This window comes from Xiphophorus maculatus, chromosome 11 (assembly GCF_002775205.1).
Source record: "Xiphophorus maculatus strain JP 163 A chromosome 11, X_maculatus-5.0-male, whole genome shotgun sequence".
NCBI lineage: Eukaryota > Metazoa > Chordata > Actinopteri > Cyprinodontiformes > Poeciliidae > Xiphophorus > Xiphophorus maculatus.
In genome coordinates, this window is record NC_036453.1 from 12,169,381 (window position 1) to 12,282,339 (window position 112,959).

At 39.0% G+C, this 112,959-nt stretch overlaps 2 protein-coding genes across 6 annotated transcripts; one reads left to right on the plus strand and one right to left on the minus strand.

The window, feature by feature from the left end:
- Positions 1-29,405: 29,405 nt before the first annotated feature.
- On the minus strand, positions 29,406-75,453 carry LOC102238153 (rho guanine nucleotide exchange factor 12-like). 3 transcript variants are annotated; one of them, XM_014472610.2, is made up of 36 exons: positions 74,739-75,453; positions 59,482-59,553; positions 58,211-58,309; positions 58,075-58,124; positions 56,809-56,866; positions 55,807-56,018; positions 54,851-54,955; positions 54,065-54,190; positions 50,388-50,486; positions 50,189-50,299; positions 48,645-48,743; positions 48,510-48,552; positions 47,048-47,153; positions 46,832-46,969; positions 46,634-46,666; positions 45,159-45,273; positions 44,939-45,038; positions 44,626-44,841; positions 44,257-44,404; positions 41,451-41,617; positions 40,225-40,371; positions 39,944-40,029; positions 38,839-38,961; positions 38,606-38,720; positions 38,416-38,516; positions 37,873-37,950; positions 37,214-37,289; positions 36,924-37,091; positions 35,357-35,444; positions 35,196-35,276; positions 35,026-35,108; positions 34,230-34,505; positions 34,002-34,154; positions 32,855-33,036; positions 31,693-31,765; positions 29,406-31,613 (listed from the first exon to the last, which is right to left on the minus strand). In XM_014472610.2, exons 2-36 carry the CDS (start codon positions 59,516-59,518, stop codon positions 31,600-31,602), a joined length of 3,906 nt encoding a protein of 1,301 aa, XP_014328096.2. In that variant the 5' UTR covers positions 59,519-59,553; positions 74,739-75,453; the 3' UTR covers positions 29,406-31,599. The 3 variants fall into 3 exon arrangements, with proteins under 3 accessions (XP_014328096.2, XP_023198206.1, XP_023198207.1); XM_023342438.1 differs by lacking the exon at positions 74,739-75,453 and adding an exon at positions 59,647-59,850; XM_023342439.1 differs by lacking the exons at positions 56,809-56,866; positions 58,211-58,309; positions 59,482-59,553; positions 74,739-75,453 and having other exon boundaries at positions 55,807-56,003.
- Positions 75,454-76,926: 1,473 nt separating this feature from the next.
- emsy (EMSY, BRCA2 interacting transcriptional repressor) lies at positions 76,927-99,249 on the plus strand. 3 transcript variants are annotated; one of them, XM_014472611.2, is made up of 20 exons: positions 76,927-77,137; positions 78,546-78,654; positions 78,770-78,869; positions 78,992-79,066; positions 79,577-79,752; positions 80,575-80,730; positions 81,503-81,762; positions 81,833-82,073; positions 83,081-83,290; positions 84,016-84,165; positions 84,299-84,472; positions 84,549-84,685; positions 86,842-87,015; positions 90,929-91,139; positions 91,231-91,398; positions 92,725-92,880; positions 93,108-93,277; positions 95,180-95,752; positions 96,759-97,157; positions 98,344-99,249. In XM_014472611.2, exons 2-20 carry the CDS (start codon positions 78,549-78,551, stop codon positions 98,524-98,526), a joined length of 3,819 nt encoding a protein of 1,272 aa, XP_014328097.1. In that variant the 5' UTR covers positions 76,927-77,137; positions 78,546-78,548; the 3' UTR covers positions 98,527-99,249. The 3 variants fall into 3 exon arrangements, with proteins under 3 accessions (XP_014328097.1, XP_023198422.1, XP_023198421.1); XM_023342654.1 differs by having other exon boundaries at positions 96,762-97,157; XM_023342653.1 differs by having other exon boundaries at positions 92,728-92,880.
- The last annotated feature ends 13,710 nt before the right edge of the window (positions 99,250-112,959 follow it).

Genomic DNA, 112,959 nt, shown 5'->3' on the forward strand with positions numbered 1-112,959 from the left:
AATGACACATAGAAAGTCTGATGCAGCTCTGACTTTGTATGTGGAAGTTATTGCACCTTGATGTTTTATGGCAAATAGTCAGACTTTGACACTAAGCCACGCCCACATGAAAAATCCTGTGATAACTGTTTGACCTTCAGTGCCTCAAGATTATGCTGAGTGATTCTGAAGTCCGTATCTCAAAAGCTGATAACGAGATCGATCAGATGCGACGTCTATAAAAAAAGAGGAAATGGCAGCTTTGATCCAAAATGGCCGTCTTCCTGTTGAGTTTGGACCATGGCGACTTTTTTTGTAGGTCCTAACCAGATACACATGTGTACCAAGTGTCATGAGTCTGGGTTGAAGCATGACTTGGGGCTGATTTTTCAAAAACGTCTAGGGGGCGCTGTAGATAAATTAGGCCACGCCCACCAAGGATTCTTATGAATTCCTGTCTGGGGCTGGATAAGGATCCATCCCAGTAAGTTTGGTCCAGCTCAGCTTGAAACTGTGGAATTTAGAGCCAAACATATGGCAGCGGCGTGACCTGTCACTTCGCTCCGTCGCCATGGCCACGCCCTCCATTGAAAACTCTTAGCACTTTAAAGCAAGTGAGCCCAATTGTTATCTGTCATCCAACACAAAATCATCTTGATTAGGTCAAGAGAGTCAGAGATAGCGCTTTCCATGAAAAAAAAGGCACTTCCTGTTCTGATGGGGCGGGGCTTAGACGTCAGACTCTGACGATATAGGATCATCAGGCATCCAATCAGGATCACTCTTGCCAAGTTTGGTGCAGCTCAGTCGAAACATGTTGAATCTAGAGCCAAACATATGGCAATGGCGTTACAGGTCACTTCGCCACGCCGCCACGCTCCATCGAAACCAGTCAGGGTTGGAATACACAACCACTTATACCACAGCAGGTACGGAAAACCACAAAATTCAATCATGTAGAAATCGACTGTTAATCTCTTCATGTTAAATAAAAAATATTACTTAATATTTAAGTACTTAGTCATTATTTCAGCTTGACTCATTCAGAACTGTTCTGATCGTTTCCATAGCAACGATCAGAAGCAAGACCTCCCCCAGAAGTCCAGTGAGCTCACTGATGAGGTCATAGATGACATCATGTACATCACAATAGATCAAAGAAGTTCTAAAGATTTAATGTGTTGCGCTCCAACATTGAGCCCAAACAGTTTTCAGAGACCAGAAGCCAACATGAAGATCAGTGATCATTTCAGAGCTTTTTTGGACAACTTTCATTTTCACCGTGAGACAACTGAGGACAGCGAGGACGGATTAAACCCCATAAAGATGACCCAGAACATGAGACGCTTTGAGAAAGACATGAGACCTGTGGAACACTTTTTTAGAAACCTGTCTGCTTTGTCCAGCTGGCGCTCTGTGCACATGACTGCCTGTTTTTTCTTCATCTACATGTGCACAGTGTGGCATGGCTGGACCTTTTCTTTCGTCGTGCTCTTCATGATTCTCCAGCTTTCTGTAAATTATTTAATTTCCAAAGGCTGGAGGATCGAGTGGAGCATCATACCCGACATGGGTGAGCCAGTGGAACTTCTACAAGAGAACCTAAATATGGTTCAGATGTTCCACTGGGTTGCCAAAACTGCTCAGAAAACCCAGAAGCTTTTTGGAAACACGGCCGACATGCTTGAGAAGATAAAAAACCTCTGCATGTGGGCTCGGCCAGAGCTCACTGTTAAGATCTATGTGATACTGTGGCTGTTTTTTATCTTCTCATGCATGTTACCATTCCAGCTGCTGGGTTTTATCCTAGGTGTTTCTGTAGGGATCAAGATTTTTATCATCGACTTGATCTTTGAAAGGTTCCCAAAGCTGCGGCAGCAGTTTGACGTCCCCTACAACCTCTGGGCTGATTTACCCACTGACCTGCAGCTGAGGGACCCCAGAAACACCTTGCTGAGCAGGTGGATGGCCAAAGCAAAGGCCCGATGGAGCACGGCCCGAAGGAGCATTTCCAATGCTCTTCTCGGTGCCAGAAGGAGGCTCGTTTTGCCTCCACGCTCCCGCTTCATCGGGACCTTGCATGCATGGCGACGTCGGGTATGGCGACGATAGCGGACCAAAGTGTGTCCCAGGTCTCGCAGGATGACGGGAGCAACTGCTTTTGGAAAAGCGTTTCATGTTCAAGGAACCACCAACGGATGTCTGTGGGAAAAGGTAAGAAATGAAGTCACACCTGACGTTACGGTTTCTCCAGCCCCTCCTCTTGACCATGATTAAGGAACTTTTGGAGAGGAGCTAAAACTAACAAATTCGGAAGATGAAAAAATCCCAGAACCAAATTATTATTGACCATTTCGAGGCTGGAGAAATCTGACTGGGACTGAACATGTGTCCTGATGTGTTCAGTTAAATGAAATTATGGGATTAAAAGGTAAAAAGATTTGACAGGTTTCCTGTTTGCAGGTTTCTCTCCGGGTGCTCCGGCTTCCTGCCACAGTCTGAAATTAAGACTGTTTAGTTAATTGGCCTCTAAATTGTGCTCAGGTGTGATTAAAACATTTCTTTTCTTTTCCTTGACTAAACCGTTTGCCTGGGTCTGAATTCCTGCCTGGGTTCTTCTGTCTTTATGGGGTTTGCATTTCCTCCTAGTGCATTAGTGGGTTCTCTCCGGCTTCCTCCCAGAGTCCAAAGAAATGATTGTTGATTTATTTGGCTTGTCTAGTTGACCTTTGCCCCATGTCTTCTTCCCTCTTTTTTGCTTAAAGTAGTTTTGGCCAAAACTACTTTTAGCAAATGTCAAACATACATTTTTGTGATTACATTTCATAAATATCAAAAAGTAGTTTCCTGTTTGCAGGTTTCTCTCCGGGTACTCCGGCTTCCTGCCACAGTCTAAAATCACGACTGTTTAGTTAACTGGTCTCTGAATTCTGCTACGGTGTGATTGAAACATTTCTTTTATTTTCTGAAATGTTTCCCTGGGTCATCTTGCTGTGGATTGCCACATGACTGCCCCTTGCTGTGGCAATCCATCTGCTCAGGAAGGTGTTTCTGGTTCAGCTGCAGGTCGGTGGGTAAATTAGCCCAGAAGGTGTAGGGGGCGTCAAACCGCTGCCGCAGCTTCGAGAACCCAGCCTGGGCTCTTCTGTCTTCATGGGGATTGAATGTTCTCCAAGTGGGGCCAAAACTATCCATCCATCCACCAAGGGGGCAACTTCGTTGGCGCAGGAGCCGAATCCCTGGAGATCCCTGGATCCGGCGGACAATGTCGGCACAGGGGCCAGACCACCTGGAGGCGTCGAGGGAGCCCTGGGACCACCTGGAGGCGACGAGGGAGCCCTGGGACCACCTGGAGGCGACGAGGGAGCCCTGGGACCACCTGGAGGCGACGAGGGAGCCCGGGACCACCTGGAGGCGACGAGGGAGCCCTGGGACCACCTGGAGGCGACGAGGGAGCCCTGGGACCACCTGGAGGCGACGAGGGAGCCCTGGGACCACCTGGAGGCGACGAGGGAGCCCGGGACCACCTGGAGGCGTCGAGGGAGCCCTGGGACCACCTGGAGGCGACGAGGGAGCCCGGGACCACCTGGAGGCGACGAGGGAGCCCTGGGACCACCTGGAGGCGACGAGGGAGCCCTGGGACCACCTGGAGGCGACGAGGGAGCCCTGGGACCACCTGGAGGCGACGAGGGAGCCCTGGGACCACCTGGAGGCGACGAGGGAGCTCTGGGACCACCTGGAGGCGACGAGGGAGCTCTGGGACCACCTGGAGGCGACGAGGGAGCTCTGGGACTGTGGCTGGCCTTTATCTTCTCATGCGTATTTATGGAAATAAATATGTGCCATCAGAATTTGAATAAAAAATGCCTCTGAAATTTGAATGTTGTATATTAGTGCTTACTAGAGGAACTAGAATGACACAACGTTCAGAGTAGGTATTTCATTTCTCTGAGTCTGTACTGTTTATACAGGCAGTTTTAAATATAAAACTGAAATTGTTTTTTATGCAAAATTTTATTGAATGTACTTAGATGAGTTCATATATGCTTGAAGTATTAGAAAATAAATGACATAAGACAAACAAAACTTTTTTCTGATTCTTATAATGCAAGAAATGTAAAGTCCTAGAACAATGTACAAATGTACCTACTAGGTTCCTTTTGAGTAAAGAAAAAACAATCAAATTACAAATTTAGAACATTTTAGTTCTTAAACATGTCTACCATAAAGACACTAAAATTCACCTTTGTGGTAACATGATCAGCATTTTGCTTTACATTTCATAAATGGTGAATTTTGAAACTGGTATGGAAGCTTATTGCTATTTAACCCAGGGGAAAAAATGGAGCGCCATCACGTTATAACGTCATACGCATCTTATTAAAACGTGATAGTTATCTTGTTAAAACATGATACGCATCTTGTATAAACGTGATAATTTTATGTCCAGGAAGTGGCGGTATTATGCCAGGCTAGTACAGTGGCTAACAGGACGTGGTCAAGTTTCCCTTCATGTTTAGCCTAAAACACGGAGATACGGATGCTGCTTTGCACTGTGGTTGAAATCAATAATAGCATGCACACTCTGAGCAGGATCCTAAACAGAACGGGACTGCACAGAAGGAAACGTCAGTCCGATCCTGTAGCTGTGGCAGCGATCCTAACTGATTCTGGATCGAAGCTGAAGTTGGCTTTCGATTGTAGCTCCTCAGTCCTCTGGCTTGCAGAAGGGCCTTTACCATTCGGTACCCAGAGTAGGGGTTGAACCAATTAGTCGACTAGTCGACTAGTCGACTCTAGGACGTCTCGGGAGTTTTTACATTTCATGTCGACTAGTCGCAGTCATGTGATTGCCGGTGGTGACAGCCTGTGCTGATCTGACAGCACAGTATACGTCACAAGACACAAGAAAAATAAGTTAATACATTAGTTTAAATGATATGTAGATGGATGCATATTTGTGGTTTTACAGTGTTTTTAAAAGGAGATGGAGTTGCAGCTGCAGTCCACTACAAAACAGAAGCCGTCTAAAACTCGCTCCCTTCCCGCTAAGGATGTCACTTAGCCGGCTCGCGAGTGTCTTTGTCACGAAAAAATTTAAAATATTTAAATATTAAAAATATTTAGCTGTTCCGGCAACCAGCACTCCCAGCGAGAGGATTTTCTCTCTCGCTGGGAATACCATTACGAGGAAGCGGGCAAGCCTTCATCCGGCTCATGTTGATGCCCTTGTTTTCCTACATGTCAACCAAGAAAAACCCCAACAACTCTTAGCGAAGAGAATACTGACAGCGAGTGAACTTTATTTACCCCCCCGCCCCCTCTTTTTATTGTTTTTACATGCCATCTAAAAGATGTGCGTTTCCTTTTGAATGTTGGTTTCCCAGCAACTTGTTATTTATCATAAACTATCCCGATGTTTTGTTGTTTCACTTGTTGCTGTTCTGTGTAAATGCCGTATTTTTTCCGTGAAAACGGGTAATAAAGCCTGTACGTTACTCCAAAGCTTTGCGTCTTGCGTTGCTATGACGTCACAACGACTAGTCAACTCAACATCGACTCGACTTTTATCATGTTGACGTTGACTAGAAAATATCTTAAATCGTTCAATCTGCTGAGTCAGCAGAGCTTCCTGCCGCGCATCGGGCGGAGGAGAAGCAGGTGGTTTCGTTGAATTCAGCTGTAACCAAACGGGATCCGTTCATAACAGGTTTGGCTTGTGATGTTCCAAAAGCACCATGTAGTCAGTGTGATAATTTGACTCCTATAGTAACTATCCAGAGATCATCAGCATCAGCCGGTGTTTAGAAAAAAAAAGTCAGACCCGACTTTGTGCAACAAACTTTTCCCCGCTGCTCACGAAGAATCTCCATAATAGACTTAGTAAAAGCAGGAGAAGGGGAGAGAGTGTGTGTGTGTGTGTGTGTGTGTGGGGGGGGGGGGGGGGGGGGGGTCAATATTTGCCGTGAAAATAGCTAATAAAGCCTCCAAGTAGTTGTGAAGGGTTTTTGCGCTTACGTCACTATGACGTCACCGCGACTAGTCGACATCGACTCGACTATTATCATGATGTAGTCGACCTTAAAAAATATGTAGTCGTTCAACCCCTAACCCAGAGTGAGGCTGCCTAGATTTAATGTCTCTCTCACACATTGGTCTAAGTCATCATCTGACATGGTGGTGTATAATGCCCTCACTGAAAGACCAGATTCTGCCATCCGTCTATATACAGTCCGTCTAGATATACCCAAGAGTTTGGCGATGCATGGGACAGGGAGATGGAGTTCTAAAAGACTGCAAATGTTACTCGTCTCTACTTATAGTGACAAATATAACAAATGATGTTTTGTTTTGTTTTTCCGTTTTTTTTTCTTCTTCTGAAGACTTTCTGCTTTCCCTTGATCTTGGAGAGCCTGTAATGACGAACAGTCAGTGAGAGAAAGAAAGGACAACTGCCGTCTTCTTCCCCAAACTCTGTCTTTATTACAAATTATTGAAATTATGAAATTATTAACATTTCCTAGAACAATCACATTCCTGTGTCCTTTCTTCTGCTACAAAAAAAAACACACACAGCCTTCACCTGTGTAAAAAGGTATCAACTCTCACCAATCAATCCAGAGTGCAGCGATATACATTAAAAAAAACCATTTCTCAAATAAGAGGATTAATTATGTTGAATACTGCAAGAGGGAGATGTAATAATGGACAAAACCTTAAGCTCGCTCTAATGTGTTTTCAATAACTACTGTCCGACTGAATAAACTACAGTTTAATTGATTACATAGCAAGGGAGAAAAAGTAAAGTCTATAGTAATAATAATAATAATAATAACAATAATCATAATAATAATAATAATAATAACTCCTTTTTAACAGATAAACAACACAATGTATCTCAGGGTACCAATGTTTAATCGGGGAGTGGAACGGAGCTAAAAAAAGATACACGTAGCGATCTTCAGAACGGCCGTTATGCGACCGTTGTAGCTAAAATGTAGCTAACTGCGATCCTAACAAATCCTTTTTTTCTTTATTTATTTTCAATGTTTCAGCACATCTACCAATCAAATTACAAATCATATCCAAATATACATTGTTACTCCACATTTTTAAAGGGGGGGCAGCCCTCACCAGCTTCACACTACTAACCTGTAATGACGAACAGTCAGTGAGAGAAACAAAGGACAACCGCCGTCTTCTTCCCCAAACTCTGTCTGAAGAGCGAGGGGCGGGGCTCCTCAACTCCGGTCTCCTGGTGAGACGTTGCCCGAACCTTCGTTACCCCTTTTTTTTTTTTTTTTTTTTAAAAACCCATATATGTAATTAGTTGCAATACTATTAATTTCTGTGTGGTGGCGTATATTTTCTTAAACAGATTTTCTGGACTATCACCAAGTGATAATTAAATTCTCCCACTTTATGGTGTATCACACAAAGGTAGTCTGAGGATACGACCATCCGTTGTCGCCCAGCTGGTCCTTGCTCAATATGCACAACAGTTGTTTGTTGTTCTTCACTTTGTTTTTCTAAATTAATTAGTCTGTGCAAATGAGCCGACGCATCCAAAATATTTGAAGGAACATCTATCTGACAAGACATGGCATTTAAAAAAACTAGTTCTTTAGTGCAGATAAAGTCCAGGAAATCCAGATCCAGGGGCATACGGTCAAGGACATGCTCCGAACGATCACGAAGTCTATCAAAAATATGATCCAGCAAAAGTTCCTTGAAAAGAGAGAGAGAAAAAAACATGTCAAAAGAATTGTCAGTAAAATAAAAAATGTTGAAATCAGTAGGTCAGTATTGAGAAATCACAGTAATATAAATTAAATTATGATATTTAATCTGAAATAAGTTCAAATATGTACTTACAAGCATATATTTTTCTTGAAAATGAGTTAAAATCAATTGAAAAAGCGAAATTTTTGATTTACCGGTCGATCTACGTCCCCACCCTCATCTATGGTCATGAGCTTTGGGTCATGACCGAAAGAACGAGATCGCGAATACAAGCGGCCGAAATGGGTTTTCTCCGTAGGTTGTCTGGGCTCTCCCTTAGAGTTAGGGTGAGAAGCTCAGTCATCCGGGAGGGACTCAGAGTAGAGCCGCTGCTCCTTCACATCAAGAGGAGCCAGTTGAGGAGCATCTGGTCATGATGCCTCCTGGACGCCTCCCTGGTGAGGTGTTCTGGACACGTACCAAGAGGAGGAGGCCCCGGGGAAGAACCAGGACACGCTGGAGGGACTATGTCTCTCGGCTGGCCTGGGAACACCTTGGGATTCCCCTGGAGGAGCTGGAACAAGTGGCTGGGGAGAGGGAAGTCTGGGCCTCCCTTTTTAAGATTCTACCCCCATGACCCAACCCTGGATAAAGGGAGGGTGGGAGGGATGGATGGAGGGAGTAAAAATATTCTAGCGATAGTAAAAATAGGTAGTAAATTCAAGTCTAGGATTCCTGTATAAAGCCTGTTTTATGGCACATTTCAGCAACAAGGCAGTTCTTGGTGCTTTACATCACAAGTCATAGAAATAAACAACAAAGATATTTATCATTTTTAATCTGTTCTTCAGGTTCAAAATGTTTTTCTATCCGTTTATCTTCACAATTTCATGGAGTTTCTGTAGAAATGTGATTATAAACGCTAACATTAGCATTAGCTGCTACATGTTTAGCATTGAGGCTATTTTAGGCTAGCATAGCTTTCTGACAGGCTAACTGCTTTTAGCACAACTTGAACACACTGGTGTCTCCCAGCATCCAATCAGATCGTTGGCTTTTTGCTGCGGTTCTAATTATTGCTACAATATTTTCTCTGATGTTTATTTCATGAACTCTAATTGGGCCGAATCTTCCTTTAACACTTGAGGTTCTGCAATAAGTTCTATTTACAGTCGTGAACCTCCAGCCCAGATCCTGTCAGCAGCAGCTTTAACCTGCCTGGTAGAAACGTTAAGGAGAAGCAGAGCGAACAGAGAGCAGGTGGTACCAGGTGGTACCAGGTGGTTTTGTCCCGCTATAGCGAGGACGATTATAAAAATATTGTATAACTCATTTTTAATTAAAGTATCAATAATAATAAATGTACATATATGTGAATAAATTGTTGCCCTCAGGGCAATTAAAAAAGAATGAAACAAAAAACAGGGCAATATTTCATAATTTAATATATATTTGAGCCAAAGAGCCACTTCTGTTAGCCTGTGTCTAGAACCGCCTGTGAGCTGCAGGTCTGAGGCTTTTTGTTAGCATGTTTTCTATCATTCTTATAGCTTCATAGGAAGCCTGATCCAAACTGGCAACCCACATTAATAAAATGGTGAAACAATATTGACCACAAAACAAGGAGGGTTAGGGTGAGAACTGTCCATATAGTACCGTGGAAGAAATGTTTGAAGGCTTGTGCATGAATCAAGATGTATTTGAATCAGCATATAAACGATTTAGTAGGAATGGTGTTGAAAAGGCAAATTAAAGAAATCTGGATTAATCCATATAGTAGACCGCTGTTAAAAGCTTGGAATGCAAATATTGATATCCAATATTGTGTTGATGCATATGCATGTTGTGTTTATATTGTATCTTACATGTCAAAAATTTAACGTGAAATTGGTTTTCTTCTAGGAAATGGACAGAAAGAGAAGCAGCCAAAGAAGGAAATGTTTGTGCTAAAGAAGCTTTAAAGAGATTTGGTAGAGTCTATTTGCATAACTGTGATGTTTGTGCTCAGGAAGCAGTGTATAGACTCACCAACATGCATTTAAAGGAGTGTTCTCGGAGCGTTATTTTTATTCCAACTGGTGATAATATTGTGAAAATGAGTTTTCCCATTTCTGTTTTGAGACAAAAGCTAGATCACAGGATCTTACCCCAAAAGACATGTGGATGACTGAGATAGTTGACCGCTATAAGAATAGGCCGAATGATAATATGTTTAATAATAGGTGCCTGGTTAAGTTTGCTTCAGATTATAGCGTTTTGACAAAAAATGAGAAACGTAGAAATGCAATAAAGTTGAATAATGACTTTGGGTTTATTGCAAAAGAATTTGGACAAAACCAGCAGCTGTTCGATATGCGCGTTTCTCTGAAACAAAAGAGCCAGAAAAGTTTTACCAAAGCATAATGCAGTTATTTCTACCTTATCGCTTTGATAGTGAACTTAAGCCTTCAAGTTGTGCAACCTTTGGTGAGTTTTACAGAACTGGTTTGTTTGGATTTGTTGATGGAACAAAACCTTCAGTAAAGTCTGTTGTAGATTTAAGTAGGAGTGAGTTTGAGTTGGAATCTGTGGACAATGTTACTGGTGATGTAATGCTGGAAGACGATGGGCTGAATGGTGTTCTGAGGTTGAATTGGAACGCTTGGAGTGTGTGGTATTACAAAAAGGAAGACAAATAGAAAACAGTGATCAGGAACAAATACCTGATTTAAGTCTGCAGTGTAAAGACGTTTCATTATTTGAGAAAAATAAATTAGAAGAATTGAAAGCCTTGCATTGATTAGATCTTTGAATGAAAAACAGTTCTCTGTTTTTTTTTGTTTTTTTTTATCAAATCAGGCAGTATTGTCTAGCCAAGCTTAATGGAATAAATCCTTAACAACTGAACATTTTTATTACAGGTGGTGCTGGCACAGGAAAAAATCATTTAATCAGGGCAATTAAATATGAATCAAAACGTTTATTGTCGACTGTGCGTCGATAGTTGCTTATCAGAAGTGTTGTTATTGGGTAAAGGAGCACATGTTGTGTAAAAATGTGATGGCTGATATCTGACATCCGGGAGATGAGTTATTGTCACTTCCTGTTTAGTAGTGAAACATTAGCAAGAACTTCCTGTAGGGTTTGATAGACCAGATAGTGACTTCCTGTTGGAAGTGGGAGGGGCGCAGGTTATGTCATCAGGTAACCATGTGAATGTGATGAGGGCTGGTCTATAATGACACATAGAAAGTCTGATGCAGCTCTGACTTTGTATGTGGAAGTTATTGCACCTTGATGTTTTATGGCAAATAGTCAGACTTTGACACTAAGCCACGCCCACATGAAAAATCCTGTGATAACTGTTTGACCTTCAGTGCCTCAAGATTATGCTGAGTGATTCTGAAGTCCGTATCTCAAAAGCTGATAACGAGATCGATCAGATGCGACGTCTATAAAAAAAGAGGAAATGGCAGCTTTGATCCAAAATGGCCGTCTTCCTGTTGAGTTTGGACCATGGCGACTTTTTTTGTAGGTCCTAACCAGATACACATGTGTACCAAGTGTCATGAGTCTGGGTTGAAGCATGACTTGGGGCTGATTTTTCAAAAACGTCTAGGGGGCGCTGTAGATAAATTAGGCCACGCCCACCAAGGATTCTTATGAATTCCTGTCTGGGGCTGGATAAGGATCCATCCCAGTAAGTTTGGTCCAGCTCAGCTTGAAACTGTGGAATTTAGAGCCAAACATATGGCAGCGGCGTGACCTGTCACTTCGCTCCGTCGCCATGGCCACGCCCTCCATTGAAAACTCTTAGCACTTTAAAGCAAGTGAGCCCAATTGTTATCTGTCATCCAACACAAAATCATCTTGATTAGGTCAAGAGAGTCAGAGATAGCGCTTTCCATGAAAAAAAAGGCACTTCCTGTTCTGATGGGGCGGGGGTTAGACGTCAGACTCTGACGATATAGGATCATCAGGCATCCAATCAGGATCACTCTTGCCAAGTTTGGTGCAGCTCAGTCGAAACATGTTGAATCTAGAGCCAAACATATGGCAATGGCGTTACAGGTCACTTCGCCACGCCGCCACGCTCCATCGAAACCAGTCAGGGTTGGAATACACAACCACTTATACCACAGCAGGTACGGAAAACCACAAAATTCAATCATGTAGAAATCGACTGTTAATCTCTTCATGTTAAATAAAAAATATTACTTAATATTTAAGTACTTAGTCATTATTTCAGCTTGACTCATTCAGAACTGTTCTGATCGTTTCCATAGCAACGATCAGAAGCAAGACCTCCCCCAGAAGTCCAGTGAGCTCACTGATGAGGTCATAGATGACATCATGTACATCACAATAGATCAAAGAAGTTCTAAAGATTTAATGTGTTGCGCTCCAACATTGAGCCCAAACAGTTTTCAGAGACCAGAAGCCAACATGAAGATCAGTGATCATTTCAGAGCTTTTTTGGACAACTTTCATTTTCACCGTGAGACAACTGAGGACAGCGAGGACGGATTAAACCCCATAAAGATGACCCAGAACATGAGACGCTTTGAGAAAGACATGAGACCTGTGGAACACTTTTTTAGAAACCTGTCTGCTTTGTCCAGCTGGCGCTCTGTGCACATGACTGCCTGTTTTTTCTTCATCTACATGTGCACAGTGTGGCATGGCTGGACCTTTTCTTTCGTCGTGCTCTTCATGATTCTCCAGCTTTCTGTAAATTATTTAATTTCCAAAGGCTGGAGGATCGAGTGGAGCATCATACCCGACATGGGTGAGCCAGTGGAACTTCTACAAGAGAACCTAAATATGGTTCAGATGTTCCACTGGGTTGCCAAAACTGCTCAGAAAACCCAGAAGCTTTTTGGAAACACGGCCGACATGCTTGAGAAGATAAAAAACCTCTGCATGTGGGCTCGGCCAGAGCTCACTGTTAAGATCTATGTGATACTGTGGCTGTTTTTTATCTTCTCATGCATGTTACCATTCCAGCTGCTGGGTTTTATCCTAGGTGTTTCTGTAGGGATCAAGATTTTTATCATCGACTTGATCTTTGAAAGGTTCCCAAAGCTGCGGCAGCAGTTTGACGTCCCCTACAACCTCTGGGCTGATTTACCCACTGACCTGCAGCTGAGGGACCCCAGAAACACCTTGCTGAGCAGGTGGATGGCCAAAGCAAAGGCCCGATGGAGCACGGCCCGAAGGAGCATTTCCAATGCTCTTCTCGGTGCCAGAAGGAGGCTCGTTTTGCCTCCACGCTCCCGCTTCATCGGGACCTTGCATGCATGGCGACGTCGGGTATGGCGACGATAGCGGACCAAAGTGTGTCCCAGGTCTCGCAGGATGACGGGAGCAACTGCTTTTGGAAAAGCGTTTCATGTTCAAGGAACCACCAACGGATGTCTGTGGGAAAAGGTAAGAAATGAAGTCACACCTGACGTTACGGTTTCTCCAGCCCCTCCTCTTGACCATGATTAAGGAACTTTTGGAGAGGAGCTAAAACTAACAAATTCGGAAGATGAAAAAATCCCAGAACCAAATTATTATTGACCATTTCGAGGCTGGAGAAATCTGACTGGGACTGAACATGTGTCCTGATGTGTTCAGTTAAATGAAATTATGGGATTAAAAGGTAAAAAGATTTGACAGGTTTCCTGTTTGCAGGTTTCTCTCCGGGTGCTCCGGCTTCCTGCCACAGTCTGAAATTAAGACTGTTTAGTTAATTGGCCTCTAAATTGTGCTCAGGTGTGATTAAAACATTTCTTTTCTTTTCCTTGACTAAACCGTTTGCCTGGGTCTGAATTCCTGCCTGGGTTCTTCTGTCTTTATGGGGTTTGCATTTCCTCCTAGTGCATTAGTGGGTTCTCTCCGGCTTCCTCCCAGAGTCCAAAGAAATGATTGTTGATTTATTTGGCTTGTCTAGTTGACCTTTGCCCCATGTCTTCTTCCCTCTTTTTTGCTTAAAGTAGTTTTGGCCAAAACTACTTTTAGCAAATGTCAAACATACATTTTTGTGATTACATTTCATAAATATCAAAAAGTAGTTTCCTGTTTGCAGGTTTCTCTCCGGGTACTCCGGCTTCCTGCCACAGTCTAAAATCACGACTGTTTAGTTAACTGGTCTCTGAATTCTGCTACGGTGTGATTGAAACATTTCTTTTATTTTCTGAAATGTTTCCCTGGGTCATCTTGCTGTGGATTGCCACATGACTGCCCCTTGCTGTGGCAATCCATCTGCTCAGGAAGGTGTTTCTGGTTCAGCTGCAGGTCGGTGGGTAAATTAGCCCAGAAGGTGTAGGGGGCGTCAAACCGCTGCCGCAGCTTCGAGAACCCAGCCTGGGCTCTTCTGTCTTCATGGGGATTGAATGTTCTCCAAGTGGGGCCAAAACTATCCATCCATCCACCAAGGGGGCAACTTCGTTGGCGCAGGAGCCGAATCCCTGGAGATCCCTGGATCCGGCGGACAATGTCGGCACAGGGGCCAGACCACCTGGAGGCGTCGAGGGAGCCCTGGGACCACCTGGAGGCGACGAGGGAGCCCTGGGACCACCTGGAGGCGACGAGGGAGCCCTGGGACCACCTGGAGGCGACGAGGGAGCCCGGGACCACCTGGAGGCGACGAGGGAGCCCTGGGACCACCTGGAGGCGACGAGGGAGCCCTGGGACCACCTGGAGGCGACGAGGGAGCCCTGGGACCACCTGGAGGCGACGAGGGAGCCCGGGACCACCTGGAGGCGTCGAGGGAGCCCTGGGACCACCTGGAGGCGACGAGGGAGCCCGGGACCACCTGGAGGCGACGAGGGAGCCCTGGGACCACCTGGAGGCGACGAGGGAGCCCTGGGACCACCTGGAGGCGACGAGGGAGCCCTGGGACCACCTGGAGGCGACGAGGGAGCCCTGGGACCACCTGGAGGCGACGAGGGAGCTCTGGGACCACCTGGAGGCGACGAGGGAGCTCTGGGACCACCTGGAGGCGACGAGGGAGCTCTGGGACTGTGGCTGGCCTTTATCTTCTCATGCGTATTTATGGAAATAAATATGTGCCATCAGAATTTGAATAAAAAATGCCTCTGAAATTTGAATGTTGTATATTAGTGCTTACTAGAGGAACTAGAATGACACAACGTTCAGAGTAGGTATTTCATTTCTCTGAGTCTGTACTGTTTATACAGGCAGTTTTAAATATAAAACTGAAATTGTTTTTTATGCAAAATTTTATTGAATGTACTTAGATGAGTTCATATATGCTTGAAGTATTAGAAAATAAATGACATAAGACAAACAAAACTTTTTTCTGATTCTTATAATGCAAGAAATGTAAAGTCCTAGAACAATGTACAAATGTACCTACTAGGTTCCTTTTGAGTAAAGAAAAAACAATCAAATTACAAATTTAGAACATTTTAGTTCTTAAACATGTCTACCATAAAGACACTAAAATTCACCTTTGTGGTAACATGATCAGCATTTTGCTTTACATTTCATAAATGGTGAATTTTGAAACTGGTATGGAAGCTTATTGCTATTTAACCCAGGGGAAAAAATGGAGCGCCATCACGTTATAACGTCATACGCATCTTATTAAAACGTGATAGTTATCTTGTTAAAACATGATACGCATCTTGTATAAACGTGATAATTTTATGTCCAGGAAGTGGCGGTATTATGCCAGGCTAGTACAGTGGCTAACAGGACGTGGTCAAGTTTCCCTTCATGTTTAGCCTAAAACACGGAGATACGGATGCTGCTTTGCACTGTGGTTGAAATCAATAATAGCATGCACACTCTGAGCAGGATCCTAAACAGAACGGGACTGCACAGAAGGAAACGTCAGTCCGATCCTGTAGCTGTGGCAGCGATCCTAACTGATTCTGGATCGAAGCTGAAGTTGGCTTTCGATTGTAGCTCCTCAGTCCTCTGGCTTGCAGAAGGGCCTTTACCATTCGGTACCCAGAGTAGGGGTTGAACCAATTAGTCGACTAGTCGACTAGTCGACTCTAGGACGTCTCGGGAGTTTTTACATTTCATGTCGACTAGTCGCAGTCATGTGATTGCCGGTGGTGACAGCCTGTGCTGATCTGACAGCACAGTATACGTCACAAGACACAAGAAAAATAAGTTAATACATTAGTTTAAATGATATGTAGATGGATGCATATTTGTGGTTTTACAGTGTTTTTAAAAGGAGATGGAGTTGCAGCTGCAGTCCACTACAAAACAGAAGCCGTCTAAAACTCGCTCCCTTCCCGCTAAGGATGTCACTTAGCCGGCTCGCGAGTGTCTTTGTCACGAAAAAATTTAAAATATTTAAATATTAAAAATATTTAGCTGTTCCGGCAACCAGCACTCCCAGCGAGAGGATTTTCTCTCTCGCTGGGAATACCATTACGAGGAAGCGGGCAAGCCTTCATCCGGCTCATGTTGATGCCCTTGTTTTCCTACATGTCAACCAAGAAAAACCCCAACAACTCTTAGCGAAGAGAATACTGACAGCGAGTGAACTTTATTTACCCCCCCCGCCCCCTCTTTTTATTGTTTTTACATGCCATCTAAAAGATGTGCGTTTCCTTTTGAATGTTGGTTTCCCAGCAACTTGTTATTTATCATAAACTATCCCGATGTTTTGTTGTTTCACTTGTTGCTGTTCTGTGTAAATGCCGTATTTTTTCCGTGAAAACGGGTAATAAAGCCTGTACGTTACTCCAAAGCTTTGCGTCTTGCGTTGCTATGACGTCACAACGACTAGTCAACTCAACATCGACTCGACTTTTATCATGTTGACGTTGACTAGAAAATATCTTAAATCGTTCAATCTGCTGAGTCAGCAGAGCTTCCTGCCGCGCATCGGGCGGAGGAGAAGCAGGTGGTTTCGTTGAATTCAGCTGTAACCAAACGGGATCCGTTCATAACAGGTTTGGCTTGTGATGTTCCAAAAGCACCATGTAGTCAGTGTGATAATTTGACTCCTATAGTAACTATCCAGAGATCATCAGCATCAGCCGGTGTTTAGAAAAAAAAAGTCAGACCCGACTTTGTGCAACAAACTTTTCCCCGCTGCTCACGAAGAATCTCCATAATAGACTTAGTAAAAGCAGGAGAAGGGGAGAGAGTGTGTGTGTGTGTGTGTGTGTGTGGGGGGGGGGGGGGGGGGGGGGTCAATATTTGCCGTGAAAATAGCTAATAAAGCCTCCAAGTAGTTGTGAAGGGTTTTTGCGCTTACGTCACTATGACGTCACCGCGACTAGTCGACATCGACTCGACTATTATCATGATGTAGTCGACCTTAAAAAATATGTAGTCGTTCAACCCCTAACCCAGAGTGAGGCTGCCTAGATTTAATGTCTCTCTCACACATTGGTCTAAGTCATCATCTGACATGGTGGTGTATAATGCCCTCACTGAAAGACCAGATTCTGCCATCCGTCTATATACAGTCCGTCTAGATATACCCAAGAGTTTGGCGATGCATGGGACAGGGAGATGGAGTTCTAAAAGACTGCAAATGTTACTCGTCTCTACTTATAGTGACAAATATAACAAATGATGTTTTGTTTTGTTTTTCCGTTTTTTTTTCTTCTTCTGAAGACTTTCTGCTTTCCCTTGATCTTGGAGAGCCTGTAATGACGAACAGTCAGTGAGAGAAAGAAAGGACAACTGCCGTCTTCTTCCCCAAACTCTGTCTTTATTACAAATTATTGAAATTATGAAATTATTAACATTTCCTAGAACAATCACATTCCTGTGTCCTTTCTTCTGCTACAAAAAAAACACACACAGCCTTCACCTGTGTAAAAAGGTATCAACTCTCACCAATCAATCCAGAGTGCAGCGATATACATTAAAAAAAACCATTTCTCAAATAAGAGGATTAATTATGTTGAATACTGCAAGAGGGAGATGTAATAATGGACAAAACCTTAAGCTCGCTCTAATGTGTTTTCAATAACTACTGTCCGACTGAATAAACTACAGTTTAATTGATTACATAGCAAGGGAGAAAAAGTAAAGTCTATAGTAATAATAATAATAATAATAACAATAATCATAATAATAATAATAATAATAACTCCTTTTTAACAGATAAACAACACAATGTATCTCAGGGTACCAATGTTTAATCGGGGAGTGGAACGGAGCTAAAAAAAGATACACGTAGCGATCTTCAGAACGGCCGTTATGCGACCGTTGTAGCTAAAATGTAGCTAACTGCGATCCTAACAAATCCTTTTTTTCTTTATTTATTTTCAATGTTTCAGCACATCTACCAATCAAATTACAAATCATATCCAAATATACATTGTTACTCCACATTTTTAAAGGGGGGGCAGCCCTCACCAGCTTCACACTACTAACCTGTAATGACGAACAGTCAGTGAGAGAAACAAAGGACAACCGCCGTCTTCTTCCCCAAACTCTGTCTGAAGAGCGAGGGGCGGGGCTCCTCAACTCCGGTCTCCTGGTGAGACGTTGCCCGAACCTTCGTTACCCCTTTTTTTTTTTTTTTTTTTTTAAAAACCCATATATGTAATTAGTTGCAATACTATTAATTTCTGTGTGGTGGCGTATATTTTCTTAAACAGATTTTCTGGACTATCACCAAGTGATAATTAAATTCTCCCACTTTATGGTGTATCACACAAAGGTAGTCTGAGGATACGACCATCCGTTGTCGCCCAGCTGGTCCTTGCTCAATATGCACAACAGTTGTTTGTTGTTCTTCACTTTGTTTTTCTAAATTAATTAGTCTGTGCAAATGAGCCGACGCATCCAAAATATTTGAAGGAACATCTATCTGACAAGACATGGCATTTAAAAAAACTAGTTCTTTAGTGCAGATAAAGTCCAGGAAATCCAGATCCAGGGGCATACGGTCAAGGACATGCTCCGAACGATCACGAAGTCTATCAAAAATATGATCCAGCAAAAGTTCCTTGAAAAGAGAGAGAGAAAAAAACATGTCAAAAGAATTGTCAGTAAAATAAAAAATGTTGAAATCAGTAGGTCAGTATTGAGAAATCACAGTAATATAAATTAAATTATGATATTTAATCTGAAATAAGTTCAAATATGTACTTACAAGCATATATTTTTCTTGAAAATGAGTTAAAATCAATTGAAAAAGCGAAATTTTTGATTTACCGGTCGATCTACGTCCCCACCCTCATCTATGGTCATGAGCTTTGGGTCATGACCGAAAGAACGAGATCGCGAATACAAGCGGCCGAAATGGGTTTTCTCCGTAGGTTGTCTGGGCTCTCCCTTAGAGTTAGGGTGAGAAGCTCAGTCATCCGGGAGGGACTCAGAGTAGAGCCGCTGCTCCTTCACATCAAGAGGAGCCAGTTGAGGAGCATCTGGTCATGATGCCTCCTGGACGCCTCCCTGGTGAGGTGTTCTGGACACGTACCAAGAGGAGGAGGCCCCGGGGAAGAACCAGGACACGCTGGAGGGACTATGTCTCTCGGCTGGCCTGGGAACACCTTGGGATTCCCCTGGAGGAGCTGGAACAAGTGGCTGGGGAGAGGGAAGTCTGGGCCTCCCTTTTTAAGATTCTACCCCCATGACCCAACCCTGGATAAAGGGAGGGTGGGAGGGATGGATGGAGGGAGTAAAAATATTCTAGCGATAGTAAAAATAGGTAGTAAATTCAAGTCTAGGATTCCTGTATAAAGCCTGTTTTATGGCACATTTCAGCAACAAGGCAGTTCTTGGTGCTTTACATCACAAGTCATAGAAATAAACAACAAAGATATTTATCATTTTTAATCTGTTCTTCAGGTTCAAAATGTTTTTCTATCCGTTTATCTTCACAATTTCATGGAGTTTCTGTAGAAATGTGATTATAAACGCTAACATTAGCATTAGCTGCTACATGTTTAGCATTGAGGCTATTTTAGGCTAGCATAGCTTTCTGACAGGCTAACTGCTTTTAGCACAACTTGAACACACTGGTGTCTCCCAGCATCCAATCAGATCGTTGGCTTTTTGCTGCGGTTCTAATTATTGCTACAATATTTTCTCTGATGTTTATTTCATGAACTCTAATTGGGCCGAATCTTCCTTTAACACTTGAGGTTCTGCAATAAGTTCTATTTACAGTCGTGAACCTCCAGCCCAGATCCTGTCAGCAGCAGCTTTAACCTGCCTGGTAGAAACGTTAAGGAGAAGCAGAGCGAACAGAGAGCAGGTGGTACCAGGTGGTACCAGGTGGTTTTGTCCCGCTATAGCGAGGACGATTATAAAAATATTGTATAACTCATTTTTAATTAAAGTATCAATAATAATAAATGTACATATATGTGAATAAATTGTTGCCCTCAGGGCAATTAAAAAAGAATGAAACAAAAAACAGGGCAATATTTCATAATTTAATATATATTTGAGCCAAAGAGCCACTTCTGTTAGCCTGTGTCTAGAACCGCCTGTGAGCTGCAGGTCTGAGGCTTTTTGTTAGCATGTTTTCTATCATTCTTATAGCTTCATAGGAAGCCTGATCCAAACTGGCAACCCACATTAATAAAATGGTGAAACAATATTGACCACAAAACAAGGAGGGTTAGGGTGAGAACTGTCCATATAGTACCGTGGAAGAAATGTTTGAAGGCTTGTGCATGAATCAAGATGTATTTGAATCAGCATATAAACGATTTAGTAGGAATGGTGTTGAAAAGGCAAATTAAAGAAATCTGGATTAATCCATATAGTAGACCGCTGTTAAAAGCTTGGAATGCAAATATTGATATCCAATATTGTGTTGATGCATATGCATGTTGTGTTTATATTGTATCTTACATGTCAAAAATTTAACGTGAAATTGGTTTTCTTCTAGGAAATGGACAGAAAGAGAAGCAGCCAAAGAAGGAAATGTTTGTGCTAAAGAAGCTTTAAAGAGATTTGGTAGAGTCTATTTGCATAACTGTGATGTTTGTGCTCAGGAAGCAGTGTATAGACTCACCAACATGCATTTAAAGGAGTGTTCTCGGAGCGTTATTTTTATTCCAACTGGTGATAATATTGTGAAAATGAGTTTTCCCATTTCTGTTTTGAGACAAAAGCTAGATCACAGGATCTTACCCCAAAAGACATGTGGATGACTGAGATAGTTGACCGCTATAAGAATAGGCCGAATGATAATATGTTTAATAATAGGTGCCTGGTTAAGTTTGCTTCAGATTATAGCGTTTTGACAAAAAATGAGAAACGTAGAAATGCAATAAAGTTGAATAATGACTTTGGGTTTATTGCAAAAGAATTTGGACAAAACCAGCAGCTGTTCGATATGCGCGTTTCTCTGAAACAAAAGAGCCAGAAAAGTTTTACCAAAGCATAATGCAGTTATTTCTACCTTATCGCTTTGATAGTGAACTTAAGCCTTCAAGTTGTGCAACCTTTGGTGAGTTTTACAGAACTGGTTTGTTTGGATTTGTTGATGGAACAAAACCTTCAGTAAAGTCTGTTGTAGATTTAAGTAGGAGTGAGTTTGAGTTGGAATCTGTGGACAATGTTACTGGTGATGTAATGCTGGAAGACGATGGGCTGAATGGTGTTCTGAGGTTGAATTGGAACGCTTGGAGTGTGTGGTATTACAAAAAGGAAGACAAATAGAAAACAGTGATCAGGAACAAATACCTGATTTAAGTCTGCAGTGTAAAGACGTTTCATTATTTGAGAAAAATAAATTAGAAGAATTGAAAGCCTTGCATTGATTAGATCTTTGAATGAAAAACAGTTCTCTGTTTTTTTTTTTTTTTTTTATCAAATCAGGCAGTATTGTCTAGCCAAGCTTAATGGAATAAATCCTTAACAACTGAACATTTTTATTACAGGTGGTGCTGGCACAGGAAAAAATCATTTAATCAGGGCAATTAAATATGAATCAAAACGTTTATTGTCGACTGTGCGTCGATAGTTGCTTATCAGAAGTGTTGTTATTGGGTAAAGGAGCACATGTTGTGTAAAAATGTGATGGCTGATATCTGACATCCGGGAGATGAGTTATTGTCACTTCCTGTTTAGTAGTGAAACATTAGCAAGAACTTCCTGTAGGGTTTGATAGACCAGATAGTGACTTCCTGTTGGAAGTGGGAGGGGCGCAGGTTATGTCATCAGGTAACCATGTGAATGTGATGAGGGCTGGTCTATAATGACACATAGAAAGTCTGATGCAGCTCTGACTTTGTATGTGGAAGTTATTGCACCTTGATGTTTTATGGCAAATAGTCAGACTTTGACACTAAGCCACGCCCACATGAAAAATCCTGTGATAACTGTTTGACCTTCAGTGCCTCAAGATTATGCTGAGTGATTCTGAAGTCCGTATCTCAAAAGCTGATAACGAGATCGATCAGATGCGACGTCTATAAAAAAAGAGGAAATGGCAGCTTTGATCCAAAATGGCCGTCTTCCTGTTGAGTTTGGACCATGGCGACTTTTTTTGTAGGTCCTAACCAGATACACATGTGTACCAAGTGTCATGAGTCTGGGTTGAAGCATGACTTGGGGCTGATTTTTCAAAAACGTCTAGGGGGCGCTGTAGATAAATTAGGCCACGCCCACCAAGGATTCTTATGAATTCCTGTCTGGGGCTGGATAAGGATCCATCCCAGTAAGTTTGGTCCAGCTCAGCTTGAAACTGTGGAATTTAGAGCCAAACATATGGCAGCGGCGTGACCTGTCACTTCGCTCCGTCGCCATGGCCACGCCCTCCATTGAAAACTCTTAGCACTTTAAAGCAAGTGAGCCCAATTGTTATCTGTCATCCAACACAAAATCATCTTGATTAGGTCAAGAGAGTCAGAGATAGCGCTTTCCATGAAAAAAAAGGCACTTCCTGTTCTGATGGGGCGGGGGTTAGACGTCAGACTCTGACGATATAGGATCATCAGGCATCCAATCAGGATCACTCTTGCCAAGTTTGGTGCAGCTCAGTCGAAACATGTTGAATCTAGAGCCAAACATATGGCAATGGTGTTACAGGTCACTTCGCCACGCCGCCACGCTCCATCGAAACCAGTCAGGGTTGGAATACACAACCACTTATACCACAGCAGGTACGGAAAACCACAAAATTCAATCATGTAGAAATCGACTGTTAATCTCTTCATGTTAAATAAAAAATATTACTTAATATTTAAGTACTTAGTCATTATTTCAGCTTGACTCATTCAGAACTGTTCTGATCGTTTCCATAGCAACGATCAGAAGCAAGACCTCCCCCAGAAGTCCAGTGAGCTCACTGATGAGGTCATAGATGACATCATGTACATCACAATAGATCAAAGAAGTTCTAAAGATTTAATGTGTTGCGCTCCAACATTGAGCCCAAACAGTTTTCAGAGACCAGAAGCCAACATGAAGATCAGTGATCATTTCAGAGCTTTTTTGGACAACTTTCATTTTCACCGTGAGACAACTGAGGACAGCGAGGACGGATTAAACCCCATAAAGATGACCCAGAACATGAGACGCTTTGAGAAAGACATGAGACCTGTGGAACACTTTTTTAGAAACCTGTCTGCTTTGTCCAGCTGGCGCTCTGTGCACATGACTGCCTGTTTTTTCTTCATCTACATGTGCACAGTGTGGCATGGCTGGACCTTTTCTTTCGTCGTGCTCTTCATGATTCTCCAGCTTTCTGTAAATTATTTAATTTCCAAAGGCTGGAGGATCGAGTGGAGCATCATACCCGACATGGGTGAGCCAGTGGAACTTCTACAAGAGAACCTAAATATGGTTCAGATGTTCCACTGGGTTGCCAAAACTGCTCAGAAAACCCAGAAGCTTTTTGGAAACACGGCCGACATGCTTGAGAAGATAAAAAACCTCTGCATGTGGGCTCGGCCAGAGCTCACTGTTAAGATCTATGTGATACTGTGGCTGTTTTTTATCTTCTCATGCATGTTACCATTCCAGCTGCTGGGTTTTATCCTAGGTGTTTCTGTAGGGATCAAGATTTTTATCATCGACTTGATCTTTGAAAGGTTCCCAAAGCTGCGGCAGCAGTTTGACGTCCCCTACAACCTCTGGGCTGATTTACCCACTGACCTGCAGCTGAGGGACCCCAGAAACACCTTGCTGAGCAGGTGGATGGCCAAAGCAAAGGCCCGATGGAGCACGGCCCGAAGGAGCATTTCCAATGCTCTTCTCGGTGCCAGAAGGAGGCTCGTTTTGCCTCCACGCTCCCGCTTCATCGGGACCTTGCATGCATGGCGACGTCGGGTATGGCGACGATAGCGGACCAAAGTGTGTCCCAGGTCTCGCAGGATGACGGGAGCAACTGCTTTTGGAAAAGCGTTTCATGTTCAAGGAACCACCAACGGATGTCTGTGGGAAAAGGTAAGAAATGAAGTCACACCTGACGTTACGGTTTCTCCAGCCCCTCCTCTTGACCATGATTAAGGAACTTTTGGAGAGGAGCTAAAACTAACAAATTCGGAAGATGAAAAAATCCCAGAACCAAATTATTATTGACCATTTCGAGGCTGGAGAAATCTGACTGGGACTGAACATGTGTCCTGATGTGTTCAGTTAAATGAAATTATGGGATTAAAAGGTAAAAAGATTTGACAGGTTTCCTGTTTGCAGGTTTCTCTCCGGGTGCTCCGGCTTCCTGCCACAGTCTGAAATTAAGACTGTTTAGTTAATTGGCCTCTAAATTGTGCTCAGGTGTGATTAAAACATTTCTTTTCTTTTCCTTGACTAAACCGTTTGCCTGGGTCTGAATTCCTGCCTGGGTTCTTCTGTCTTTATGGGGTTTGCATTTCCTCCTAGTGCATTAGTGGGTTCTCTCCGGCTTCCTCCCAGAGTCCAAAGAAATGATTGTTGATTTATTTGGCTTGTCTAGTTGACCTTTGCCCCATGTCTTCTTCCCTCTTTTTTGCTTAAAGTAGTTTTGGCCAAAACTACTTTTAGCAAATGTCAAACATACATTTTTGTGATTACATTTCATAAATATCAAAAAGTAGTTTCCTGTTTGCAGGTTTCTCTCCGGGTACTCCGGCTTCCTGCCACAGTCTAAAATCACGACTGTTTAGTTAACTGGTCTCTGAATTCTGCTACGGTGTGATTGAAACATTTCTTTTATTTTCTGAAATGTTTCCCTGGGTCATCTTGCTGTGGATTGCCACATGACTGCCCCTTGCTGTGGCAATCCATCTGCTCAGGAAGGTGTTTCTGGTTCAGCTGCAGGTCGGTGGGTAAATTAGCCCAGAAGGTGTAGGGGGCGTCAAACCGCTGCCGCAGCTTCGAGAACCCAGCCTGGGCTCTTCTGTCTTCATGGGGATTGAATGTTCTCCAAGTGGGGCCAAAACTATCCATCCATCCACCAAGGGGGCAACTTCGTTGGCGCAGGAGCCGAATCCCTGGAGATCCCTGGATCCGGCGGACAATGTCGGCACAGGGGCCAGACCACCTGGAGGCGTCGAGGGAGCCCTGGGACCACCTGGAGGCGACGAGGGAGCCCTGGGACCACCTGGAGGCGACGAGGGAGCCCTGGGACCACCTGGAGGCGACGAGGGAGCCCGGGACCACCTGGAGGCGACGAGGGAGCCCTGGGACCACCTGGAGGCGACGAGGGAGCCCGGGACCACCTGGAGGCGTCGAGGGAGCCCTGGGACCACCTGGAGGCGACGAGGGAGCCCGGGACCACCTGGAGGCGTCGAGGGAGCCCTGGGACCACCTGGAGGCGACGAGGGAGCCCTGGGACCACCTGGAGGCGACGAGGGAGCCCTGGGACCACCTGGAGGCGACGAGGGAGCCCTGGGACCACCTGGAGGCGACGAGGGAGCTCTGGGACCACCTGGAGGCGACGAGGGAGCTCTGGGACCACCTGGAGGCGACGAGGGAGCTCTGGGACTGTGGCTGGCCTTTATCTTCTCATGCGTATTTATGGAAATAAATATGTGCCATCAGAATTTGAATAAAAAATGCCTCTGAAATTTGAATGTTGTATATTAGTGCTTACTAGAGGAACTAGAATGACACAACGTTCAGAGTAGGTATTTCATTTCTCTGAGTCTGTACTGTTTATACAGGCAGTTTTAAATATAAAACTGAAATTGTTTTTTATGCAAAATTTTATTGAATGTACTTAGATGAGTTCATATATGCTTGAAGTATTAGAAAATAAATGACATAAGACAAACAAAACTTTTTTCTGATTCTTATAATGCAAGAAATGTAAAGTCCTAGAACAATGTACAAATGTACCTACTAGGTTCCTTTTGAGTAAAGAAAAAACAATCAAATTACAAATTTAGAACATTTTAGTTCTTAAACATGTCTACCATAAAGACACTAAAATTCACCTTTGTGGTAACATGATCAGCATTTTGCTTTACATTTCATAAATGGTGAATTTTGAAACTGGTATGGAAGCTTATTGCTATTTAACCCAGGGGAAAAAATGGAGCGCTATCACGTTATAACGTCATACGCATCTTATTAAAACGTGATAGTTATCTTGTTAAAACATGATACGCATCTTGTATAAACGTGATAATTTTATGTCCAGGAAGTGGCGGTATTATGCCAGGCTAGTACAGTGGCTAACAGGACGTGGTCAAGTTTCCCTTCATGTTTAGCCTAAAACACGGAGATACGGATGCTGCTTTGCACTGTGGTTGAAATCAATAATAGCATGCACACTCTGAGCAGGATCCTAAACAGAACGGGACTGCACAGAAGGAAACGTCAGTCCGATCCTGTAGCTGTGGCAGCGATCCTAACTGATTCTGGATCGAAGCTGAAGTTGGCTTTCGATTGTAGCTCCTCAGTCCTCTGGCTTGCAGAAGGGCCTGTACCATTCGGTACCCAGAGTGAGACTGCCTAGATTTAATGTCTCTCTCACACATTGGTCTAAGTCATCATCTGACATGGTGGTGTATAATGCCCTCACTGAAAGACCAGATTCTGCCATCCGTCGATATACAGTCTGTCTAGATATACCCAAGAGTTTGGCGATGCATGGGACAGGGAGATGGAGTTCTAAAAGACTGCAAAGGTAGTCTGAGGATACGACCATCCGTTGTCGCCCAGCTGGTCCTTGCTCAATATGCACAACAGTTGTTTGTTGTTCTTCACTTTGTTTTTCTAACTTAATTAGTCTGTGCAAATGAGCCGACGCATCCAAAATATTTGAAGGAACATCTATCTGACAAGACATGGCATTTAAAAAAACTAGTTCTTGAGTGCAGATAAAGCCCAGGAAATCCAGATCCAGGGGCATACGGTCAAGGACATGCACCGAACGATCACGGAGTCTATCAAAAATATGATCCAGCAAAAGTTCCTTGAAAAGAGAGAGAGAAAAAAACATGTCAAAAGAATTGTCAGTAAAATAAAAAATGTTGAAATCAGTAGGTCAGTATTGAGAAATCACAGTAATATAAATTAAATTATGATATTTAATCTGAAATAAGTTCAAATATGTACTTACAAGCATATATTTTTCTTGAAAATGAGTTAAAATCAATTGAAAAAACAAAGGGAGTTGTTTATAGTGTTGCTAGGTAACGGAAGAGGTTTTATACCGCAAAGTAAAAAGAATGTAAATTAATATTGTATATCAACACTTATTAGATAAGAGAAGCAGTATTTTGGATGATGTTGTAATGACAATAAATTTCTTAATTCATAAATGAAGTCACCTGAACAATACAGTAGCTGAACAGAATGGGGTTGTGGTTATAATTAATGTCGGTAGTTATCACAGCCCCTCCTTGAAGCACACAAGGCAGCAGCCATATTAGCTTAGTACATTAGCGGTAGCATCTCCTGAAAAATTACACTTTACTAAGACTGCCTGTCTCAGTCTCACCTAAGACAACATCAAACAACCCAGAAAGTCGCCAACCATCAGTTCTCTTTCAAGATTCTAGACTTGGCGCAAGTGGTATTTCTTGTTGAAATAAAACGGGGTAAATTGGGTGTGGGGCAGCGGGGAGGGGCTCTTTCAAGATTCTAGACTTCTAGGTCGTGATCTGCAGCTCTCGCTGAAGCGGTTTGCAGCCGAGTGTGAAACGGCCGGGATGAGGATCAGTGCCTCCAAATCCGAGGCCATGGTCTTCAGCCAGAAAATGGTAGAGTGCCTTCTCCGGTTTGGGACTGGAGGGGTGGGAGGTGTGGGAGTAGGGGGTGTCCTGCCCCAAGTGGAGGAGTTCAAGTATCTCGAGATCTTGTTCACGATTGAGGGAGAAGAAGGGAGCTGGAGATCGACAGGTGGATTGGCGCAGCGTCTGCCGTCAAGCGGGCGCTGTACCGGTCTGTCGTGGTGAAGAGAGAGCTGAGTCAAAAAGCGAAATTTTTGATTTACCGGTCGATCTACGTTCCCACCCTCATCTATGGTCATGAGCTTTGGGTCATGACCGAAAGAACGAGATCGCGAATACAAGCGGCCGAAATGGGTTTTCTCCGTAGGTTGTCTGGGCTCTCCCTTAGAGTTAGGGTGAGAAGCTCAGTCATCCGGGAGGGACTCAGAGTAGAGCCGCTGCTCCTTCACATCGAGAGGAGCCAGTTGAGGAGCATCTGGTCATGATGCCTCCTGGACGCCTCCCTGGTGAGGTGTTCTGGACACGTACCAAGAGGAGGAGGCCCCGGGGAAGAACCAGGACACGCTGGAGGGACTATGTCTCTCGGCTGGCCTGGGAACACCTTGGGATTCCCCTGGAGGAGCTGGAACAAGTGGCTGGGGAGAGGGAAGTCTGGGCCTCCCTTTTTAAGATTCTACCCCCATGACCCAACCCTGGATAAAGGGAGGGTGGGAGGGATGGATGGAGGGAGTAAAAATATTCTAGCGATAGTAAAAATAGGTAGTAAATTCAAGTCTAGGATTCCTGTATAAAGCCTGTTTTATGGCACATTTCAGCAACAAGGCAGTTCTTGGTGCTTTACATCACAAGTCATAGAAATAAACAAGAAAGATATTTATCATTTTTAATCTGTTCTTCAGGTTCAAAATGTTTTTCTATCCGTTTATCTTCACAATTTCATGGAGTTTCTGTAGAAATGTGATTATAAACGCTAACATTAGCATTAGCTGCTACATGTTTAGCATTGAGGCTATTTTAGGCTAGCATAGCTTTCTGACAGGCTAACTGCTTTTAGCACAACTTGAACACACTGGTGTCTCCCAGCATCCAATCAGATCGTTGGCTTTTTGCTGCGGTTGTAATTATTGCTACAATATTTTCTCTGATGTTTATTTCATGAACTCTAATTGGGCCGAATCTTCCTTTAACACTTGAGGTTCTGCAATAAGTTCTATTTACAGTCGTGAACCTCCAGCCCAGATCCTGTCAGCAGCAGCTTTAACCTGCCTGGTAGAAACGTTAAGGAGAAGCAGAGCGAACAGAGAGCAGGTGGTACCAGGTGGTACCAGGTGGTACCAGGTGGTTTTGTCCCACTATAGCGAGGACGATTATAAAAATATAAATAGAAACAGTTTTTCTAACGTCAGACCTACGTTTTTATTCACAAACCATTGTATGAAAAAATATCAAGCTGAATAGTTAGTATGCTAACTATTGCTGATAAAACAGAACCTCACTTTAAGTCTTACTTCTGTCTGATTGCTTTTATGGTGCTAAAGGTGCTACGGACAGCTTTGTTTGACATAAAGATGATAAATAGTGACATACTTTCATTACTATAAGCTTCTATTTGCTAACATTGTTTACGTCCATCTTGTGGAGTCAAACTCACCCTGAGATTTAAAATATTAGCCAGCAGATTTTTATTTTTTATGCTTCACGGCAGATTGCAGAAGATTAAAGTGCCCAAAGGGTGAAACCAAAATCTTCAGAACTTCAGATTTATTCCGGGTCTCAGTTCACCAATTCATACCTCCATTTTGGACATTTAAACAAACCTTTTCATACCCTTGTGCTCAATGAATACCAATACATATTTGTACTTTTGAATATTCGCTGTAAATCAAAGTGCAGCAGGTAAGTTTTGAATCTGGCCTACAGAACATGCCCAGAAAATGTTGAAAATCTCATGTCCGAGCCAGAGCAGAGGAGAAACTACTGTTATATTATTAGAACAATAAAAAGCAACACTTGTGGAACAGCTCAGAACAGTTTGATAATAAATCTTCTTTAAGTAGTTTGTGTCGATACATTACATGACGTCATGGTGCAAAACAAGGAACAGTGGATAAAACCACGGAGCTGATACACTTTAAACATTTTACATTAAACAGCTTTACATTACAACATGTCTCTCCTCAACGCGTCTTTGCTTTATTGTCCAAGAAGTGAAAGCCACAGTGTGTTCGGCGCAGTCTTACGGCCAGTGAGTCCAACCTTTAAAAAGAAGTAATCAACCAAACACATTAGAGGGAGCCTCTAGCAAAAACAATGGAGTTTAATTAACTCCACGCAAATGGACAGGAAGTAAACGGCGTCACTACAAAAACACAAAACATTACCAAGTTTTTTGTTTGTTGTTTGGTCTAGTTTCTGGTGAAAATATCTTAGCACACTTGAAACAAGAAAGCTAACTTACTAGTAGGAGCTTGTTGTAATTAAAAAAAAAAAAAGAAACTTAATACATTAGAACAAGACATTTTCCCCATGTTATACGTTTGTCTGCCAGTGGAACTAGTACTTTTTAAATCAATATTAAGGAATTATCTTAAAACAAGCTCCCTTATCTTCCTGAAAAGCTACTTTTAAGTTAGTTTTGTCTAATTTCAATTTATTTTGTAGTAGAAACTAGATCAAAAATATCTGGTAATATTTTGCGGTTTGTAACATTTTATTTTGTAGTATGCACTGATTCAGGATTCTGCTTCATCTGAATGCCTAAAACCAGCCAAGTAAATATAAATGGCTTCCAAATGGGGAATGTACAGTAGCGGAGACTTTTTCAGACAATATTCATAATATAAGCTAGAATGCCAAAAGTTTTCTTCTCCACTGTCACTGCGTGCTGGTCTAGAAGGAGTGAATGCAATTTGCCAGCTTTCCTTACACAGAAAGTTGCTTTTAACTAGTTTGAAGGCACTGCAAAAACATTCAATCTTACCAAATATTTTTGTCTAGTTCAGGGGTCTGCAACCTTTATAGTCCAAAGAGCCCATTCTGGGTAAATACAACCAAAACAAACGTACATGTCCAGCTCTAGTGGAACAAATGGTTTGTTGTCTTTTACCAACAACAAAAGAGAAATCCTACAACCGCTTAAATCTGACCACTCCATTTTTGTTTACTTTTTGTGAAGAAGGAAGTCGTTCTCCGTGTCTTCAGAGGCTTTTGCGTCGTTTCCTTCAGTGGTTCTTGGTGCAGCGCCACCACAGGCGAGGAGGGGAACATGCTTTCCAAAGGTACGTAGTGTAAAAGAGAACCACAGCAGCTGAAAATGTAACAAATGTTGCAATTTTGGTCCCAATCAATCCAAATCTATCAAGTGTGAAAAAAATCAGTGACGAAATGAGGAAACGTGCTGGATCAGTTAAATTAGTTCTGGAAATGGGATTTTTCAAACGGTGAAATAAAACATCCAAGAAATCAGAGTTTGCGTTGGACATGAAACGTTTTTCACAGTGACTCTCATTTCTGCTTAACTCAATCCATTAAAAACAATATTTTCGTTTGTCCGCCTCTGAGTTGTTGAAAACATTTGTGGCTTGGCAGTAACATCTGATTCTCTTTATCTTGGGAGGAAATATCATTACGAGATAGCACTTTTACTTCCATGCTGTTGAAGCATCCATGGAGTCCTGAACGCCTCGCCATACCTCCCTTTTTCCATTTCATACATCCAGTGTTTACGATCAGTTAACAGTTGATTGGGAAAAGTCTCTACAGGTAAAACATGATAATCATGCTTTGCCCAGTAGAGCTTCCATTATCAGGGGGTTAAAGTGAAGTGAAATCCCCCATTTGACTCAGATCAGGTCTCCGATCACTGCAGTCCCTCTGAAACAAAGCAGACAGGGCGTTTGATGACAGGTGGAGTAAAAACAGTCACATGTACGCAAAGAGAGCTGAAACCCACCGTTGTTATCATCTGAGTCTGTAGATCGGTTGTTGTGGATTTGCTGCAGTTCGTTGTACTTCATCTCTACTTCCTGCAATATCATAAATACAACAAAACAGTTAGCAACAGTAACGTCTGTCACTGTTATAAAAAAAAGTCATCAACATAAACTACATAATCCTGCATGCAAAGATGCAGGAGCTACATGAATATGAAACTGGACACATTTTCTATTTCAAAATTTCAGGAGTTTTCTGACATGTTTTAAAGAAAATTCTTAACATTTAAGAACAAAACTTTATTTAGTTTTTACTCATACAATTACTGTTTGTTTTCTTCAAATTATAGCATGCTGGGTGTTGTGGCCATTTATGTTGAAATCCTGTAAATCAGGCGTGTCCAAAGTGAGGCTCAGGGGCCATTTGCGGGCCTCAGAATAAATTTGGGTAGCCCTTGATCACAGTTCTAGAAGGACTTAAATTTGGTTTGCCGCTACACATGTCCACGATTAAATGTGGATATGAAATCCACATTTAAAAACAAATTTCACTGATGCTATCACTATTTCAAACATATACAGACAATTAAAATCTTAAAACATAAAATGTAAGGTACAACACAAAGTATTCATCCAGGTTTTTGCTTTTAATTTAATTCATAAGTAATGGGGACCAAAATGTTTGGAAAATTATATTACCTCAGACCTATACAAATATTTTTATACAGAAAGGTAAACTTAATGAAAAGCATGTTTAATACCTTCTTAATTTAATAAATGAGCTTCGCTAGAACACATATAAAAATGTATTGAATTTTACTCAGTATAATAGCACTTTGCAGCAATCTGATAGCTAAATAACCACAATAACAGATTGAAAACAATAAATATCCTGGTTGTCTATTAATTAATTACATTACACTACATCAAAAATGACCTTTTTTTACCATAAAGAAAAAATATAAGCAATCACATCCTATTGGTTCATTTATCAGTCCAATGAGGGCAAATCAAAGCAATTTGACCAAACTTAAACACTGCAGGTTGCTTCGCCACCAATCAGGGTTCAACAATAAATAGACATCAGTTGAAACACATTTAAAGATTTTTCCATCGCATAATGGCTCCCAGGATTTCTGTTAACGATAAAGACATTTTAAAACAAACCCCAGTGTGTTTTACCTGCAGGTACTGCAGGTCGGCTTGCAGGAGGCGCAGGTGGGTCATCAGCTGCCTGCTCAGGTCGGGGCCGTCGCCCCCTGCCTGTGAGGAGGAGGACAGCAGCTTCCTCATGTCGATCGCGACGTCGTCGTCGGTGCTGCTCTCCCCAGAACCGGCTTCAAAATCCAGACCCGCAAAACCACCTGGTTAAAGACCAGAGGGTTTCAGAATCTGGACCAAAACATCTAAACTTCATTAGGGGTGCGTTCACACCAGTCCTGTTTAGTCCACTTAAACCCAACTCCAGTCTACCCACCCAACTTTCTTTATGTCTAGAAAGTCCGGTTCGTTTGGGGAAATGTGAATGTGTAATTGAACTCTGATTTGGTCAAAAAAGCGAACTCTGGTCTGCCTAAAAACCTCTGTCTCAGTTCGGTTGAAGTTAACTCTGGTGTGGTTCGAATGCCAATGTGAACGTCAAGTGGACCGGAGACCGACCCAAAAGCAGGAAGCGCACTACAGCGTAGGGCATTCTCAGTAAATACAACCAAAAGAGGGTCTTAGCGCTATCATTAAACTTTGTGAATGCACTACTAAATGCGCTAATGACAGAGGAACAACTTACCAACTTACCGTTACAGGAAAATAATTTTTTCACCATCATCAGTGTCTATGCTAACTAGCCATAGGATTTAGTACAGGCTCTGCTGACAGTGTTAACACCAGTATGATTGACCGCATTAAGACCCGACTCCTGGCTCTGATTGGTGGTTTCTAGTTAGCACAGGGACCATTCAGAGAAGGAAGAGGAGATCAATTTTGACACTTTTAATGAAGTTTTAGTGCAAATTTCAACAGAACTTTGCATTAAAAGGGTCATTATTTACCGATTGACACTTTATGACAACAGTTGTAAACATTCGTGAAGACTCCTTCATGTTCATGACCGTTGTTATCTCATGTTTATGACAGTGTCACGTCAGTCTTATGCACACCCCTTCAAATAAAGTGTTACCAGAAAAAGTCTCTGGGTCTCAAAGAATTTGGTCCCTTTGAGAAAAAGAACAACAGCAGGTAAAAATGTATCAAATGTTGGAAATTTGGTCTCCAAATCGGACCAGGCCTATCATACTACCAGGTGCAAAAACAGCTTCAATCGCTGACTCACCGTTAGGTTGTGCTGATTCAGACGCCCCGGTGGGGGCAGAAGAGAGCTGCAGGTCATTCGTTGGTCCTGCAGAAGACGGTTTGTTCTCCTCTGTCTCCTCCTCTACTTCTCTGCTCATCACGTGGGAGTAAAGCGTCTCCTTCAGCATGGCCACTGCAACAGAAGACTTCGGTTATTATCTACCAGCTTTTCCAGCGTTTGGAGTTTAAAGGATCGCCGTCGGCTTACGCGTCCGCAGAGCCTCTTCGGCTTTGGAGGAGGGAAAGTTTGACTCCATGTCCTCGGCTGGAAGAGCGATGCCCTGGCGGGATCCTTCCTGTAAGAGTCTGTCAGTCAGCTGGCCGTCCAGGAAGGCCTCCAACTCGGCTTCGTCCACCTCTTCTTCCTCCCCGTCTTCCTCCTGCCTGACTATAGCCGCCAGCTCCTCTTCCTCATCTTCTGATTTCAAGCCATCAAAGGGGTTGATGGGAGATTGAATATCAGGAGAACATGGAGCATCTTTATCTAGGACACAGAACAAAACTATTTTGAAGATCTTAATAAAATAGTAATGTATTTGTTATAATAATATAGAACAGTGGTGTCCAAACTTTTTGCCATGGGAACCAAAACTGGCTGATTTAAACTGCTGGTGGGCCACACAGCACAATTCATTAGATTAGAAATGCAAAAATGAATTTACTGTGATTTAAAAAATTTTTTAAACCACTGCTGACCCTGGAGTTTACACAGCAGCCAATCCAGGAGCAGCATTTAATTTTCTTGTCGCTGATTGGCTGAACCCTCAAGAGCTGAAATAAGGATGACTGTGGATCTTAGCTTATGTGCTAGCTGACATATTAATGCCTATTAAGATATATATTTGTTGTTTGCACTATGAAAATAGTCAGTTATATAAATTTTTATTTTTTATTTCTGCCACAAAAATTGGATATTTATTAATGCAGATTCCAATTGATGATAAGTTTCAATCTAATAATAAAGTGTTAAAACTGAACGTTTTTTTTCTTGCATCCACAGATACCTGCTGAATGTATGCTCTCAGTCAGCGTCTCGCTCTGCTTGGGCATCTCTTGGTTCATGATCTCGACTGCAACCCGCTCAGCTCTGAAGCAAAACAAAACAAAAACATACTGTGAGCAGAGACAAACAAACATCGCCCATGGAGAGTTGAGGCGGATTCAGTGGACTCACTCTGCCTGAGCTGGAGGCCTGTCGCTGGGGTGAGCTTTGGCCTTCATGGCGTCAGCGCACTGTGTAATCAGACACTGCCACCTGGATGAGCAGAGGCGAACCACATCCCGGTGAGACAGAAAAACGTTAAAAGTGAAGTTTTGTCTAGGATGAAAACTCACGTTCTCCTGTCGGACACCTTTTGCGCCATCAGCTCGTACATCTGGACCCCGTTCTCTGACATGGACAGGACAAAGAAGGCCTTGTTGTCTGAGGAGGACAGCCAGTCAGTTAGTTATTTCTCTTCTAAAATTAAAGGACAAGCTGTGCTACCTATAATTGATTGAAAATCTGCATTTTTGAATGATGTTTTTGGGGACAAAAATACAGCTGGAAGGAGAATACTCTGGTTCCTTGAAAAAACTATTGTAGTAAAAACAAGCAGAATATCAGTACATCTATATACATTTACTACCAATAGCATCCTCCAGGGGGCGCTGCAGACTGCTCTGCACCGTGAGTAACCAAAGCCCTATGCTATTTTAAATTTGTAGGCTGAACTTGCAAATTTGAGTCAGAAAAACCAACTGAAATGTCTCCCAAAGTCTGATTTTCCACTTAGAAAGTCTGAGACTCTGTGAAACTTTGAGATCCAATATGGCCGCTCCTTCAATCAACAATAGTTAGCTGAGGTGGAAGCCTCTTTATTTAACAAGACAGACTTGTAAGAGAAATTAATGTTACATGAAGCATTTACAAGTATAAACTAAACCAGTGGTAGGACTCAAAAAAAAATTTTTACTCGAGTTAACTGAGTTAAAAGTCTGTAATTAATGGATTGCAATTCATTGTATTTAATCGACAAAATAAACATTTTCAATTCAAAAACCTGTTTTGTTGCAACAGTTTTTAATAAATAGAGATTAACTTAATGCCAGAGATATTTAATGTTGTTAATCAGTTATTTACGTTATTTAACCACAACATTGATGCAAAGTGTTATTATACTTAAATTTTTCAGATCAAAAGTACCTTTTGAAAACTGACAACCTTTAAGCAGGTATTAAACTTACTGTTCCTTAATGTTTCTGTATTAAAATAGTTTTTTTATTGGTCTGATGTAATATTTGTATGTTATGTTTTTATTAGATATAAGTGGAAAAATCAATGTAATTAGTAGAAATACAGCCTTTCAACATCCATCTGTGTGTAATTAATCTAACGTGTTTCATTTAGTGATAACATTTATTTCCACTAATATTCTCATTTATTAAATATATTTGTATTCAACTTTCAAATGCTTCTTTTAAAATAAAACTTTCTTTAGAAATGTGGACTGTGGATGATGACATTAGCCTTGTTCTTGCACTTGCGCTTGTGCGTCAGACTTACAGGCGTACCAGAAATATGTGAAAACAAAGGTTCCGGCTCAAGACTTTTGTATTGAAAATTAATTGTGTTAACAAATTTTAACGTGTTAGACTTTATGTAATTGATTAACCAAAATTAACATGTTTAAAACCTGGTCCTAAACTAAAGAAATTAAAAGTGGTGTTTGTATGTGGAATGCACATTTTAAAACAATATTAATAAGAGGTAATATGAACAATGGCTCCTTAGGTGTTGCCATATCAGAATCCCGACTACTCAAACTATGGTAACAGGAACGCTCTTAACTCGGGCTTTTGAATCATTGCAAAAATTCAAGGTAGTTGAATTCAAGGTATTTGGATTGACTGACAGCCTTACCGGTTGCTACAGGACGAACCAGGACGGTGCTGAGCTTGATGACGGGGCTGAAACTATGCTTGGCGTCTGGAATGCTGGTCAGGTTCTTCCCATGGAACTTGAGAACCAAACGCTCATCCTGTTTTTGAAGTAGAACCATGATGTCCTCCAAAAGAAGCGTGTAGAGCTCTGAAAGGACGTCATGAAAGCTCATTAGCATTTTTAGAATGCTCTTACTTCTCTGACCACTAATTTAACCACGTATAAATCTAACTGAAGCTGTAATCTCATTTATGGTTGTTTATATTTACCAATAGTCTTGTCCTTATTGACTTTCCAGGAGAGCGGGCCCTCATATACCATCTCCCTCTTGGTCAAATCCAGATTCTGCAAAAAGAAAAGTTCATAGTAAATACTTTCATTGACAATTAACTGATAAAATACATCTACAATAGTGGATCTTCAATTGTTTCTTTAGTTCCTATATGAAATGGATAGCTGCTTCACAACTTAGCAATGGCAAAGATCTCTTTATATTGTTGAAAGTTTTTCAATGTAAACAGATGGCATTAAGGTTTTAATGTCAGCTATGTATTTCAAAAAATCATAGGCATGGCGGGTCAGGTGTTTGGTTGATCTATCAGTGCCTTGAAACAATAAACTAATTGAACAATTACAAAGACGACACAAAAACATCTGGAATAAATGGTGAAGAAATCCCAGATTATTGATTGTGAGTAAGATGGGCATGTTTCAGCTGTCACTCTTTGTTGATTGAAAATGGACCCCAATGACAATATGTACTGGAAATCCAGAAAGGGGCCCAAGATAGAGCCTTGTGGAACTCCAAAAGTAAGTGGAGACTAATGATATAAAACAGGCCTGTTTTTGAGTAAAAACAACAAAAATTGTCCTACGGCTAAAATCCATCAATGTTCAGACCTTTTTTCATTCAGCAATCGTTTCTCACCCTGAGCTCCAGGATCATGGGGTTTTCACTTTGTTTCAGAGACGAGACGTCGAGTCTACGCTGATACTCCACTAGTCTCTGTTGAGATAAAACAGAACTCATTAAAAGTTAGTACTTGCACCAGTAGATCAAATTTATTTTTGCCAAATCGTAGAACAGTTATTTTTATTTATTTATTGTATTTTCTTCTAATTAAATCAAGATACTTTCTTCTTCTTCTTTTTCATTTAATTACTTAATTGCATATATTTTGTCTTATTAATTTTACATATATATTTTTCTTGTTAATTGTGAAACAATTAGTGAAGTTAACAATAAATGAAGTTAACCTGGGATGAAAAGGCTACGAAACACTAATAATACCCAACCAATACAAGTAACGTAAAAGGAAGAAGTGATTCGATGAAACCCATATTAACAATATAGTTTAATTAATGTGAAAATATAACTTCTACTTTGAAAACAGTGATGAGTGACAAATAGATTAAAAAAAAAACCCTGCTGATTACTGAATATGTTTCATGAATATTCTGATGTGTTAACCTGTTTGTTTTCAGCCTCTTTCACGGCCTGGTTGACGTGGTTCAGGATCTTCTTGCAGCATTCTCCAGCTTTCTTCACCTTTTCCCTCTCCTCACCATCCTCTGTGAAAACAGACAAAATAGCTTTGCAAAGAAAGAACCAAAAAAGTTCAAGTTCCCCTTTTAGAATATATATGTAGTCATATTCATACCAGAGTATTTTGCAATATTGTCCAGGAGGAGCGGGTACTTTGTCATTCGCTGCATTTCTACAGGAATGATGTCTTTTAGCTGCAGCCTGCGACACAAGCGGTTGCTCTCAGCTTCCTGAAAATCCAAGATTGGTAAAAAATATCCTTTACAAAATAAATAGAATAATACTTTGTTTAATCAGAAATAAACCCAGCATCCAAGGAAACCACTGTGGTGATGATGCTGTGCTGACCTGCATAAATAGGTTGAACCTCTGGTCTTTTTTCTGCCTGGTCTTGATGAGCTCCAGCGCAGACGGCTGGTTGCTGCAGAACATTCCTATCGCTCTCTTTATCTTCTCCTCTTCCTCGCTGAACTGAAGCACATTTATATTCAAATCATTTAATGTTGCTGCATTTTATGACACAACATACCATCATTTTTTATCATGGGAATCTTAAATGTTTCGACTGAAACTTGTGGCAAAAAATAAAGTAGGTCAAAGTTACTTCAATGGAGTTTGATGTTACTGTAAAAAACTTTTTTTTTTTTGACTATTTCCATAACTGAGGTCACGTTTTTAGAAATGAAAGATGCTTTCTAGACGCTACTTTAATACAATGTTTCCAGCGAGGTTGAACTGAAATAAAAAAACAACAACTGAATTAAATAAAAAACGATTATTAATCGGGAAAAACTATATTGTGCATTAATAAAACTAACTAAAACATACTAAAAATATAGAAATAATATCCTTCGTATTTGTGTTTAGAAATCTATTGATTGTCCGTCTGGCTTTTTCTGGAGCAGAACTATGACTCATGTCTCACACAAATGATATAAAAGTCAGATAAAACTTTGAAAACTATCCAAAATGTATCAGATTTAATTCCACCAATGGAAAAGGCAAAAATATGATATTTTGTTGTTTGTTTGTTGTTGTTTTTTTAGAAAAAAAGAAATCACGCTTACCAGCTGTGTGAATGTAGCCTTAGTTTCACACAAATATTTTATATGTGTTCAGGTGTGAAACAGCGCTGTATTTGTTCGGTCTGAACCAAATGGGCTGTACCAAATAGGAATTTCATGTACTGCTACATTCCTGGTATTTACAGTAAATTCTAATTATTACCAATTGTCTCTGAAAAGGTTTTCAAAAGACCAGGAAAGTAAAAAATACTACTATGAAATGATAATGTGAATTATTAGAAAATGTTTTCTAGTAAAAACTAAACAAATTCAAAAATCAAGTTAGGATTTTGTAGTAATATGTAGTGTCTGAGATTTCTGCTCATTTTACATAGAAAGCACTCTGAAAATAGAATGGGACTCTTTGTTTTTTATAGAGAGAGTCTTACCCATGCCAGGAGATCATCTCCAATCTGACCAATCACAGAGGTCTCACTCCTCTTCCTGATGGCGGTCATTTGCTCTGTTATTGAAACTATCAAACAGGGTGAGGAGACCTCATTGTTACTGGTGACATCTTTATCAGCAAGAAATACACAAACTGCACAATACGTGATCAGGTTTGGTTGCAACAACTGGACATTGTAAAGGTTTTGAATGTTTCTTAGAAGGCAGAGTTGTTGAATTGAGCCGTCACCAGGAAGCCTTTAATGTAATAGAGTGGCATTACCATGCAGTTGAATGATTTCCTCCAGGTTAGTGAAGATGTGCTTTATGTCGTCGGGCGGAAGGATGCCGTGTCTGCTCAGTCTCTGGCAGAAGACGCCGTCCAGCACCCGCAGCTTACGCAGGTGAGCGCGCTCAGTGATGAACAGCTCTAAGAGATGGAGACGTGAACTCAGTCAGGTTTGGAAATAAACACGCTGCATTTCAGATGGTTCAGTATTAGAGATGCACCAAAATGAATATTTAGATGTAGTATGAATAGGAAGTGGGAGTAAATAAGTTTGTCTTCTTCCCACCTGTTTTCACACTAAATGCATTTTTGTTTATGTCTAAATACAGTATTACTACATAAAACATGAACTAGATAATTCAGATTATTTCCTCACTGTATGTATATTACTGTATATATTTTTTTAATATGTGGATGTATACATTTTCTTTGTTTATTCGTTTTTGACCTATTATGGGGAATAATATGCATTTTGTTCCTTAATATGGTTCAAAATAAAGCAATATATTAAACTAAACTATAAAAATTTAAGCTGACATTGATATATGAAATTAATGTTCCTGATATGGCTGATAACCAATATTTAGTAGTATCACATATTTTAAGGCTGCAACTAACAATTATTATTAGTAACTGATTATTCTGACCACAAACAAAAAAGGTCGAATTTTGTGCAGATTTTTTTTATGTAACCACCTAAATAGCTTTTGCACAATATTAGAAAGATGCAAATAAACAAATAATTAAATTCTTTATTAAAATAAGAAAACATATTTTATTGCTTAAAATGCAATAACACATCATTCCTTGATCAAGCTTGATCATTTGTAGCAAAGGAAGCACATCAACATGTGGAACACTCAGTCATTTCTGCTTGACTTAACATCATTGATTATTGTTTGGATCACCCAATTAATAATTGGGGGCTTAATAGAAAACATTATTTTTATTTTTTACAGAACTTGAGCCAGGTGAAGTTAAAACTGCAACTGGAAGAGTTCTGGGTAGAGCATATTTGCAGACATTTTCACACTTAAAATGTATATATTTTTTATATATATTTATAAGCAACAAGATGGAAATAAACATCTGTTTTTAATATTGGTCCAGTTTTACTTCTGGGACTGATGCCGATATATAAGGAAAAAACAAAAAAACTTACCAACATTGCCTAATTTTGATGTTAATGATGCTTTATTGTGAAAACGCTGTCGCCTCACCGTTGATGACTTCCTGTCGTTTGATCTCCTTTGAAGTGAGACTCGCCAAGACGCCTCGAGGGACGAGTTTCTGCCAGTTCAGAGGGTCCTCCTCACTCTCCACCTCTCCTGCCTGGTCGTCCTCGCTCTGGAAGTCAGCTGAACCCACCGTGGGCTGAATTTCCATCCTGTTGCCAGACAGAAACTATTGTAGAACACTTTACAAGAAGAAAACATTAGCTGACAAAATATTTTAGGACTGCAGCTAATTATTATTATAGTTACTCGATTGATTATTCTGACAACTAATCGGAGAAAAAGATTTGCACATGCTGCAGATGTTTCATTTGAAGCTTGTATTATGCAAAATTAAAAATACATTAAAAGATGCACATGAACAAATAATAATTTTATTGCCTAAAATACATCAACATAGCATTCCTAATATCAGTTTCCAACTGATCTGCTGATTAATTTTGCATAAACCAATTAATACTTGAGTAGTAAAAAGTGCTTAATAGAAGAATTTTTTTTTACAGAATTTGAACCAAGTGAAGCTGAAACGTCCACTTGAGGAGTTCTGGTAGAACATATTTACAGACGAAGAAGGTTTTAATAAATCAAGCCAAATCACTTAAAAAGCCTTGCTGTTTTTGGCAACGAGTTAATGCTTTTTTGTGTCTGGAAAATGAGCCGTTTCAAAAACCTCTAAATTATTGAGTCACACTGTGCCGTTACCTAGCAACTCAAGAGGAGTTATATCATGTTTGGTCAACTGCTGCTGGAAAAGACAAGTGTTTTGTCCAGAAACCACTTGGTGCATTCTTGTTGGTTGTGTGGGAGGCTCCACTACACCATGTTCCAAATTATTATGCAAACTGGATTTAAGTGTCATAAAGATTACATTTTTTGTTGTGCTATTACATATATAGATGATATTGTGTGTCAGGGCTCTTTGAATCACTATAATTAATTTCAGAGAGCTGGTTGATTAGTTTGTCTGCTGAGCTCAATTAAAGAAAATCTACTTAATAAGGATGTTCCACATTATTAAGCAGGCCACAGGTTTCAAGCAATATGGAAAAGAGAAAGAATCTCTCTGCTGACGAAAATCATCAGATAGTGCAACGCCGTATGACAAGGTATAAAAACATTAGATATTTAAAGAAAACTGAAGCGTTATTGTACTGAGAAGAGATTTGTGGCTGATTCAGAACAAAGATGCGTTTGTACAGATAAAGACTTAATGAGGAAGGTTTCTGTTAGACAAATTCATAGGATTAAGAGAGCAGCTGTTAAAATGCCCTAACAAAGCAGCAAACAGTTATTTGAAGCTGCTGGAGCCTCTGGAACCTCAAGGTGGAGGATCCTCCAGAGGCTTGTGGTGCATCAACCTACTATTGGGCCACTGCTAACCAGAGCTCACAAGCAGAAACGGTCTCAGTGGGCCCAACCGTACATGAAGATTAATTTTCAAACAGACTTGTTCACTGATGACTGCTGTGCAACCCTGGATGGTCCAGATGGACGCAGTAGTGGATTGGTGGTGGATGGCCACCACATCCCAACATGGCTGTGACGTCAGCAAGGAGGTGGTGGAGTCATGCTTTGGGCTAAAATCATGGATAGAGAGAGAGAGAGAGAGAGAGCTGGCCGACCCCTTCAGAGTCCATGAAGGTGTGAAAATGACCTCAGCAAAGTCATTTTCTGTTTTGACTTTAACCTGTATCTATGAGGTTATAGGTTAAGTATATGGACTTTGACTGATCACTTTCTTTCATGGATCAAAAAGAAGAGCCGCACCTTCAGTAGCAAACTCATCTTCATGCATAACAATGCACCATCTCATGCTGCAAGGAATATCACTGTATCATTGGCTGCTATGGGCATAAAAGGGCAGAAACTCATGGTGTGGTCACCATCCTCCTCTGACCTCTGACCTCAACCCTATTGAGAACCTTTGGAGTTTCCTCAAGCAGAAGATCTGAGTTCATATCAAACCAGCAGCTCTGGGAAGGTTTTCTGACATCCTGCAAAGAAATTCAAGCAGAAACTTTCCACAAACTCACAAGTTCAATGGATGCAAGAATTGTGCTGTGATATCAAAGAAGGTTCTATGTTAACATGTAACTTGGTCTGTTAAGATGTTTTTGATTGAAATAGCTTTTGATTTTAGTACATGTAACCACTTAATGCTGCACATTCAAAGAATGACTGTTTGCAGTTCTTCATAATCCATAAAATGTTTAGAAAATCTGCTGTGCATAATAATTTGGAACAATGCATTTTGAGTTTTTTATTTTTGAAAAAAATACTGTTCTCATTGGGAGCTTTGTTCAGTAAAAATTGATTTATACTGTAATAGTTCATGTCTTGAAAATTATACTGACCATCATTTGCATTGACCATTTAAGAAAATCTGAGAAAATATGACTTGCATAATAATTTGAAACACGGTGTAAGGCTTTTCAAAGATGTATGGTTGTACAACTGCACATGTATTTGCAGCCATTTTCAGGTGAGTACAAACAGAGCCCTAAAACAGCTCATTCTGAAAGGAATGAAAAAACTGAATATTTTATAATTTCATAGATAATTTCATTATCCAAGACTGATTTTGCGCAAAGAAATTTAATGAACATGTTTTGTATAGTCATAACCTGTTCAAGGAAACATGATAGGTCACTTTTTAAATAATAATATTCAAAAGTTTTCCTAGCGGTGTAATCAAACATTGTCAACTTTGTCTTAGGTTCATAGGGATACATGTCACCAAAAGAGCTGCTGCATGTCTCATCTATTAAAGACTGCTCAGGGGAAAACTTACCTGAAGGCATCCTGGTCGTCCTCTCGATGGTCAACACTGGACGGGCTGAAGTCAAACTGAGTGCTGATTGGACTAGAGAGGCTGTCCTGGTGTTCTGCAGCCTGCAGGCCGTCACTGAGTCTCGACTGGATGCAAAATGGAGAGACACCTGCATGGAAAAGGCAAAAAAAGTAAAAATACATAAAAAGCATAAAAACCATATGGTCCAGAATGGGTTTGTAGCTTCTGTTTAATTAAATAATATCACAGTTTTTCATTAACCAGATAGCATTAACTTTAGCATTGATGTAACTGCTGTAATCTTCTGTAACTCAGAAAATTACAAGTTTTCTTAAACCTGCAAATGAACAAGAAGCAAAGAAATCTTACTGGTGTCTGTTTCTTGTCCAGTCGAGTCGGCGGAGCTGGGACCCAGGGAGGCGACAGAGATGGTGTACTGGGTGCTGGTGTCCGACCCCTGGCTGAGCTGATTGGCTCGGCTGCGTCCAGGGTTCGAGGCAGGATGGTCGGCTGGTTCAGGGATGATGAAGGCCGGCTGAGAGAACTTCGGAGAGCGCTGCTTATTGAGCTCCACAGACTTAACCACTGCACAGAGACAACACATGCAAACATGTGAACTGCAGTATTTTCGTATATATTAATGATCACAGGTAATGAGACCAGTATAAAAGTTTTTCCTTACCCAAAGTGGAGTCCACTCTGCTCAAACGTCGAGGGGGAACAAGGAGGTTGGGAAACCGAGGCTTCTTCCAATCACCATCTTTCTCAGGTTTGCTTCCTCTCTACGTGCAAAACAATAAAAAATAAATAAATAAAGGTACGATCATAAGACCGTTGAATGAAAAGGTGAATTCACTTTCTTCACAGAATCAGTGAAAATTATGAGAATAAGGAGGCTGTACCTTAATCTTGGGCAGGAAGGTGATGCGTGCACGTTTTTGTTCAAGACCGCGAGGCTCCTTCACTTTCACCCCAAGATGCTTCATGTAAGTCAGAATCACATACTGCATAGCTTGGCTGCACAAATTAGGCTCAATGTTAGGTAATATACGGATATCAAGTGCTGTGAAAAAATATTTGCATCCTTAAATACTGTTTTTACTGTTTTGACACTTAAATGTTTCAAATCATCAAAGATAAGTAGAGTAACTACAAAGCGCTGCTTTCAAAGTTTATGTAATTATGTTTTTATCAGAAACCAAGGAAAACACACATTTATTTGATTCTTGTTTTAGAGCGCAAGTTGTTTATCTGATAGTAGGGTCAAAAAAAACATATGACTAGAAGCTCAAAATGTCTAAAATTTAATTTCATGTTAAAAAAAAAAAACTATAAAAAAGACCAAAAAACGGTCCAGTTTTTTAATATCCCTCGTCACCTAATTCTGTGACTGTAGAGGCTGTTTCTTCTGCAGAAAAAGATAGAAAGACAGACAGAACAGTAGGGCAAGGGATAGAACAAATGATAGAAGGAACAAACAATCAAACTCTGGCAGAACTAATGAACAAATAACAGAAAGAACAGATAGAAAAGAACGAATGACAGAAAGAACAAATGATGGATAGTGGAGAAAAGTGGGACTCTTTAGGCCTTTAAAAACCTCCTACTCTTTCCCCCATTCACAACTTCATCACTACAATGCTTCTCCATGATCCCAGAGCTGCTTTTAAGAACCCGTCAAACTCGCAGCTCCACCAGGTGTTAGCTAATTGCTGCTGCCACTAGTCTGGAGGAGCTGAGTGTGGGAGTAATGGTCTGTGAGGCAGAAGCCTCGCGACAGACTGCAGGTCTGAGGAGAACCTTTGTGTAAATAGGCAGCACTTTGTGAGAGCAAGCGCTTAGGCACCCCGGAATGGTTGCCATGGAGATTAAAGGATTTCTCAAAGATGCAGGAAAGAATCAAGGCAACATTCCAGATACATTTTTTGACGAGGGAATATAGCATGATGCAAAGCTATAAAATAGTTCATTTTGCATAATAGCCCTCATTAAAAACCATTGTTTTCTATTAACTCAGATCATTTGTGTAATAATGAAATATTTTTGTTTATCTCAAGCATTTCAGTGTGAAAAAAAGCAAAAACTCAAGAAATCTGAATAACTTCCAAAAAACCACTCATTTCTTTTAATTTTTCTCCTGCAGCAATATTTAGTTGGAATTAAACGTGCTTCTGCACAGTACTGTAGACCGATATTTACAAGTAAAACACAGGTATTTATAAACAGGCATTTCATCCAGTACAATATAAAATGTGCAGCGCCTCAATTAGAAATGAAAAAGCAGAACAGAAACTAAGATACCTCGCAAAAACGAGATTCATCTGACTGCCCAGCAGCTGACTAATGATGCATGAAAAGAAAAAGTCCCTGTTCTCACCACTTCTCCTCTTCGGAGGCTTGAGTCGTTGGCCTGCAACACCACATACACACGCACGCACACACACACACACACACACACGCACACCCACGCACACACACACACACCCGTCCACGCACGCCCACACACACCCACACACACATTAACATCTGAGAATAAATGAGTGTATTTTTATAGCGTTTGCACTCAGACACTCACAGGATATCCTCAATCTTGGCGAGGATGTGTTCTGCACAGGCGCATTCCTTCTCCAGCGCCGGCTGGTCCTTGCCCCGCTCTGAGTCCAGCTTAGACAGCTCGTCTTCAGCCAGGGTCAGACCCATGCTGCGCTTCTGTCTGCAGCGCAAAGACCACCGGTTTACCTCCCTTCGGTATCTCTGAGGGAAACCTTTCCATTTCTCCTGTGGATGTTACCTGAAGTCCTCCAGGTTCTTGAGCAGGTCTGACAGAAGAGAGTCTTGTAACACCTGAGTGTATTGTTTACACAGATCCTCTGGGATCAGCTCCAGCCGTCGCTTCTCTAAAACGCAAACAACCAACAAGAACCGTCAACAGTCACATCAGTCAGGTTGTACTTTCACAGAAAGAACTGATGAAGTTAGAACATTTAATAAAACTGTTGGGAAGAAAATGCACTCATCCATTAGGGAGGCAACATATTTAATAAAATATTATGTAACAGTCAAATTTTGCACATTTTTGTACTTTCGTTTTGGACTTCATTTCTTCTAAAAATAACCAAAGCTTAAAAAAACCAACCCACCCAGCCGTTTTTTGGCAATAAGTTAATGTTTTGAACGGGCACTGCACTGTCACTTAGCAACCCAAGTCTAGTAACACAAGCTGAGCTACAGTATGTTTGGTCAGCTGTTTTTACAGCTGCATGTGCTGTACAATGGCTGCTGGAAAAGACAAGTGTTTAATTGTTGACTTGCCATCCAGAAACCACTTGCTGCATTCTTGTGTGTTGTGCAGGAGGCACCAGTTCCGCTTTTCTAAGTTGTAAGTATAATTACGCATCTGTTGCAGGAATTCTCACGAGCGAGTGTAAATGTTGAGCTGGGGGTGCGGTCAGTGGCAGCTTACTTGGATTTAAAGTGACAAAATGCCCTAAAACAGCTCATTCAGAAAAGAGCTCAAAATAAGCAGAACTGAGCAGACTTAAATCTCATTATCTAAGAATGATTTTCTGCAAGAAAACAGTAATAAACATGTTTCGTGTAGCCCACATACCTACCTTAACCTGTTCAAGGAAGCATCATATGTCAAAAAGTTAATTTATGATTTACCAAGGTGGGAATTACAAACATTCCAGTTTTTTTGCAATTTCGAGATCACAAAAATGAATGCAAAAATCAACAGATCCACACAGTTTTCTTCACTAATGGTTAATTTTGATATTATTGCAAATTTTCCACAAAAATGATAAAAACACTGGGTTTAAGTTACAGCTAACTCCCTGCTGCCTCAGCCCTACTTGATCTAAAGTTACAGTCTGTTCGTAACGGAAAGTGACCAATTGAAGTTCTTTAAAAATGTCTGTCTACTTGTTATTTTCTCATCTTTTCTCTTCTGTAAGCAGATTTTGGAAGAGGTTTAATGAGTAAAACATTTTGCAGATATTTCTAAAGCAGCGCCACAAAATCAGTGATTTCGATTGCAAAACAATCACAAAAAAGCCTGGAAGGACTTGCATTTTGTAATTACTCAGCTGATTTTTCTTTTATACAGAGTAGCCCAGGTTACCACAGCCACCCGTGAATACCTAAAATCCAAGAATACCTAAAACTCTAAAAAGGCTTATATCTGCCTATTTTAATAGTTTAAACATCAGATATTCTATAAAATGCATTATATTAATGTTTGGTTCCCTTACCTAATTCTGCTGCTATTGTTTCAGGAACTGGTACTTTTAGATTCTGGAAAAGACGAAAAAATGTAAATGAGTAAGAATTATGTCAACAAACCAGAGAAATCAAATAGAAAACAGGAGAACAGAGATTAAACTTACTGCTGTTCTATCTAAGAAGAGGGAGTGGAACTCCATAAAGAAGCGTCGACTCTCCTTGGAGCTGGTTTGTTTGTGCATTTCTGCATAGAGATAACAAAGCTGACGGGGAAGAAAACACTGTATGAGTTTTAATTTATTCCACTTTCCTTCCTCAATTAAAAAAAACATATTATGTTGTCAGGAAACAGCATTTCTCCATTAATAATGGCCTCCCACAAGGCTTTATATACAGTACACTTACTTTCATAGGAAAATGTTAGTTTTTTCAATATCTCTGTTTAATTTGTCAAACCGGATTTTGTTTTCCAATAATAAACCCTGGAGTTTAAAAGGTGTAATCCACACATTTAACTGAACAGTACATGAAAACCATCACAGCAGGTCATATTTCCAGATTCCACCAGACAAACACATTTTCTGTGTTCAGGAAATGTTTTAATTTAGACCATTTGTTATTTCAGTTTCAATTTAAAATGCCACCAGGTTGTTATTTTTTATAAGATTTGGTTATATTATGCGCACCTCTTTATGTTTAAGCATCACAAACTCATGCAGCACACCACAATACTTTTAAAAACGTTTTCCATTAATTATGGAGACCCAAGATGATATACTGTACATATATGTATATATATATTTATATATCAAAAAATATATTAAATACAGTGAAATGATTTAGTCACACAAATTATACATGATCATTAAGGCATTTATGTAATCACTTTCCATTCATGGTGCTATATTCAAACTGCCACATGATTGGTCAAATCCTTCAGCAGTTTACCTGCAAACCAATCACCTTGTAAAACTCAGAGTTAGACCAGCCCACTTTAAAAGGTTAGGCTGACAGAAACTCATAATATTCTGCAACTCAGTTTTATAAAATTATTATATTAATATTAATAAATTTATTAAAATTATTACATTAAAAATTACAAATATTTATCTACATGAGACTTTGATGTGCTGTGAAGACAAATTTAGATCTTTTTTTTCACATTTACTTAAGTATTTAACAAATTGATTACTTGTTGAGTATTCTTAATCTACTATGCAAAGTGTCTATTTATAGTCTGATTAAATTATCACATATATTCATATATTTACTTATTTAGTTTATTGATTTGCTGCCCCTTTGGATGATCAGCATATGGATGGAAACTTAAAACGTTTCCAAACAAATATTGCAAATTCTTCATCAAGTTCCTTGGAAGGTCTTTGGGAAATAATACAAGATATTTAATATAAAACACCAAGAAGCTACAGGGAATTAACATGATCATTTCTCTTCCTTTTCATTTCAGAAAGGCTTCGACAAGTTAAAGTTTCAGGTTTTGAAATTTGCTGGCATGTGGAAAATCATTAGTTTATTCTTAAGAAAAGTTTTTCTAAATCATACATTTGTCGGATGAATTACCATTTAATGTTGTATCTCTGTATGCCTTAATTGTAAAATCAATTATTAACATTATTGTCAATGTTCTGAGCAAACAACTGCACTGTCCAATAATAGGCAAGGCAGTGATCTGTGTTTATGAACGTACCAGAGGAGCAGCCTCGAACTGGGACACCACATGATGGAGGAACACAGCCAGATGAGCAGGTCGAGACTTAAGCAAGTCAATACTCTGAAAACAGCTGCACTCGCCGTTAATCTGAGGATTAACAGAAATATGTTCATCAGATAAGCATTGTGTGGTTAATTTCTCTGTGAAAAGTAAAAACAGGTTGTTAAAACTTTACCTGTTCTTGTTGATAGTCAAAGTAGTCGTCCTCCGCTCCGATTATCTGGGGGTTTACGGTGTATGGAGGGCTTGCCACAGAAGAATGAGGACTGGAGTCCTAATTGACACATTCAAGAAGAAATGCTGGGTTGAAGATTGTAAACACACACAAAAAAACCCAGGTCATTCAAAAACAATGGGCACAAGAAGGTTGTATTATACCACAACTTAAAGGTTTCTTTGTGGAATTTGTAGGTTACTCTCCACAGCTTTTTTCTGAATATTGTAGGTCACTCACTTTCTGAAATACAGTGGTAACTTTCAAACAATTTCATGGAATTTGAAAATTCATCCGTTGATCTTACAGGTTACTCTCATCAAACTTACAAAGAACTTCAAGTTTTTGATCTTGAACCCAATTTTAACTCTAGAGAGGTTCTATTTCTGGAACTGACGACAAATGTCGTTTTTCTCCTAACAGGTTACTTACATTTCACATTCCCTGATATTATGAATTACTTTCCAGTACATTCACAGAATTTGAAGGGCACTTTCTAAACTAACAGATTGTAGTTACTTTCTCATAACTTATAAGATACTGTCCAGAATTTTTCCTCAACGTGCAAGTTACATTTTGGCCTTAAAGATTACATCTTAGTTACTTTCCTATAACTTACAAGTTACTTTCCAGAACTGTTCACACATTATATTCCAGGACATTTGCAGAACTTGCAAGTTACATTCTGAACTAAAAGGTTGCATTCTACTTATGTTCTTATAATTTGCAAGTTACTTTCCAGAACTTCATATATTCTAGAATGTTCACTCAATTTGTAAATTACATTCTGAACCTACACATTACATCCCATTTACTTACTAATGATTTAAAAGCAACATTACAGAACGTTCGCTAAACTTGCAAATTGTCTTCTGAACTTCATGGTTACATCCTAGAACCTTTCACATAACTTACAAGTTACTTTCCAAAACTGATGCGTTGTATTCCAGAACCTTCATAAAACTTGCAAGCTATATTCTGAACTAAAACGTTACTTTTCACTTATTTTACTTACAAACTTAGGATGTTTGGTGAACTTGCTATGCTAGTGACATTCTGAATTCACGGGTTACAGCCAAGTTATTTTCTCAAACCATTAAAGTTACTTTTCAGAGCTTACATATTACAGTCCAGTGTGTTAGCTAAACTTGCAAGTTACATTCTGAACTAACAGGTCACCTTCTAGTCACTTTTCCATTTAGGACTCAAAGCTTTATTGTATAGGACATCATAATAATAATGGGTTCTAAGGATTACCAGGTAACTATTTGGTAAACACAGACTACATTCGGTAAACCTTAGGCGCTTACAGGTTATTTTTTTACCAAATTTACCAGGGACTAACAGGTAACTTCATAAAATGTACAGGTTACATTCCAGAACATTGAGGTTGAATTCTAGCTACTATCCCATAACTTGAAGGTTACTTTCCAGAGTCTTGTGGTGACTTTCAAGGAATATAGACATTAACTGATAGAAATTATCAATAGCTTGCAAGTTACTTTAAAAAATTTCATAACAGTACTTTTCCAGAAATGTACAGTAAAAGTTCAGGAATCTAGCATGTAAATTTTGTGACTAACTTGTGAACAAGACATGAGGATTTATAATGTTTTTGCTAACCAAAACTCAGCTAATTTGTGTTATTTCACTTTGAAGTAGATAAAACAAGTTTTAATGTCTCCTTAAAACTTTCATGTCAAATTCAGAATCTTCAGTGGTTTACAGTTTAAGGCAATGAGTGACTTTCAGCAACACAATTTTTTGATTCAGATTTTTCTTATATTTCATTGTTATGACATTTTTTTTCTAAAAGACAAGAAAGTAAGGTACTGGTCACCCAAACTACCGTTTTTGTGTGATTATGTACTGTTGCAGGGCAAACCCAGGAAAATAATTAAGCATCAGTCGGCATCATTCTTATCCCACTAATCTCTGCTCCTAATTGTTGCTGCCAATGTTTGAGCTGCAGCCTTGCAGAGCAGAGTTGCTGTTTCTTTTGGAGCGAGGCAGCGTTTGATCACTTCACTGGAGCTGACTAATTAGGGCACACTGTGGGCTTTTCGGAAGGGGAGTAGGCTCCCTAGGTCCTGCTTTTACAGGAAGTGTGTAAATATGCAGAAGCAAATAGTACTTCCCTGGAGATTTTATGGGAACTTTCAGTTTCCTGATGTTTATATGCAGTCCGTACTAATGTTAGCCATCTAATTCTGTCTGACTTTCTTCTGCCTTTCTCAAACGCCTATATAGCATGTTGCACATCTTTCTGTAGATGTCAGGAATTTACATTCCTAGTTTCAATTGAAGAATTAGTAGACAACCAAACTATCTAAAGTTCTAATTGTTGTAACATGAAGCTAAATGTTTAAATAAATTTTTTTTTGAGTACCACAGCAGAAAAAAGTATGGTATATTACTCAATAAACGCACAACACTAAATTAATGTAAAACAAATATATGCTCAAAATAATACTCAAAAGGTTGAAGAATTACTTTCACATTTTCTTTTTTAATTGCTAATGTTAGATTGCATACAAGGAGCTAATAAAAAATGGCAAGTCGACCAATCCCATAATAACATGGTGTTTTTATACTATATTCTTTATGAAAGGTGTAGTTTTTTGTTACTAGTGGTTTTTCGTAAACCCCAACTAATAAGCCATGTCTGTTGTACCTCCCACTTTCTTCCATCCACTTAACTTTCAATGAGCATATTATAACTTTTCACCATATCAGAATTTTCTGAGACATTAAATTTAGAATTTTTATTATCTCTAAGTCGCAATTATAAAAACTATATTAAATAAAGACGTAATGAACTTATATGTAGATGAATTTCACTTTCTGAAATGAATGACAAAAAAACATGGACAGGTCATGACACTTAAGTTTTTTATTTTTACATTGGGAGACATGAATCAATCCTGTATTAACCTGTAGATTCCCTGAAATAAGCTGCTGGTGGTCACACCTCCAACCTCAACATTTACACTTGCAAGTGAAAATGGCGGCAAACTGATGATAATACAACCTTACCTCTTTGAAAAGCAGGAGTGGAGCCTCCTGCACAAACAACAAGAATGCAGCAAGCGGTTTCTGGATGGTAAGTCAACAACAAAATACTTGTCTTTTCCAGTAGCCGTCAGTATGTGTAAGTTCATGCAGTGGTAGGACCAGCTGACCAAATGTTGTGGAACTCAGCGTGGGTTGCTAGGTAACGGGGTGAGTTCCACTGGCGTTGCTAGGTAATGGGCAGTGCTTTGCTGAGGTTGCTAGGTGGCGGACAGTGCCTGCTAATTTTTTATGTTAAATGTGGAAGGTTTTTTAAACAGCTCATTTTCCAGACACCTATAAACATTACAGAACACAGCTGGGTGGTTTTTTACGCACTTAGGATGTTTTTAGAAGCAGTAGACACCCAAATGAAAAAATGTGCAAAATGTGAATTTTGTAAAATTTTAAAATAAATAAAAATACTCAAACTGTTGTTGAATTTCAACTTGCAACTCAGCCTTAAGAAGATTCTCAGTAATACTGAACATGTATTTTCAAAGGTTTATTTTTAAAATCAGAATTGGGTTAAGATGGAGAAGGAGATGGGAGGTGTGTGTATGTAGGTGTGTGTGAGTAACTCTTACAGTGTCGGGAGCGTCTTCAGTGTCGGGGGACGAGCAGGAATTCAGGTCATCTCGGCGGCAAACGTCCGGACTCTGAAGTGGCGATTCTCTTTTTCCAGACGCCTCTGGAACGGGAGTGCTGTGCGTCTGATGCACACACACATACACACACATGTATCACCACACGTAAAAAACACAAGAGCTGAACCCAAGTGATTGTTTAGTCTGGTGCTGAATACTGGGAAATCCCCAGAGATTGCTAAGTAGGACCATTTCTTCGCTATTTTTAGATGCAGTGATAAAAGGGTTTTTGTGATAAAGGAGTCTGTGTTAGCCGTGTTTAGCTTCAGAAGGGTTTTAACTACAGCTTGTGACTAACATTAGTTCTTGGCCAGCTGAGGCACCATTTAAAAAAGTCACGCTTTAAATCAGTAGCAGAGATTGAATCACCCATGTGCCTCTGAACTTTGTCCTTCAACACTTCAGTGCAGAGCAAGAAAGAGAACGTTAACATATACAAAAAGCATTTTTCAAATTTTATTTAATCAAGAAATCACTTGATGAAAGACATTTTAAATAAGAAGCAATAAATAAAACGGAAATAAAAACCACACACAAACAAAACCATAAAAACAACGGATCATATCTCTGTAAACAAAATTCTCCTTCAAAAATTACTACTCAGAATGAAAATGATTAAGCTCATTTTAATTTATCATGCCATTAATTGATTAATTGCTTATTGCGACAGGCATATATTTCCACACTAGAATATATTTCTGATTTATTTCCAGTTACAATACTTACAGCATTGCTGCTGGTCGGTGGCACTTCTTCACCGGTCTGCTCCTTCAGGAGACTCCCATCGTCTTGCTCATCTTCATCACGGATCCTGGGCCCCGAAGCTCCGTCCTGAAACATTAGAAAGTCTCACGTGAAGTAACAACTTCCACTAATGTGAAATATGTGTTGTCATTTGTTGCCTGAAATTCACTCTCTCTCCAGAATTTATTTTATTTTATTTAGATACAGACACAGATACACGGTTTTTTTCAGTCCCTCTTTTTCAACTTTATAAGTTTTTCTTTTTCTGTTTCATTTCGTTCATAATAGGTCAATTATATTATTCAGTTGTAACTTTAGTTTAGTTGGGTGACAGTAACTTGATTGAGTAATAGCAGTGCAGTAGGTCTGGAGCAGAGTTGGATAGTAACTCTGTTACATTTATTCAGTTACATTTACTTGAGTAACCGTTTGGAAAATATGTGTTTCAACAAAAATAAAATTACACATGACTAGGTTTGTTCAAGCAATAAGTCATTTAAACAACATGCCACGGCATCAACCTCCAGTGAATTTCTGTCGTCTTCTTCGTCTTTTCTGCCAGTAGTAACATCTGGTTGTTGATCACGACTTGTGTGATGAGGAAAAAAAAGTGTTTTCCTTGAGGTTTTATGATATACACTAATTTTGATGCAGCCAAAAAATCACCTAGTCCTAGTGCAAAAACTTTTTATCAAAAATGTGAGTTTTTTTCAAAATTGCCATGTTTCCATCAAGCAAATTCATTTCCCTAATTCTAATTTGCACAATTATATGGTGAACGGACATGCAGCTACAGTCATACAGTTACCTAAAACACATCTAATAAATAGTTCTTATCGTCACACTTATTATCACAATATTACTGCCAAATATTGTGATAAAACTAAGTCCATATCAACTTGAGTACTGTCTCTGGGTACTCTGGGCTGTGGTCTTACCCCATCAGACAGAGTGCAGTTATTGTGGTTCTGGGGGCTCCCACTCAAAAAGCTGCTCCGCTCCGCGCCGAACAGTGCGGGTGAGTTGGGGGCTGATAGAGGAAGAGGCATGCTGACTTCTTCATGTTCTTCCTGCTCCTGCGCCTCCTCCAGGGGCATTTGGGAAAGGCCTGGAGGCCTCCCCAGCACCGTCAGCGCTACATAGGAACCCGCTGAGGGACAGTGAGGAAAACATCTGATCAAACAGTTAAATGGCTAAAAGACGTATATGTAACTTACTGCACATTTAAAATGAACAGTGTCTATATCGTATCACATAAAGTGGTTTATATAGCTGTAAGGTGCTGAAGGTTTTCTACATGCTTAAATATATTTGAACTTCTCAGGGGTAACTGAATATTTAGCATCATACTAAAAAAAATAACTGGACCTGTTTGTTAGATTGACTTATTTCTAAGAATAGTTTTTCTATGGAAGAGGATTAGGGCCACCAAAAAACTAAATAAATAAAAAAATTCTAACTTTGAGTTAGACTTTTTCTCCTGAATTCAGACTTTAACCTCAAAATTCTGACCTTTTTCTCAGAATTCTGACTTTTTTTGTTCCGGAATTCTGACTTTAATCTCAGACGTCCAATTCTGTGTCAATATACGTCAAAATCTAAATAAATAACAAAATACTCTTAGGAATATGTCAATTATTTTGTTAGTGAAAGCCTGCCTCAAATAGATTAGGTAGATTTGAGTATTAAGACTCAAATAGTGCATAAACCTGTTAAAAGTCAGAATTCTTTATTTTTTTTAGTGGCACTAATCCTCTTCTGTAGTTTTCTCAAAGGGTCATCATAGAAGGGAAATAATGGGATAATAATAAATAATAGAATCAAGTTTACATGACGTAACACAAGCCAGTCATCACATCGTAACTGTTGCTTTGACCACATTTCTAGCAAGTTTATAATTTAAATGCAAAAAAATTCACTAACAGGAGACGAATACTTACATTTGATTAATTTTACAACCTCTTTGTGGTTTGAACGAGTAACTAAAGTCCCGTTAACCTGTTGAAAAAGGAAAAACTAAGAATTAATTTCTAAAAGTGCTGACTCTGATATGCATGCAGATACATTGTTGATGCCATTACACATAAATCAAATGAAGGCACACTATAGACTTTGGCATTAAGCATAACAATGGAATAAAAAAGCCTGGACAATAAGGCCTTTTTGTTCCTCCATTCTTGTCCAAAGCAACATCATTTGAGGTGGAAATCAATTATTTAAGCAAGTTTTGAATAAAATAACCTGCCTCAAAGTTTCCTTTATAAGTTAAATGTCCCCGACTTTGATTAGCAAAAACAATTGAATCAAATGAGGCAACATTTAGATTTTAACATAAAAAAGTGTTTCAAAGAACAGAGCTCAGGTAGGTTCATAAAACATTCGACATGCAAGAGATTTAAAGAAAGAACTAATGCTAATTTCTAACTTACTTTCACCATTTTAAACAAGTCGTTACTGGGCTGAAATATCAAGAAAAAATAAATAAATAAAATCCATGAAACTAAGAGTAAAGATTGTATCATGTTTGGACACCAACAAACTAACAGAGTTTACTTCATTTTGTGAATTCATTAAAAGATGAAAGCACAAAATGGTGGAAAAGTGAAAACAGTCCTTTGTTAGGCTAACAACATTAATACTAAATTAATGCTAATCTTTCATTTACTAATATAAGTTGCTCTAAGGAGGAAGTAATGTAAAAACTGCATGCAAACGTTCATGGCACTATAAAGTGTTTGGACACAAACAGCATAAATATAAAATAAAAAGAAATAAAAGCGAAAAGGTGCTAATGTTAAGCTAACACTACTGCTAGACTAATACAAGCTGATGCTACTTTATCTGGTTTCTAACTGTATGTCAGTATTTTAGATAAGCTGCAATCAAATGGAGGAAATGACATAGAAATTAAACAAAAGAACAGTAATAACTGTATTACCTTATAGTACATACATTAAATAGTTGAAATTGGAAAAAGTGATAAGCTAATGCAAAGCTAATAGTATTCTGTTGCAAATCACTTTAGGCATTTCAAATAAGTTGCCTATCTGAAATGCCTAATTTGACTGAAGTCAATTTTGATACACATACGATGTAAATAGTTTACTTGGGTTTTCTAAAGTCATCCATCCATGATGGCTGGGGAGGAAAAGCCCTTTTTAGAACAAGGAGAAGAAAAATGGCCTAAAGTGACGCATGACGCCCACCTTAATGATCCGATCTCCTGTTTGGACACCGGCTCTCATTGCAGCTCCATCTGCATCAGAAAAACAAGCAAAGTGAGAGACGCTGCTTTTATCAATGTGCTGCAATAATGTTTGTCCACATCTCTTCCAGCCTTACCTTCCTTCACCAGCTGCACAAACACAGGGTTGTCTCCACTTACTGTCAGACCAAAGCCATTTTTATCTCTTTGGATAATCACACAGCGCTGGACCAGACCTGCCATTTTTACAACAAATGAATAAAAAATTGGAACAAATGCTACAAAAGCCTCTAAAATGAAATCCTAAATTTAAAAAATCCATCCTGGATGTAGCTGAGATCCCTGTTTTTTGGGGGTTTTTTGTTGGTGTTACCGATTGGGGAAAAAAAACTCTGCAGGAAATGACAAATCAACAGCCTGAAACAAACACAGCTTCAGAAACAGCAGCAACAAGAACCACTGAGGACCGATCCGATCGTAAACTGGAAGATGTTAAAACATCATTACCAGGTGAGTTTTACATCGACATGGACTGAAGAAAGAAGTTTAGCTCAAAAATCAACACCTTCAAGCTAGACTTAAATTTCCAGCTGCCTATATGGATAAGCTAAATATCCTCTTCTTATTTCTCTAAAATAAAAATAAACTTGTTATTTTACATTCAAACCTGAACCTTCAAAGAAACAAAAAAAAGATTACGAAGTCGGCCTTTTATTACCTGTGTAAAAGGCCGACTTCTTGTTGGGACTAGAGAAACTTATCCAAACATTTATCTTTAGTCTAATTGATTACTGCAACAGTGTCTTCACATGTCTGCCTAGAAAATCAATCAATCAGCTTCAGTTGATCCAGAACCCTGCAAAGATTTAGGGATCTATGATCTCATTCCCATTTAGTTTTCAAAAATTATATTTTTTTGGTCTGTAAGAACTTTTGGTCCGACGATTTTGGCCCATGTGACAGAAGGTTTGGACACCCTTGCTCTAAACATTTACAAGTATACAAGTCTGCTGATAAAAAGCAAGAGTCTAAACTTCCTTAAATCTACAATATAATGGTTAATAAAATATTATTTGGACAAACTAGAGCAACTGAAGGATTTCAGTTATACAGACTCCTGTGGGAGAGCTGAGTGGATAATTGGTTGTCTTCTGGACTCCATGAGAAGCCTCAAGACTTCAGGGTGAACAAAAGGGCAGGAAGGATTAATGTCAACCCCGTAACCCTGGCAACCACCCTAACAACGGGGCCAACACTTACAGCGTCTCTGCACATCTGCACAACAACCTCACAGATTATTCATTTCATTATTCAAACTAAAGAGACGGTGGGAAAAGTGCAGCGAGCCAATTCTTTCTTAATAAAGTGAGCCGTTAAAGTAGAGTGCAGAGAGATCTCTTTGTCTCACCTGTTGGGTCAAACTCGTGTTTAAGAGGATTTCCCATGCTTTGTGTTTTTGTCTGTGAGAATGCTCTGGGTCCTGTGAAGCAAAGACGACAAATGAGAGAGAAAAAAAATATCACTGACAGAAACGATGTTTTCATTTTTTCCCAAATTAAGGCTGTTTTCACACCTGATAGTCCAGTGGACTCAATTTGATTGGGGACCAGAATCACAGCATTCATTACATTTTCAGCTGTTGTGGTTCACTTTTACACTGCACTGGGTTCAACCCTTTGATTATGCTGTTAAAAATCTGTTTCCAAGTCTCTAATCAACAAAAGACAAGAAATTAGAACTTTATTGCACTTTATCCATCCTACATTGAACGTGAGCTCAACCTTTCTGTCTTTTAAATGACAGAAAGGTTGAGCTCTAATTAGGGATGCATTATACAGTAGTACAATAACAATTTAAATGAATGCTTTATCTTGAAATGCAGTTCCCATAAAACACTAGCTGTATCGTCTGTACAGGCACTGCAGAAAACAACACGATATTTAAATGTTTTCAAAGTTTTGAATATTTCTTAGCAGAACAGATTTACAAAGATTTTTTTGTGCCATGAATATATTTTTTTAAAACAGTTTTAGCTTAATTAGTACTCTGTGTGTTGTTCTTTCAACAAATGGTCTTCTTCAGAGTCTGTATACACCATTTAACAAATAATAGATTATTATATTAGTTGACAATTATTTTAACAATTGGTTCGTCACAATTGAATTTATCATTTCAGCCCTACAAAACAGCATGCTATGATTTCCTGTCTGAATTACTTGATAAAACCTTAATTACACTGAACCATCTCCATGCTCGTCTAATTTGTTGTTTAACTGACTTAACCTTTGTGAGAATTTAAAGGTGGAGGTTCATTTATTATTAGCAGATGCTCCTTCTCTCCTCATTCCCCTTTGCTGCTGCTGTGTCTCGTTCCAAAAGGAGGAGGGGGGATTTTGTTTGTCCAGCAGCTCCTCCCTGGACAATGGGGGCCCTGGACTTTAAACAATGGCTCCCACGTCAGAGCCTGCTTACTATACGGAGACTTTGTGGGACAGATTCCCGGAAACAGCGTCCAGGGTTTTTGGCACGGCTTCAGCTTCCTGAACATGGGAGAAGGCTGCAAAATAAAACGGAGGGGAAGGAGGTGTTTGTGAGGGAAGGCCAAGGGCTATGCTGTGGAAATTTTAACAAAGCTTGCAGAGTGAAGGATCCTGTCTGAATGCAGGAAAGTGGAGGGAATGAACGAAATGTTGGAACAACAGATTCAGGGAATTAGAACAATTTTCCTTTGTGTTTAGACTAAACATTAAGCAAATGTTTAGTCTGGATTTTAACCTCGCAATCACAGGCAGAACCAAGCTCATGTTGGATCGGGGAATAAAAAGGTGGTGACCTTAAATCTCAAGAGAGGCTCCTTGCTATGGCTGGAGAAGATCAGAAGCTGATAAGAGAGGCAGATAAAAGGACAGACGACATCCTGCTCAGTGGGTGGCGGCTAGTGGAGCAGCGTCCACGACATGAAGGAAGCTTCCAGATTCATCCATTCATCTGTTGCAGGGTCTGCAACCTGCAGGTCCGGAGCCGCAAGAGGCTTTTAATAACTTTGGTAAAAACGTAACAAAGAACCAACTTTAGGGTGGATTCCACTTTTTATCACTTCTGATATCTGAGGTTTAGTATCGACTGGTACCGATCCAATACAGATAAACAGTACTGAGTTGACTTAAAACATTTTCTGTTTTTATACACAGACATAAACCGCGTATAAAAATACAAATTTATAGCTCTGCACCAGTACGCCACACTTAAATAGATCAATAGCTTTACAAGCTCGATCAAACATGTAAGAACAACATAATTAGTGTCCCCGCTGCAAAATAAATAATTGACGAAGTCAAGAGGTTGACTTGAGCTTGGTTGACTAGCTTGTTGCAGTTTATTTTGCAAAAATAAACTGCAACAAACCTTTTTTCAAGTGGTTCAGAAAGTGTAATTAGGAATTCTAAATGATGAAGCCTGACATCACTCAGAGCATACAGACAGTATAGATCTGCCCTCCTGGATCAAACACAGGAGGTCAAACACAGAAGATCATTTCTAGATACCCAATCTAGAAGGTTTTCAATATCAGGACCGATACAGATACTAATATCAGATCAGTGCACTATGTTAACGATCTAATAACAAACGCCAGTTTTTTTCAGATTTCTTTGGTGGAATAATTGCACTAACCATCCAAAACAACCAGTCACTTTTTTGTGTTGTTGTTGTCATTTGGTCGGAAACTATGTACCTTTTCAGAATCAGCTTTATAGGCTGATTCTGAAATCAGCCTATAAAGGGAAACTATGTTCCTAAACAAGAATTTCGACTTTGATTTCAAGCACTCACAGCGTACAGACATTAGGCATAAATACCAGACATGTAATGTGGTTGTTCATCTGTTGGGAATAAAGTCAAAGGATATTAATTAAACACAGTCCCTAATTTCTTACCATTGTATGTAGAAGAACTAATAATATCAGAAATGTTCAATTACTCCCTAAAACATACAAAAACAAACAAAAACACAAACTTGCAGAGAAGCAGAATTTAAAAAAAAAAATTTTAATTTAACTTAAGTGTACTGTAAAAATTAACATGCATGTCAACTCTGCCCCGTTTACTTAATGAATGTTCTTAGATTTAGCTTGTTGGACTTCCAGCTCTCCAGCCGTCCTTCCCTGTTATCATCCCAGAGGAATGGTCTGGTATTTTTGGCATCTGAGGTAGAAAACAAGCAAAGAGAATCAAGAGCAGCAGATACAGCTGCAGACTGGCATCAGGAATATAACTTAAAGTTTGTGATTATCCAGGTTCCAGACTGAATGAAAGATTTATCCTTGAATCTTTAGGACGTTTTTCTCAAACATAATAATCATCAAAATGTCCAGATTTGTTCCAGCTGAGTTAATTACATATCACCGTGATTTTATGAAATGTATTGGTTGCCATTTAACGTTGGAAAGTTACAACAAGGAAGCTTTAAACTGGTTTGATAAAATCATAATTGACCGCTTTAAAGTTAAAAAGAATCAACTTTACAGTATTCATATCCCCTGTACCTTTTATCCTTTTGTTACTTTACAACCACAAGCTGCAGCATTTGGGGGTTAATGTAACAGATCAACACAAAGTAGCAAATAGTTCACAAGTTGAAAGAAAAGGATGTTTATTTTTCACACACCCTAAATAAAATCTGTTGTAACTAGTTGCCTGCAGCAGCCGGCTAACTAGCATGTAGCAGTAATCTGCCTTGGTGTGATTTTTGATTTCATCCAGAACCCAGTCCCCACCATGAAACACGGTGATGGTAACATCATGCTACAGGGATGTTTTCCTACAGTCCACGTACTTAAAAAAAAACACAAAAACCATAAAATTTCAAATTAAAATATTACATTTGACCAATAAAAAAGGAAAACATTCTTAATACACAAATGAAGCCTCAATAATGTATGTTTAAAACCACTTAAAAAAAGGTTTTTAATCTCGATGGGCTTTTTATCCTAGTAAATTAAGGTTCAATAAAAAGATATACATGGTTTTGAATAGAAATGTTATTCACTGTTTGCAGACTCTGCAATTAACTTGATTAAACATTTTAATTGAGTCAAGTTGTAATATGACAAACTGTATTACTTGGATTACTTTTGTTTATTCTTCACAAATTTCTTCACGTCCAACACTGGTCGGTTTTTCCTTTTGTCAGTTTTCTCTCGTTTATTTTTCTCCTTCCAGCGACCTTCAGTCTTCACAGATTGTAATTTCAGTCATGACATTTAACAACAAAGGCTTCTAAATTAAGTAGGAACTGTTGTTTTATTGTGTTTTTGTTGCAAACTGCAGCTGCCTGGTTTGATTGTTGTCTAATTATGGATTGTCCACTCCGGTTTCAGTTACACTAGCGACATAATACGCACAGCGAAAGCAGTCGTGCAGGTTTTTAAATGTCATAGAACAAATACTCAGCTGCATTGTGTCACAAAAAGCAACAGTCCATCTCACTAAAAGTTATTTAAAAACATGTAAGTTAATGGAATCATGCCACTGTAGTCAAGTGTGTTCATTTCCTTTGGTTGGACTTCCTGTGCAGTTTTAGTCGTTCTTATGCATCACAATACGTTGCCATCTAACCTTCCCATATTTCCCACAAGTGAATTTTTCATATGAAAGTGTGATTTGGATGCGAAGGACGATGTGCTTTTTAAATTTATTTTCTTATTTTGTTTTTAACATATTTAGAGTTTAAAACTTTGCAGTCAATCGATTAAAAAATGTAATCGGTTTAATCAAACTCTGCAAGCTTGAAATATAAATATATACGCAGTTGTGGTTCTTGCAGGAATGGTGCCTCCTTTTGTCGCCCTCCAACCACTTAAAATGGGGCATTATCTGGGTTTTATTACAGCAGAAATGTTGCCCCCCAGTACTCAACAGCAACTAAGAAAATTACACCTCTACAAATGCATACAAGTAGTAGCAGATTTGTTCAGGGGACAACTGACAGATAAGCTATGTTTTGTTTTCTAGCTTTTGGGTGCTCCACCTGTTTGTGATGCCATGCTGGGCAACTGCCCATAACGCCCATGTCAAAAACTCACACTGTATGCATATTTTCAGAAAATGTTCTATTATCTCGAACTAAACGTGTGTAAAGACTCTCAGTTTTCCCGGTTTTTTTATTCACTGAGAAATGTTCCTCTCCATTCATTTCCTATGGAACTTGTGCAGCGAGGCAACAGTCATGTGGCCGACACTGCTGTCATTACACGAGTGTTGGATGTGTAGGAGAGTGCTGTAAGCAAGACATCTTATTCAAGAGTCTTATTTTGAAGAGTAAAAGGAAGCAGTATCTCTGTTGGTGCAAAGCTGTTACAACAGAATCTGCTGAAGCAGTCTTACAAATAAACGTGTCACCATTTTGGGAACATTGGCTGAAACCAACACATTGGTGCGTTTTTTTAGGTAAAAAAAAACTATTTTTAGGTAAAGTGCGCTGCACTTGTTCCATTTTCTGCTGATAAATATTCTGAATGGATAAAATTGTTTCCCTTTATTTCCATTCTTGAGTCAAACTCAGGGCTTTCCCTAAACACCGTGAAGGTCCAGATGATTAACGGCTGCTTATAAATGAACAATGAGCCTGATTATTAGAGTTTCCCAAAATAAATGTTGACATGTTAACTGACATGACGCGGCTACCACTAAGAGCATCTAAATTCTATATAAGCTTGTGAACTCAGCTATAACCTCATAGAGAAGCTGGAAATCCTAGACAATCATGCTGAATGCATGCAGAGCTGGTGTTTGGTCATTTCAAAGGTAAAAACAAAAAGAAGACAGAAGTTGCACTGTGTTCACTCTGAGTTATTCAGGAAGGGAGCAGATCTGATGACCCTTATGGACATTTTTCAGCTGTGATGTCACCACTTCCTGTCATGAGGAGGGGGGTGCTTTAAAAAACAAAGATCCTCTGAGCATGTCTGGCTGCCTTTGAATGAAAAATAGGATTATAGATTCAATCTGACTCCATCCCTCTCCGTCCTCCCTGACGTCTTGCTGCAGGAACACAGCAGGGAGGATTGATGCGTTTTATTTATTTCACTTCACGCAGTAATTTCATTATAGCTTCCCAAAGTAACCCAGGAAGAGCAGTGGTGTCCCAGCAGGTTCAGCTCAGACACAAGGTGTTGACGCAGACATTAAAGCACTCAAACCTTCACTGACTAAAGGAGAACAGTGGACCCCCGTTCTATTTACAGAAAATTCACCTTTTTTTGAACAGCAAATCTAAAATATCTGAAAGGAAATGCAACTTTGGAAGCTGTAATACTTAAGCGCAATAATGGCTGACCTTAGCAAAGCAGCCAATCCAGGAGCATCATTCTTTTCACTTGGCTCTGATTGGCATAGCATATAGAGAATGTGACGCCTACATGTTCCCTGGCTGCTTTACCTAAAGGATATCTGGAAACGATATTATAACTGCTTGATTGACTTTAATAAATCAGGTTTGCATGAGGCATCAAAGTAGTTACATTAATAATGCATGAATCTCAAATTTTAGACTATTTGTGTGACTGTTTGAGTGTGTGCGTGCTACTTTGTAATCTGGAATTGCGAAGATGTTACAATGATGTTACAATGAAGCACTCGGCATCCAAAAGGTGGCCTCAACTCCCAGAGGCAGACCAAAGAAAACAACAATAAATTTACATTTGACCAGAATGTCTTCTTTCACATGTTTCCTGGATTTTCTACACTGAATGAGTCAAACTAAAAACAAAACTTCTTTAAACAATGGATTTCTGTCTGCCACTTTTCCATAAATGTCACATTTGTGTAGTGCACAACTAAGGGAATTTATATTTGGTAATTGCCTCAGATTTGTCATTTAAATCACACATAGAAATCATCTGTAATCAGATTAAGTGTAACCTCAGTAACTTCAGACATATTCATCATCAGATGTCCACACAGGCATCAAAAATGTACATGTATACCAGGTATCTTGGGCCCCATGACAAAGAATTAACTTGGGCCCCCCCTTCGCAGCTGCTGTTACAATTTCTTGAGTCTATCTGACCAATCAAAAGCGCCACAATTTTAAAAGCTTGCAACTGCCTTTCTTACGTTGGTCCAATACTGATACTAGCACAACATCCACTGCTAGTGAATTTTACACGCAACAGTCCACATACTGCATGCTAATAGGTTGCTTAATTGTTTTTATTAGTTTTAGCTTATTGAAAGGTCTCTCCCCACCAGCAACAGTCATAGTCAACATAGTCAACATGCAAAATATACATAAAACAATCCAGACTTCTCAGAAAATGCTGCAGTGTTGCATTTGTTCAAGCTGCAGTATAGAACTTTAATATAAAATACGTGTTTTCCATGTTTATTAAAGCTGTCACCATGTTGTGACAGTTTGCACATAATCTGTGAAAAGATCAATCTCCTCCACCTTATCCCTGAGCTGCTATACTGCTGTCTAAAGAAATGCCCCGTTTTGACCAAAAACAACCAATCAGAACCTGTAGGAGGGTCTTAGCGCTGTCAATCAACCTCATTCACTCACTGCTAGAAGGGCTAATGGAAGATTTTATAGAGATTGTTTGAATTTCTGTCAGTAATAAATGTATAGTTTTGTTGTGTAACTGTAAAAAGGGCAGAGACACAGGAAAAATCTGCACAGATTTCCTGGAATGATGCCAACTTGCCTGTCATTGATCACAGTCATTGTATAGAACATACAGAGGTAAAACCAGCTGACCAAACACGCTGGCGCGCTGCTTGGGTTGCTAGGTAACGGGCTGAGCTTCACTGGGGTTCCTAGGCAGCTGCTGATTTGTGATGTTGCATTCCTGAGGTTTTTGAATTTCAAACAGTAACTTATAGCCAGAACCCAACTGGGTGTTTTTTAAGTGTTTGAGCTGTTTTTAGAAGCAGTGTAACCTAAATAGAAATACTGAAATGGGCAAAATGTGAAGGCCTGACAGAGGTGAAAGTTCACAATTCAGCAGGAAAATCATGCTAAACATGCAGCCAGAGATGCAAATCAAACGCTGAGGAAGAAATAAATTCTGGAAGAGCATTTTAAGAGTAAAATATGTCTAGAGAACAAGTCATGTCAAGACTATCTTGACTACTGAAGCATATGGAAAGAAAAATGCAGAGGATAGAAAGTCATTTTACAGAAAAACAAAAACAAAAGACATGCAGAGACACGGCAGCTTGTTTCATGTGAAAATAATCAACCCATCTTGTTGAGTTTCCATGAAAATACATTACAAAAAAATGCACAATTCTTCCAAATACTATGCGTACGAGTGGCGCAACAAATATCTCAAAAGGCCAACTCAGACTCAATTCTCCTCATGTAGAGGCTCTTGAACAAGTTCCAAACTGTGACCTAATCACTGCTGGAGTTCAGCTGTAAATGTAACTAACAGCAGCAAATCTCTGCAACACGAGCTTGTGCAATGCTTTAAACAAATGAAAAATTCATGCTGGTATTTTCATAGATTCAGAGACACAAAAATGACTTTCTAAATGCAGACAAGAAAAGATGATCCTTTGGAGACAAAAGTCCAGACAAGTCAACAGATACAGAGTTCTGTTATTTATCTAAAATCACAAAATGTTTCCTCATGCAACAAAGACAGGACAAAAATAGTTCCATATCAGAGTGGTTTGATGTTGGAAATGGTGGATACATGAGGGTATCGACAATCATTTTCCACTATGTTGTAAAGAGTTTGATATCTGTTTCCAGATGGGAGATGCAGACGTCACAGAGTTCTGGAATGGCTGCCACACGATTCTTTATTGTTCCCTTTGTTTGTTGGTAACCTTCACAATGTGTCCAGCTGCCCTGACACAGTCAATGATTCCAACATTGAACCCCTGTGACTTCTGTTAGGCCAACATGCTCAAAAACATCCCAACCTCAAGCAAACCTAAAACAGGACCCCATCAAACACCAACGAGTCCAGGTCAGTGTGTGTGATGTTTCTCTGCTGGTGTTATTAAAACTCCAGTCGACTTGGTTCGATTGGGGAAGTTAAAGCATTTGTTACGTTTCCAGCTGGTGCGGTTCACGTTCACACTGCACAGTGTCAAACGAACTAAACCCTTTGAAAAACCTGTTTTCCCCCACTGTCCTGTGCTGGCGATCATGCAACAAGAACCACTAAAGGGAACTACACAAAAGCCTCTGAAGAAGACACTGAAAGAATCTTCCTTCTTCACAAAATATAAACAAAAACGAAGTGGTGTCAAATTTTATTAGTTGTAGGATTTCTCTTTTTTGTTTTTGGTAAAAAAAAAAACAACAAACCATTTCTCTCGCTAGTGCTAGACAAGTGTTTCTTTTGGTTGTATTTACCCATAATGCCCTGCGCACTACTTTGATTCCTGCTTTTGGAGCAGTCTCTGGTTCGCTTGGCGTCCACATGCGCATTCAAACTGCACCACAGTTCACTTCAACCAAACTGAGACCTAGGTTTGTAGGCAGACCAGAATTAGCTTTTTTGGTTCGATTATGCATTCACACCTCCCCCAACGGACTGGACTTTCTAGGTAATTGAACAAAAGTTCAATTAAAGTTGACCAAACAGGACTGGTGTGAATGCAACTCAGGGCGTTTCCACACCTGAGGCTTTTAGTCTGTTTAAAATTGAGCTTCGGAACATTTCTCCACTTGGTGTGGGATCACAGCTACCACACTAGGGTGCAGTCCAAAAGAACCATAGCAAGACCATTTAAAAGAGGTGGTCTTTGTATGGTTCCTAATGAACTCCAGAGCAGTTTGTTTATGGTGTGAACGTGATATGACCTCAATCTAAAACAGCTACCAGGTATTTGCTACAAGATGCCTTCTGATGTCCAGATAACTATTTGATTGTCGGATGCAGTAGAGTAAACAAAGTACTAAAACAACGGCGCTGCATCTTTTCCTTAAAGACTAAAGCCTGATGCAGCTTTCAAGACGTCTTCTCAAAATCATTCGGTTTGCTTCGCTGATAAACATGAAATAAAAAACCAAACTGGGTCAGAACACAGCATCTGCTTCCTGAGTTTAGACAGGACACATCTGACCAGTAAACAGACCAAAGCTTCTCATGTGGTTCGTAGTGACAGGTTCTGGTAGGCATGGCATTTTTTCCGTGTGAAAAAAAAAACAATGAACCATCAGAAAAGTTACACTCCTAAACTGATTCAGATGCTTTAAGTCGAGGTATGAGATGAGACACGCCACTGAGTTCACAAAAATTAGAATTTAACATTTTTTTCAAAACTAAGAATTATAATTTTTTTTGTTTTTGGATTTTGTTATTGTTTGCATAAAAAGAAAGCACTTATACAGATCACAAACTATGTAGTAGACTGTGCAGTAGTAAACTAGCACAGACTAATCAATCAGTCCTGTTTTGATTAGTCCACATATTTATGTTCTGATGCTTGTCCAATTCTAAATTGTTTGTAATGCCAAAAAACTGGTCAACATTCTCACTTTTGTGTTTTCTCAAACAGAATACAGGCTTTGATTAAATTGTACTTTAAGGAACCAACATTCTTCAGTTTTTGAACTGGATGTTCAAAATGCGGTGGATGCGGTTTTGTCACACACCAAAACCGCGAAATGGCCCTTTATTAAAGAAAGAAACAGACACATTAGCAGCTAATGGTCAGCTCGTTGCAGTAATCTCCACTCCTTGTGAAACTCCCCCAAAACAATTTTTTAATGGACTTTGCTTGACAATCCTAACACACTTTGTCCTTCCACTCAACTGTCTGAGGATTTTCATTATTTGTAAGCCATGGTGATTAATATTACATGAAGTAAAGGCTTGAAATATTTCACTCTATGTGTAAAGAACTTGTGTAATAAACAAGTTTCACATTCAGAAATGTGTAACAAAATATTGAATATTTTCACAACATAATTTGTTCTTTAGCTGGACATGTATAACATAAAATCTCAATAAGATAAGTGAAAGTTTGCATTTCAGTGATTCTTGAGAAGAGGGACAAAACGGGTCCTATGGATAAAGCACAAAATTTGAATAAAATACACACAATATATAATTTTTTTTAAACATCTGACTAAACTAACCTGGACCATGTGAGCACAACAATGTATGTTTTCCTGATGTTTGCTGAATATTTTTTACTTTAAACATTGCAGTAGGTGGATGGTGTCTTTAAAATCCCTTGTCCTGGAGCAGAACTGAATACATTATAATAGTTTAAAACAATTAAAAGAATACTAAGATAATATGACAATTAAGTAAAAGTATTCAAATAAATAATTATAATAGCATCAATAAATGTAATTAAAAATCATTTTTATATATTTTCCAACTCAATTGAAATTTGTCCCAAGTTTTTGTCAACACCTTCAGATAAAAAGAATGTAAAAAAATCAGGCATTATTGAGGGGCATCAGAACTTCTGAGGACCCCATGACCTCTTCCTTCCTCATCCTTTGCTAAGAGTACTAGGCAGCTCTGGTTAGCTTATGTTAGTCTTTAGTTTTTCTTCTGTTTTATTCCTAAGTTGCTCGTCACAACCATGATGTGTCAACAACACAACTGACAATTTACAAAACTTTGATGTAATCTTGTGAAATAAATGCTTAATTTTAGTATATTGTAAAAATTTCATGGACCTGATGAGCTACAATATGGCCTCCTTCAGAGTAACATCATATAAATTGAGGTAGTTTGGCATTTTGTCAACTCCGTCAGTTTTTAACTGACAGTGACTCTTTCAGTGATAGTGTTGACAAATCTCACTTAAATATGCAGTTAATTCATTTTAATGTATTTTACATAAATGGCATTACTTCACATGTATCAAGTATTTCTTTTCACTCACTAGTTTGTCACCAACGTCAGTTCTGTGTCAACTCCGTCAGATGGACTTTGTTGTTTTTTGTTTAAAATAATACTTCTTTTGTTTCTTGAGAAGCATTTGGCTGTAAAACGGAGTAAAAATATCACCAATACGGTCATTAAAAAATAATTTTATATTTATTTTTGCCAGATGGTGATGACAAAGTTCTGGGTCAGGTCCATTAAAAATGTAATTTTCAAAAAAAAAACGTTGCAACTGGGAGCCTGCACCTTACATTATTTGTGATATTTGAATACATGAGGAATAATTTTAAAAAAAAATTTGGGGGGGGGGAATTTAAACCCATTTTGTCCCACTTCTCAAGAATCACTGATTTGTAATATGACCAAGCGTAAAAACGTGAATACTTTTATGAGCAGCACATACCTGCCAGGGAAAATCAGTTTATAACTGGGTGCCTAATCGTTTTTTGTTATGTTGGATTGTTTTCTCCATTCAGTTTAAGGCCAACAACCTGGAAAGAACGAAGAGACCACGACAATCAGCCTCACCTTCCTGCTTCAACTCCTCATAAAATTGTCTGGATCAGTACTGTTTGCACACCCACTGTTAGAAATTAAAGTTAAATAGCGATTTCATTCTTCCACCATTTTCACTCTTTTTTTTTTTAGGAGTACATAATGTCTACCAGGCAGAAATACAATAAAAGAGGGTGGAGAAGCTGAAAATGAAACCTCTAACTGTTTTTCTTAGAGCTGCGATCCTTAAGCGTTCCACTGGCTTTTGAAAAGCAATAATTTAATTCTACATTAGAAGGGACACATTTGCCATATTCTAATAGAGGTAATTTATGATTGAATTATGCCATTTCTTAGCCATATAGAAATGCACAAATATAATAAAATAAACTAACTTGTGAACCAGATATAATTTATTTTTTTTATCTTTAATAAAAGTTTGTTGGATTTTCCTTGGATTAAAGAAAAGGACCTGGTGCCAAACCTTGACAGCCAAATAAATCTTTCCAGCTAAAGCCCAGGAAGAGAACAATTCTGCACCGGTTCTGCTCCAGAGTCAGATCGGGTCCAAACCATCCACAATATTTATGTGGAAATTTGTGATGAAAATCAGAAGAGACCCATTGTTGTGAAGAGCAGCTGAGCGGACGATCACCGAGCTTCTACCTCCTGGATGAATATAAGAAATCAAAGAGACTTTCTTTGACTTTCTAGGGCTACCACAATAAAAATTGAGACTCCAATTTTTGAGGACTTGATGTTCCTCTAGGACAGAATCTGACTCACGGGTTCATAAGTCAATGTTGCTATGGTAACTTTTTTAACTTTCCAAAAGACAACACTTGAGTTTGATGGCAGCAGACTTGACAGATGATCCACTTTATTCATTTAATTTCGAAGTGTTCAGCTCTGTCTGTGAGTCATGCTGTTAGGAAACATTCGATGGAAATCCACAGCCAACTGGGCTCTAATTTTTCATATTGTGAAAAACCTAAGGAGTATTTTCACAAACTTTGAAAATTCATTTCGGACTAATATGAAAAAAAAAAACATTTTAGAAATGTGGAAAAAGAAACACGTGTTTCTTTTAGTAGGTTAGCTTTGCAAAGTTCTGAAGATAGTCATTTGAATCATCTTCCTGTACATACAGGAAGGTTTTTTTCTCTCTCAGGAGACAAAGGTTGAATTCATGTAAATATTTGTGCACAAGTGAATATCTGTATGTTCAATTTGCTAAGTTGCTAAACTTAGAGCATTTTAATTTGTGCGCTGATGTAAAACCAAAAGCACTGCCCATTCCGATGGGGTTCTTCTGGTCATTAAACATTAATATACTCTTAAAATTAGCATATTTTATAATTACTATTTTGTAATTATTTTATTCACTGTCTCACTAAATCAGACAATAATCTTCCAGTTCTGGGTCAGTTAGGATTACCAAAATTATTTCTATCCAGAATAATGGAGGGGATTTTTTTTTTTAGAGATTTGTACTTACTTCTTTTTAAGTTTGTGAAATAAATTTCCTAAATATTTGATAGAATTGTGTTTTAAACTGAATGACTCGGATCAAACGTTTAGTGTTGCTGGAATTCTGGCCCATTCCTCCTGACTTAATTGGTGTAACTGGGTCGGGTTTATGGGCTGCCGTGCTCACGCACTGCTCTGCTTAATCTCAAAACTGCCATAAAATCTTTAACAAACAATCTTGGAGGAATGTTCTGCATTCTTAGCAGTTAGAATAAATACTGGTTAATTTACTAAAATGCACTGAGATGCATTTGAGGGGCAAGTTGAGTCATCTTGAATCTGATGGTGCTCAAGTATATGAACCAGATTATACTTGTATTTATGGAAACTGGTTAAAAAGAAAACCATAATTGGCACTTTAGGAGTTCCGTACTGAATGTGTTTTATTATGGCAGGGAGATGTTTCTGAGCAATAAAAAAGGAAACTTTGACACATGCAGCCTTATCAGGACAAATAGATTTTTCCCAAATATAAAAGGAGAAACTGTTCTATTGTAGATTTTCACAGATTTTGACACTTTTAATTTACAGATTTAATACTTTGGGAATCTATCATGGATTTATTTAGGAAGTAGTACCAGGGCTGGCCCAAGATTGTACATGAATATTTTGTTTCAACCCAGATTTGGTGAATCTGGCAGAGGTTTGTAGAGTTTAACTGGTTGAGATTATCACCAATCAGGGTTACTACGAGTTGAACAAACCAAAGCTCAAATGTAAAGACAATATTGCAGATTGCAACTCTGGCAAGACAACAATTACACAGTGAAGATTATTATGTGTATTTTTCCACAGCTAACTTACCCGTTTCTTAAAAACCTCAGATTTAAATGTTAAACAATTTAGATTTTTTTTAATGTTAAATAAATTGCAATTGTATTCTTGTCATCTGTAAATAAATATTGAAATTTTAGTCTGTATTTAATCTGTGTTAAACAGGATATTGTAATTATTTTGGGGATTTTTTGCAATCAAAATCAATGATTTTGTGGTGCTACTTTAGAATGATTTCCAATATTATTCCTTGTTAAACCCTTCCAAAATCTGAAAAAAAAGATAAAACAAGCAGATTCTATGGCCCTATGGAAAACAAAATGAAAGTCATTTTATTTTCCAGATTTTACTTTTCACATTTAAATTTTTCTAAATTCAATTTTAATTATATTTATTAAGCCACAAAGTATATACTTATGGTGTAAATAAAAAAAAGTTAACAATCAACAGTAGAATTCACAACATGCTATGTTAGTTACAGCATAGCAGAGAGAGAGGGGTGAAGAGGGATGAGCAACACCACATGGAGGATGATTGAGAGCACTAAGACCCTCCTCCTGGCTCTGATTGGTTGTTTCTAGTTAGCACAGGGAAAAGGCAAAGGAGCTTGGTTTTTCCAGATTATATGACTCATACCATACGGTCACTGCATAGTGACAGTTTCCACAAATATGTAAAAATATATATACATTCATGAGTTATGTACTGCAGCTTCAAACCCAAATGGTTTTTAACTATTTTTTGCTGAAACGTTGCACAGATCTCTTGATTTTGCATGAAATTCCACGAAAAACTGGAGAGACTGGCTTCAGCGAGTAGCTTAGTTTGCTAATGCTTTAGGTCGGGTCTGTGCACAATTACAAGAAATGCCACAAAAGTAACTTTTTTTTCCTCATCGAATGGATCAAACAGTTTTAGTGTGTTTAAAAACAAGTAAAAACTTTTTAAAAATGTGAAGTTTTGTATGTCAAATGTAGATGGAAGCATTTTATCCTACCTGTCAGTGAGTGCTGGCTGTGTGCCACTCATTGGGCTTCCCTTGTCAGCTTTCGCAAACTTCACCCAAATAACATTTTCGTAACAGCTGCTTTATTTTGTCTCCGTCTGCTCCGAGCGCGTCTCCGTCAGCAGGCGGCTTCACCATGAAGGTCTGAACAATCCAGCTCCTTTCAGCCAGGAAGGTTGTTTTTTTCCTCTGAAATCCATGGAAGTGAAAGTAGCGGTGATGCTGCTGCTGAAGAGCCAGAAGAAGCGCAGGGATCTCTGGGGGGGTTTCAGAAAGCTGCCGCTGCTTGCATCAGAAAAGACATCTGGAAAACTTTAAGAGCTCCGATGATACTATATTATTTTCCCGTCCTCGGATAACCTTCGAGCTGTAAAGGAGAAAATCCTTCATTTTTCCGCAGGAAATACTTCCATGTTGACCCTCCTGTCTTTTCCTGGTGTCCCGGAGAAAATTACGTCAAAACTTTGGCTTCTAAAAGCCCAAATGAACTTTCTGCTTTTATTTCCGCTGGTCTGCAGGCGTCTGGTTTCCGGACGGCTCGTTCAGCGGATGGATGGTCACTTTAGTGTTATTCTCAATGTCCAAGCTGCTCTGGTTGTGGCTCCGATAAAGCATGATGCAAATGGAAAAAGGAAGCGCTTTGTGCCCCCTCCCCAAAACACTGAAGAGTGAAGAAACCCACCTTCCTCCCGACGCATTCAAGGACTGCTCGTATTTTGTTAAACTCATAATTATCTTTCTCTGTTGAGCTTACTTTCGGTTACTGGTGATTATTGTCTTTACGCATAAAAAAAAAAAAAATTAAAGATAGAAATGAAACTAATAATTATGTAGTAATAACAATAATAATAATAAACAGCAGATATTTCATCTTTAAATCATTTTTAAAGTAAATATGACAGTTGATTTTTAAAGTTTTTATTGTTATAAATGATATATAATGAATAAGCATTAATGTAAAACTATGAACATTTAAACACAGTAACATAAAAATATATTTAATGTTAACTTTATTGAGTTTAGTTGATATATTTTCCATACATTTTTCTAAATATTTTCTAAACATTAACAATTTTCGTAACTTTTTAAGTTTTAATATTTTATAATAAAATTGTAAATATCACAAATATTATAGATATTATGCAAACAATATTATGTACTTGTTTGCTTAATATAATAATTTATTAGGTCTTTGTGATAAATCAGGCAACATTATTTATTATAATAATAAAATAAATGTTCCTAGACGTTTCTTGGTGTTTTCATTTTATATTAACATTTCATACAATTTTAACAATAAGAAGAAATTCTGATTAAATATTGCTTAACTTTTCCTCCATCTCGTTTTTTGTGCCTACTTTTAAATATATACATGTTATAATTTTTTATTACAAATTATTGGGTCAAAATAAATATGTTTGCAGAAATTTAGCAGATATTTTATTCTATAAATTTAATTGTAAATTCTAGTTTGCTGTTTTCCTTAGCTCAATGTTTATAAATATCTTCAAATAATTACATTTACTCATTTGTATTTATATTTACACTTTTTCAAACCAATTCCCACAAATGCTGATAATAATTTGTATCCTTTTGTCCATGTATGAAAATTTTAACTACTCTTTGTAGATCTATTACATATCCCAATAACATAATAAGTCTGTGGCTGTAATATGACAAATTGTAAAAAATAAATGAATAAAATTAAATTTAAAAAAAGTTGAAGGAGTATGAATACCTTTGAAAAGCACCAGTCTGTAAACTTAACCATATAGGTGTATCTCAGTAAATTGAAATATGTGTTCCAATGAGGCTCGTTTGTCAGATTAAAAGTGCCTTTAGAAAATAACCTTTAACCAGGTATACTTGCCGTTGGCCCAAATTTCTGTATTAAACTGTTTTTATTAGTTTGCAGTACTCTTATCCAAGAAATTGAATGGAAAGTTTTCAATATCCATATCCGCAAAATCGTTCTAAATAGGAGTAAAGGCTTGAAAACATCCGTCTCTGTGTGACTAATCTACATAGTGTTTAATTGAGTGAATTGGGTTTCTGAAATACCTAAATTCACCCAGAAACCGTGAATCATATTGGTCAGTACATTAACCCACCAGTAGATGGCGGCCGAACGTTTCTCCATCACAACAAATCCTCAGCATCTTCACGTGAAGAAGACATTTTCAGGCCAGCCGCTGAAGCTGAGCAGTCAATATAAACATTGGGACGTCTTCGGGATATTTGCGTATTTTTATCAGTTTAGACTTTAAATTTCTGCTTCTTTGCTACAGAATTGCAACATGACGTGGTAAAATGACCAGGTTTTCGTATCGAGTCCTGATTGTGTGGATTATAAACGCACGAAGGCCTTGATGTTGTCCTGCTAACGGAAGGTAAGAATTGATTTGGTTCATAGAAACAGCTAGCTGGCTAACCAAACACCGCAGCTAAAAACTGGTTTGTGCTCAGGTTTGATTCATTGGCTGAAGACTTATCTTGTCTTTTCCTAAACATAAGACCAGATCTTTCAATAAATGCGTATTTTCTGCAGCGCAGCTGAGGTTTTGAAGCGTTTTGACTCAGCTCTATGTGAGGGTCGTTGTTTGCTGCAGAACTTCACCAATTGGATCCTATTTTTTAAATCTTTTTTTTTTCTGTGGTTTATATCCTAACCATTTCGGGTCAACGTTTCTAAAACTGCTATTATTAGATTGTTGTGTGACTTTTGGGCTAAATGTTTTTGGTTGCAAACAGCCGTTGAGCTGAACAGCGTCTGTTTGGGCCTGGTTCTGCTCCATCAGAGAGGCCCAGTTCAGGGCTGTAGCCCCATCAGCTGTCCCACAGTTAAAGCCTGCTGCGAGCAGGCAGCTCTTATTGTGAATCTGGGCTTTGTATTGTACATGGACATGAATGTTCTAATAATTTCGGTTGTTTAATGATTTATTTCAAGCAATCTATTTTCAGAAGTGGTGACAGTTATTTAAATTAGTTGGTTTTCTTGACACTGAAAAGTTTTCTAGTTGCTAGTTTAACCATGTAGTTGTTGATTCGAGCTAAAGTTAAAGATTTTAGGGGTAGTTTTCATTCATTATTCTCTCTATTGTGTGCAATGAACCAACCAGTACCACTGGCAGCAAACCCACACTGCAGCAGAATGTTGGTACCTGATTCTTTAGAGAGGAGATTATCAGGCTTTTACTGCCAATACATTAACCAACACAAGGAAGAGCAAAAACGTACTGCAATGCAACAGAAAGACAAGAAAGTACAATATTATTCCATATGTCCCTAAACTCATATCTAAATTTTACTGATATCAAAACAAAATACAGAGAAGACTCTGCCTGTGGAAGTGATGATGAAATTAAAAAATAAGTCAGTTAAAAAAACAAACCCCAACAACAAATAAAACAGATTTTTACTAATGTTGTCTTTGGATTTGAAGTCTTCAATGATCATCTTTTTTTTTATTAAAATACATTAAGAGACTATAAATTAGATTTGGATTGAAATTAGTCAAACAGTCAAAACTGACAGAAGTACATTAATTTGTGACAGAAATGAGAAAAAAAACACTCTGAGCTGCTTTCTAAACCCCCAGTTTAAAAACAAAACTGCAGCTCTGGATGCAACAACAGTTAATTTCCAAGCAAAGTTTCTTTCTATCAGAAATTGCAATCAATAAAGCTCAATGACATTGCATTAAAATTCATGGAGGTTGCGATTTTTGGGGGGATTTGTTCCACTTGTCTTTCAGTGAAACGATGATTGGGTGACTGACCTGTCTCATTGTTCTCTCAGCCAATGATCCAACTGGAGAAACCAGTTCTGACTGGTACCATGCCAGTGGTGTGGCCCACCATCCTCGACCTGGGAAGGGATGAGTGTAAAAGGATTCTCCGTAAACTTGGTAAGGTTGACAAACAAAGAATCAGAAGGAAATTATCATTGATAACAATACACAAAGCCTTGTAAGCTTTAGTTGCTGATGTTTCTTTAAATTTTTATCTCTAATTTTTATCCAGAGCTGGAAGCATATGCTGGAGTTATTAGCGCCCTGCGAGCTCAGGGAGACCTGACGAAGGACAAGAAGGACCTGTTGGGAGAGCTCACTAAAATCCTCAGGTATTTACTTCATGCAGCTGTCAAATGTTGCACAATGAAAGAAAAAAAAATCATGAATTTATCAGAAGAACTTTTTATGGATTTAAAACAATATATTCTCTTTGTCATTCTCATTCTCCTAGCATCTCGACGGAGCGCCATCGTGCAGAAGTCCGCCGGGCCGTTAACGATGAACGCCTCACCACCATTGCGTATCAGTAAGTTCAGATCTGTGTGAGCTACAGCCGTGTTTGTGCAACCAGTGGAGATGCAGCGTGGAGCAAGTGTCTGTTAATCGTTGTAGCTGCAGAATACTACAGACGTTAATAAGCAACATGTTGTTATCGTTGTCCAGGTTCCCACAGTCTTTACAAAGATGGATTTTACTTTTAGTATTTTCCAGTTGTGGATAAGGACACAAATAAAGCAAATGGAATGTAAAAAAATCTGTTTTGTTTTTAAATTCATCAATTATTGCAAGCAAAACAAACAGTACAGACAAGCACAAAGAGGTATTGGGTTTTTTTTAAACAGCAAATATGCAAAACATAATTTTTTTTTGCAGTTATTTCTTAATGTTCTTTTTTTATTTTATTTTCTTCAACATTTCTTGTAGTTTGTGTTTCTGAAACTTTTAATTTTCCCTGATGCGAGTCTGTTTTTCCACATACTGAGACACATTTGACTGATATTTTGAACTACTCACTGTTGCTCTGCCTTTTCTGCAGCATGTCTGGTCCTAACAACTCGTCTGAATGGTCAATCGAAGGCCGTCGGCTTGTTCCTTTGATGCCCAGGTTGGTCCCTCAGACGGCCTTCACCGCCACGGCTAACGCTGTGGCCAGCGCCACAGCCAATCAGAACGCCTCCCTTTTGTTACCGGCAGAAACGGGGAACAAAGAAGGTAAAGTTCTGAAATCAATTTGTTTTATGTCACTTTTCAAGGGCAAGGTTCATTTATTTTTTATTTAATTTTTTAGCTTAATCAAATTTTCAGTTTTTGAAGATTAAAATTTTTGGGAAATCTGAATTTTGTTCCACCAAAGCACGCCTTTGCTCTGTGCTATGTGAGGCCGCCATCTTGTTTTATAAACGTGTTTTACAGCTTCTATTTATTTGGACTTTCTAATCAACTCTACACGCTGTTTTTTTTTCCCATTAAAAACAGAGTCATGATATTACAAGGATACAGTTGTAGTAATACAATAGTAAAGTCTTAATATTACCATAATAAAGTTGTAATATTTTGAGAATACAGTAGTGACAGTTTGAGAACTCAACAAAAAAAGTATTAAAGCCTTTTGTTCTCTTTTTACTATAATTGTAAAACATTTTGGGAAAAGATTGCGCCATTATTCTTCTAACTTCTGACAATATTCTCATAATTAAACAAAAATTCTTGTAGCCATTGTAGCTATGAGTTGAACAATACTTCATTGTTCAACTCATAGCAGGGATGACTGAAATAAATGCCACTTTTTAAAAATATTTTCTGTCATCTTCATTAAAATTGGAAATCAGAACTGATATCTGAGATTTTATTTTTAAGCCACATCACCCAGCCCAATTATGAAGGGTTTTACTACGTAGTAAAGACAAAAAGATCAATCAGTTTGGTTAAAAACCAACCAAACTGAAAAATAAAATATGTGGTTGTAATAATGCAGCACTCCAAATGTGGAAAAACAAAAAGCAAAACTGTTAGAAACTTCCTTATTTTTTCCAGTTGTTGTATGTTACTCCTACACGAGCACCACCTCCACCCCCACCAGCGCCACAGCGTCCAGCGGACCCGTTGGAGCCACAGTGAAATCCCCAAGACCGGCCAGCCCGTCGTCCAACGTGGTGGTGCTGCCGAGTGGGAGCACCGTCTACGTGAAAAGTCAGTGTTGACGTCTGGTCCTCGTGAATACTGTGCAGTAACAGTAAGGCTTCTGATGCAACAGAACCTATAAACTGGAATAATCTGAGCAAAGAAAACGTTTTCAGTAACGGATGGAAAATTCGTCTGATCAGTAAAAACAATCTGAAGGGATAAAACTGGAGCTAAAGCCAGAGTCCTCCAGAAATTACAACTGAAGATTTCCACATATCCATACATACCTCTCTAGAGATATCTGCTATAAATTCATTTTTCATGTTTATATTTATACTTGAAAGATAAATTGGAACAATGGAAACGTAAGTCTATAAGTTTGACATTGAAATAAGTAGGAATTTTGTTTTACTCGTTTCTTTTTTCCTTAACGCACATGCAGCTCAAGACTAATAGAATGAGAAACTCCTTCATTTATTCTTTATGTTTACTTACAACAGCATCAAAAAGGACACTAAACTTTCGTTTAGTGTCGTTTGTTCAAACCTTTTTGATGAGTGCTTATGTGTTCAGACAAATCTTCTGATTGGCCTGCAGGGGGCACTAGAATCTCCTATTTCTCTGGGGATTTTGAAAGTTTTCTTCATTAGCTCAAAGAAACAGTTAAAGTAGATGTCTGATGCATAGTGTGATATGAAAAGTTGGTCAATTTCTAGACAATCTGGCTTGCATGAGTATATATAGCAAACTGAGCCCTGAGGAACCCCAACCCATTAGAGCACCATGTTATCCTTAGCTGATTAGTTGTGTCAAACCTACTGCTCTTCATTCCTCACAGGTGTGAGTTGTTCCGACGATGATGAAAAGCCTCGCAAACGAAGACGCACAAACTCATCCAGCTCGTCGCCAGTGATGCTGAAGGATGTTACCAAGGTTTCCCCACCGGTATCCAGGAATATCACAGTGCCGGTGAGCGGCAGCCCCAAGATGAGCAACATCATGCAGAGCATCGCCAACTCTCTGCCGCCTCACCTGTCTCCCGTCAAGATCACCTTCACCAAGCCCACCATCCAGACCACCAGCACCACCACGCAGAAGGTCCGCCATGCTTCTCCAGATCTTCGTGTCTCATTTTTCCCAAACATTCAAACCTCTCGTGTTTCGCCAGGTGATCATCGTGACGACTTCCCCAAGCTCTGGCTTTGTGCCCAACATCCTGTCCAAGTCTCACGCCCATAATGCTGCCGCCGCCGCCATGGCCAAGCTGGGCTCCACCTCCATTCTGACCACCCCCACCCAGAAACAGACGGTGGTCTTCCCATCCAGCTCCAGCCCCTCCCCCAACACCGTAGCCGTGACGACTGTGGTGTCCTCTACTCCATCGGTGGTGATGTCGACTGTGGCGCCATGTAGGTCCTCTTACTTGGATTGACTTGCTGATTATAGATCTAGACTAGTGATGCACTCAGACAGGATTTCTACAGGTCTCACCAATTCACATGGACATCATTGCCGAACTCAATTCATGGCGGCTAGGAATGATGTTTATTGCATGCAGTTTGGTTGGTCAGCCAAACATTTTGCTAGATTGCTGCTTTTAAAACAAAGCTGTCCAAAAATGGTGACTGTTTCTTCAATCAAATCAATCAATCAAATTTTATTTGTATAGCACATTTCAGCAGCAAAGAATTTCAAAGTGCTTTACATCAGTACAAACACAGAAACACAATGCAGCATAGAATCAATCATTAAGTCAGGTTCCATCAATAAATTTGTAATTGATCACATTTCAAATACAATTCTAAACAGGTGGGTTTTTAGTTGAGATTTAAAAGAAGTCAGTGTTTCAGCTGTTTTACAGTTTTCTGGGAGTTTGTTCCAGATTTGTGGTGCATAGATGCTGAAAGCTGCTTCTCCTCGTTTGGTTCTGGTTCTGGGGATGCAGAGCAGAACCAGAACTGGAAGACCTGAGAGGGTCTGGAAGGTTGATACAATAACAGCAGATCTTTAATGTATTGTGGTGCTAAGCCGTTCAGTGATTTATAAACTAACAACAGTATTTTAAAGTCTATTCTTTGAGCTACAGGGAGCCAGTGGAGGGACTTTAAAACTGGTGTTCTGTGCTCTATCTTCCTGGTTTTAGTGAGAACGCGAGCAGCAGCATTCTGGATCAGCTGCAGCTGTTTGATTGATTTGTTGGACAGACCTGTGAAGACGCTGTTGCAATAATTAATACGACTGAAGATGAACGCATGGATGAGTTTCTCTAGATTAGTTGACTAATCTACGTAGTTCTGACTAGTTGAGTTGAACGGATCTGAAAAACAAACTTGAATCCAAACTTATTCACACAGATTAATATATGGATCAACGGCTTCCAAACTAGTTTTTAATTTGTTGGTGGTTGTCCACGCAGCTTCTGCTGGAGTGAAGGTTGCTTCTGCGAGACTCCAGTCGCCAAAGACCCTGGTGGGCTCCCCCACTCAGATCCTGGCCCAGTTTCCCAAGCAGCAGTCGCCCAAGCAGCTGCAGCAGAGCTCGCCTTTAGGAGCCTCCAGCATCAGCCAGAGCAGCAGCACCACTCCACCGGGAACCAAACCCACCATTCAGATCAAACAGGAGTCTGGTGAGCTGCTAACTTTCCTCTTTTCCTGTTCACTCCATCTTTCTGTTTTTCACCTTCTTTTATCTCATGATTTCTTCCAGTCTTTCCGCAGGTCTCTGTGTGTTCTGCTGCAACAAAGAACTAAACCCCTGAATGAGTTTTAATAGTCAAATGTTCTTCATTTTTTAGTCAGCCTTTAAATTGGTGTAAAAAATTATTTTTAACTTAAGAGTACAGAATTTAGCATTTTACTTAGTTTCATTTTTCTTATTCTATTTTGATTCATTTTGATGCATGTACTTAATGTTCACAATACAAAAAAAATTCAATAACATTTACAGCATATATAAGTTTTAGTAAATTCTGTGTTTCAAATGGTTGCATGATAAAAATATTTACTTCATAGGTATTTATTTTTTTATGTAATATTATTTCAATGTTTTTTAAAGTTTGATATTAGATGTATTATTCTAATATTTAAAATGAAAGTTTAGGTCTTTATTTTAATTACAAAAGTTTAGGTTTAAACATATTTACATAGATTTAAATGTATTTACATGTTTCATATGCATTTATTTACAGATTAAATAAATTAGTAGATATTTAATTAAGCAGATTTTCTTTTTAATCTCTTGCACTTACAGTATATTTCGGTCGTATGTTGTCTGGTCTGATAAATTTCTCCTCTGAGTTTATAACCTGTACAGCAGTCAGATTGTCTGAATCGGTGCATTTTGCATCTCCAGGGGTGAAGATAATCACTCAGCAGGTGCAGCCCAGTAAAATCCTGCCCAAACCTTCCTCTGTGGCTCTGTCCAGCAGCAGCTCTTCGCCCATTATGGTCGTCAGCAGCAACGGCACCATCATGACCACCAAGCTGGTCACACAGCCCACAGGTTAGAGTCCAAACCCACTATTCATCTATTTGATCATCAGATCCGGAAAGTGTGTTCTAACAGTAAGAAAGCCTTTGTTCATGCGAGGTTTCTAATAAAGTAAATGAACCCAGAGTTGCATCTACTTGTGCAGCTACACAGGCAACATACACAAGACCCACAGTTAGTCCCAATATTGGCGCCAGGATATCTGCGTCCGGTGGAGGGGCCACCTACGTCAAGACCACCAGTGGGAGCATCATCACTGTGGTTCCCAAGTCTCTGGCCACGCTGGGAGGGAAGATCATCAGCAGCAACATTGTGTCTGGTGTGTTTACAGTCTCCCCATTCAACGTGTCCATCATCCTATTCTTGGACTCCAAACTAAACTTCTTGTCTTTTAGGTACGACGACGAAGATCACCACCATCCCCATGACGTCTAAGCCGAATGTGATTGTGGTGCAGAAGACGACAGGCAAAGGAGCGACCATCCAAGGACTGCCGGGCAAGAGTATGGTCACAACGCTGCTGAACCCTGGGGTGAGTCAACAGCCATGAAGCTCCTTCCAGAACCAGCAGCAGAACTGCAATGCACACTCAAACTCTGATGCGGACCAAAAAAGGGAACTCTGGTCAAATCTAGGTCTCAGTTCAGTTGAAGTGAACTCTGGCGCAGCTCGAATGCATACAGTACAGACCAAAAGTTTGGACACACCTTCTCATTGAATTCAATGAGAAAGTGTGTCCAAACTTTTGGCCTGTACTGTATGTGAATGCCAAGAGGTCTGGAGACCGCTCCAAAAGAGTCATGTGATCAACAACCAGATGTTGCCAATGGTGCAAATCACAAAGAAGACAACAGGAAGTAGTTGGAGGACCATGGTGTGGCACCATTAAAGTAGCACAAAAAGTCAAAATAAAAAAAACAATCACAAAATCTTTGAGGCACTGCATTACAAATACTTGACTGCAGTTGTTGCTGTTAATGGTGGCAGAATCAGTTGTTAGGTTTATGGGACGATTACAATTTCACATTGGGCCAGGTCGGTTTGGATAGCTTTTTACAGAAGTTATCATTTAAAACCTGCATTTTCCATTTACTCTGGGATATTTTTTTGGGAGCTAAAAATGTGTATTATCTGAAAAATTTCAAGTGTGACAAGAAAAAAAGCAGGTGCTTGTGACCTTGGACTCCTCAAACAGAGAATGAATGGTTTATGCCAACTGTAGCATGTCCAGCTAACTCCTGAACAAACGGCAAACTAAAACCCTCTCATTACAACCCGTCGTTTGGGATTTTCTTTTCTCCTTGTGCTGTTTTGTATGTAAACACATTATGTAAGGTACTTATCATTTTACATTATCTTCACGGGGGGATTTTGCTAAGAGATAAGCCCAGATCCCCAGAAACCCCCTAACAGTTCACACATGGAGGCCTTCCTGTGGAAGGTCAGTTTAATCTCCTGAGACTGGGCAGAGTGGGGACTTAGCTGTGTCTCAGTGGCATCCCACCATCTTTCTTTCACTTTGCTAACTATTGGTCTCAGATGGCTTCCACTTCAACCTAAACAGACAGGATTAAGATGATTCACGGATGTTAGGAAGAAGATGCTCTCACTTCATTACGCAGCCATCTACTAAGATGCGATTATGTCTTGTTTTCTATTCTTTTCCTAATTGATCTTTGGAATATTCACATTTTTGAGACAGAAAGTTTGGCTTTCATTATCTGTAAGCCATAACCATCACAATTACAGGAAATCAAGGCTGGAAATATTTCACTGAGTTTAAAATATTAAACAGTTTCACAATATTCAGTTTGTTTTAGTTGTAGATATAAATACATTTGTTTTAGCTGTGGATATATGTATATTTAGATATAAATATGTGCACCACAGAGCGACGCAATTGGTCAAAAGAAGTGTCACTTGAAAGAAAAGAAACTGGCAGCCATTTTGGCTCGATAGTGTTAGAAAATAAAGTTTCATGAAGAAATTATGATTTTTCAAAGCCCAAAAGACACTCATTTCTTTTGGGATTTGAAAAAGAAAGCCCACACACAGACTGAAATTTTATCAAGTGTCATACAAAGAAACAACTTAACTTTTAAGTGACATTAAATCCCCCAAATTGTACTGTTTAGCTTTAGCTTTATTTTTTAGAAGCCTGATATTTCTGCTTAAAATAATAAATATAGAGATGTGATAGATATTCTGTAATTTTCAGAAAATTCGAGTCTTTCATTATCTGTAAGCCATAATCATGATAATTTCAAGAAATACAGGCTGGAAATATTTCAATCTCTGTGATAAATTGACATGAGCTTCACTTTCTGAAATGAGTGACTAAATATCTAAACAAATTTAGCTGTATTTGTAGATGTAGCTATATCCATAAATATATATAACCTCTTTGCAAGTGTAGTTCAATTGACTGACCACTTTGACTCCAATATTCAGGCTGACATAAAATATTTTTAAATATCTACAGGAAAATGGGCAGCTATAGTTCTCCAAATAAATACTGTTGCCATTTTCTCCTTGAAATGTTTGGGTAGCAGCACAAACCAATGTTTACTAAACAGCCAATATGTAATCCAGTCACTGAAAAGTTCCCAAAGTTCCTTTTGTTTTGGAATATAAAAAATGTATATTCTCTTTTAATCCTAAATGAACTAAACGGTTTGTACATTTCAGGGAGAGAAGAGTCTGCAGGCGGTGCAGGGAGCCAAACCGGCCATCATCACCACCTCCAGGCCCATCACTAAGATGATCGTCACCCAACCCAAAGGCATAAGCTGCGGATCTCAGTCCACCGCCACCAAAATCATCCCGACCAAGATTGTTTACGGCCAGCAGGGCAAGACACAGGTGGGAGTCTAACATTCGTAAAGTCACCCTTACTTACAGGGTAACCACAAACTCATGACGGCATGACGACATTCACATCCTCGGCTGAGTCGCTTCCTTTGAAATGCGACTTTAACTGTAGGATGAGACAAGAAATATTTATTTTTGGCAAGTGCTGTTTTCTGTAGAAAATGACAATTTATGAAGCAAAATGTTTGTAAAAGGCAAACTTCTTGAGAAGTGAGTCTTTGAATAAAATTACAATGAGGAAAGTCCCCCATTCTATAAGTCGGCCAAAGTATGGTGGTGCTTAAACATTTTCCTCTTCCTCCCTCTACTTCCTAAATTCAGAGAGAAATGAGTCACAGAACGGACTTAAGAGTGCCATCTGTCTGTCTGTCTGTCTAATGTTTGGTCCACTGTGAGTTGAGATTCATGCAGTATGGCAGCCTTCAGGAAAAATGTTACAGTTTCACAGTACTCAAAAACTTCAAACATTTATAGCACAAACTGCAAACCTTTGTGGACTGACAAGATAACAAACACAGTATTGGTAGTATGATGGTATGGAGTTGGTCTGCTGCTTTAGGACCTTAGTAACTTAGAAGCTTTTTCCCTTGCTAAAATTAAATAGTCATGTGTCTATTTAGGTTATATTTGCTTGATGTTTAAATGACCTTTATCTAAAACCTTTAAGGGTGACCAAAAAAAAGCCAAAACAATTTAAAAAATTGAAGTTGAAGTACAAAACACGGACTTCAGATGAACTCTGGGATGCAAACTGTTCTTTCTTGGAAATGTTTAACCCAAGAACTTATGTTGGGTGGTTGAGATAGTTACATCTCTTTGTAACTAAACAAGAGTAGACTAGGGCTGATTGAGGGTATACGCCTGTAAAATGCATACCTTCATTAGCAGTTCTTCAACCATTTGGAGTCCATTTAGGAGCTTGGTCTCTGTAAAAGTAACACTGAAAATTTAACTTGACCAGTAAAATTGACACTATTTTGTAGTGATCAACGTCTGAGCACAGACGTCACAGACATCTGGATTTTTTTTGTTTTCTTTTTCTCTAATTACACACTTGGATCTACAGACAAGGAATCATCTATAATTTCCTATTGCAAATTCAAATGTGTTAACAACAGCACAGAAAATGACTGAATTAAAAGTCCAAATGACAATACTTCAGAAATGTGCATGAAGAAATGCGTAAGAGTAACACGACAAACAGTGGATATGATTGGCCATAGATGAACGCAATTGGTTGAAAGACGTGTCACTTGAAAGAAGAGAAACTGGTGGCCATTTTGGCTCAATTGTGTTGGATAACAAAGTTTTATAAAGAAATTATTACTTTTTAGGTGCAAACTTATGTATTTCTGACCCACTAACACCTAAAAAGTTACAAACTATGTGGGTTTTGCTGTTCAGAAATTGTGATGCATCTCTTATTAATGATCCTTCAATGCAGTCATTCTTTGGGATTTCACAACAGAAACTAGTTTCACGTAAATGTTTCGACTGCTTGCACCACTGAAACTTTATTAGGTGCTATAAGAAGAAACGACAACTAAACTTGTAACCGTAATATTAAATCCCCAAAATGTTACTGTTATACGTTGTTGTTTTTTTCTCTAAGGGATTTTCACATTTATGACAGAGCTGTACGTTGTGACAGGGTAAACCCCAACATGCTACCTTCTTGCTACTACACTGGAACAGTGATGATGAGCAGAGATGGAAGGAAGAATAAAACCAGTTGGTACTAAAATATAAAATGTTCTATCACACTGGGCCCCCCACCCCCTGTTTTCTGCAGACAGGAAGTCCTTCTTTCAATATCAGACTTGCAATGGAAGTCTAGAGGTAAATTTGTTTCAGTTTTTATTCATGGAGGAAAATGAGGTCACTGAGTCAGCTGGTTGTGCAGACTGGTGTACAGTATTGTATGAGCCGCCCACAACCATGAGCCACCTCTGGTTTCAGTCAAGCCAACGTTAAATCTGGTTAAAATCACCTCAGATTTTTCTAATCGTTCTGGGTTTCGGCTACACAAAAAGTACTTTCAGTGACTAAAACAATCTCAGTTTTCAGTTTCTGTGATATTAAAACAGAATTTCACACAGATAATTTACACTCATTTAGACCCATGACTTGACATTTAATAGCAGACAGACGCTGGAGGAGTCAGTAACGTCAGTTTTTCTCCTTATGTTACGTCAGCGATCACCGGTAACCTCATTTCTGAAGAGGTTAAGTTGATTTCCCAGTGAATTCATGAGACTGGAGTACTTCAGTGAAACTTAATGGATCTTCGTTATATTGCCCCACATGATATATTATAAATGTTCTTCAAAAAGATAGTTTCCATTTTCTTTAAGTGCCCTTTTGTTTCCGGAAATGTTATGTTAACTTGTTTGTAGACTTTGCAATTCTTATTTTTTTGTTTGAGTCAATCCATGTTTGGGGGTCATTCCCTCTGGTTTTAGATGCTGTACAGTTGAAAGGGTTTTTTTTAACTTTCTGACAGTTATTAGCATGTGTAACCATGGCGAGAAGGTATTGTTTTTCCAATTTTAGCAGCTGATTATCATCTCAAAATCTCAAATATTACCTTAACCACAACCCCAAATCTCAGAGGAGTTGAAAAAGAGATTTCATGGATGCACAGAGAGCAAGGACAAGGAAATTAAAATAATCTCTTTCATCGGGCATGATGGGAAAAGATCATATCCCCTACTCCAGCATCTTTCTAACCATACAGCCAAATCAGGTGGATTAACGCCATCAGTGCCAACAACTAACGAAGTCATCCAAGATGTTTAGTGTGAAATATCATCTCTGCTGCCTAGAAATTAAGCTGTTAGCATGACACAAGGCTAATATACAGAAACAATTTTCAGTCAGAGGCCTCTTCAGATAAGTTGGGAGACTGACTGCTACTGCCACAGAATTACCATCAATAACGACCTTTTGAAAATACATGAATGATACAAGTTACAACCAAATTTAATTTTCCCTTTGGGATAATTCACATGAAAACGAGACGGTTGGTTCAAGATTTGAAAAAGAAAATGCTTTTACATGTTTGTTACCTCTAGTTTACGTTCAATTATTGTGGACCGAAAGGTATTATTTATCCATTATGTGGTTTTTTTTTTTATAGGAAAAAAAGAAAATCAGTTTTTTATAGGGTTGGGAGATAAATAGATTTTTATCAATAAATCGAATTTTTGCTTTTTTAATAAAATCTGGATTTATTTTTTCCCACCAATGAACTATTTGGATTTCAATAGTTCAGAGTGACGAAAGCATCTGCCCTCTTGTTTTAAAAGCGTGTTTTTATGACTTTTATTTATTTGCACTTTTAATTCAAATCAACTCTGACAAAATACCAAGGCCAGGCTTTTTTTTGTTTGTTTTTTAATAATTATGTCATAGCGTTACAAGAATATATACTATAGTAATATGAGAATGAAGTTTAATATAACCAGAATAAAGTCAGAATATTAGGAGAATGAAGTAGTAATTATATGAGAACTCCTACACGAAAAATGAATTATCCAAGCTTTTTTTCTCATTAAAACAACTATTTTCTCGTAATTTTAAGACGTCTTTCTCATAAAATTACATCTTTATTGAGCTAATAAAAGATTACATTCTCATAATAACTCCATTGTGCAACTCACAGAAGGAATGATTGAAATAAAATCTACTTTTTAACATACTTTATCTTTCATTTCTTTTTTAGAAAAGAAAGCAAGGAAATTTATTTTTATTAACACCAGATCTGAAAAAACCAGAATCATTTTTCATTTTAAGCCATACCGTCCAGCCTTAATTTTTCGGTATTCAATATGACCAGAACTAATTGAGGTAAAACTAGTTGGTCCGTCTGTTGATAAAGCGACCCCGCTTCATTTTGTTCCAGGTTCTCATCAAGCCGAAGCCAGTTTTCCAGACGGCGGTGGTGAGTGAACAGACCCGGCAGCTGGTCACCGAGACACTGCAACAAGTGACCCGCTCTGCAGAGGTCAGCCAGGCTCAGGCCTGCGGCCAGGACGGGTCGGTGAAGGACGCCACCGCGGTTCTTGCAGACGCCACCAGCCTGAGCAGCGAGGCGTCCAACAGCGGCGCTCAAGGTACCGATCCATCCCCACCTGGGTTTGTTTCAAACCCACTGGCCAAGATGTCCTTTTGGATCCTCAAAAACCGGATTTACTTGTTCATCAGATCTGCAGCCTGTAGTGCACCTCGTGTCCTCTAGAGAGCAGGATTGGACTGAGCAGGAAGTAGCCTTGGAGTCCATCCCAACCATTATCTACCCGGAGGTGAGCGCTTCGGATTCCCAGTCCGCCACCTCCACCATCAAAGCCCTGCTGGAGCTGCAGCAGACCACAGGTGAGGGTTTACGTCACGGAAAAGCGGCAGGTGAGAAACTGAAAGAGAAACGGGAGGTTTTTACCTCCTGTGTTGACAGTACACCTGGATGACATCATCCAAACAGGAAATCTCTCAATCCTTTTACATCATCTCATCTTTCCATTCATCCATTTATGACTGCTCTCAGATTTAATTTTTTAATTTTTACACATTTTTATCTTTCAATGAACTGGGGAGGTGCAGAAAGCTAAATGTTTTCAGATTTGATGGCTCAGAAATGTGCAGATATGTTTTTTCACACCAAAGTGAAGTCAGACATTGATCCTTCATTTGAAACCGTCAGCAATGTTTATCTAAACTTGGCAGAAAAGTCCCCAAAAAATGAAACTCCTTGGTAAGACACAAAAGCTGCCATAGCATTTATTTTAAATCCTGACATTGACATCAGCAGTCGATACTCTCTTTTTGTTAGCTCCTTGCTTTGGTTTGTTTGTGTTGGATTAGCATTAAGATCCACCTCCTAATTTGCTTAAGAACCAAAAGTTGGAGTTGAAGGTTCCAACTTCAGCTCAAGATGCCATCATGTTATGCAGCAGGCTAATAATCCAAAACTCAAAAGTCAGATCACCACTGAAAACAATAAGAAAAATTTTGGGGTGGCCTCTAGTGAAAGTCGGAACTTAGATCTAATTGATATGACGTCAGAATCATGGCTGAAACGACTTTGTGCTAATTAAATCTCATGTTAAGAAGCATTTGTTATCACATTTTTAATCGGTTAATGTAAAAATAATCAACCAATCAATAGTCAGACAATCAGTCAACACTGTGTTGATAAGTCAAGTAAAAAGAGCTGAGCATTTCACATGTTGATGTTAAAAGGATTTTTTTTAGTTGCAGATGCATCTTTTGCTACAAATGATCAATTGTTCATTAAAGGAATGCTGATATTGAATTTTAGGCAATAAAACGTGTATTCACTTATTAGAAAAGGAATTTAATAATTTGTTTATTTGCATCTTTTAATGTATTTCTAATTTTGTATTTAAAAAAAGGCTTAAGGAATAAAATAAAAAATTCTGCTGAATGTGCCATTTTTTATTTGATTAATCATCAAAATTGCTGATACCTAAAATAATTGTTAGTTACAGCCTGAATCAAATCTAGCTACTTCTGAAGGCCTGAAAATGTTGACCAAAACTAAGTGCAAACCTTCCTGTTCCTGTAGTTCTGTAGGGAGCTGTATCTGAATTCCTAAAATAAACACCAGTAAAATCAAAGGTTTGTGAGAATTAAGTCTAAATAGCATCAGTTTAAAGCTAAAAGATGTCATTTTTCTGTCAGCAGTGAAGGAGAAGGCAGAGTCCAAACCAAAGCCGCCCACCATCGACCTGAGCCAGATGGCCGTGCCAATCCAGCTACAGCAGGAGAAAGCCGGTCCAGAATCTCCGAAACCTTCGACCTCAGAGGCCGAACCCAGCTCTGAGCATGTCACAGCAGGTGATCCTAACATTACACACTTTACTTCCTCCTTCAAGATTTGCCACATGGTGAAACTTACTTCCTTTGTCTGTTTCCTTTTAATAATAAGCTGCGGCTTGAGCACGAGTGTGTGTGTGTGTGTGTGTGTGTGTGTGTGTGTGTGTGTGTGTGTGTGTGTGTGCGTGTGAATCCTGTCATGCCTTTCATGAAGTCATCTGACCTGCCTGACTGTGGATTCACCGCAGGTAAAACCAGCAGAGCGGGGGCGCCCTCGCAGGATAGCGACGCCATGATGTCGTCCACTCAGCCGCTGGGGAAGCCTTTCAAAAGCAGCAGCCAGGTTACCGTGGTAACAAAACCTGCCACGGCCGCCGCCTCTTCTTCCTCCTCCTCCGCGGCCGCAGCGTCTCACCTGGTGAGGGTGGGAGATTACACAGAATAAGTTGGTTTAATATGAGCCGTCAGGGATTGCTAAACTAAAGACAGGATTATTTTCAGTTCATGTTTGGAATACCGATTCAGAACAAATGTCTAAAAATATATGATCAAAGAAATACTGAGTCAAGTTCAGTTACAAATATTTAACATCTAAATATTTAATAAGTTTAGATAAAATAATTTAGTTACAGCCCAAATCAAGTTATTATAAGTAATTTATAATGATTTACAAATACCCTTGCCTACCTTACTAGTAAAATACTAGTAAAACTAGATTTTGTGAGCATAAAATTTAGATTAAGGGGAGCTGATATGCAAAATTTATATTTAGTATGTTTTTGTATTTCCATTAAATGTTTTTGGTGTCTGGAATATGAGCCATTTCATAAAACTCCTCATTATTGAGTCACACTGCGCCAATACCTACCAACTCAAGCTGAGCTGCAGCATGTTTGATCAGATGGTAAAACCACCCGACCAAATGTGTTGATCCATGTGCTGCATGTGTTGTACAATGGCTGCAGGAAAAGACGAGGTTTTGTTGTTGACTTACTATTTAGAAACCACTTGCTGCATTCTTGCAACAAGAGGCTCAACTTCTGCTTTTTAAAGATGTACGGTATATAATTGTACATCTGGGTGATTTTCAGGTGTGCGTGTAAACTGTTCAAGCATATTATGTTACCTTTAACATATGGTTTTACCCAGAAAGGAACTCTAAAATCGTTATTTATGGCCAACAGTTTACAGTTTCCTTCTCCAGAACAATAGAGGTGAACACGATTTTGGCTAAATTTGTCAGAACTACAAAACGCCACAAACCAATCAGTACAGTCCACACAGGAAGCACATTTCTGCTTTCAGAGGAACTGCTTCACCACTTCAAATGATGTACTTTCATTATGGGGTCTGTGAATCACCATCTGTGCTGAGTTGAGAAGAAATAGGCAAAATATATAAACTGTAGTTCCTTTAAAGTACATGGAAAGTGACATGTCTGCAGGGTCATGGTATTCTGAAATATATTCTGAAGATTTAAAGCTTAAAAAGGCAATGTTACCAAATTCTGAGTGAATTATTGGTATTTTAGGAGTAGAATTGGTATCATAAATATTAGCATGATGGCTGGAGAAATAATAGAGCATTCAAAAGTCAGAACTTGTACACAGAAATCAGTAGATGTTAGAGGCAGTGGTGCCCCCAGAAAATTTTCATAGGGGTGGCCAGACCAGGCAAGTAAACATCTGAGGGGAGAGACGGCTAAAAAAATTACAAACAATATATACTATATATATATCACTGTATATATATATTTTTAGGATATATACTGTATATTTGTCATTATTGAAGAAAATGACAATGCAATACAAGATAAACATGCTTTTCTGGGGATGGCCAGCATTTTTAAAGAGGGGGCTCTAGCCCCCCCCCAGGCACCTTCTGGGGTGCCACTGGTTGGAGTGTATCTCATAAAACAATTTTATTTGCACATCTTCACTGTTTTTCAAATGACCGTATCAATGAGTACCAATAAAATCGAAAATCTGATTAAATACGTACAGTTACTGTGATCTATATATACAGTTTAGTGATCTATATGCGACTGGTGTCCTAAAAAAGCAGAATATAAATGGGTGTTTCTCTAAAAGTGTTTATGTGGTTATGATTGCCGTGCCATGCGGTCACAGCCGGTTACCAAAAAATTTATAGTTTTTATTATAATAGTACCATAAAATATTGTGATAAAACTTTAAGTCCCCTAATCTGGATAATTGACTATCAAATATGGGGATGGCTAGCATTTTAAAACTGTAATATTTGATTTTAGTAATATTTGATTGCTTCCTGTTTGTTTATGAGTCTGGTTGCTTGTTTTCAGCCTGCAGATCACGGTAAAACGGAGCCGGTGGTAGAGCTGGCAGAGCTGGAAGGCGACACTCTGGACCCCCAGACCGGTTTGTTCTACCGCTCCAACAAGGCTCCCTCCGATCCAGTCAATCTACCAACTCAACCTGCAGCAGCTCAGCCACCGCCAACGCTGCTCATGAGCCAGGCAGAAGCCGAGCCGAGTCGCCCCGTCTCCTCCCCGACCCAGCAGCAGCAGCCGCCACTGACGCCCCCGCAGCTGCAGAGCAAACCTCAGATCAGCCAACCTTCCTCGTCAACTCCTCCTCTCATTAAGAAAATCCCCAAACCACAGGATCAGACCGCGCCCAAACCTCAACCCTCGTCTCCAAGCCCTCACAAAGACAGAGGGGTGACCGTACCGACCCAGAGCGCAGCGAAGACCCCGAGCCCCAGCACACCAACCAAGGCCCCAGTTACGCCACAGCTCCCGAAGCTGCAGCAAGCGCCGTCGTCCCACCACAGGCCTCTGCATGCCCCAATGTCGCACCCGCCGCCGCTGCAGGCACACCACCCAGTCAGCGCAGAGAAGCCCGCCTCCAGCCAGGTGAGTGAAATCCCAGAGGCAGCTGACAGCCGCATGTTTACATTGATTAGAGTCACGTGAGGCGAGCGGTGTGTGTGTGTGTCACGGTGCTGGAGTTTCCCTAGCTTCCTGCTGAAAACAATGAATCCTTTTCATCTTTATCTGGAATCAGAAACTAGGGAGAAATTTTTGGCCTTGTTATACAACATTGTTTTGCTACAACCACAAAATTCAATGTATCTTACTAGGAAGTAGGGAATAAATCAACACAGAGGTGGATAATTGTGATGTGAAACAAATAGTTTCACTTTTTTTCTCCCAAATAAAATTCTGAATCCCTAATCCCTAAATAAAAACCATTACCTTCCAATGTTATTAGTAAATTAACTGGAAGAATACAGATTCAAAAAGAGTAGTGATTAAGCCAAAACTATACAAATAAAGCATATTTGCATTTGTCTGTAGATGTTGAATTAATCTCTTAATACAATATTTTATAAATAGTAATAAATTGTCACCCGATCAGCTCTTCAGTGTATTGTTAAGTAGAAATGAGAAGGCTGAACTTTCATGTGTTGATGTTAGAGGTATTTTTAGCTGCAGGTAAAGCCTTTGCAACAAATGATCAAACCTTCACTAAAGCAATGATGTGCTCAGCATTGCTGGTGCCACCAACTAACTTACTCTTTGGTTGCCTAGCAACAATCTGTTGAACTTGTGCAGTAACAGTTCCAAGTTTGCCTCATAACTGCTTAAAAGTAAAAAAACAACAGGGTGGAGTGGAAACTTTGGATAAACCAGGAAGTGTCACGCCCCACTTTAGCAGTATTTCATATATTTCAAACAAAAAACGAATCAAGTTATCGATAGACTGATATGAAACACTTCTATCATGCTATGTTTTTCAGCCATATTTGCAGCAATAACAATATTTTAGACCCTCATTCCTCGCCAGTTTAGTTACAGTATCACTGCAATGTAATAAACAAACATGCTGTGTTTCTGCTCCTAAATGTCTCTACCACAGCAGCCAATCATCACTCAGAGTGCCACCGTCACCAAGATCACCTTTGGCAGCTCCCACCACCCTACACCGGTGTTCAGCAGCGGCGAGGCGACTGCCAAGCTGCTGCCGGAGTCCAGCTCAGGACCTTCAGGGGACAAGCCGTCGGTGTCAGACATCCTGAAGATCTCCATGATGGAGGCGGAGATCGACCCCAGCACGGAGCCCATGGTGGTGGATTCCTCCAGCGACCGTGGCCCTCTAGGGAAGACCTTGGACGTCCAGTCCGTGTCGGGGACACTGGACTCGGGTCAGTTCATCAGCAGCTCCGGGGCCGGCATGCGCCACGCCAAGCCCCAGCAGTTCAGCTGCATGCAGGGCCTGGCGGCACAGAGCAGCAAGGACGACCTGGAGGTCATCGAGGTGAGTTTCTGGTTACTGAGTGGCGCAGGTAATAAATCACCCGCCCAGAGACTGTCAGCATGTCTGTCACATACTGACTTCTTCACTGAAACCTTGTAGAAAACAGTCAGGTAGCTACGACGCCGACTGGCAGAGAAAGTGTTTCTAGATGCAGTGTAAAAATAAAAGCTCAGCTCACTTTTTTTTTTAAATGATCATCTCAGTACCTGTTTCATAGCAAACTATCATCATCAAAAATCATTCAGACATTTCTTAAGCAGTTAATTTCGTCCCCCTTTTGTCAAATAAAAAAGATTCATTCAACAAGTTGTTTTTTTAAGTTCATAAAATGTATTTTTGAGGTAAAAGCTAGACTTGTTTTCCTTTCTGCCGTTTCCCATAACTTTTCAACTGTTAATTATTGATTAATTGAATTGTGGATAAACAAAGGTTAAAACTAATCATTCAGTCTTTCATCCATCCAACTAACTAACCAGACATCAATCCATCAATCCACTCGTTCTCCCTCCACCCTGCCATCTATCCACCCATCGGTCAGTCCAACTGTTTATACAACATCCAAATATTCTTCTGTGAACCAATCCATCTAACTGTTCATCCATCTTGCTCTCCATCCTTCCAACTGTCCTACATTCTACATCCATCCTGCCATCAATCAATCTATTTTTTCATTGATAAGCCAACTGTTTACTCATCCGCTTCTCATTCTGTCCTTCATCCATCTTGTCATCTGTGCATCCATCCTTGTCTGTTCAATTATTCATAATCTCCCCATCCATTCATCAAATTGTTCCTCATACATCCTGATGTCTATCAGTCCTTCTACCCAACTATTAATCCAACTGTTCATTCATCCACGTGTCTATCCTTCACTCCATCTGACCATCTACCAGCAATAAGTGTTTTTCCTGCATCTATTCAACCAACCATTCAGGCATCCAACTGCTCACCCGTTCATCCTCTGGTTCTTCCAAGTTCCAGATTCAGCATGTAGAAATAGCTGCCATAAATTCATAGTGATGGCAACGCAAGAGAAATCCTGACATGAGTCATGAAAGGTTTTAAATGTTTACAGAAAAATTGATGTTAGTATCAACATAATTTTGCACCGTGAAAGCAGAAAGTCAGTGTTAGCTTATGGTTGCTGTTGGCAGATCCTCAACTGGAGCCTCTGTGATCCATACAGGTGATCCCTCAGTTCTCCATCCTGCCAGACTCCAGCCAGTCTAATGTTGTGGTGGAGCCCAGCGGCTTCCTGGAGATCACCAACTACACCAGCCAGCAGCTGGAGGAGGACAGCCCCATGGATCAGGAGGTGGACAGCAGCAATGACGAGGCCGCGGCTGCCAGCCCCGCAGAGCAGCCATAGACGCTCTGAGGCAGGGACTCTGGCACTTCTTCACTTTCAACCAGCAGACTGATGATCCATTTCCGGCTCAGACCCAGCAGACCGTTTTGTTTTTTCTTGTAAAATATTAGTTTGTTAGTCTTCTCTCTCCACAGCTAATGGCCCATGTGGTTTTTATTGCTGAACATGTGAGCGAGGTGAAAGGATTAGCTTTAGGTCAGAACAGCTGGGAAACGTTCCAGCGTGTCAACTTACCCGCAGGACTTTGAGACCTTTCCACATTTATAACCTGGAGCTTTTCAGAATATTTGGGTCCACTTTGCATCATTTCAGAAACACATACTGTATTTGTGTTGACAGCAGTCCATAGCGACTCCTTTCTCATCAGATAAACTGTATTTTTATCCTGACTAAATTTGTAACCATAAACTTTCCGACATGTTTGGGACTCAAGGATTCAGAAAAGGGAACAAAGCTGGAGCTGATTTAATTCAGAGACTCAAAGCGGATCCAGAAAGAGGCCTGGAGGACAGGTTCTGTCCAACAGATGTTTTACTCAAACAAGACGAAACAAGCGATGTACCATCGTTTTGTTGTTAAGGTGAAGGAAAAAAAAGCTGCAGTGAGAAGGTTTGTCTTGGTATAGTGTGTTTCAGCTGCATTTCTTTTCTACTTTTTCAAAATAGAGGACTAGCTGTGAGAAATCATTTAATCTGCACAATAAATCAGCTGAATAAAGCCTTAGTTTGTCTTAAATGACCCATTTCTTTTCACATAAAAAAGGCAAAAGCAGAAAGTTTTACCCAGAGGTCGACTCTCACAAGTTTTTCTATTGCCAGTACTTAAAGCTCCTTGAGGACGTTCGAGGATATTTTGTTAAGCCTATAATTTTTCGTTTTGGCTTTCTAAATTTTGAAACCTCTGCAGCAGTAAATTACTTTTTCTTTTATCATTTTATTAATCTGGCGGTGAAAACTTTAAAAGTAAATGTATGAGGCCCCCCTTGGCCCTGCAAGACATCCTGTCACACTCTTAAAAGTTGAGCACTCAGAAGAGAATGATTTTCTTTTGCACGGTATATTTGTGTATGTATTTCTCTTGTTCCAACCATTTTTTGCAGAACAGTTCAGCAACATTTACAATCCACAGAAACAATTGTGCCTTCAGTCCAGCTATATAAAAATAGTTTAAAGCTAGTCTTTAAAAAGATAACTTATGCTTTTTAACATCCACTATAGAAAATTTTATATTAACCTCAATTTTTACTAAGGTGAGGTTTAAAAATAAAGACAAACATTTTACACAGAAGGTTTTTTTTTCTGTACAGTATGTTATTTGAGGAAAATGAACAGTTTCCAGGTGTATGACAAGAAAAAAAATAGTTCTAAAAAATATGACACCTTCACTGGCATTCTTGTGGAAATTCAATACATGTAGTATGGGAAAAGTACAAAATCTTCATTTATTATTACATCTCTATTTGGGAACATTTGCTGGTTCGTTATCAGTTTTAACCAGATATTAAGAGCCACAGGTTACAGATCGCTAGGTTAGCCTGCCTTTAGTTTTATATCTGCATTTCACAAGTCAGCAAGGAAAACAATCAGACCTCTAAAAATGTGTCATAAAAGCTCGGTCAGCACAGCTCAGTTTACTTATTTGGGAAAGTTTAGTAATTTAAAAATATTCCCCTTCTTGAAAGTACAAGCAGCGGCAATGACGTCCACAGTCAACATCACCTCCATCGCAGTAGTCAAATAAATAATCCCACGTTTTTCTACCATCACCTTGAAGCCTGTCTGCTACACAGTCTTACTTTAGTTAAACAGATCAATATGTAATGTGTCTGTATCTGACAAACACTAAAGATTTTATTTAGCAGAAAAGGCTTTGGACTAAACTGTTACTCGTGCCAATATTTTAGAAAATTGCCAATAATTGTCCAATTAATAAGATAGTCTTATTAATTGGACAATTATACATAGGTCTACATCTAAATTTACAGCATGATAATAATAGCTCTGCAGAGATTTAATTTTTCAGGACAAAATTTAACTTCTACCTATATTTTGTCTAAATTCTGTTACCTAAGTTATTTTTCAGTGAGTTTTTTGATCAAGGGCATTTTAAGTTGCTTTATATTATGAATTTGGGGATCAAAGCTGGGGCTGCACGATATCAAGGAACTACCTTGTTGTCTTAGCATTGCTGAAAATTGTGACAATGACTTCAGATATGATTAACCAACCTTTTCCTGACTTGCGTGGCTTTCACTTTCATGAAAAAACAACACAAGTTGAGGTGGCTCCAGGTTTCATCTTTCCAACACCTTACCTGCAGCTCTCACTCATCTTCCTGGGAGTTTTTCAGTAATTCACACCTTGGGACATCTGATCAGACCGACTCACATGGCATCATTAGGGAGTTTTTAAAAAAAAAATGTCAAGCAACAATAAGCCAAACATTGGGCTGAATAGAGGCAACAGCCGGTATCTCATGTATCCCAGATGCCCCATGAGTCGTCTCCAGTGACCCTATTGTGATATTGTTCTTACTACAAATACTCTGACTTCTGGAGTTCAACTGGAGAAGCTTGTTGATGAGAGTTGAAATGTCTTCAAGAAACAATAAAATCAGTTCAAGTCCAGATGCCTGCCAAGTTGGCAGAAAGTTAGTTCTGTGCTGAAAAAGGTAATAATTTCACTGATTCTCAGCAAATTTAACTCAGAAAGGAAGTAGAGCATCTTTTATTTAAAGTGTATGAAAAAAGTCTGAATTTAAAGCTGCTGTATTATTTTTAATCAAAAGGGAAGGTTAATAAGCAAGTTATATCAAACATCTAAATATCTGACCAAATAAGACAAAAAATGTCTCCATCTTAAAGAAACACACTTGACGTATCTGTATGTCTTTTTTCTTTTGTCCGGCTTAAATGTTCAGATCAAAAACAATGTTAATAAAAGACAACAGTGACCTATGTAAGTGCAAAATGCATTTGAACCCTTTTAAAAATGACTCAGACTTGATTGAACAGGTAAAGGGACATGAATCTTGTGGAGGGAAGTTTCATTTTAATTCCCCTTTCACTTCATTTCCCTTTGGGATTAATAAGGTTTTTTGAATTTGAATTTAAATTCGTTGTTTATTTTTTCATTGATTTCCCTGAAGGTCTGAAAGTGATGGCTTCTGGTTTAAATACCCAAAATTTAAAAAACTTCTGACACCGAGTCCTGAGATAACAGATTCAAAAATTCAACTTTCAGACTCTTAAAAATATAACATATCATCTGGAATGCATAAAAACTGGTCCTTAGTTTGCCTTTCGCAGGACATGAAAACTAATTTGAAATGCAGAGTATTTTTTGTCCAACTGTTTGCCACCTATTTTTCATTCCAACAGGTTTTACTGACTGCAGTTAGGGATCATATATTTACTTAAACTTGTCCTGAAATCAGCTTCAGCAGCCAAAAATATATTTAAAAAGTCTTGAACGCTCTCCTGCTGAGACTAATAAAAACATATTTACTGCCGTGGAGAGAGCGGGGTTCATAATGGTTGGAGACTGTGGGCTTGCTGTCAGAGGTTTGTTGTCTCAGCTTTCTTGTAAAAACCTCACTGCACACTCCACGCCGGCGTTTTTCCTCCTCAAGCTGAAAGTGATCCAGCCTGCAGAGGCTGATGGGTCGACCTCAACCTGCACACATGTGGCTTTATTTAGGAGCGTGCTGACTTATCAGCCTGCAGGCCTGAACCCCTGCTTGGAAAACGATGACTGAGTCTGACAGAACATCGCAGTTTACTCTCACTGCTGCTGACTCATCCGAACATGAAAAAAAAACTACGCAAGATTGGTAAACATTTGCAGCTGGAAGCGTCACGAAAGTTGCGTCAACGATGTATCAACACCGGAAAGCTGGATACAAATGCATGCGACGCATTTAATTTCCCCTTTTTTTTTTCTTGTAAAAACAATTTCATCCTTTCACATCACACGTTTGCAGCTTTATTCTGTGTTAGTCCAACATGAAATTCCAATGAAATGTATTTACGTTTGTGTTTATGTCGTGACAAAATGTGAGCCTGACAACGTTCTCTCAATTTATGTGAAATAATTAAAAAGTTTTATTGTTCAAATTGAACTGAAATACCCAATCAAATACATTACAATTCAAACTCAAACATACTTTATTGATCCCAAGTGGAAATTAAATAATATAAAATGTTCACTGTCTGAGTAAAATAGTCATTTATAAAGGTGGGGGGAAAAGAAATCTTCCACCTACAGTAATGCTGCTTTACTGATTCTGATGCCACTGAATGACTACATTAACTAAATAAATCACAAAATCTGGAGGTAGTTTAAAAGTAAAATTTAATAAAAAAACACACATCCTTTAAGGTTCTTAAGGTTTGCACCAACAGATGCGTGTGAAATGTGAAACTAATGCAGTTACTCATGCTGCAGTGTGTGCCAAGCAATTATTTAGATAAAGAAACTATTATATGTCTGCGTTCCCAAAGAAACAAAACAGCTAATAGGAGAACTACATTAGGGCTGCATTGTGTGTTGACTTGTATGGTGAGTTTCTGAACATGTGAGTGTGAATAAAGCAACAGCGTGTTGGTGAATCATACGATACATTAATAAATTACAAATAAGTTCAGGCTTGACGAGTAGATTAAAATGTCTCGCGGGTAAAACGCAGCTGGAGACAGTTTGGCGTTTGGTGGTCTGTTACTCTGCAGGATCACAGAACCGAGTAGGAGTTTCCGCCAGCAGGTCTGCCATTTATCACGGGGTCTAGAGCAGCATTCCTCCAGCTTTAGTTGACTTGATTTACTGTCTTTTTGTCTGAGTACAGGATTAGCTGCTTGGTCCTCCTCAGATAGCCAGAGGTGGGCTTAGTCATATTGGGGCCCAAGGGTTAATACAGACAGGGGTCCCTTAATTTTCCTTGCTTGTCATAGCTTTTGTACTCGTACCTTTGTTCTTAAACAATGAAATGTGACTGTTGTATCACTTGACCAGTGAATACAACTGCTTTTAGATGCGCTTCCTGTTGGGCAGGTTTTAATGGAACCTCGCCACGGTCTTCTAATTGTTTTTCAGCCAGATCTGAATGAACTTCATAAGTCAGAATTAACATTAAAAATACTTATTTCAGGATCTAATTAAACATATCATTTGAAAAGGAAACAAAACAGTTTGTTATTGTAATATATTTGGCTAAACTGGCTAGGCATTGAGGCTACGTTCATATAGCAATTCTTGATGCTCAATTCCAGTTTTTTGCTGAAATCCAGTTCTTTTCTGCGTGGTCATTCATGCTACTAATTAAATGCTGCTTCTATCAGACTTCTGTGAACAGTTGCGTCTCCAAAGCGACCTGTATGCGCAGAAGAATAACAACGTAGACATCATACAGAAGGGCTCAGTTTACAGAAATAATAATGGACGCCGACGTCTGTGGATCAATTTTAACGTTTTCAACAATGGGAGTCGACAACAAGCTCACAAGACGAAGGAAGCTAAAGACAAAAGCACAGCTAATACCCGTGGCCTTCGGTGGAGCATCTATTGAAACTTCTGTAGAGAAGTCTGTTTGGATGTGTAGTCGGAACCAGATCATGATGTGTTTTCATAATTATAATTTTCAGTCATTATTTACGTCTGGGTTTCCTACGTTTGCTTCTTCTGCTGCAGAATTATGATGCTAGTCACACGTCAGTGACATAAAATTTGGATAAAATGCGACGTGACCACGCGGACTCCAGATGCTTTGAAAACAATCGAGCACGATTTATTTCCTCAAATGGAAGTGGCTTGAATTGGACTTTTGTTGTGGTGAAAGGTTTGGAAAAAGACAGATTTGGGCTGCATTCACCTGCTGCGTGAACGTAGCCAGATTGACTCCATCTCTGGTGACCTAATCAGGAATGTGTTTTGGCTCACGACCGTTTAGTGGCTCGTGGACCAACAGCGGAGTTTTAAAATATAATCTTTGAAAAACAGGAAGTCAGAGCAGTGCAGAACTGACTGATATGATCCATTTTCCTGGTGTTGTTCATTCAGACCAGTGAAGACTCTGTTGAAGTAATCAATTCAATAAAATAAAATAAAAAAACACGTAAATGAGCTTCCCAAAACAAAAAGACTGAACAGTAAGAACAATTTTACAACATACGAAAAATGATATAACATAAAAATATATATGCAATGTTGTTTAAAGCAAAATCAATGTGTTGAATTTTAAACAAGAGAACAAACTTGTGTCGAGATAACTAGATGATTAAATTATCACAATGACCAGTTTTAGTGTTTTTAATGTCACTTTGGTACAATCAGTGAGAAATGTTCCTTGATGTGACATCTCCTGCTCCTCTGTCCTGGTTTCCAGGTCAAATTCACTAACAATATTTACCCATTATCTTGGGAAAACAAGTTTTATTATCTCAAGATTATGAGATAAATAGTTCCTCATCTCCAAGTGACGTCAGTAGTAGTTTTCTATGCATTACTGCTCTTGGTTTCTGTAGCAGACAAAAAGAAATCCAACAGTTTCAAGACTACTGCTCGGTTTTTAAACTACAACTTTAGTTTATTAGTAGCAGTTTACTTAATAGCAAAATTTATGTACAGATTTCTCATAGTTTCTCTATTACATAAACAACCAAAATCCAATGTACAGTACTAAAAAAATGTTTTCAGCTCAGATTAGCTTTGGATCAATTCCTTATGCAAAGTTCACTTTGTGCACACATTTTGTGCTCCCATTCATTCTTCTACTGTTTCTAAAAACAGTCCAAGTGCTAAAAAAAAACACATCCTGCTGTTGTCTGGCAATAAGTTGATGTTTTTTGGTATCTGGAAAACAAAAGATTTTTAAAGCACCCACCTCATTATTAGAAGACAAACGCATTTGTTCAGCTGGTTTTACTGCTGTATGTGCTGTACAATGGCTGCTGGAAAAGACAGGTGTTTTGTTGCTGACTTACCACCCAGAAACCACTTGGTGCATTCTTGTTGGTTGTGCAGGAGGCTCCACTTCTGCTTTTCAAAGATGTATGGTTGTACATCTCTGCAGTCATTTTCACATGTATAAAGTGAAGACGTTGATTTGGGGGTCATGGCCAGCAGCAGCTTATTTGCATAAATGTGACAGAGGCCTAAAACATTACCCAGAACTTAGTGGGTGAAATCTCATTAGCAGAATTACTTTGTGCAAAAAAAATGTAATGAACATGTTTTTTTATAGCCTATGGACCTATTAAGTTTTTTAAAAGGAAGCGTACTGGGTCCCCTTTAAACAATTTCCAGGCTCATGTTTCTCTACAATCCTGGTTTCTTATACTTTAGCGTCTCTCTGTGCATCTGACTAAATTGCAGATGTTCTGCTGGTTTGACTTAAGAGATCTTCAGGGCAGATCTGTTAGACAAAAGCGAATTATCCACACACTTCTCCAGGTGAAAATAAGAAACATCAGTTAACATCAAAATTACCTTAGAAGGAAAACATTCATTTTCCAGCCCATGTGTTGCAATCACTTTCTTACTTGCCTTTTTCGGCAATAATAAAAAGAAAAGAAAGAAAAAACTCCTTTGTTTTGCGTGTGGACAATAAAATGAGAAATCTGGCCTGCATTGTGTTCATCTCAGGAGCTATAATCAGCGTCCAGCTCATTTAAAATGCCGAAACACAACGTTCCTGGCAAAAGCTCAAAGTAGAGTTGAGAAAAACTGTTTTTCAGTTTGTTGCAGAAGCACAAGGCGGCAGATTCATGATTTATTTATGTCTGCTGCCCTCTATGATGTTTCTCCACAGCTTCGGATGCAGGAGCAACGTGTGACTCAATGCAGAATCCATAAGAGACAAACAGATTAATGTTCCTGCAGGAAGTCAGGCTGACCTCTGACCTTTCCCATGATCTTTGCTGATAAATGGGGACAGTAAGTGCTCTGTGGGAGTGCTGGGGTTACTGAAGATGAGAAATAAGATGCGATCTGCATCCAGTTTCACTAACGCTCAGATGATGGTTTTCTGACGTGAAACAGAACCAAAAAAATGTTCTGGATTGCATGTTATATTTACATGAACATGTTCTGGTATGACTTGAATGCAGCAAGCATTGGTTTTAGCAGCAAACGGCATGATGATAATGTAAATATATTAAAGCTGCAGCTACTTCAGGGCAAAGTTACAGAGATAACAGGTTAGTGATTGTCAAAATGAGACTGTTTATCCTCCACATCTGTAGATTTGTGCTCCATCCATGATGGATTTAACTCCATCATGAGGTCAAGCTTGTAGTTTTAACTAAAACAATTTTTCAATAGACATAATCTTTTCCATCTGAGGGAAAAATAGCATTACTTGTCACAAATACTGGATGCGTTATTCAACAGATACACTTTTTCAGTTTTGAATTGACTGACCGTATCAATAACAATAAGTAGATTTTAGGTCCTGTGGTACCAATTCAAAGGTAAATTAATTTGAACAATTAATTTATGTAAGCACTGAATAACAATGGCAGTTATAATGTGTTGACATTATAAGCTCATCCATGATTTATCTTTAGTCGCATTGATTACTGCAGCAGTATCTGCCTAAAAAAACCAAAGGGACAAAAATAAAATAAGTAACAACTTGATGTAACTTATTTTATTTATTGAATCCAAATGATTCTTATCCGGATATTTAGAAAAGAAAAATAATTTTTAGCCTTGAAATTAGTAAATATAAATATCATTCATGCAATTGATAAACTAAAATATATTTTGTCCAGATAATCAGTAAATGTAAATTCATTCCACCCTACATTTGGTATTTAAATTATTTTTTTTATACTTAGTAAATACTTATTAGTTTTTGCTAAAAAAAAAAAAAAAAAAAAAGAAGAAAAAAAGAATCAATAGATGGATTTAATCAACATTTGCAATATTATTAGTAAATCCAACATATTTTAACCAGTGATTTCATCATTGTCTATTTAATGGTTTTATTTCAATTTACTTAATTAAATTAGTAGTTTTTTACTTGAAGTCTAAAATCTACTCAATAATATTAATTGTCACTTTGTTGTAACATTTTTTTAAGTAAATAACGGTCAAACGTTTTCAGTCTATTTGTTCGACAACAGAACAAGACCGACAGACTTTCATCTTGTAGCAGAAAATGATTTTTTTTAGGTTCATTTAAAACATTGGACTATCTGAGAAAGATGCATTTTTATTTCTTTAAAAGGAAATTGAAGTGTTTTTTCCCCCCCCCAGATGCTCAGAGTCATTTCTCACTTTCTACTCCCGACGATCGGCCAGCGCCTGAGTCAGCAGCGTCTCCTTTGATCCCGTTTCCTCTTACAGCACAGTTCTTCTGATCTCAGCAGGTCCAAACCAGAAGTCCAGGTTTAATTATGACTCACTGCCCACTCACAGGGGAGAGGAAAAGTCACTGAGGTCTGTTTCCAATTTGGGAAGCACAAATATTTTCCATTCGCTTCCTCTGATTCTATCGTTGCTCATCTAGTAAACAACTAATTTGAAAAAAAGAACAAGGTGGTGGGATTTTACGCAAACAGGAAGACGTCCTTTGAAAGAAAGGAGACGATGCCTTTGAGTGGAGCAGGACAGCTGCGAAAGCTGGTTAAACACCACCTGAACTTTGTTTTTGTTTCTCCAATCTGGTGCGCATGCTGCAGTTTTGGTTCGGGACAAACATGGTTGTAATTCAGAGAAGCTTGTGAACCGAGTTCTCCCAGAGGACGCAGTGCTGGAAAAACACCCAGATTCTGCAGAGCAGAAGTCTAGTTTGTTCCACCAGTAGCTCGTTTATTGGGAACAAAGTCCAAAAGGAAAGAATTTTCTGTTTGTTTCTACAGTTTGTTCGGATATATTTAGTCTCCTTTGACGCGTTAAGACGATTATTTGTGCAATTTAGGAGTCTGCTTGTTGTTGCCAGAGATGGGAAAGAAAGGGAATAAGGAAAATAAGGAAGGAAGAATGTTGGGACAAAACATTAAAGGGAAAGAGGGAGAGAAAGAAGGATGAACACCTTAGAAATCTGCTTCTAAACCTGCAGACAGAGAGAAAAAAGAACAGAGAAATCACAGCGGCAAACTACATGCGTACATGACAACAAAAATGTCACTAATTAATAAAGGAGAAGTGCAGCCCAATATAGTTTTAAATCAGTGCATGGAGGCGCCGTATGTTTCTCCAGCTGTGAACAGAAACAAAGTGAAGTTATTCTCTTTGGACCCAAACAGGAGCAATCTGCAGTCAGCACACAGCTCCAGTTATTACAACTGGAAACCAGAAATCAGGATGAAATCTGAGTGTGGTGATGAACTCTGACCTGAACCTTCAGAGCCACATAAAGACAGTTACAAAGTCGGCCTTCCATCGCCTGAAGAACATTTCCAGGACTTGTGTCCCAGCAAGAGCTAGAGAAACTCATCCATGATTTATCTTTAGTCACATTGATTACTGCAGCAGTATCTGTCTAAAAAAAAAACAAATATAAAAGATCAGACAGCTGCAGCTGATCCAGAACGCTCACAGGGGTGTTGATAGTCTGGTAGATTCGGTTAGATTTGGGACCAAATTTGCAACATTTGTTACATTTTCAGCTGCTCTGTCATTACACTTTGACAAAATGTAATGTTTATTGATGTTTTATCATTGGTTTCTGTATCGTGTTTCTATCGCATAAATCACATAGAAATACCTATTATGTCCACCTGACAGAGGTAAATCAAGCTCTGACTGTGTTATGGCATGGGGTAGCCTATTTTTATTAGTTTGTTTTTTGAGGTTTTGGTATAAAAACCTTGTGGGGATGAGATGAAAACTGCATAAGTGACTGAAAGCCACACAGCAGGACAAACTCAACGAACCAGCAAACCTCTGAGGTTTCTGCTCCCAACACGCGGTGAACCCATGTCTTGTAGCTCATCGGTTAGAAATTATTTTGTGGTTGCCCAATAGTGAATAAAAAGAAAAAAAAGAAAAAGGGAGTAGCACTGCTGTGTGAAATTGAATGAACACAACAAAATTCCCTGTGTTTGTTAATTGAGTTTGCTAAGAGGGATCATTATTACTCATGTAAACACAGTCTAGACAGGTCCAGATTCCAGATAAAACAGATCCAGATCACGGCTGGTATTTCCCAAAGCTCCACGGAGAAAGAAGAAAGACATACAGCCAGACAGTGTTTTTGTTTCGTAGCTAAAGATTCTATTTTAAATGCCGTTATTTAATCATCAAACATTCTGGCTGCATCACCGCATCCGGAAACTAAGACGTAAACCAAACATGTCTCTCTGTTCGCATGAAAGCCGGTTTTCTAACGAAGCGCTTCGCCCTGACGGTGATTAAGAGTCGTTTTCCCTTCGCTGATGTGAAACAGGATGGCTGCTGGATGATTTCCTGCACCACCCTGGACTGTAAATTAGGTCCAGTAAGTGTCTCCGGGGAGGCGAAGCGGGTGGAGGGTCTGACTCACTGATGGCGAAAGCTTTTTGTTTGACTGTCCAGATAATCAACTGTCCATGAGCTCTGTTGTTGCTCATGGACAACACAGCTTTTTCATTTCTTACAGGTGAAACGCAGCAGAAAGCGGAGAGAAGAAGGCCATCAGGGCAGAAATGTTACACTAAAAAGAGTTCAGTAGGTTTAGCATTAAAACGTTAAGTTTGATTTTCTAAAAAAAAAGGTTATCTGTCCCATTTTGGGTTAAAGGTTTTGCATTGTTTCCAGACATTAACCGTCTGATACGGTTAATTGAAATAATCGTCAACTAACTTAGTTAACTGGAGTATAAAGATTCAAAACCAGGTAATTTGCTGAAAGAACAACATAATCAGAGCAGTTATAAGCCAAAACGGAAGATTTTGGCTGAAGATTTGGCTTATTTTGTAGATGCAACATTTTGCATCTGAGAAAAAATCACTTCTTTGTGAGTATGTTTTCTAAACAGAACTCCTCAAGTGGCATTTTTAGCTTCACCTGGTTCAAATTCTGGAAAAACCCCCCATCTCCTATCAAACAAATTTTGCAATCCAATTATTACTCAATCAATTAAAAAAAATAATCAGAAAGGGTTGAACTTTTCACAAGATGATGTTAGAAATATTTGTTTAGCTGAAGATGCATCCTTTCCATCCCTATTATTGCATTTTAGACATCTGGTAGATTTTCTTATTTAATAAGGAATTATTTTTTACATATTTTAATGCGTTTCTAATATTGTATAAGAAAGGCTTAAGTGTTCAAATACAAACTATGCAGAATGTGCTAATTTCTTCTTAGAATAATTGATTGGTAAAATCATCAATAACTGCTAAAATAATCATTAATTACTAGCATGATAAACTCCAAATGTATTTAAACGAAACACGTTCTGGTGAAAAGGTAGATCTGAAAGTTCTGAAGAAAAAAAACCCAGTAATTGTAGGTCTGAATTATGAAGACAAATTGGTCATTTGCAGACCTTTCCAGTCGAGGGGAAGTTATACCGACATAATTAGCATGAACCATGTTCCTCATAAGCCTGTAATGTATTCAAACAGATAATGTCACTGTTATCTAGGGAAATCACCTTCTGTAAACTGGTACAGAGCAACATCACCGTGGTAAGTTTACAATTTTCCCATTTAAAACAAGCCACTCAAATGCAGCACCGCAAAGTGAAACCGACAGCTAAAAAAAGTACCTCTGTTTTGAATGTGTTGTATTAAAATCAGCAGGTAATATGTTACTGAATTCCCAGACAAAGTATTGACAGCTTCCTGCAAAAGCATTTGAGGTAGGTTCAGAAATATATAATAATAATAATAATAATAATAATAATAATAATAATAATAATAATAATAATATAATAATAATAATAACATATTCATACCTTTGTACCAGTATCAGTATGCTGTTGTAGATCAGGGTGTCAAACTCTTGCTGTCGAAGGCTTTTGCCCGGCAACAAAACCATCCCTCAGGCGAGTCCAACACACCTGAAATGAATGACTGAATTACTTCCTCGTTCAGGTGTGATGACGCAGAGACGCATCTATTTTTGAAGACCCATTCATATCCCAGCTTCAAATTTGTGGCTGAGGTTTTCAAATGTCGCTTCAATATTCCTACATAATGTTCTTTCCTCATGATGCCGTCTATGAAGTGCACCAGTCTCTCCAGCAGCAAAACAACCCCAGGACACGAAGCATCCATTTCATGGAGTGGAGTTTTACATATTGTAAAATATGCCTCACTGCCATTTTAACATATTTCCCAGTTAAAATGGCTCAAGCATACCCATTTCTCCCCCACATGTAACTACGGTCATTATATCTAACCCCTTAATTTCTAGTTTTATCAGAACAACCAAAACGTCTGCAAAACATTTGGCGTATCTATAGTTTATTCCTTTTATATCTAAAAAAAAAAAGTTTTTTCTAAATAATCATCTTCAGAGAATGATGGTCAAGTAGTTTGCCAAAATGATATAAAATGGAGCCAGCATGTAGATAATAAAATCGATCATTTTGTTTAAGCTGCATGTGTCAAAACATTTTTTTACTGTGGGTCTGTGTTGCCAGGTTGGTCACACGTGTGTTCTCATCTTGGTCTGGTCTCTACTTCAAAAATGTCCACCTTCAAAAACCGTCACTGTATTTGATCAAGTATAAAGAATGGTTGAGATTGTGGATGTACTTCCTAGCGATGGTGGGCACTGCTAACTAAAAAGTTAGCTGCGTTATCACTGGAGAACTTCTGCTATAGCTAAAATGCTATACAAATGTGACATTTAATGCAAGCTAATGCTAAGCTGCTAAAGTAAATGATGTTTGATACCCACCATGTGTCAAAGACACACCATGTGTTTACAGCGTAACACTCAACAAGGTCAAAATTATACACCTACCTTCCCGTTTTGCGCTTCAGGAAGTGATTCTTCGGAACAAAACTTTCACTCAGTTTCCGTTTTATAGCAGTTTTGCTAACTCTGTTGCTGATATTCTCCTAACTGGCCATGGCAGCGCTTCGACCAGAAAGCATGCAGGACATCAGAAGGTTTCAAGCTATTTACAATAGGACTACCGCTATGCATTCTGGGTGCAGAATAAATGTCACCTGTAGTTTAACATGCATCCATGTTATTGGTTAAAAAAGAATCCAAAAACATACTTTTACATTTTTATTAACACGAAGAGCACCAGGTATGTGGCATCAACACAAACAACATGCTGTAGAAAATCTTAATTCACACAGTTTACAAAATAAATTACTTTTCACTCATAGATGGAATATAAACCATAGTTTTAGTGTTTACAGTCACAAAAGAGAAAACCAAACAAATACAAGATTAAAGTGCAAACTACACTGAGGGTATATTGCCATTTTAGATAAACACCTTCATGTAACCCTTCTGTCAAACTAAAGAGTATTTTGTTTTGTGT

What these genes read in the sequence shown, in the direction of transcription:
- emsy (XM_014472611.2), top strand. Translation starts at nt 78,549, where the DNA reads ATGATCCAACTGGAGAAACCAGTTCTGACTGGTACCATGCCAGTGGTG. An exon ending in GAGCACCGTCTACGTGAAAA is followed by an intron (nt 80,731 to 81,502) that starts GTCAGTGTTGAC and finishes CATTCCTCACAG; the next exon opens with GTGTGAGTTGTTCCGACGAT. An exon ending in AGAAGCCCGCCTCCAGCCAG is followed by an intron (nt 95,753 to 96,758) that starts GTGAGTGAAATC and finishes TCTCTACCACAG; the next exon opens with CAGCCAATCATCACTCAGAG.
- LOC102238153 (XM_023342438.1), bottom strand. Translation starts at nt 59,698, where the DNA reads ATGAATGCTGTGATTCTGGTCCCCAATCAAATTGAGTCCACTGGACTA. An exon ending in AAGAACCTGGAGGACTTCAG is followed by an intron (nt 46,970 to 47,047) that starts GTAACATCCACA and finishes TTTGCGCTGCAG; the next exon opens with ACAGAAGCGCAGCATGGGTC. An exon ending in TGAGAGCATACATTCAGCAG is followed by an intron (nt 34,506 to 35,025) that starts GTATCTGTGGAT and finishes TCTGTGTCCTAG; the next exon opens with ATAAAGATGCTCCATGTTCT.